The 143,374-nt window shown below is 48.2% G+C and overlaps 2 protein-coding genes and 2 long non-coding RNA genes across 6 annotated transcripts in view; 2 read left to right on the forward strand and 2 right to left on the reverse strand.

Moving 5' to 3' along the window:
* Window positions 1-7,305: 7,305 nt before the first annotated feature.
* RASGRF1 (Ras protein specific guanine nucleotide releasing factor 1) lies at window positions 7,306-112,636 on the forward strand (the record flags this gene model as incomplete). The annotated part of the gene is made up of 27 exons (XM_081292754.1): window positions 7,306-7,581; window positions 27,326-27,432; window positions 34,783-34,930; window positions 42,680-42,772; window positions 45,291-45,544; window positions 59,542-59,621; window positions 61,599-61,792; window positions 62,304-62,413; window positions 65,859-65,977; window positions 68,033-68,193; window positions 71,814-71,877; window positions 73,320-73,456; window positions 75,626-75,708; window positions 79,285-79,533; window positions 80,935-81,305; window positions 83,409-83,534; window positions 85,107-85,277; window positions 86,223-86,329; window positions 86,796-86,908; window positions 88,978-89,038; window positions 91,374-91,477; window positions 92,903-92,987; window positions 97,426-97,623; window positions 101,867-101,946; window positions 108,280-108,397; window positions 109,768-109,836; window positions 112,544-112,636. The coding sequence occupies 27 exons, from the start codon at window positions 7,306-7,308 to the stop codon at window positions 112,634-112,636; spliced, it is 3,771 nt and encodes a 1,256-aa protein (XP_081148880.1).
* On the reverse strand, window positions 65,793-72,465 carry LOC308648057. Of its 2 annotated transcripts, XR_014021772.1 has the most exons (4): window positions 72,335-72,465; window positions 66,650-68,100; window positions 66,349-66,498; window positions 65,793-66,226 (listed from the first exon to the last, which is right to left on the reverse strand). It is a non-coding gene; the product is annotated as an uncharacterized lncRNA (long non-coding RNA). The 2 variants fall into 2 exon arrangements; XR_014021773.1 differs by having other exon boundaries at window positions 65,793-66,498.
* LOC308648058 lies at window positions 109,618-113,200 on the reverse strand. Its single transcript, XR_014021774.1, has 3 exons — window positions 113,083-113,200; window positions 112,697-112,772; window positions 109,618-109,699 (listed from the first exon to the last, which is right to left on the reverse strand). It is a non-coding gene; the product is annotated as an uncharacterized lncRNA (long non-coding RNA).
* A 17,154-nt stretch (window positions 113,201-130,354) lies between these two features.
* The window catches only part of CTSH (cathepsin H), a 20,982-nt gene continuing 7,962 nt past the window's right edge, over window positions 130,355-143,374 (forward strand). Inside the window, exons 1-7 of one of the 2 annotated variants that reach the window (XM_081289899.1) lie at window positions 130,355-130,807; window positions 134,955-134,986; window positions 135,664-135,769; window positions 136,767-136,837; window positions 137,544-137,648; window positions 140,006-140,092; window positions 140,915-140,970. In XM_081289899.1, the coding sequence (XP_081146025.1) occupies window positions 130,717-130,807; window positions 134,955-134,986; window positions 135,664-135,769; window positions 136,767-136,837; window positions 137,544-137,648; window positions 140,006-140,092; window positions 140,915-140,970 (548 nt within the window). In that variant the 5' untranslated portion in view covers window positions 130,355-130,716. The remainder of the gene's footprint in view (window positions 130,808-134,954; window positions 134,987-135,663; window positions 135,770-136,766; window positions 136,838-137,543; window positions 137,649-140,005; window positions 140,093-140,914; window positions 140,971-143,374) is intronic. The other variant, XM_081289898.1, reaches the window with a different exon arrangement.

Raw genomic sequence — 143,374 nt, forward strand, 5'->3', positions numbered from 1 at the left:
TGGATCATTCACAGGATTAACCAGATATAGAATACAACAAAAACAGCAATACATTTCAAAATGTAGAAAACAATACAGATCCCATTCTCTGAGCACGATGAGATGTAACTAGAAACGGGAAAAACAAGCAAAAGATCTACTTAGAACTCCAAGAAGCATTCAATTAAGCTTTGATAATTACCCACCTAAAAATAAGGTAATTTCACACATTTTCCCATAATGATCATCAGAAATTTATACAACAATCCTATTGGAGCTAGAAAAAAAATCTGTACTTAAAAGTCATAGTGTGAAAGACTCTCATTACTTAAAGAAGAAATAATGGAAATAAATTAATTATGCATCCATTTTATTGTGTTGGGGAAAACAACACAATAAAACTAAAGAAAGCAAGATAAAAAATTTACTAAAGATACAGGTGTATATTACTGCTCTAAAGAAAGGTTAGAATTGATAAGTTGAGAGTCTTAGTAACACTAATATAAGTAAGATACACATAAGACGTACAAAATCAGTACCTTTTAAAAAGGGGAAGTTAAAATAAATAAATAAGGGAAGTAACAGAGATAAATTGAAAAAACTGTGAAAGAATATTTGGTAGTCTATGTAATAAATTGAGAAACATGAAAAATTCACTTTAGAAAAGACACAAACTAAATAAATCAATAATAATTTTTTATTGGTTATTCAAAACATTACAAAACTCTTGACATATCATATTTCATACATTCGATTCAAGTAGGTTATGAACTCCCATTTTTTACCCCAAATACAGATTGCAGAATCACATCGATTACACATCCACATTTTTACATAATGCCATATTATTAACTGTTGTATTCTGCTACCTTTCCTATCCTCTACTATCCCCCCTCCCCTCCCCTCCCATCTTCTCTCTCTACCCCATCTGTTGTAATTTAATTCTTTCCCTTGTTTTTTTTCCCTTCCTCCTCACAACCTCTTATATGTAATTTTGTATAACAATGAGGGTCTCCTTCCATTTCCATGCAATTTCCCTTTTCTCTCCCTTTCCCTCCCACCTCATGTCTCTGTTTAAAGTTGATCTTTTCCTCCTGCTCTTCCTCCCTTCAATAATAATTTTAAATTCCTCCATGGCTAGGAGGAGTTTGTCTGAGAAATATAGGAATGCCTAAATATTGGAAAATGTATTAATGTATTCTGTTTGTCTAACTAGCAAACCTGTATGAATTAAAACTTTAGGAATGAGAAGAATTCAAAACTATAGTAGCTTAAAATAAATATATAAATAGCAGTAGTTTTCTTTTAAGTCAACAATGTCCAGATTTTAAAATATAAGGGAAAAGATCATATTTCTAGTAGTAATCATTAAATAAAATAACCAGAAAAAAATAGATAAGAAATGTACAAGACATGTATATTTAAAGTATAACCAAGTAGAAAGTATAACCAAGAGATTAAGGATAAAGAATTGGGTTGGGGATATAGCTTAGTAGCTGGGGGTATAGCTCAATGGCAGCAGTTATAGCTAAATCAGTAGAGTGTTGCCTCTTTTTTTTTTTTTTAAAGAGAGAGAGAGAACTTTCTTTTTAATATTTCTTTTAGTTTTTCGGCAGACACAACATCTTTGTTTGTATGTGGTACTGAGGATGGAGCCTCGATCGAACCCAGGCCTGCAGATGGAACCCGGGCCTGCAGATGGAACCCGGGCTGCACGCATGCCAGGCGAGGGCGCTACAGCTTGAGCCACATCCCCAGCCCAGAGTACTTACCTCTTGTGCACAAGATCTTGGGTTCAATCCTCAGCACCACCAAAAAAAAAAAAAAAGAGAGAGAGAGAGAGAGAGAGAAAGAACTTTTATCTTGAATAAGAAGACAAAACATTATTAACCCTACCAAAACAGTATTAACTCTTCCAGTAATATGTTCAATTTAATTTCACTCAAAATCTCAATGAGACTTTTGGAACTTGACGAAATGAGTATATTTAGGAACATTGTAAAAAAAAAAGAAATGGAGGCATTTCTGCAATCCATTGAATCTGCAGATTTCAAATGCGTGATAAAGCCATAGAAACAAAATCACATTTTACTGGTATAAAAACAGATGGACAGGACAATGGAACAAAAAGTAGAATCTGAGGGTAGTCCCAAGCAGAGACAAAAAGTTTGAATCTGATAAAGATGCTACTTCATATCAGTGGTAGAGTTTGAATTATTCAGACACAAGTGGCTTTAGGACAACTTGCTAGTCATTTCAGAACAATTAATAATAAAGTGAGACTCTAACCTCACTTCTTTCTCAAAAATAAATTCTAAACAAATTTTAAGATGGAGAATGGAAAAGTGAAACTATTTTATTTTTTTAGTTCTCGGCGGACACAACATCTTTGTTTGTATGTGGTGCTGAGGATCGAACCCGGGCTGCACGCATGCCAGGCGAGCGCGCTACCGCTTGAGCCACATCCCCAGCCCATGAAACTATTTAAAAAAAAAAAAAAAAAGAAGAAAGAAAGAAAGAAAGAAAGAAAGAAAGAAAGAAAGAAAGAAAGAAAAAAGAAAAAAAAGTGGGCTGGGTATGTAGCTCAAGCGGTAGCGCGCTCGCCTGGCATGGTGCAGCCCAGGTTCGATCCTCAGCACCACATACAAACAAAGATGTTGTGTCCGCCTAAAACTAAAATTCAGCCTGAGGGGACATGTATATAAAAGATATTAACTGCAGCATTATTTTTTTAAAAGGAATTGAAAACAACTTAAGTGCCCAAAATCAATTAACTAACCAGTTAATTAAATTGTAATATGAAAAAATATCCTCACATATTATTAAGCAAAGAGAATGAGATTATAAAATAGCATGTATTATAGAAATCCATTTTGGTAAATATGTTTACATCGAAAAAAGCTAAATAGATCACATAGCAGAAACAAAACAAAAAGAAATTGGAGCCATTATTTCTGGATTTTCTACATTCTCTTAATTGTTTACAAAGAACCTGCATCTACATTTATAATCAATTGGAATAATATGACTATTCTCTATGACTAGAAAGCAAAGGTGTAAACCCCTACTGTCCACATTTGGATGCCAGGGCAAAGCAGATCAATTGAGCCCAAAGTTAGAGTAGGAAACCCCCATGGGCAAGGCTTCCATTTCCAAAAATGTTTCTGTCTCCATATACTCAAGACTTCATTTTTTAAGTTATGTGGAAACTACATTTCTCTTTTGAAATATATTGCAATAAAAGCAAAGTTTCTCTAAGTGTTACACGTACACACACACACACACACACACATACACACACACACACACACACCATACACATCACATACTCACAAAACACCCATCTTAATAAATGCTTAATGAGTTCCAATCCAAAGCCTAATAGAAATCCCCCATGAAGACTTGGCAAGATTCTGAATAGGCAGCATCCTTGTCATTAGCTAGCCATTTCTAAATGCAGAGATCAAACCCACCAAAATATTCCTTAATTCTCTTTCTTGTTTTTTTATCTGCAGAGACTTCAGCCCAGAAGATGGAAAACCAGTGAGCCAGTTCCTCTAGAATGAGCTCAAGATGAGTAATCAGAACCCTCCTCTCATTTCAGTTTCTCTCTCTAAGACTCTGGCCACTATGTGGGTCTCACCTTTTCCATCTGTGAAATGGGGCTATAAACCCTTGTTCAAATCCCTCATTGAAAGGATTAAACAAAACAAGGTAAAACCCATATTCACTTATATTACTCCTGTGAACATCCTCTCCATCCTTCCCCAAAGGGAAGAGTGGGTCTCAGGTCTTCTGGACAGTACATGCTTTAGCTAGATATATCCTGCCCACTTCTGCTGTGCCCACTTCAGCCAGCTAGGGCAAGGTATGCCTGCTTACCCCCTCATTGCACCCTGCCCAGCCCAAGCGCGGCCAGTCTGGAAACCATTTTCTACTCTTCTCTCTCTCTCTCTCTCTCTCTCTCTCTCTCTCTCTCTCTCTCTCCCCCAGGGATTGAACCCAGCCACTTAACCACTAAACCACATCCCCAGCCCTTTTTATGTTTAGAGACAGGATCTCACCAAGTTACTTAGGGCCTCTCCAAGTTGCTGAGACTGACTTTGATCTCAAGATCCCCCTGCCTCAGCCTCCTGAGTTCCTGGGATGACAGTTGTGTGCCGACCATTATCTTCTTGGCCAGCTCCCATAAGGGCCTTCCAAGGGCCCTGAGCTTTGAGTAGAATTGAGGCAAATGACTGCAGAGAGTCCAACCACAAGCTACACTCAGGTTTCCGCTTGTGGATACTGGAGAGAAGTCAATATGTACTCAGCCCAGACTGAAGTAATTAAAGTGCCGGGCCACTGCCACCCTTCTCTCTCTAGCACACAGACTTTGAGCCAAGCTCAGCCTTCCAACATGGCCTGGCCCACCAGGAATTCCCGAAACTCCAAGACTAGCAAAAGTGGGTCCTTCAGCCTCCTCAATGCTTGTTAGGGAGGAAAGATACTGTGGGGGGGGGGGATTTCTTGGCTCAAAAGCTTTAATGGTTCTCAGCACTAGTTGCATGTTGGAATCCCTTGGGTAGCTTTTAAAAATAGGATGCCAGTTCCCCATTCTGGTTTCATTAACCTGGGTAGAGCCTGAATACAGAGATTTTTAAAAACTCTACAAGTAGTTCTAAAGTGTACAAGTGGGCTCCATCCTTCTCCTGATTTACACCTCTGATCAGAATCTCTTTCCCAGATACAGTGGTTTTCCTTCAGCTACACTAAAGGCCAGACAGAGAAAAAACTCTTGGGCTGACCTAAGTTCCACAAGGCATTGGCTGTGCTTTGTTTATCATTATGAACCCAGTGGCCCAACTAGTAAAATAAGATGTGTATGAATAAATGAATGAGTAAGTGAATCCCATCCTCTCCCACCTCCTGAGTGCCTGAAATCTTCCCAAGTGTGATCTGCAGACCCGTAGGTTTGCATCACCAGTGGGCTTGTTAAAAATGCAGATTTTCAGATCCTGCCCCTAATCCACTGAATGGGAATCTGCATTTTTATATCCCCAGGCATCACTGGTTCTGCCATACACCAGTGCTTCTCCAACTTCATTGCACATTCAGATTGCTCATGGGAGTGTATTACCCACCCATGAACCTGCAGTCCAGATTCAGATCCATGTACTGTAGGTCTGTCTAATACACCTGCCTCTGTGCAGGCCCAATCTTGGATCTGGTTTCCCTGGGAGACCTTTTCCCTGACTATTGCCCCTTCTTAAGATAAAAACTTTCCTCCCTGCCACCTATGGATGACTTACTCAGCCTTACATAGAACAGCCTGGTTCAATTCCCACCTCTGCAGCTTCTTAACTCAGTGACCCTGAACAGGTAACTGGACCCCTCCATGTTGTAATTTCTCCATCTTAATAAAGGGGCTGATTAGGGAAAGACCATCTAAAGCACTTAGATTGGTGTCCCTTCCCTGAAGGTTTTTTTTTTTTTGTTTTTGTTTTTTTTTTTGTTTTTTTTTTTTTGTTTTTTTTTTTTTTTTGGCCTTTAACAGGCTTTCTAATAACAGTTTAGATGAAAGTGGCCTGGATTAAGACCCTCAATCCTGGAAATTCTGCTTCCACCAAGGGCAAAAAAAAAAAAAAAAAGAAGAAGAAGTAAAGGTGATCACGGTGTAGAATCCCTCTTGGGAAAATTAAAACTGTTTGAAGAGGTTTAGTCGTCTGCCTTCTTTCTTTTCATTACTTGTGAAGAAAAATCAGCATCACCCAGGAACACAGGCCTGGGCCATTGTGCCCAGAACAGGGACAACTCCATTCCTTCACAGCCAAACATCTCCGTGGACTCTTTGAACTACCCAGGGTTACCTGATTGACTAGTCCCTTATCTAGCTCTCCAGAGCAAGATGTGAGTTTGTGTGTGCGCGCGTGTGTGTGCGTGCGTGTGTGTGTGTGTGTGTGTGTGTGTGTGTGTGTCTGTCTGTCTCATGGGAAAGGCGGTCGCAGGTTCCGTGCGGAAAATGGAGCCTGTCCTCCCTCCCTCCCTCCCTTCCTTCCTTCCAAGAGTTGCGCGGGAGCCCATCCTAACTGCAAACTGGCCCGGCCTGGCGCCACTGTCCAAGCGAGGCCGCTGCCCTCTGCGGCAGACTGTGATGCGCGCTCCCTGATCTAGCACCCCGCTTGCCCGGCAGCCCGCGCGTTCTCCGGGTGCAGCATGCGGGCGCTGTGACGTTCTCGGATAAATGCCGTGTAACTGTGTAGGCGAATGGGAGCTAAAAATAAGAACTGAAAATCTATCATTAAGGTATCATTGCGCCAGCGCAGCTATTTGAAGGCTCCCATGGTCCCCGGCGCCTGCGTTTGAAGCCCGCCTTCAGGCTTTGGGGGGTATTTGCAGAAAACTCCCAGCAGCTACTCGCCAGCCAGATCTCAGGGCGCAGGGGGTGGCGCCGGTAATTATGGCATCGCTCAAATAAAATATATGCTCACCTTCCCCCTCCTCATCTCACCCCCTGTGTTGTCCTCAGGTCGCTGGAGAAGCCTCCCGGAATGGGGCTGGATGCTGAAATTTATGTGACCCCGCTGATTGTGCAAAGACCAGGACCGAAGGCTCTATCAGATCTATTTCGCCACCACCTTCCTCCATCCACCTTGGATTAGAAAAATAAGTACCGGTGGCGGGGGGGTGGGGAAGCCTATGGAGGACAAAATGACAACTGAGACTTAACCCTAGGTCTACAGTGCGCCGCGGCGAGGCGCAAAGACGCAAATTCCCGGAATGGCGAGCCTCCGGGGTTCCACTGGGTTAAACGAAAATTGATCTGATTTTCTTTTTAACACCCAAAGGGGAGAAGGGGAAACCAGGAGAGGGAGGGCAATGTTTGTGTGAGTGCGTGTGCGCGTGTGTGTCCGTGGAGGGGGAGGAGGCTCCAAGGTGCAGCCTGCGCGTCGCTCTGCGCCTCGGCGGGGTGGCGTGCGTGTATCCCTGTCCACGCTGCTGAAACGGGCTCTTCGAGGGATCGGCGTCACATGACTCCGCCTGCCCCTCACCAGCGCGCAGATCGCCAGTCGCTCAGTTTGCCCGGAACCGGGGGAGGGTCGGGCGGCATCTCCCGCAACTCAGCGCTCTGCGAAGCGAAGAGGTTACGCGGGGAATGATACATCTAGATTGAAGAAGCCTCCGCACAGCTCTAGATCCCAGAGTGTAGATATTTGGGGGGAGGGGAGAGCGAGAGGGAACGAGCGAGCGCCTGAGAGAAGCAGCGCGGCGCGCACAGACTGGGGGTTGCAGGGTGCCGCGCGGAGAAGATGTAAGCGCGTGGGGTCTCGCTGGCCTCCGAGCACCATGCAGAAGGGGATCCGGCTGAACGATGGCCACGTCGCGTCCCTGGGACTGCTGGCGCGCAAGGACGGCACGCGCAAAGGCTACCTGAGCAAGCGGAGTTCGGACAACACAAAATGGCAAACCAAGTGGTTTGCTCTGCTGCAGAACCTGCTCTTCTACTTCGAGAGCGACTCCAGCTCTCGGCCCTCAGGGCTCTACCTGCTGGAGGGCTGCGTCTGCGACCGCGCGCCCTCCCCCAAGCCGGCGCTCTCCGCCAAGGAGCCGCTGGAGAAACAGGTGAGGCGAGCGCGCCGTCCTGACCTACCAGACCCCTGACCGCGGCCCTCTGGGTTCAGGGCCTTTGACCAGCCTTTGTGATTGAACTTTGGCCCCTCTACTTTCCGCACCCTGGCCGCTCTGGGCGTCTCAGTGGGAGGAGAGGCTGACCCTGCGGCGGGCAGAGGGGGCAGGGACTGCGGGCAGGGAGTAGGTGAGGGCTGCGGCTGCCCTTCGCCGGATGAGCGCTGTGGGAGACGGGGTCAGAGGGACCGAGACTTGGAGATGCAGAGGGAACCGGGGTACGAAGGAACAGACTGAAACATTAAATCTGGACTCAGGTTCTGCCAAAAATGATGCCCCCGCCCCCATTCCCCCAGCCGTGATAGACCAAATTGTCTGCCCTAGACCCGAGGAGGTGTAATTCCCTGTGCTTGGGCATTGGGAGGGCGAGACAGAGGCATCCAAGTGCCACTGGCCCCTGTCTCACTGCAGCTGAGGGCCAAGAGCAACCTGCGCTAGCTCCGCTGAGTTGGGGGTTTGCGGGGCCACAGGGGTAGGTTCGTGCGATCGAGCGGCAATGGACTCCCACCCTGCCCCTGACCAGAGCAATAAACCTGGGGGTTCCAAAGACAGCGCTAATGCGCCGGGGCTAGAGCCAGGGCTGCGGAGGCAGCAGGACAAGTGGGCGCTTCTCTCTTCCCCCGCCCCCTGCGCCGCCGCGGCAGTCGCGGCTATAGCGCTGCGCTCGCGTTTCCTGAGCTGCAAGGCTAAAGGGCCAGGCCTGGATCTACCTGTGTCTGGGCCGGGAGGGGTGCATCTTTGGCAGGGAGGGAGGAGGGGCACCTGCAGCCGCCTAGTAGGAACACTCCCCGAGGGAGAGGTATCTTTAAGCTTAATGTGCTCTCAAATGCATCTGGTCCCCCCTGACTCTGGTAAGATAAAGTAACTGATAGTGGGTCCTAAAATGTCATCACTGGGAGGGACCTGAAATCTATGGAGCCCAACCAGCAAGTTACTGGGGGACACTGAAGTCCAAAGGGAGAGATTCACTTATGCAGTGGCATAGCAGGAGTTGAGGCCACACCAAGATTTTGAGAAATCAGATCGCAAAAGCCATTGCTGCATGCAGACTGGTGGCAATTGAACTGGCTGAAATTAGAAGCGTTGTTTGAAGTCTCCCACTTAATTGTCAGGACAGGAATCTGAGCTCTATTTCTCTGGCACATCTCCCTTCTTTGCCTTCAGAGCATGGGTGTTAGAAGATGGTTTCTGGGGACTGGGAAGTGTGGACAGGAATTTTTGAGGATGGGTCTCTGGGGAGTCAAGCCAGATGGCAAAGATGGAAAGAACAGCCAGTTTCAAACAGAGCCTAAGAAAGGAGTCGTCTGGGAAAGAGACCCAGGCTGGGCCAGAGACTTGGCTCTCAACCCTTCTTAACTTGCCCTTCTCCAGCCAAAGTACACCTGCATCTACCCACTGGTAGTGACCTACAGCCCCAGCCCCAACCAGGGCCTCCCTCCATGGCTGAACTCCTGGGCTGGCAGGGAGGGAGAGGCAGGGTAGCTGAGTTTGTGTGGACTCACAGTATCTTTTCTGAATACCCCTGGACGTGAACACAGCCTGACCTGAGACTGAATCTCAGCTTTGTGACCTCCCGACTGTGTGACTTCAGTTAACAAACTAAAATTCTCTATTTCGTAATCTGTACAGTGGAGATAACACAGACCTTTCTGAGGTTTTTGAGAATATTAAATTAAATAATGTATATGAAAATATGCTCACAGTACATTTTAGTGGGATCTAAATAAATTTCACTTCAATCTGAATTATATCCATGCGGGCAGGGTTATTGAAGTCATTAGATGTTAAAGCTGAAAGGAATTCAGAGATTGCACCATTTTACAGACTAGGAAAATGAGGACCAAAAAGAGGGAAGGGAGTTACCCAACATCACAGATCAAATCTAGCAGGATCAGACCTAGAATTCACCCACTGTCTAAGAATTCCTGAAAATGAGACACCACATTGATTCCAGATCACCCAACTCTTTCTTGGTTTGGGTATTGAATCATGCTAGCAATGGATCATGCAGGGACTGAAGTGCAAAACAGATGGATGATATGCACATATGTTCAAAGTCATCTCCCCAGAGAGCCTCAGGTGGGTTCTCTAGAGGAGCCCTCCCAACACCAGTGAAGAGAGTAGGGTTGGGAGTAGCAGGTGATATGCTAGTGCCAACAAGCTGGGGCACAGAGTTTTGTTAAAGACTAATGCTTCATCTCATATGCTTATAATGATGTTTCATTTAACTCTAGAGAAAGTTTGATACATGTGGGAAAGTAGATCCTGCTCCTTTGGCCCATACCTGTGTACAAAAGTTCACAACTTTTCCCAAAAAATCTTTGAGTGAAATTGATGGCTCCTGCATCAGCTCCATGTTTCTCTGTGACTTGGGTGTCCCATGGCACAAGCTACAGAGCCAGTGTGAGTGGCTCCAGGCCACCCTGTGACAGGTTTGAGCTCACAAGAATCCTATCCTTGAGTTAAAACCCACTGGGGTTTGGTGGAGTGCCTGTGACTAATAGGCCTCAAAGAAGCCATCAATTGGACTGACTTAGCTAGTATCTGGTGAAGACCTGCTTTTAGTAGGGCATCATTTCTACCCAAGTCCAGACAGCTCCTTTCTTGAAGGACCAAGAATAGGAGACAGAGAGACCAAGTCTTAGCTGGGAACCCCCAAATGGCAGTGACAGAGTCAGGGATGAGGCACATAGTAGATGCACAGAAAATGTTGATTAAACAGGACTTGTTGGTGTATCCTTTATTAATTCTATATTTCATATCCTGAGGACTGACTGGGTGCTGGGCCCTGTGTTGGAACCTAGGCCTAAAAAGCTGATTGTCATAAGCCCTGGGCCCCTGGGGAAGATAAGAGTGAGCCCCTCAACTTAGGAAGATACTCTAATTCTGGAATACACAGGCTGCCTTGGGACCCAGGTGCTGAGTACCTGCTCCATCCTAACCTAATGCAGTCCCACCTGGCTGCACCCAGCTTCGTCTGACTGCGTCTTCCTGGGATCTCAGGGTCTCATGAAGTCAGATTGGCACAGCCATGCCCTCCCCATTTCCCTTGACAGCTACAAGCACCTCCCTGGCCTGGGCCCAGCTTGCTCAGTCGTGACCTCCTTTCCTTTGCAGCCCTGCAGCCCACAAACTAAAGGCCTAGGTGGAATGGATTTAGAGTTTGAGTTCATTTTTGGTAGAGATTGGCCCTTGGTGTTCCATACTCTGCTACAGAGTAGAGTCATGCCACACTTGCTTTTCCAAGCTCCTTGAAATAATGTTTCTAGCTCCAATGGCTTTGTAGCAAAACCCCACCAAACCAACCCCAGCACTCCCCTCACTTCCCCACCCAGATGGAGGTCAAAATGTAGGGGTCAGGCTCTTCCTGATTCACCTGGGATAGAGGAGACACAGCAGTCAGAGCCTAGAACCCAATGTCATCAGAGGCTCAGGAAACTGGGGACCTCTTAGTACTTCCCGTCCACCCTTTCCTGGAGAAGAGATTAAGCCCTATACTTGCTGTCCTCATCATTTTAAGACACTGTCCTCTTGGCCTGGAGGATCAGATCCACAACAGCCTGCAGGGTTTGACTATGCCCATTTTACAGATGAGGAAACCGTCTCTTCAGTGGCTACCCAGCACGGCAGTGGCAGAGATTCATTTTCTGGCTTTCTCTCTCTGCAGTTGTGCCACTGTCAGCACAGAGCAGACCCTCCCAGAGCTGGAGCACACTCGAGCCCTGTGCCAATCAGCCACATGCAAACCCAAATGCAGGAGAGTAAGTTGCTCTAAAAGCAGCATCCCTCAAGACATGGAAGACGGGGACACTGGTGGTGCCAATAGCTCACACTAGAGGACTTGTACCCATAGGAAGCCAGAAAGACTGCCCCACAGGTGTGGGGTCTAGGATTAACTGTATGGGGTACACATCTCCCTACACCATCCCCCAGCAGAAATGGAGTTGTGCTTTAAATGGGACAAGTGAAAATCTGCTCCCCACCTCCTTCTTGGTGACAGTGGGGTGGAGATCAGGAAATCAGCCTAAGCTAAATTCTCACAGTCATTGATTCGTGCAGTACACAGCGTTGCTCTCTGTGCCAGGCCTGGGCTCGGTCCCCCAGGCCCAGAGAAGAAAACTTCATCCTTGTCCTCCAAGTGCCCATGGTTGAGTGGGATGCTCTCCATCTAGGCTCACCCCACAGTAACCTCAAAGTGCATGGAACACTCCCTCCCAAAGAGCCCAACACTGTCCCAGCCCTCCTTGGTTAGGAGTTCAGGGCCACCTGCTGTCCTGCTTCATTCATTGAAGAACTTCTCCTTATCCCACCTTGCCCAGTTCAGCTCCAGGCAGCAAGCAGCCAGAGTGTGCTTTTGTTATTATTATCATCGTATCCTTTAAAATTTTTTTGATTGACACATAATAACACATAATATTTGTACATATTTGTGAGGTACAATGTGATGTTTTGATTCATATATACATTGGGTGGCGATCAACTCAGAGTAATTAGCATATCCATCACCTTAAACTTTCATCATTTCTTTATGGTGAGTACATTCAGATTCCTCTCTTCTGCCAGCCACTAGCTGGAGGACACCTTGAGATCCAGCCTGCTGACCCCTCTAGTCCAGCCCACTCACCCTCTGCTTCTTCCCCTCTCTCCTCTGTCCACAGCTCCCCAAGGAGGCCTCCCCTACCCTCCCTAGCAGCTCTGGAAGAAGCTCTTCTCTCTGCCATGAGTGACCTTCACTCTGCCCCCCATGTCCTTTGGATGGACAGCCCCTTCTCCTCCTGCCTCTTCTGCAGGTCTCCTCTCCTCCCACCGAAGCCAGCACAGCTCCTGGCTTCCCTTGTTGAATTCATAGATAGCCCTCTTGTCTTCATTCACAGCAGTGACGATGATGTCATTACAGTCCATGATGATGTCATGCACTCGGCTGGCCATTTGGGAATGGCCGTTTCCCCACTAGAATTAGACTGTGCATCAGGAGAGCATGAGACAGCAGGAACAGGAAGCACATCAGGGATTAATGTAACTGAGTCCAGGTGACAGGTGTAGAAACCCTGAAACGAAGAAGGAATGGAGGTCTAGGATAAAGATTGCGTCAAGAGATGCTCACATGGAGAATTGGCAGGACCCGTGCTCCCCCTGGATGGTGTAGGGCAGATGTCGGGAGCACTGATGTCCACATTTTGTGTTAGGCCACAGAGGCACACTGCCAGCAGAGAGGGAAAGGTCAGAGGAGGAGCTGGCTAGGGGCAGTGGTAGATGATGAGTCCCATCATAGAAGGTCAATTTTGATGAGGATGTTTACAGAGGCAAATGAAGCCACAGGAGGAAAGTGGTGTTTGTGTTGAGGGGGATGGACCAAATGAAAGGGCATGTTCAGAGGCTTGGCAGGTGGCTGCCCTGCTGCCCAGAGCCCAAGGAACGAGGCCAGGTGGCTGCCAGGTACCCAGCAGGGGACACGTGGGCTGGCCCAGGGCAGAGCCAGCTGGGCAGAGAGGTTCACCTGGTCCCTGGGGGTCTGCCTTCATTCTTGGCTATCAGCCCCTGCTGCCTCCTCTCCAGGAGCAGCTGTTGTTGGAAGGTGAACTTCTTGGCTCATCCACACTCGATTTCAGCGTCTCAACCCTGGCAGGCAGGTCCTGTGGCTCCCAATTCACAGGGCAGGACAGAAAGCACAGAGGCTTTGCCAAAGCAGCATCAAGAGTAGGGTTTGAAATTCCCTCCCTCACCGTGGCTGTGGACAGGTTGTCCAGCCCCCCCACACACACCTATGGGTTTCCTGCCTCCATCAGAGGAGCCCTGGGGGCCACACCCCCACACCACCAGAGCAGCCCCATCTTTAACTGTTTTTTAATTAAATTTCCACTTAAGAACCCATCGTTATTAATGATTTTTAAAAGCATTAATATCTTCATCAGAATTATTACTAAATGCTCTTCAGTTCTGACGTATTATGAATGCAGGTTTAAATGTGTATAATTTTATAGTAGGATGCTTCAAACACAAGGCCAAAAATGCTGAATAATAACAATAAATGCAACTTATTAAGCCTTTTTCAGGTGCCAGGCACCAGAGTGCATGATTTACATACAGTATCTCCCTTAATTATCCCAACAGCCCTATCAGGTTAACACTGTGGCCCCATTTTCAAAATGACAAAACTGAGGCTCACCGATGTTAGGTAATTTGTTCAAAGTTGTAGAGCAAATACGTGGAGAAGCTGGCACCCAGCCCGACTCTTGAGCCTGTGCTCTTCAAACACAAAAACTGCTGGGGGCTGGGGATGTCGCTCAGTGGCAGAGTTCTTGCCTAGCATGTGTGGGGCCTGGGTGCCATCCCCAGCAGTGCTAAAAAAAAAAAAAAAAAAAAAAAAAAGACTGCTAGGGGACTAGCTCTTCCCATCCTCTTCCAGGATAGATGGAGAAAAAAAGAATTAACAGCAAGTGAAAATATGTCAGAGCCACCCCTGGGACTTGGGACTTGTGAAGGCGGCTTTTGTTTCTGCTTGGGTGGAAATCTTGCAACTCTGAATCCCATGATCAAGGGGAAACACTCCAAGGCAGCCATCCACACCCCACAGTCCGGTTTCCCTGGAATCCGTGGGAGCCTGGAGCTGGTGCCCGCGTACAGGCAGCCAAGAACAGAACTCAGCCCCCTGATGTTTATGCAGGAGCACTGGTGACGCGTGGACTTGACAGGGGCCCAGAACACTGCCAACGCCCAAACGCTTCCGTGAGGGCGACTGTCGTGCAGGGAGCAGCTGGGAGGCTCGGACACCCCCACGCCCCGTCCCCCACTCAGAGAGGAGTGCGCAGCCTCCATTTCCAACTCCAGCCCCTTCACTGAGGAGTTCCTCTGCCTCTGACAATGAAGCAGCATAAGGGATTTCCAGCTGTGGGTTTCCGGCCCCAGCTGTGGATCCTGGCTCTGCCACCTCCTGTCTTAGGAAGGTCTTCACTGAGCCTCAGTTTCTCCATCTCTATGTTAAACTGGGTTCCATGTGAGAAGCAGCACACTGTGGCAGTTACAGCTTCAGCTTTTGCTTTTATGATAGCAAGGCTTTTCCTCAAAGAAGCAATGGCACAGGTTGCCCAGGTCTCTGGCAGGTTTGAAGCAAGTCACACCAAGACCTGACCCTGAATATAAAGAGAGGATGCAAATCTTAGCTCAGAAACCTGTGAGTTCCTGAAAAAGTCAGAGTCAGCCATGACCCTAAAACCAGGAAAGAAGATTGCTGCAGGGGACTCCTTTATCCCTTGCAGCCACACCATCACCCACCCTGCCGTTTGACCTCCAAAATAGCTCTCTGGTCCATCCACTCCTGTCCCTCCCTTCCTGCACCCTCAATGCTATCATCTCATATCTGCACTTACACAGTAGCCTCCTCTGTGGTGTACTGGTCAGGGCAAGCTGAGTTATGCTGCAGTAACAACCAGCCCCAGATCTCATGAACATGACTAAGATATGTCTCCTGCTCGTGTTTTATGTCCCATGTAGGTTGGCAGGAGGAGGATGCTCATGGTGACTGCTCAGGGACCCAGGCACATGGAGGCTTCATCCTGACACCAGCCCTCATGATCACCTCAGCTAAAGGGAGGGAATGTGGCAGATCTCTTTTTAGCTTTTAAGCTTCAACCAGGAGGGATTTACTGTAAGCACAGTTCACTGGACAGGCTTATATCCGAGGAGAAGGGGAAGAGCAGACTTACCATTTACCTGAAGAGCAGAGTGCCAGGGTTCCCAAGAGCACATTTAGCCATCTCCCCCTATGCATTGTCTTCCCAACCCACTGTCCTCTCTGCAATCAGAACAATCTTCCTAAAGCACAAATCTGATCATCACACACACACACACACAAACACACACACACACACACACACACACAGCAGCTGGAGATAAAGGCAAAGAGCACTCGTGATGGTTAATGAGGAGGCAGAGAGTGTGCGGAGTTAACTCTGCTCATGCTTCAAGGGGCAGGACCGTTGCCAGACCTGCCTTCCTTTCTAAGCTCAGGGACTCTGTCATCCTTGACCAAGTGCCACGGAAGCATTTTGGGCACTGGGCTCACCGGAATTAACAAGGAAGGGGGTTTTAAAGGTTGAGGTGTTATTGTGAGATTGTTAACGCTCCATTGGTAGTGTTCGCTCAACAGGGATTGAGCAGTACCTCCTAGGTGCCCTGCCTGTGGCTGCTTGGCACTGGGAGGATGGGGTCAAAGGACCTGCCCTGGAGGAGCTCACTGTCCAGTGACAGGCAGGTGGGAAACAGATAAGGATCAGGCAGTGCCATCGCAGCTGGAGCAAAGGAAAGCTCAGGGGTAGGGGCAAGGGAGTTTACGTGCATCTAATAAGGGCACTTCCCCAGGCTGGAGAGACCAGGAAGGCTCCACAAAGAAAGGGACGGACTCCTCAGACAGGACATGTCAGATAGGAGGGAGGCCAAAACCACCCCCAAAGCCTGTGTGTGGTGCTGCAGAGCCTGGGCCCTGCCCAGGCATAGTGGGGAGTCGCCAGGACTTTGAGCAGGAGGGGGCTATTCCCATCTCTGTTAGGAAGGTCCCTGAAGGGTGGGAAGGAATGGGAGAAAAACCCATCGGGAGGCAGGAGGCCAGTCAAGCAAAGGCTACAGAACCGAGCAGTGACAGGGGCCTGAATTTGGGGAGCACTAAAGGGCCCCCTTTGCTCTCATCCTGAGTCTTTTTAATGCACCATGGAATCCGCTGCTTTGGCTCATTGCTGTGCCACTAAAACCATCTAGAACCCCAGGGGCATTAAAACTGTGCCCCAGCCTGGGTTGGGGCAAAGGTGGGGAGTGTCAAGGTCTCATCCTGTGGGAAGATGTTGTCACCACAGCTTCCTAGCCAGCCATGCACTTGGACAAAGCATTATTTCAGATTGCATAGTCCACCTGGTTGGCCATCCGGTCAGCCAGCAGAGTAACCCTTCGGTCACTGCAGTTTCACTCAAGAAAGACACAATCCTCACTGGGCAGAGGACACTTAGATGAGTGGAGTTCCCTCTCCACACAGGTAGCTGTGGGGGGTCTGTTTTGGGTTCTTGCTGCTAAATGTCAGAGTCAGAACTTGAACCAGACCTCCCTGCTCTGGGTTGATTGGTCAGTAGACTTTCAGGCTGATTGTTAAATTAAGCAACTTTTATTTTAACGATGAGATCTTTTTAATCCTGCAGGGCTAATGCAGTCTCTTTCCTTTGGAAAATGAGATAATTATTTTCCAAAAGATACCTCCTGGTTGAACTTTGATTTTCTTCAAATTAGAAAACCCAATTCAGATCTTAAAATCAAAGCCTTTCAAAACTGGTTTTAGAAGACTGAAGGGATGAATTTTTAGCAAGCTTAGCTGGTATTCCAAAAATCCATCTATAAATGTGGAGAGAGGCCTGGCCTAGCCTGACTTTTCCTCTGTCAGACTTCATAGTGAAATATCACCAACTTTGTTTAAATGCCTCCTGGGCTCTTACACAGACTTAAGGTAGTGACATTGTTTGGAAGAAGCTGGTCACCTGCAGTTGCTCAGCCTTCCCGGGCCCCCTCATCATGAACCCACTAGTGCCCTTCCATCCTCTTTCCCTTGTCAATGGGCCTTCCCTGCTCTCAGTTATACTAGTTGCCAACTGGGCTCCCTTTACCTCTGGTCAGAGCTGCGGGCAGCAGGAACTGGCAAAGGGAGGCTGAGTAGAGTTTCAGGAGGAGAGCAAGTACTGTGAGGCTTTAGGTGAGGACAGGTGAGTTATTACATCTGAGAGCTTCCTGGTGGTCAGGGCAAACAGGGAAACAGGCTAGTTAGACTTTCGCTGCCTCATGGATGAAATGAGCAAGAGTCTTATGTTCTAGGGGTTTGGATGAGAAGGATCCACAGGGAAAGGATGCTGACCTTGAGGGTCAGGGGCCTGCCCCTGTCAGCTGTTTCTGCTGGATCTCAGAGCTTGCTGAGCATACTCAGTGGAGACTAGTAAAACTCAGGAGGCTAGACTGATGGGGTCGAGTGAGAAGGGTCCTGGTGACCAGACAGTGCATGGCACAGCTTGAAGCCTGGCGAATGGAAGCTGTGAGAGTGGTCAGAAGATGCTCCACATCCATCACACACTCAAACAGCAGTTCCTTCATTTATTTCAAATTTTAGAATTGGTAGCACATTCCCACGCCTCAGTATTCAGATACAAGAAAGTATACAGTGACAGTGCTCTTTCCTCTCCTGCTTCATTAGGCAGTCATCATTACCAGTTTCTGTGCAATCTCCCAGAGAGCATATGTATGCAAATATATGCCCAGATATATGCACGTGTACATAATTGTTATACAAATTGTGATATAGTATAAACTCTGTTTTACACCTTGCTTTTCTTACTGTTTAGTGGGGATGATTCTCTGTGAGTATAATGAGATTGTCCTCATTCTTTTTTGCAGTTACATGGTATTCCATTATGTGGCTGTACTATGGTGTTTTTAGAAAGTCTCCTCTTGAAGGATATTTGGATATTTAAAGTCTTTTGCTGTGGCAAACAAAGCTGCAACTAATAAATACTTCTTTGAATAGGTCATTTCTTTTATATATTTTTCTAATTAGTTGTACATGACAGAATGCATTTTGACACAGCACACATAAATGGAGTATAACTTCTCATTTGTCTGGTCGTACATGATGTTACACAGGTCATGTAATCATACATTGCATAGATCATTGCTAACCAGGTTTTGGGCAGAAGCTGAAGGGCATGTTCAGACTGGAGTTTAGACCTTCATTTAGCAAACTTCTGGAGAGGTGGGGGGTAGGGAGGTGAAGAGCAGGCTGCCTGGGGTACAATGATAGATTGGAAGATGTCTGTGCAGGACCAGCCAAGTGTGATGGTCACCAGGACCTGCCTCATCTGTGGCCGTGGCTCCCAGGGCATCAAGTCATATACTGCACATTAAAACAGACCATTCGGTGGGCAGACCTGGGCTCCCACAAGGCCTGCTTTGAGGCTGACTCTGCAGGATAGACCATCACAAGGCTTTTAAGCTCTGGCACTGCAGTTATTTCCCAGGTCCTCTCTTCCCCCTGGGGGCCTAGGCAGGGAGCACCATGGAGCACAGGATGGCATACAGGGGGATGCTCCCTAGCAGCAGGCCTCATCCTGGGCGGGATTGCAGGCTGAAGGGACTCATGGCTTGGACCTCACAAGAGACCAGGATCTGGAAAGTCCTGGGGCAGGCACTCAGCTCAGGAACAAAGCAGGGGTCTTGGTGCAGCAAGCAAGGCCCTGGGAGACTGGGACTTGAGAACTTAGGGCGGAGGTTAGGCAGAAGGAGGTCCTGAGGAGGGCCCCTGACCCCATGTCAGGCACATCAGATGAGACAGCGGTGAGTGGCAGGGCAGGCGGGTCCTTCCTGGATTGTGTGGGGACACCAGCGACCTGGAGAACGATATTGCCATCAAGTAGGCCCTGCAGGAAAGCCTACCCCCAGTGAAATCCCTGCTGGGTTCCAAGCGCAGGGGGGTGCAGCCAGACAGGGAAGGCCAGCACTGATGAGCCTGCACTGCGTTGCAGAAGCTGTGAGAGTGGCCAGAAGATGTTCCCAGGATAGCCTGCAAGAGCCAGAGGACAGGTGGCTGTCCCTGGGAGCTGGAGTACGTGACGGGGATCCTGGATGGATGTCCCCTTACTGAAGGAAGGAAGGTGAGGGTGGACTCCAGACCATAGGACACACACACACGAGGTTCCCTGTAGCACAGCTGCCCTCTGCACTGGGACATCAAGCAGCATCTGGCTGAGCAGGCTGGCTGAGGCCAGGGCCAGCCCAAAACTCGACCAGGAAGGAAAGAACCAGGACCTGGTGGGGGAGAGGCCAGCCCCACCGAACCAGGGCAACAGGGTGGGAACAGTAAGGGATGGGGTTGCCCAAGAGCCATAACGCCCATCCTCACCCAGGCCCAGCCCACCCCTCCTCCTGGGTAACGCAATGAGCAGAGCCCCAGACTCTGGGACTGAATTCCCAAAGGCAGGATGAATAGGAGAGGGCAACAGAAGGGGCAGGGGAGCTGGAGGGGCTGCTTACTCGTCTAGACAGAAGATGATATGTGGCAATGAGGATGGGGGAAAGGCACAGAGTGAAGAGATTTTATAGAACAGATGGATCCAGGAGTGGTGGCACACACCTGTAACCCCAGTGACTTGGGAGGCTGAGACAGGAGGATCACAAGTTGGAGGCCAGCCTCAGCAACTTAACAAAACCTTGTCTCAAAAATAAATAAATTAATAAACAAACAAATAAATAAATAAGAAAGAAAGAAGAAAAAGGTCTGGGGATGCAGCTCAGTGGGTAAGCACTAGGATGCCAAAACCAAAAAAAAAAAAAAAAAAAAAAGAAAGAAAGAAAGAGCAGGCACTCAGTGGCCAGTGAATGAGGGAATGATAAAGAAATAGGAAGTGGGGCTGGGGATGTGGCTCAAGCGGTAGCGCGCTCGCCTGGCATGCGTGCGGCCCGGGTTCGATCCTCAGCACCACATACCAACAAAGATGTTGTGTCCGCCGAGAACTAAAAAATAAATATTAAAAATTCTCTCTCTCTCTCTCTCTCTCTCTCTCCCTCCTGTCTCACTCTCTCTTTAAAAAAAAAAAAAAAGAAAAAAAGAAATAGGAAGTGAAGATGAGGAGGAAGAGGAGGCCAAAAAGTGCTAACTCATAATAACCCCAGATCTTGGCACAATTGTGACCCCGTTCTGCCTACAAGCCCTGCACTCGCCCTCAGGACAGGACTGAATTTCGTGCTGTTTGTATATACATGTGTGTGCACATGTATGAATACAAGCCCTTTGAACTAGGCCTCACAACAGTATCTATTTTAAAGAATCCTGTGAGATAGTTTTTATAAAAGGGAACTGTCATGGAAGTAAACACATGTTTTGAAAACCAAGGCTAAATAATAAATTTGAACCCAGGTCTGATGACTGCAAACCCTGGCATAGGCCACAATCCAGGGCTCCAAAGTGAACTCCTAACACCCTCACACTGACAACCAGCCTGTGGATAGATTTTTCTCCAAAATTGAAAACAAAAAGGTTCCATGGAGGAATAAATTCCAGAAGAAGGTCTTTGACTGCAGGACTGCTCAGTGCCTTCCAGCTCTCTCTGAAGAATCAAGATGTCTTTCATGAAAAGCCCATTCTGCTGGGCGTGGTCAAGCACACCTGTAATCCCAGCCACTCAGGAGGCTCAGGCAGGAGGATCACAAGTTCAAAGCCAGCCTCAGCAACTTAGAGGGGCCTTAAGCAATGCAGTGAGACCCTGTCTCAAAATAAAAAATTAAAAGCTCAGTGATAGAGCACCCCTGGGTGCAATCCTCAGTACTGAAAAAAAAAAGTAAATAAATAAAAAGAAAGGAAGAAAAGACCACCACCACCCCATTCCAACTCATTTCACTGCCCATGCCTGAGGAGCAAATTCATGCCACCTACTTTGTGGTTATGCTATTAGCTCTTAATTAGCTGATTAATTAATTAATAAGCTGGGCTTATGCCTTTGGTAATCCATTCATAAACAGGCCATGGGCTAGTGCCAGGCTTCAGAGGTATTTCTTAGTCAGAAATCATTTCTTTGAGAGGAACATGAGCCCATTCAAAGCAGCCTAAGCAAAATGCTTACCGCAGAAATTACTAGAACCCAAACAGAGAAGGAACCCTCCTGCCCTGCCCTGCCCTTGTCCCCATCACTCTAGTGACATTGTCTCCTGTCTGCTCCTTCTCTGAGACGCTCTGCTTCCTTCTTGTCTCTGCCCCACACTTGGAGCTCAGCACATACAGCTGCCCAGTCTGACCTCTCCATGTCTGCTGCAGAATCCAGGAGCCCCTGGCTGGGTGACTCTGGGGCAGGTTTCCACAGCTGCTCCTGGTGGCTATATCCCCATCTGTGGGTCTCTGAGAGGGTGAGGGGGCAGGAGGAAAAGTGCCTGATCTGGTGCCAAACAGCGCTCCTCCCTCAGGGGCTTTGGGCATTAGGTGACAACAGAACCAGTTGGGGGTGGGTGATTAACACCAGTGCCCCACTTCCACACTCTGCTTTCCTGGGTCTGAGGAGGGGCTCAAGCGTCAGTATTTCTTTGGGTTCCCAGATATCACTGATAAGCGGACGATGCAGACTCTCCACTGCAGAGGCAAATATGGCCTGGGTGGGAATGGGCAGGGCTGCTGGAGCCCACAGCAGCCTGCCTAAGCCATGGTGACGGACATGGGCAAAGAGCTGATTAGGAAGAGCACCTGTGCCCTCTGGCAGCACTTGCCCTGGGGTGTAGATGTTGTCAATCAAGCCAGAAGGTGAACTGGCTTCTTCCAGGAGACTGAATAATACATCTTGGTCAGCTTAGTGAATGATCAATCACTCAGAGAGTAAAAGGTGTGAAAAGTTTACTTTTCACGGCTAACACCACTTGTGTACAGTTGACTGAGGCAAGTGTTACAGTCCTGCATATTGAGCAGTGAGGAACCAGAGCTCTGGGAGGTGGAAGTTTCTTGGATATTGGCACCAAGGACTGCAGAAACCCAGGCTTATCCTGAAACAAGAGGGGAAGTAGACCCAGCCCAGACTGACATTGGGATGGGGGAGATACCTGAGGTGCAGGTGGAGAGGAAATGGGCAGGAACCAAGACACAAAAAGAGAGAGAAGATAGAGGACCGTGGAAAGAGCAGAGGGGTGGACATGATACCTCTCCAGGTTCAAAGAACCACGAGGCAGGTTCCATCTAGAATGTTGGCTCATCCAAGCCAGAGGCATCCTTGCTCCCTTAGAGGGGAGACAGCCTTTCCCTGGGACCCCAGAGTCACCACTGAAGGCAATGATGCCATCTCAAGCACCAATATCTCTCTGCCTTCCATCTTTCTCCCAGGGCGGGACCCAATCCAAGCCCCACTGGAGGGTGCAGCTGCCCTCCTGGGGTGGGTACCAGCAGAGGAGGAGAAGGGTTCTGCACACCCCTGGGGAGGGCACACCCTGACCTCCACCTGCTCCTGGGCAGCCATCAGGCACCCATGAAATGGGCACTTCAGACCCTCCACAACTTTGCAACTGTTTTTTTGATGTTGTACCAAGCTTTGCCAAAAATGTCTAGAATGAATTAAGGCCTGGCAGAGCATCGTATTGTTACCCTAAGCCCACGACAGAATATACCAATCGAGAAGTCACCTGTGTTTTGAATTAGGCTCAGCTCTCCTGTCCAACCAAGGTTGCCAAGGAGAATATTATAAAGATATTAATAAAATAGGACTATAGTGAACATGCAGGGTGCTTGCTAGTTGTTAGGCACTAGTGTTCTCTCAGTCAGCCTCACAGCAGTCATGAAAGGAAGGAGCCCTTCTAATGCTCATTTTAGATGAAGAAACTGAAAGCCATCAAGCTATGTGCCAACCGTCACCCAGCTAGCAAGTGGCACCAACAATAGCAGTTCTCAAATAACGCTGTGCCTAACGCCTTTCATTTGTTGTCATCTAAAACAGAAAGATGAACCTACCCCCCTCCCCCAGTGATTAAGGCCACCTCTTTATTTCAATAGGAAATGAAGTTCCTCCAAATGGAGACATCCTCCCTTTTTCCAGCCCCACGCAGAAATTAAGACTGAAGTAAAGCAGCCAGGGCAGCTCCCAAGGTGGAGGCTAGGTGGGATGTGGTATCCTTGGCCCAAAGTGGGTCACAAAACTGGATTGTTCCAACCCTGAGCCTTCTGGGAATTCTCCATTCCCAAGTCCCCCAGGCTACCTAAGCTGTCACCAACCCAGCCTCACGCCTATGGAAGGTCAGAAACAGTTGAACAGAGCCAAACGTGAGCTCACAAGTAGCAGATGCTGGGGGCTTGGGCATTGCTCCAGCCACGGACCACACAGAGCTTCCTGTGGGGAGGTGACTTGCATGGCCTTCAGGTTGTCTGTGCCAACCCCTGCAGGGGAGTCTTCCGCCTGAGTGATTGTGCTCCAAGAGCATGTCGTGGAGGTTACCTGAGAGTGCCAGAGTATAGTGCAGGAATCTAGGCGGTCATACATGTGGGTTTTTACTGTAAAATGGGCTGAGGCTGTGGCTCAGTGGTAGAGCACTCACCTAGCATGTGTGAGGCCCTGAGATCGATCCTCAGCACCACATAAAAATAAAATAAATACAATAAAGATATTGTGTCCAACTACAACTAAAAAATAAATATTAAAAAAAAAATTCTTGTAACATTGGTGAAAGCTCAAGATCTTCACCATAAATATTGGCAGGAGGAGGGGAGGGAGTGAGGACCAGGGAATTCGAGGGCCCGATAAGAGTCAATAGAAGGTCCCTCCTCTTTCCCGTTTTCCCCCAATTCTAGCATTCCCTTACTTTTAAAACCCCAGGACATCCATAACCTTTGCTGTTCTCACACCATCACAAAAATGTCCCTTTTCTCTCACTGTAACAGAATTTGCTTCCCCTGGAGAAGTTTGTCCAACCTCTCCACTCTGCGCAGGAAATAGATTGTCACAGAGAAAATTCTGTCACCCACAGTGCCCACCCCCCAGGCTCTGGGTTACTTGGAGTGATTCTACATTGATACTAAAAAAAAAAAAAAAAATTACCCCAGATCCCCACTAATTAAAGGCAATCAATTCAAGGTCCTGCCCTCCCTACAGGGCCCTGTGTCCCTGAGAGAAGCAGTCACACCTGGCAGCATGGTGGGCACATGGCCCATGCTCAGGAAGCTTGTTTTGGGGATCATTATTAATCTTAGTGAGGGTGACAACAGAAGGACCACAGTGTCCTGGGCACCTGAGTGAGATGTCAGAACCCTAGAGTAGGGTGAAGTTTTCAGGGTCTGTTCATTCCCTCTTCCTTTGGCCATTTCTAAGCATTCACTGGGGACCAAGCACAATGTGGTGCTCTGGAGACCCTGGATGAAGCCCACCCAGGTCCTGGCCTTGAGAAGTCCATACTCAGTTGAAGAGCGAGGCTCCAAGGCAGCAGGGAGAAGTCAGTCCTGTGAGTGAGGTAAAGGGGGTGTCCACAGACAGCCCTCACCAGACAGAACCAGGCCAAACCTCAGGTCCAGAAAAAATCCTTCCCCCAATATCTGAATCTCTGGCCTGTGTGTTCAGTGGGGCTCAGAACTTCCAGCCTGTCAGTCAGTTTGGGTCTAGATACTGTCTCCAAGGAGGACAGCATCTGCAGGACACTGACTAGGAGACTGTGGCCTACCTAGAGCAGTGGTTACCCAGATAGAGCAAGGCCACACAGAAGTCAGACAGACAGATGGGTGGACAAGCAACTACCTGTGGGGACATTGGGGAGGCAAAGAGGAAGATGTCTGTGGGGTCCTGCAACAGCCTTCTGCAGCCTCCAGGAGCTCTAGTGCTAGTGTGAGGGCCAGAGGCAAGTGCCATCCCCTGTCAGAAACCAGAGGTCCCTGGTGGTGGGTTCAGGCCTAGAGGTCTCCTTGGCTTGGTTCTCCATGGTTAGATTTCCAAGGGTCAGTGTTTCAGGGGGAGGGTTCCTCAAGGGTGGCGGGGAGCCATTTGCTTCTCCTTGAAGCAGGACTAGTTGGGAAGAAGCTTCTAGGAGGTGGGGGCCTCAGCCACGCCCAGGGTAATTCAGTGGGGAAGGAGCCACTCCTGCTTTGAGCGGCAATGGGACCATCTAGCCCCGGGATGTCCCCTGGAGGCTCTAAAGGGGCCTAGCCACCCTGCTGTGCCTGTGTGGAGCTGAGCAGGCCTGTTTCTGAGTTAGAACCCCATCTAAGGCCACACCACCCTGAACACACCCATGTGGTCTGAGGTAGAATCCTGAGCCTCACCTCCTACAGGCTCCTCTGAGGTAGGGACCCTGCTTTCTTCATCCTTGCACCCTGGAGCCAAGCCCAGGGCAGGAGTCAATCAATGTCCAGGAAGGCTTTTCATCCTTTGTGTTCCATTCCAGCTGTGTGGCCTTCAACAGGTAGTTCGACTTCTCTGAGTTTCAGATTCATCACTGTCAGATAGGTAGTGGATATGGGGGAAAGAATAAGATCATTAAAGATGAGCGTTGGGGTGTTCGTCATCCCTCCAGAGATGGGGAAGCCACCTGCAGCTCTGTTTTTAACCTGCTTCCTTCTCACGGGGGGTGAGGTGCCCACTAGAGCCTTCAAATTCAGTTATTTGAGGCTGTAGCTGACATTTCATTCTATAGCCCCAGTTATCTGTTTCCTAGGAAACAAGGAGAGACACTGACTCTGCAACAAGTCTCTCTCCTGCTCCCCCCACACACATACTCTCTCACACACACACTCACATGCTGGCTGCCACCTAGGACGACAATTAACAGAAATACAATAAATGTCAGCAGAAGCTAAAATTAGTTGGCACACCACCCCTTGAGCTGCTGCTCCCTGCCACCTGGACACTGAGGGAGAGACACCATCTCTGGCACAGTGCCACACTGTGCCTGGCCCTTGGTGCACCCTCCAAATGGTAGGGCCAAGGACCCCTCTTGACACCCTCCCCTTCTCTTTCCTCCCAGTGTCCCCACGGCCTGCGGGACCCAGGAGGCAGCCGCAGGGTGCTCATCTGCCCTCTATCTGACTGAGCCCTCTCCCAGTCACATCTCCACCCTGAGGCTGCCTCTCAGGGTATAACCCACACAATCTGCATGTCTGTCCCCCTTCCCCATCCCTGCCCCCTGAAACCCATTGTCATCCTGCTAGTGGACCCCAGTTTATGGCACCCCACTCTCCAGGTGCCCAGAGCAGAGACTTGGGAGTTTTCCCTACTCTCTCTTCCCACATGCACTCCAGTGCTCAGCACCTGGGGGCCCGCCCTCAGCCATCCGTACTGGATGCATACTGTACCCCTCCTGCTCCCCTAGTCCCCAACATCCCATGGGCTATAACTGGAACCCTCAGTCCTCCAGCCAACTGAAATAGAACCAGGACCAATGTCCCATCCTCTGGGAAGCCCTCTCTGATTTCTCTGGGCTAAATCAGTGGGTGGCTTTCTCTGCACCCCATGGCTCTTTTTCTTACCTCCAGTACAGTAGTGATCACACTGCATTAATTATAGCAAACACGGAGATAGTGCTTACTAAGTGCCAGGCATTGTTCAAGGAGCTTTATGGGTGTTTAACTCACATAACAATATTGCAGATGCATATCTATTGTCTGGCTCCTCCACTTCCCTTCGACCTTAGGGGGCGGGTAGGCAGGCCCCATGTTTGACTCAGCTCTAAGTCAGTCATTTGCACCCAACCGAGGTGGCTTTCCGTGGATTTTCATAGGGACCGTGTCTGTTGATTCACCACTTTAACCCCAGGATTCAGAGAAGCGCTTAGTCAGGTTTCATGGAGTGAATTAAATGCAACTGCATTGAATTGGTACCCAATTCCCAAAGGGGATGTTCCCTTGGTGTTTTCCCTGCCTTCCCTCCAGCATGCCTGATGGTTTAAAAGGCTTTTTTTGTAATTTGTTGGCAAATAGGGTTTTGTGGGTTTTGCTTCCTTGTTACATCCTAAGCATAGGTTTTGTTACATTGCACAAAAGGCTTTTTAATCAAGAGTATGAAACCACTAAATAGAACAGCATTCCAATAGCCACAATAATGGATCTATGCCTGGCTGATATCGCAGAGAGCGCTTGGCAAAACAACTAGATTGACAGCAGGAGAAGTCGCTGGTTCGTGGACACCCTGGTGACTAGGCTCTCTTTTTCTTGGCACAGCATTACTTCACAGTGAACTTCACCCATGAGAATCAGAAAGCTTTGGAGCTTAGGACAGAGGATGCAAAGGATTGCGACGAGTGGGTGGCAGCCATCGCTCATGCCAGGTATGTCTCACCCCACACCCAGGGCAGGAAGCCCCCCACCCAACAGTCTAGGCAGAAGAGACCAAACCAAGCACCCTGTTCTTCTGCAAACCCATGCCCCAGACAGAAGAGGCTGCAGAAAAGGAGGAGAGAAGGGGAGAATGACAGCATTTCTTGGCAAGGGCCACCCTCAGGGGCTGAACCCCTGGACCACAGGAAATGAGAGGCCATCAGGAATGGCACTGCAGCTTCTCACCCTGCTCCACCAGACTAATTCCTATTTAAATGTTAGGGGAACCAAGTGTGACTTAGTTTGGTAGAAGGGTTTTCTGGCTACCAAAGTCTCAGGTGTGGAGGTTCTAACCCAAATTCAGCCACTAATTTGCTGTGTGACCATGGACTGGTCCTACTTTCCCCCTGGACCTTGGTTTCCTCATCTAGGTACTGAAATTTTCTACACCTTTCTGAACTTTGATATTCAGGGTTCCTAGACCTACTCCTCCCCGCATTCTCAGCAGTATCCTTTCCCTTTCTGGAGGGAGACTCACTGGGCCCAGGGGTTGGAGGAAGAACAGGCATATGACAATATCTGCTACAGTGAAGGTGGGCCTCCAAGCTGGATGAGTCCTTTTTGGGTCCTAGGGAATTTATGGATTTGTGGGTGGAGGTGTGGCCCCGGAACCAATAATCCCCTGCCAGAGCTGAGCATGGAGAACCCAGGTTCACCCTCCAGGCAATAGATGCTTCTAGCTCAGTTTAGCGATGGATGCCTTTCTATAAGACTAAGTTCCTGAAGACAGGGACCAGGTATAATTCTTCACATTTTCAGGGACTGATAAAAGCATAGAAATGGTACTCAGCAAACATGGGTTGGAAGAACCCAAAGATGCATGGATGAATGGAGGGTGGATGCAAGGCTAGATGTTGAGTTTATATGTGGAAGATGATGATGCATGAACGGAGGATGGATGGATGGAACAGTGGAGGAGTGTTGAAAGTATATGTGGTGATGGATTGATGGACAGAAGGATGGATGGATGGATAGATGGTTGGATGGATCCCAGGACCCCTCTTTGAGTCTTGAATCAGACTAGTTAGCCCCAGAACCAAAAATTATTACGACAGAAACACTTATTATGACCATAGCAATGACCTCAGCCCTGGAATTAGGCCACCTCTATTTCTGTCCTCTAGGAGAGTCCTTTGATATGGAGACCAGGAACTAACACATGAACCAATAAAGGCAGGCCCTGTGCATGGTGCTGGGTAGACCAGAGATGGATGCAACTCTGGGGTACCACAGTCTAGTCAGGGAGACATTAGTCCTATGCACAAATAACTCTGGGGTATCAAGGCTGTGTCAAGTACAACACACTACAAGATAGACACATGAACTCCATCTGCAGGGAAATGAAGGAATCTGGGGAAGGCAGATAAAATAAATCTGACCTGAGTGGAAGACTGGAGAGTGGATTTGATGAGTTTAAACCTTTAAGTAAAATGCCTTTTACTTAAAGCAGTAATACAGGAAAGATAACTACAAGGATAATGTAGAAACAAAGTTTAGGTGTTAGAAAGTAGGTGAGGTTGGACAATCAGCTGACATCAGACCATAATTGATCTCTAATATCTTGCTGAGTTGTTTGACCTTTCCTCTGTGAACAATAGGAGCCACTGAGGGTTTTATGTCAGGGGAGTAACGTGACCAAAGCTATGATTTGAAATAGAAATTGCTTGTGTTGTCAAGGACAGAACTAAGTGAAGAAGAACCCAGATTCAGGGAGAACAATTGGACATCAGTCTCCCCAACATTAATGTAGAACCAATAATAGGGTTGTTTTGAAGGTCAAACATTTCATTTAACTCAAATGGGATCATTTACTTTGTAAGTACTGAAGCATTATAGCATTCTAATTTGTTGTGCAATCTGATAACCAGGACTACGTTGACAAAGAATATCCATTAATGCAAAAATTTTCTAAAGACAATATTAATACCCATATGATAAAAGGCTAAAATGATAAAGACTGGCAATACCAGTTGCTGGAGAGGGGATGGAACTGTGATAACTCTCCACAGTGCTGAAGAGGGTGTAAAACGGCACAGCCAATTTGGAACATTGTTAAGCAGTCACTTAAAAAGCTAAATATACATCTACACTATTACCCAGCAATTCTACTTCTTGGTATTTATCCAAGAGAAATGAAAAATGTCCACAAAAAGTCTCATATGCAAATGTCCTTAACAGCTTTATGCACAGTAGTCCAAAAACTAGAAATAGCCACAGTGTCTATCAACAAGCAAATGTGCAAGCAAACATTGGTACATCCATGCAATGGAATATTGCTGAGCAATAAAAAGGAGTCAAATAGAGTTAAGTACAGTGAAACAGGTGAATTTAAAAGTCAATATGCTGAATGAGTATAGCATAATAGTACAAGCTATAATAGTTCAATATGATTCCAGTTATATAAAATTATGTATGAGGCAAAACTATCCATGGATGATGGAAATCAGAACAGTAGTTTCTTCAGGGATAGGGACTCACTAGGGAGGGGTTTAAGAGGACTTTCTGGGGTGGTGGAAATGTTTGTTATCTTGATGAGGGTCTATAAATTCATCAAAATTAATCAAATTGTGTAGTTAAGATATATTCTTTTCACCTGGCCCTGTGGCACATGCCTGTAATCCCAACAGCTCAGAAAAGCAATCTAGAGAGACCCCATCTCAAAATTTATAAAAAATAAAAAAGAGGTGGGGATGTGGCTCAACAGTTAAGCACCCATGGGTTCAATCCCCAGTACCAAAAAAACAAAACAAAACAAAACAAAATATGCTTTTCACAACATGCATATTAAACTACAAATATTTAAACAATGATATGTGATATGATATGATTTATTTAGAAAGAGAATATTTCTATTTTCTATTGCTGCATAACAAGTCACCATGAGCTTAGCAACTTCAAACAATGTCCTTTCATTATGTCACAGTTCTTTGGATCAGAAGTCAGGACTTGGCCAAAGTCTCTGCCTTGGACCTTGAGAGACTGAAATCATGGAGTTGCTGGCTGAGCTCCTGTTAGGAGGCTCAGAGAAGAATCCACTCCCAGCCTCCTCCTTGTTGTTGGCAGGATTTGGTCCCTCGTGGTGGTAGGACTGAAGTGCCTGTTTCCTTGCTGGCTGTAAGCCAAGGTGGATCTCAGCAAATAGAGGCCACCCACATTCCTCACCACATGGTCCCCTCCACCCTCAAGCCAAAGATTCTTCAGCTGATTTCTCCCCCTAGTCAGACAAAGCTCTCCATTTTCAAGGACTTGTGTAATTAGGTGTGCCACCTGGATAATCTCCCTATCTTAAGTCACCTGTGCCATATAACATGACCTAGTGACAGTAGGCTCATGTCAAAGTAGGCTCTAGGAAAAGCCACTCCACTCATGCAGGACAGGTAAACTGGGCAGGGCTGGAAGTCTTAGGATCCTGCCTGCCACTGATAGAGGACAGTCATTTTTAAAGCAAGTCACTAAATTGAAAACTGGCTCCAAGCAGCCAATGGAATAATAACAAACCACCTGACCTGCAAGGCCAGTCTGGGCCTCCAGCAGCCCATCTGTACAGTGTGTCCCCAGCACAGTCCTCGAGAATCTGCAAAATGCTACACAAAGAGTGTCATATGTTCCTTACAACAACCCAGAGGGAGGGTCCGTTGGTCCACAGACAGTTGAGACACAGTGTCGCATGGGCCTAGGGATCTGCTTGAGTGGGAGATGCGGTGCCACAGATCCTGACTCACAGCTGAGGGCTCTGTGACTCCCAGGTAAGGCAGATTCCACCCAAACCAGAAGCCTGCCCTCCCTGAAAAGGAGCAGCTGGGCAAAGGGACACACCTACCTCTGAACAGAAACCTCTCTGTACTCTGCATCTTTTGGAAGCTGCAGGGGGAGGTGCGAGTGGCTGGGCAGATTGTTGGTCTTTGCTTGCCAAGTCCTAGAGCCTGGGCCAGCACACTGGCCTCAGAGGAGGATCTCCCACTGAGACTGGGGAAGGCATAATGATGGTCACTGAGAAGGGAAACTGAGTCACCTTCCCTGGACTACTTGTAGGCCAACCTGGCCGGGCTGAGGCCTCTTGGGCAGCACCTGGGGCAACGTAAGCCTTCCTGCTGTATCCTGTGTGTGTGTGAGAGAGAGAGAGAGAAAGAGAGAGAGAAAGAGAGAGGAGGCGCTGGCTCTCTTCCACAGTATTTTTACATACTCCCAATTTAGTTTTTATTTACATAGACTTAATAGACACATTCTATGCACAAAAATAAGCACGGTAGGGTATTAATATTATGTAGAGACACAATGTTCTCTCACACTGCATGTATATCATTCGAGTATTATGGGATGCCTCTGTGGCGCACGTGTGTGTGTGTGTGTGTGTGTGTGTGTGTGTGTGTGTGTGTAGATTTATAAAATGGAATGCGTTTCATAGTCTGCATTTCAGCAAGGAACTAGATCCCGAACCAGGCCACCTGGTAGGAGAGGGCACAGAGCCAGTGCCAGCTTTGATGCCGACCCACTGTTGTTTGGGGCAAGTTGCTTCCCTTCTCTGGGCCTCCGTTTCCTCATTTATCAAATGAGGCCATTCCAACGGCCCTTCATGATCCCTGAGTTCCTGTCTAGCTCTGAGAGTCCGTGAGTCTGTAAGGACAGTGCTTGCAGAGGGAGGCATCCAGTGGCTCCTCATGGATGTTGGGAGGGAGGATGAGAGGGGGAGGGAAGGATGGGGGCGGGGTGGGGCAAGAGGACCATGCTGCAGAGGAGGCTTCTCCTACTGAAGTCCTACTAGGCTTAGTAGGACTAGACTAATGAAGCAGGTTTCCGTGCTCAGGTCAAGGAGGCTGGCAGCATGGAAACAGACTCCTTGTTCTCTGCTGAATTTCATTTGCAAGTAGAGACAATTAAGTCTCTTGGGCAGCTGGAAAAAAATTTTAAAAGCTGGTCTTCATTTTCCTAAGAGGAGCACAAAACTCCCCATATTAACCAGATAGTACTGTAATCCCAAGAATTGTCTCTCACAGCTGTTACTTATCTCTAGGGGGTGGTGTGACAAGAATAGGGGTTTGCCTTTCAGAACAGGTTTCTCCCTCAGGTTCCTGCCCAGGCCCACTTCTAGGTCTTTGCACCAGGTGTCCTTGGCCTGGGGGTCCACACCTTCCTCCTCTCCAGGGTGCAGCTGCAGCTCTCCCCCACCCCTCCCCTCTCCCACAAAAAGCACCTGCTGACACCACCAGGGAACAGGACTCTGCAGCTGCCCTGGCCCCGTCACCACCTTGGTGCAGCACTTTTATTGTAAAATTGCTTCCCGCCAAGACCCTCCAGGTCTTCACCTCAAACCTGGGGTTTGTAGGGAAGCTATCATTGTCCTGTTTTACCTCAAGAGTCACAGAGGCTTAGTGAGCTTATGTGACAGGCTCCCCGTGTGCAGCAAAGACCAGCCTCCCTCCCCTGGCCCCCACTCACTAGCCCTGTCCAGGGTAGCTGGACAGTAGTGTGGGAAAGTGCCCTCAATTGGCAGATAGGAGACAGAGGGGCCCAGTTCCTGCAAGTGCTGGGGGAAATGCCAGACAGGGAGGGGAAGAGACAGTGGGGACACGGAGGCCGTCTTTCAACAAAGCAGGAGTCAGGGAGGCCCAGGACAGCTTGGTGGTGCCCTAAGAGGGGAGCTACCTGAACCTTTTTTGTGTGCTGAGGGGGTTACATGGAGCGGGACCGTTGCTAACACAAGGGGGGCAGGAAGCATGGGAAGGCAGAGACCTGACACAGGGGCTTGAGGGGCCCTGACGGGAATGCACAGGGAAGAGGGGAGCTCCTCACCATTGAGAAGGGAGATACGGGGCTGTGCTGGGGCAGGGGAGAGAAGGTGGGAAGGGGTGGCTCTGAGGTAGAGGTGGGCTGGAGCACACAGGGAGTAGGAGTGTGGGGAGCTGCAAATGCAGAATCTCACGACTCCAGGTCTCCTGGATAGAAAGAGGAAGACAGAGAGCCTCAGCCCCAGACCTGTTAGGCCACAAGAGCTCAAAACCTTCCTTCCCAATCAGAAAACACACTTGCCATCATTTTACAAAATTCATGTATGAAGATGTGAATTGGTGTCAACATATCTTATATACAAACAGAGATTCGATAAATTGTGGTATAAAGGTATATTAAGAATTGAAATGTAAAAAAAAAAGAATGTAATGCATTCCTCTATTGTGATGTATGTTAAGAAATAAAAAATAAAATAAAATAAAACACACCTGCCTTTCAAGGCCCCTGGCTTTGGCCCTGTGGACAGACACCTCCCCCAGGATACTGAGGTCCCCTTCTCAGAGTCTTCTCTTACCTTCTTTACTGGAATCAGAGTCCTCCCCAGCTCTGACACCCTCAAATGGCCCCATTGATGCTGTGGGCATCAGAGAGAGGGCCAGGGCTAGAACATAGTGGACCAGGCTCTCTCCTTAGGGGCCTGGTGACCTTACACAAGCCATGACACCTCTGACCTTCCAAGTCCCCCATCTCCACCTCTGTTCTGATGCTCTACACATCTAAAGTCTGCTATTTATACAAATTATGAGACATTTCTTCCACCCTCTGCTTATCCTTTGGGGAGTCCTCTGATCTGGCAACACCTAACTACCCAGCCCTGTTACAAGTTACCCCTAACACAAGTCTTTCACCCAGAGTTGCCCTCTGAAGTGTGTGTGTCCATTGCACTGGGCTTGGAGTCAAAGCCTGGGTTTCTCCTCCCTGGGGTGACCTCCTCCTCCAATGAGGACTTACCTGATTGCAAGTCCTCATTGCTGCCCCCCTCATCGATCCAACAGCACTAGCAGCCTGTGACTCAAAATTTGGCAGTCATGTGCACTGTGTAGGTTGTTCAGATGTCCCCAAACAGTGAAAAGTATGTGCCTGACTCTCTTGCAAAGCCTAATATCCATCCCCCAAGCATTTCTTCCACTGAGAGCCTTTTAAGGAAAAGACACTGTACCCCAGGGGTATAGGAGCAAGCAACACAGATATGGCCCCTGCCACCCATCATGTGGCCAGGAGCCCAGGTGCTGAGGAAACACCATGCATTGCCTGGTGGCCACCAGGGAAGGCTTCCTGGGGATAGCATTTCACCTGGGACCAGAACCAGCCTATGGAAGAGGATGGAGCTAACCCAGCGAGGAAGGAGGGAGAGACAGGTTAAGACAGGCCTCCCAGTGCAAAGCTCCCAAAGTGGAGGCTGTGTGTGTGCTCCTTCTCCAGACACCTGGAGTGACTGAGGTTTGCAAGGGGCTGGAGCAATCACTAGGGCACAGTGAGGCAGCATCTTACCTTCTGTGTCCCTCCGTCCACAGCTACAGGACTCTGGCCACCGAGCACGAGGCACTGATGCAGAAGTACCTGCACCTGCTACAGATTGTCGAGACAGAAAAGACGGTGGCCAAGCAGCTTCGCCAGCAGATCGAGGACGGCGAGATAGAGATAGAGCGGCTGAAAGCAGAGGTGACTGCAGGCTTGGGGATCTGAGGGGACTGGCCAGGGCCTAGGCTGCTGCAGGAGGGGGGCGAATGATGGGAGCAGGACTGGCTGCAGCCACTGAATGTGAAAGATGGCCATGCTGCCCAGTGGGAAGGTCCTGCAGTCAGCCTGGGTTCACATTCCACCCCTGCCACTTACCAAGTGCCATCTGGAGCAAGTCCTCCTACTTCTCAGTTCCTCATCTGTAAAACAGGGTCTTTCATATTTACCTGACAAGGGGATGAGGACTGAGTGAGCTCAGGTATGAGCAAGTTCCTAGACTGTGCTGGAACCACAGTGGCTAAGCATTCCGCACCAACAGCCCAGGATTATGGAGAGCACAGGGTCCTTAGTAGGTTATTAGTATGCACTAGGAGCTCAGCCCCAAGGTGGCCCCTTCTCATGCCTGCCATGAGACTCACCAGGCAGCAGTGGCCCTGCTGTGGCAGATGCACCCCTGGAGTCCAGCTACTGGCTGTGTGGTCAGCGAGGAGGCAGCTTGCCTCTCATCTGGAGCCAGCTGCAAATGCAAAATCTCACCACCCCAGGCCTCCTGGATTTAACCAACATCCCGGGGGATCCTTTTTACATTAATTTTTGGGACGCACTGGCTCTTGGTCAGTGACCTCTCTAATGGTCCCCCCATCACTGAATAATCTATTGCCCTCTTACCCCCTCACCTTCCCAGAATGCTTAGAACCATCTGGACCCATAAGAACCCACCTCCTCGATCCTCTGAGTTATCCACCTAATGCAGGGTGTCCACTGGATCCCACCCTCACCTATACCCAGGCCCCCTCAGATGAGACACGAGCCTCCCCCTGCTGGCTCCATTATCTGCTTCCCTGGTCTGAGAGTAGCAGAGGTCCTGAAACCCAGGATGGGGCTTGGAAGCCAAGAACCCATCCAGGGAGGCAAGAGGGCAGTGAGAGGCAGGAACCTGAGCCGAGGCTCTGAGCCTCCAGGGTGTTCCATAGTCCCAACAGGCTCCTCTTACAAGATATAGTTCAAAGAGGAAATTAACAAGAATTCCAAAATGTCAAAAGCAGAGCTTGAAGCCCCAAGCAGACCTACCAAGTACAGAGCTTTCTGTGCATGAGACCCCATCACATGCCAGTGGAATCAGTTCTTGAATGCTCAAAGACCTAATGCCACCAATTCTTCCTTGCCCCACAGGAACAAAGCTCTGAACTAGTAATAACATCAACTTGGAACTTCATGTTCAAAAAAAATTTTAGGTTCAACACACCTTCTCTAGCCCAGCAGCAGATACTGTCAGACCTCCTTCATCTGTCCCCACAGCCATCCTGATAGGACCAGTCAGTCACCACGTTTCACAGGGAGAACCAGGCTCAGACAGCACGACTCACCTGTCCAATCTCACTCAGCTAGGAAGCAACAGACCCAGACCCAGGACCCAGGCCTCCTGCCTGCCTGTTTCCCCACTCTGCCTAGAACCTCTGGCCCCCCACTGCCACCACCACCACCCAACCCACCCCTCGTACTCTCAGAACCTAGCTCAGCACCGGCCCCTCTCAACCCACCTGGTTCATTCTGGAATCAGTTCCTCTCTGTAGAGAATCTTTGGAGTCTATCCTAGCCCCACACAGATCCTGAATCCAAACTGACTCCCTCCCGTAAGGGATCAGGGAAGGAGTGTGGCCCCAGCACCCAATTACTAGCTTTGTGACTGAGGGAGTCCAGTATCATTTTTGGTTCCCTCTCTCACTGAGTCTCACCCTCTTCCCCAAGCCCCTCCTCTATAGTCACTCAGGCAGTAGCCAGCACTCCATAGCTGTCTCCTTGCCTCCTGGCCTTTGCACATGCCGGTGCTTTTGTTTGGAATGCCCTTCTCATCCCCACAGTTCCCACCTGGTGAAATCCTAAGTTCAAGCACTCCTCCTTGGGGACTCCAGACCCAGAGCATGCTCTCTGCCATCTCTCCCTGGGCTTTCCCAAACTCTGCACACAGCACTAGAACTGGCCCCATGTGTATCTGTCCCTCCACCCACTGGGAGGGAACTCCTTGAGGGCCGGGCAGTGTCCTTTAACACTTCTGTTTTGCCTGGCACATAGTAGATAAGGGCTTGATGAGTAAGTGGGTTCCTACCCTGTGGTAGGCACCAAGGATATGGAAGTTTCAGCCTCTCAGGTCTGTTGTGGTAGGGTGTGACCAGTGCCATTACAGCCATGGTGGAAGAAGGTGAGACTCCTGGGTAGGTGATCTCTCCAGTGAGAGAGGGAATGAAAATGATATGGACTCCCTCGGTCACAAAGCTAGTAATTGGTGCTGGGGCCTCACTCCTTCCCTGATTCCTTACGGGAGTCAGTTTGGACTCAGGAAGTGAGTCATTTTGGAGCCTGGGAGGGTGTGGGTCATGCCATGCAGATCCTGGAAAGGTTTCAGGGGGTTATAGGCCAGAGAAGGGCTATAGGTGTAAAGGGCCTATCAGGTGCTAGGGAACAGAAAATAGGTCAATCAGGAGAGTGAGTGTGTGTGTGTGTGTGTGTGTGTGTGTGTGCGCATCTTGCCTCAAAGTGGCAGCAGAGGCCCATTTGCTGGGAATTTGGAGCAATACTTCCAACTGAGTGCACTGCACTACCCTGCCAGGCAAAAGAGGTTTTAAAAGATGGCTTTGAAAGAAAGCCCATACTGGTAAAGCTATCCGGCTGTAGTCTCCCTCTCCCCCCACCTCTCTCTTTTTGTACCTCTCTATCTTCTTCCTCCCCTCAGAGACCAGGACACAGACCAAAGGAGCTTCAGTCATCAAGAAATACACTGTTCAAGCCAGGCGTGGTGGTGCCTGCCTGTTATCCCAGCAGCTCAGGAGGCAGAGGCAGGAGGATCACGAGTTTAAAGGCAGTTTAGCGAGGCACTAAGCAACTCAGTGAGACCCTGCCTCTAATAAAATACAAAATAAGGCTGAGGATGTGGCTCAGTGGTAGAGTGCTCCTGAGTTCAATCCCCAGTACCCCCCGCCCCAGTGCATGTACAAATTTGTAACAACAAATTTCAATATGAGGTGTAATTATAATGCACCAATCTTTAAAAAAAAATAAGCAAAACAAGAAAGAAATTCATTGGCCACTCAGTGGGGGGAAAGATCATGGCAAATGACACGTGACAAGTCTCGCATTTCACTGGACAAAGCAAGTCACATGACTAGACCCAATTTCAAGAGATCTCAGAGAAATAATCCTGCCATGTGCATGAAGCAAACTGGAGGATCCACCAAAGACCTAGTGGCTACTCAATGGTGGCTCCTCCTTCAGTCCCCAGCCCTGTGACACAGGCTGCTGTATGGCACAGACTGTGAAATCTTTAGATACAATGGCATTCCTCTGCTAAAACAGAAAGCAACTTTAAAATGAGTGGAAGACATCCCTGCCCTCATGCCACCCAGCCTTTTCTGCTAAGGCAATTTCCCACTGACCTTGGTCTCCATACTCAACATGCCATTTTGTCAACATTGTTCATATTCTCTTTCTGTACTGAGACCTTCATCTATATCCAGAGATGTGCTGCAGCCAGCTCAGACCAGCTTGCAAGAGTCAATTGGTAAATCTTCAAAAATTTTGCTAGCTGGTTATCCAAGCTTTGATAGCTCGCAGTGGGCAAGGTAAGAGCGTTTTCACCATGGGAATTGGCAAATGCTGCCCATCAGAGTTTTTCATCCAAGGACAAACATTTGTTTGCCTCTTTTTTCATGATCAGATATACAAATGCAGGACCCAGAACAAAATGAAAATGTGAGGCGCTGGTGAATCTCAAGACAATAATAGCAAAAGTATAAACTAGACATGGGGCAAATGCACAGGTCACTCATTCATGAAGCCAACCTGTCTATTCTCACTCCAATCTGTGGTGCCTTCCCCAGCCAGTCCCTCTGTAGGTAACAGGAGATGGTGCCCACACACCTGTCACTTGATCAAGTAAAATAATCCAGCTTTGTCTCAGACTCTTCTCTTCCATGTGAACGATCCTTATAGACCTTCACTTTTTCCACCAAACCCAGAAAGAAATCATCTAAAACAAAGGAGACAGGTACCTCTGAGAATCCCTCCTCCCCTGGAATGCCCAGTTTGGCACTGTTTCGTTTTGAATAGCTGTTTTCTCCTATTTATGATTGAAGTAAATTTGGAGCGCTAAGACAGGCCCTAAAGACAGGATAGAAGTTTACAGATAGTCATAATATTTTATCGTCATGTAAGTACTCAGACTCCTAGAAGGTCGATTCTGGAAGGAACTACAGAGATCTTATCTTTAAGGCTGGAAATAAAAACAACCTCGGAATCAAACAAAATTTAACATGGAACATCAATATGTATAATAGGTGAAAGAGAAAACCACTCTGGGGAAATAGGGGAGAGGGGCCATGACCCCTTCCCAGCCAGCACCTTCCTCAGTAATGCCAACCCTCCAGAGTTTGGGTCCTGCTTCTCATCTCCTGTCCAGCCCACCCTGCATTCACATCTGCTATCCTGACACATGACACCCTATCACACCCTGTGCCCCTGGATACAGCATTTCCTCTCTCCAAATTCCCTCCCTCCCATAGTCTACCTTTTGGAATTAACTGTCCTTCAAAAGCTCTTCTGGAAAGCCCTGGCCACTTCCAGGGTGAGGCCCTCTCACAGCAGTTCTGGCCCTACCTTGTTGGATTATAAATTACCCCTGTGGCTGGGTGTAGTGCTGTACACCTGTAATCCCAGTGACTCAGGAGGCTGAGGCAGGAGGATGTCAGGTTCAAAGCCAGCAACTTAGCAAGGCTCTGAGCAACTTAGAGAGACCCTATCTCAAAATAAAAAATAAAAGGACTGGGGATATAGCTTAATGGCAAAGCACCACTGGGTTAAATCCCCAGTTCTCCCCAGAAACAGAGAAGAAGTTTACCTCTGTGGATGTCTGACCCCCTTCTTAGAGCTGGGAACACTTCCAGGGAAGGGATCTGACCTATCCACATCCAGCTCCTTGTCACCCCAGGGCGCAGCAACAGCGCCCAACACAGAGAGCATCAGGGTGTGCTGATGAGGTTGGCACAGAGTAGAAATGGGATCCTCTTGGGCTTGGAAGGGACCAGGGACCAGCAAGAAGGAAGGAGGGAGAGCTGAGTTGTGTGGCAGCTGTTTGAAAAGCAGGAGATGCATCAGTCTTTAGTAAAACCTGGGTCACTAACAAAAAGAAACAAATCTGGTCATTCCACCATCAAGTACACGCTGTCTGAACTCATTGTGGTTTAAAGAATGCACCTCCAGGGAGAGGGACAGGGTGGGGCACAGGCCAATGCACAGTGCCTAATGGTGGGTGACAAGCCAGGTTTGCCTGATGGGCAAAAAAAGACAGTCTGCAGGGGCCAGTTGGTGGGTGAGCAGGGGCTGGTGGAGACACCAGGCACTGAGCTAAGTGAGAAGCCAGGCAGCCAGAGACCAGCAGAGAGCCAAAGGTCCAGTCCCCCATGACCATCACTGACAAGCATCATCGAGGGCTTGGAGGTCAACCAAACAAACCATGGGAGGGTCCAGAGCAAATCTATTTCCAGAAGGGCCTCCCAGGGTTAGAGAAAGGCTGCCTCCTGGAGTGGCGCGGCTGCCACTGCCATCCCCATACTGGCTCCTGGCAGGGGTGGGTTATAGCCCAAGACTTTTGCAGGGTCCCCCGGCTTCTCACCTTCTAGAGCTTCACCCTTCCAGCCTGATCCTTAAATAAAGACCCAAAAGCTGCCAGTGTCACTGGAGCAGGTAACATAGTGTTCGACCTTATTGCATCTATTTTTTTGCCCTGGTCCCCACTGAGTAGATCCCAGGAATTGTCTCTGCAAGAAAAGCAGCATCCGTTTTAAATACAGACTACCCGCCCATCCCCCACCACGCACGCACACACCTAAAAAGTGTGTGGCGCCCTAAAGAGAAAACAGGTGCTATGTGCAAATCCCAAAACTGGCAAAGAAAGCAGACCAGCCTGGGGGTGAGAACCTCGGGCCCAGGTGAAGGTATTGACCAGGTGTGTCGCCTCTCTGAACTCTCCCAGAGCGTGTGTGTGTGTGTGTGTGTGTGTGTGTGTGTGTGTTCCTCAGCCCTTTAGAAGACAGATTCAAGAATCAGTTTTTATTTCAACGTACAAATGTTCTCAAAGGATCAGAAAAAGGGCGAGGTGGGGGAGAGCAGGCGAGGAGAGAGAAAGAACAGAAAGCCCACCTCCACGCTCCACATTTCTCAGTCAGATATTTTCAGCCACTCTCCAAGCCTGGGCTGGGGTAATTTTAGCAACCAGGGAGTGGAGAGCGGGCAACTGTTCCATTTTGCTTTCAAAGTGTGGCATTCACTGGATTGTGAGAGCCCATTCATTCTGTGGTTCAGCGAGTGGCCTTGAGGGGACACAGCCACGTGTTCTGAAGAGGGAGCAGTGCTGCCGGCTTGGCGATGGTTGTTTGTAGAATCCCCCAAGCTGCTATCTTTAGACACGTGGGGCTCAGTTCCTGCCGGGTTTTCCCTTGGTCTGGGAATGGTGGCTGCTGTTGCTCAGATTTTTTTTCTAAATTCGTGTTGTTATGTAGCTAGTGACTACATGATGAGTGCCTGGGCCCATGCTAGGCACCCAGAGTGCATTAATGAATGAAGCAGATCCAGCCCCCTCCCCACAGAGCTCACAGCTGAGGTGGAAGAGGACCTAGGCAATTTCAGCATCCTGATAGGAAGGGCCAATGTGCTGTGGGAGCACCTGACACAGGACCTGCAGAACTGAGGTGGCTGGAATGAGCCCCACCCAGACAGCTATCCTAAGGGGTAGTCCCAGCAGCCCCTGGCCACAGTGCAGCTCATGGTGCCCAGCTGAGTACAGATTGTGCACCAAAGAGAACTTTAGTTCTGAGAAGTGCTTCAGGGCTGCCCAGGGAGGGGAAAGCTGAGCCGGCCAGGCCATCCCCAAACCCACCTGCTATGATCTGATTTATACCCAGGTGTGGTTTTTGCTTGGAAAAATAAAGGGACTGCTCAAATGTCCATGGACAGATGAGAGATAAAAAAAAAAATACCATCTGTACTATACTTATTTATTATTCAACCTGAAAAAAGAAGAAATTCTCACACCGGCTACAGGGCGGAAGAAGCTTGAGGTCATTAACCTAAGTGAAATATGCCACACAAAAAGGACAAATACTACATGATTCCATATATATGAGGTCCCTGCTAGGATCCACACAGAGAAAGGAGGACAGTGGTTGCCAAGGTCTAGGTGAGAGGAGAATAAGGAGCTGCTTTGTAAATGGTACAGAATTTCTGTCTGGAAAGACAAAAGAGTTATGGAGATGGGTGGTGGCGATGGTCACACATTACGAACGTACTGAATGCCACTAAACTGTACACTTCATTAAAATGATCAATTTTGTGTTGCACGTTCTTTGCCACAATAAAAAATTTAGCAATAAATGAACTGATGGTTTGGGAAGTCGGGAGGAGAATCAGCAGATTTAGGCCAAAGTCTGCAGCCCTGGGATCAGAAGGGCCTTGCCCAAGGTCACTCAGATGACCCCAAACCATGGTGGACAGCACTCACTGTCTTCCAGATGCTTGGGACATGTCAGGTTCCATGACCCAGATGCACAGGGCAGAGGACCCAAGCCACTGTATCACTGGCTCTTGGAAAAGAAGAGGCAGGTGCTCAATTACCACCATGTGCCCACTGCCCACCTGTCAGTGCCCCTCTCTGCTACGAGCTGACCTGTGTTTCTGTTGCAGATCGCATCCCTGCTCAAGGACAATGAGCGCATCCAGTCCACCCAGACTGTCACCCCCAACGATGAAGACAGCGACATCAAGAAAATCAAGAAGGTCTGTAGAGAGCCAGCCTGGAGTTGGCCATGTCCTACATGTCCCCAGGGCACACCACACACCTTCTCACCTCAGCTCCAAAGACAGAACCAACAGCTCCTGACCCACAAATGACAGCTTGTCAAGCCATTTCTTCCAGTTATCCCTGGGAGGTAGGGTAGTTCAGCTCCATTTTACAGATAAGAAAACTGAGATTCCAGTAGAGGAAGGAGTAGGTGGAGCCAGGACCAGAACCAAGGCCTTGAGAGTCCCAACTAAGAGCTTTCCTCCAACTGCAAGGCAGCCTTGCTGATTCCCCCAGGCCACCTCTCCATAGTCATTCTCTTGCATGCTCCCTACTATCACCCACACACCACCTCTCTCAACTGCTCTACAGGGAGCCTGGCTTTTATAGGACCCACAGTGGGCCCCACTGCTTTGACCCTATTAGTGCTCACAGGGTCAGACAAATTGGGAGATACCAGGGATCAACCAGTGGCCAGGGAGGTGACAGACTGGCACAGGAAAGGAGCACGGCTTGTGTTTGAGCTCTACAGACTCAGGATAGGGGAGCCTGACTCACCTTAGGAGAACAAATGAAACCAGAGATGTCTGTTTTTGAGAGTGCAAAAGGACCCAATGCCACCTAGACCAGAAATTGCAATAGACGTCCCACAAGCCAAGTTCAGCTAGTGCTTTAAAAGCTAAATACCTCACACAAAAATCTGAATTTCTGTTTTCTCAAAAATAGTGGTCCAGGTGCAATGGCACACCCCTGTAATCCCAGCAGCTTGGGAGGCTGAGGCAGAAGGATCACGAGTTCAAAGCCATCCTCATCAATAGCAAGGCTCTAAGCAACTCAGTGAGACCCTGTCTCTAAAGAAAATACACTGGGATGTGGCTCAGTGGTCGAGTGCCTCTGAGTTCAATCCCCGGTACCAAAAAAAAAAAAAAAAGAAAGAAAGAAAAATAGCCAATGTTCATTAGCCACTTTCTATGTGCTACATACTATTTTAGGAGCTTGGTGCAGATTAAGTGGACCTTCATTAAAAGCCTCCTAGATTTTATTATTATCTCCATTTCATTCTTGGAACGTCTGAGACACAGAGAGTAAAGTAACTTGCTCAACTTGACACAGCAAAGTCTTTCCAGAACAACGTTCAAACCCTGGCCGCCAGCCCCAGAGCCCACACCCCCAGTCACCATGACTAGGATATACTGCCTCCTGAAAATACAGGAGGTCTAGCAGTCCCAGACTGCCTCTCATACATGGCGACAGGCAGGAAGAGCTGCCCCAACACATCCCTGCCCAGCTGGGCACATGTATCTATCTGCAAGACCTCCCAGACACGAAGGCACTGGGACTTGCTGTCCAGGTCTGGGAACATCCGCCCCCCCCCCCCCCCCCCCCGCAGGGATCAGCTCACCCCTTCCCTTTGAGCAGCCTTTCTTATCGGGCACCAGCTGAGACCCACCTCCCCACGCTGTGTTCACCCTCTGGGAGCCTCCAGCCACCAGCCCCTCCCTCTGCCCCTCAGTCCTTCCCGTCTTCAGAGGTAGCTGCTGGGCTGAGTCAGGCTGGTCTCCAGAGCACACAGCCCTAGTTGGCAGTTCTGCACCTGTACAACCTGGCCTGTAATTCATGGCCAGTGTCCTTTCAGAAGAGAATGCCTAGTGCCCTTGCTCTAGCTGCCCTGTGTCCCTCCCTCTGTGGATCATGAACTTCCCATGAATTTCCACGGAAATGGCAGGGAGCTAGGTGCCCTCTGGATTGGAAGCCTGTACACCTTAAACAACTGTTCGCATGGGTGTGGGTGTGTGTAAATGAGTCAAGTTTTTTAAGCTCCTGCCAACAGGAGGCCACTCCACACAGCTTGACTTCAAAGCCACTGAGTCCAGTGTCTGTGCTCATCTCCCTCCTGAGTTAGAAGAACCTCCAGGCAGGTGCCAGGGCTTAAAAGCCACTGCTGAGGCCCAAGCACCAGAGTAACTAATTTGCCATGTTGTGTTCCATTGATAATCACCTTGTCTTCAGACATGCTCCAATTGAAACCTCCAGGCTTTCAGGTGAGTCATTATACAAGATAAGGTCCAGGCACAGCCTGGCAACCTTCTGTCCTCAAGCCACCTCCCATATGGAGACTCCGGGCCACATTTTTCCTCCTTCATCAGGTTTCTCTAAAGCAACCTAAGAATCTTGTTAAAATGCAAAGGTCTGAGGCAGGACCCAAGAATCTGCATTTGTGACCAAATCTCCAGAGATGCTGGCCCAGTCTATGGTCCACATTAGTCCAGCCATCATCTCTTCAGCTCCACTTTACAGATAGGAAAATTGGCTCCTGGGGACTGTTCACCATGCTCAGCGTCATGCAGGAAGCAAAGGCAGGCCTGGCCCATGTCTGAGCCCTTGTCCCCATACCTCCAGCAAAGGGGATGACAATGACCTTGGTCATTGCCCTTGAAGTGCTCAGGACCTGGAAGGACAAGAATGATCAAGATTGTCTAACAGGAGCCCCTCCCCACTGGTTTCCACACCCAGGTGCAGAGCTTCCTGCGGGGCTGGCTGTGCCGGCGGAAGTGGAAGACGATCATCCAGGACTACATCCGGTCTCCCCATGCCGACAGCATGCGCAAGAGGAACCAGGTGGTGTTCAGCATGCTGGAGGCCGAGGCTGAATACGTGCAGCAGCTGCACATCCTCGTGAACAACTTCCTGCGTCCTCTGCGCATGGCCGCGAGCTCCAAGAAGCCCCCCATCACCCATGACGACGTCAGCAGCATCTTCCTGAACAGGTGAGCACCCCCAGGATGGGCCAAAAAGAAAAAAAGGAGACTAACAAGCATTGGGCCCAGATGCTAAGCCAAACTTGACACAAGCCCTCACCAAAAGCCCTCCAGTTCCCACCAAAGGCAGATGAGGAAACTGAGGCCCAGAGAGGAAGGAAGTGGCCCAAGGTCTTGTGGCTGGAAGACAATAGCCCCAACAATTTGGAGGCCTGGGACAGGAGTTCAAATGGAGAAGGACCTTGTATAGTATATGTCTAAACTAGTGGCTATCAACTGGGGCAGTTTGCTCCCCAGGAGACACTCAGAAGAGTTGTTTTAAAAATATATCTTTATTTTATTTATTTATTTTTATGTGGTGCTGAGGATCAAACCCAGCATCTTGCACGTGCTAGGCAAGTGCTCTACCGATAAGCTACAACCCCAGCCCAGGAGAAGTATTTTTAATTGTCACAAATTGGGGAAGTTTTCTACTGGCATCTAATGAGTAATGGCCAAAGAGTGCTCCTAAACATCCTATTAATGCACAAGATGGGACCCCACAACTAAGAATCACTCCACCCAAAATTGTGCCATAGTTAAGAAGCCTTGCATTCAATGTTCCAGAACTATTGGCTTACTCCAGTTTGTGTTGCTATAAAAAATACCTGAGGCAGAATACTTATTTTTTTTTAAAGTAGTTTGGTTTCACTCATGGTTTTGGAAGACTAACAGCTCCGTAACAACACTGGTTTCTGGTGAGGACTTCGTGGTGATGATCCCACCTAGAAAGTGCATGTGTAAAAGAGAGGTGTCACATGGTGACAGGAAGCAAGAGACAGGGAGAGGCCAGGCTCACTCTCTTATGACAACCCACTCTGGTGGTAGCTAATCAACTCCTGGGAGACCACCCCACTCTAAGAAACCGGCATTAATCCCTTCACCACCCAGTCATTGGGGTGGAGCAGGGACATGAATGAGGTATCATGTTGAGAGCCACTGCCTGTCAGAATGACGCCTGGCATTTGCCAGAGGGAATGTTTGAAAGGTGGTGCCAGCGAACCATTGAGATGATGATTTGAGTTAAGCTATATATAATTGCTGTGATACTGGATTGATTGTATTGTATATTTGACCTTTACTGTCGGGCAATGGGGCGGCTCTTGCTGCCTCGGGCGCCGCCTGCTACTTTGGAGTTCTCTGCTACTTTGGAGTTCTAGTGGGGATTCCTGGAGAGTTCCCATTGGTTGGGGAAGTGCCGGAGGAGGGATTTCCGGTGTGGGGGGTTTCTGGAAGGGTCGAGTGGGTGGCATTGGCGGAAAAAAGCGGGAGTGCAGTGCCAGTGAGAGTTGAAATAAAGTAGTTGCTGTTTGAACCTACAAGGCTCTGTGGCGGCTCGGTTATTCGTGCCCAGCCAGACTGCGGCAGTATCAGAATAGGGTACAGAAAGAGAGAGAGAGAGAAACAGGCAGGAGGGGGAACAGCTTTTGGCCTCATGAGACCTTCTAGAAACTGAGTCATGAGGTTGCTTTTTAATGTACATGTTGACAGTTTTTAAACATGAAATAAATGCTTTTGTGCATTTACTAAAGAAAATGAATATTATATTGTACTGAAATCAGGTAACATACTACCTCAAGAAAATCCCATTGTGTTTTTGTTTTTGTTTTTCTCTCTCTTTTTTCTGTTTATTTTGTTTTGTTTTGATTTTGGTACTGGGGATGGGACCTGGGGGTGCTTTACCTCTGAGCTATATCCCCAGTTCTTATTTTATTTTTTACTTGAGACAGAATCTCACAAAGTTGCTAAAGCTGACCTCAAACTTATGATCCTCCTGCCTCAGAGCCACCAGATTATAGGTGTGTGCCACTGTGCCCAGACATTGAGTCTCTGACCTGGAATTTGGCTGAATATGTTCCCTCCTGATAAATCCTGGACAGCTCCGCTGGGTTCCCAGGTTCTCAAACGTGAGCCCTTCTCTAGATCTGGGTGGAGCCCAGGAGAGTACATTACCAACAAGTTTGCAGGTACAGCTGATGCTGCTGGGCCCGGACCACACTGAAACCCAGGCTTGAGGTAAGTACAAGGTGTCCAAGGGCCAGCCAGGACCTGCGGTGGAGAACACCTCAGGAAGCACTGGTGGAGCACCACATAGTCTGTACGTCTCTGGCACGTTGAGCCATGTCTGCAAACTTGACAACTGTGGACCATCATCATCACTAAGAGCTCAGGGTATCCTTTTACTTCTCTTTTTCTTTCCACAATTGTTTTATCACATTACCTTGATCTTTAATAGAATCCTTTTAACCTGAAATTTTGGGTTAAGAGTGTTCATGCCAGTTCAAAGAACTTGTTCAAAAATTGTTTGAAAAAAAAATCACAACAGGATTTTTGCATCTTTATCATGAAGAACTGAAAGGATCTGCTTGGATGCCTTTGAGAATGAATTCGAGGAGAAAGGGGGTGTTTGCTTTCTCAAGAAGCTGGTATTTTCAACAGTGACCTCAAAAAGAAACAAAACTAGATAGAACTCACTAATCCTTTAGCAGATAAGTGGGATTTACCAGGGCCTGTTGTCCCCTCTCCTGTGGTCATTATAAAGTGGTCCACAGGATAGAGGTCCAACAGTGATTCAGGATGGAAGGAAAGGGCTGATGACCAGTGGTCCCACCAAGGGCGGGGACACTCAATCCTTTCAGCAAACAAGGCAAGTGACCCACAGCACCTGGCTGTGTGCTGGCCCATAGATGTGGAGATGAGATGATCCCCACGGACCCTACCATTAGGGACGGACAGCTGAGCAGATGTTTTTTTTATGAAATGGAATAAGAACCCCAAAGGAGGCTCCCTAAGGAAAATGATGTCTGAGCTTGATCGTGAAGGACATGGAAGAGGGAAGAACTTCACAAGTGGAGAGAAACAGCACATTCAAAGGACCAGAGGCAGGAATGGGACTTGATCCTGGAGGCAGGAAGGAGCCATCAGATGTTTCAGACAGAGAATGTCATGGTCGTGTCTGTGGCAGGGTGTTCAGCCTCTCCGCCTTGTGGAAGGCGATTATAGGGGAAGAGTGGAGGCTGAGAAGCTGATGAGGAGGTTAGTGGCCATGGAGGGAGTCCCAGGCCCCCTCCTGTCCTGCTAGCCAAAGGCACTGAGTGCATTGCCCTGGTGCCTTGTGGGGTGCTGGGTAGCTGAAGGCTCAGAGCACCGCAGGAAAAAGTACCAGACAGAGGCGAGCTCCATCACAGGCAGAATCTAGAAAGGCAGCCCTTTTCCAGAAGCAGTAAAGAGGTTATTTGATGCTATGCCCTCTAAGATCTCCAGCTCTGAAACAGTGACACTATGGATGTGACTCTCCTCAAGGCCTCTGGGGCAGTGCCTATGCCACCTAGAACAGGGATCAGTTTTGTCTTCCACAACTGAGAAGCTCCTTACAAAACTCCATCTCCCAGAGAGCCCCTCTGTTTAGCCCGGGTGCTGTTCTCCTGCTCAGCATTCTGAGCTCTTCTCTAACAGCAATACCCCCAGGCCTGGCTTGGATTTTAGGGGCAAAAAGAACAGGGTTCTTGTCTGAGGAGAATCTCTGCACAGAGAGGCAACACCCCCTCCTCTGCTGATATTCTGCCAGGTCTGTTTTAACCTTTTCTGAGAGGCATCTTAGGTCTGCTGTTGTCCACCTTGTCATCTCATTGACTCCAGTCACAGTAGCAGCAGTCAGATCAGTTCTCACAACCTCCAAAATATGGACCCCAGAGGTCATCAGAAATGACTGGGCCAGGAACCCTATCTGCCTCTTACAGGTATCAGAAAGACGAATGAGAAAGTTGGTGTAAAACATTTAGCATCAAGTTCAGCATATCCCAGGTGCTCATAATAACACGCCTGCAAGAAATCAAATTCAAAGCTAATGTGGAAAGAGCATTCCCAGTTCATCTTATAAAGCCGGCATTACCCTCACATGAAAACCAGACAAAGGCATGATGAGAAAAGAAAACTGCAGCCCAATCTCTCTCATGAGTGTAGAAGCAAAATCTTATCAACGTGAATCCAGCAGTGTATAAAAAGGGAAATAAAAGCCTGACCAAGTGGATTCATCTCAGGAATGCAAACCTGGTTCAACACTGAAAATTAGCCAAGGTCATTTATTTATTGTCTTTCTATAGTCCTCTCTCACCATTTTCAGGGCCTTGGTTCTGTAGTGGGAAATGAGGGTCAGGACACTGAGTTCTAGAAGCAACACTTTATTAATGGTGCCACAACCCAGAGGGATAATTCCCAAAATCTGAGTCCCAAGCTCAGCTGGGCTTTTACTTTTATACATAAGCAAGTTTGGGATCTATCAAGGTATGGGAATTGGTACAATTCTATTGGAGGGTGCATTCTACATTCTTTATATGGGCACAAGTTTGTCAATGACCTAGGGACTCAGCTCACACACCAAGCCTAAAGGGGGATTGTTCTGCCCCTATTTCTTTGTTTCCTCCTTCTGCTACTGTGGTTATCTGTTAGAGGTACCTGTTAGCCACTGCAAGTCTCTATGGTTAAATGTCAGTAAGCAGAGCTGCTGTGTGTGTCAGTGTGCAAAACCACAGCTTGTCAGCTCTTAAACTGTTAAAGTTTCCATTTTATCTACCACAGCTCCAGGATCCCCACAGATGAAAACCTGAAGACTCTCAATCCCTTTACAGAAAGAGGCACAGTATTTGAATACTATACACATCCATCCCACTGTATACTTTAAAGCATCTCCGGATGGCATGATACCTAATACCCAATACCCATAAATTCTGTATAAATAATTGTTATACTGTATTGTTTAGGGAATAGTGATAAGAAAAACATCTCTATAGGTTCAGTATAGCTGCAGTTTTTTTCCAGTATTTTCAATCCACATGTGGTTGAATCTACAGATGTGGAACTCCGGGACATGAAGGTTACTATGTGTTAGGCAGGAAGAGTCAATGGTCCTCTCAATGCATGCAAGTCTGATACAAGTGGCTTCTTCCCTCCAAATGCCCCCCACCTCATTCTCAAACAGGAATGAGCCAGAGAACTTAGCTTCCCTAGGGACCAGGGATGGGGTGAAAGAACTATAAGGTGCTTGCCACATGATCCCCTCAGTATATGGCCAGTCAGGGACAGCACAGTCCTCCCTGTCTTAACCTCCATGCATCTCATGAGCATAAAGAACAACTGGAATTTTCTTTGTTCCCTTATCACAGCCCCACCAGCATGGTGCAGGCCTGAGTGTTTTGGGGGTACTTTCTACCCTAGAGTGGTGCCTTGTGAGACCCTCTTCGTGCCATGCTCCTTGTCCACATTCAGCCTGCCTGTGTGTCTTCAATCCTCAGAGACTCCACAGAAGGCTGGAACCAGGGCTCAGAGAGGTAAAGGGAAGTGCTCAAGGGCACACAGTGCAGTAGTCAGGGAATGGGGAAGCTGAGATTTTAAGCTTGAGTTGTTTTATATAAAGGACCGTAACCCGCCCCCCATGCCTTGTTAAATCATGGGCCAGAATCCTCTCCATGATCTCCATTCTTCTAAGGAGTGTTATCATCACGGGGCAGGACTCTGCATATTCTTTCTATTCTAGATCTTTCCCCGTATGTGAGCCCAGCATTCCCTCCTATTGTAAATGCTGCGGGGGGGGCAGGATCCAGGGCAGGAACCACCCTGGCCTCCCTGCCTCAGGCCACAGCACAGGCATCTGGGTACCCCATGCCAGGAGCACAGGCCACCAGCCCACTTAATGGAAAGTATTTCTGCACATACCTGTCCCCTAGGCTTGCTTCCAGGTGGAAATGGACAGCCACATTAGAAACCTGATGATAATTTGGTGGTTTAATTTATTGGAACTCATTAACAGTGGTCCTGAGGAAGACAGAGGCCTCTCTCTAGATTGGCAGAACAGGGGAAGGGGTCAATTGTGTTCTTCTCATAAAAGGGAGAGACCTTGGAAAGCCACACCTGCAGTGGGCTTTGTATAGCTAAGACAAGAAGTTTATTTATAGACTTGGGCTATTTCACTGTCATAGAAGCCAGGCCTGGTATCCAGTGCTGGGAACCACAGGCGATGCCCTGGAATGAGAGACACCCACCCAGTTACTGGGGATGGGGTCTGTGTCTTGATGCCGCTGTGATTGATTGAAAGGGGCTACCTGGAGCCCTGGATTGGGAAGATGATGAGGCTCCCGGGAGGACCATGCCCCAGTCAATTCCTCCTGTCTGCATGGACTGGGGAGTAGAGAAGGGAAGGCACTTAAAGCCATCATGAGTAAATGGAAGAATGCAACAGGCAGAGGAGGGGCAGGGTAAGAGACCTGCTCCTGTCCTGCTCAGTCACTGCCCCACCTTGGACTGGCCTTGAGTAGTCAGGATTCCTTCCATTCCCTCAGGGAAGGAATGAAGTGAGAAGGTCCCAAGTGTGTCATTAGGCAGGCCACCCCACCCCTGCACCCCAGGATACTCTTTCCACCCTACCGTCCTTCCCAGGGCAATCTCCTTCTCATCTCTTTGTTTCCTTGGATGTCATGTCCCTGACCACCCCTCACACCCCTTGCCATCAACTGGTCCCCTGATTGCACATTTCCAAGAGTCCCCTACAGTCCCTTTTGTAGCCTATGTCACACCTAAATAATGATTTTTTTGTGTGTTTGGATTGTCCACTAGACAATGAGCTCACTGGGTGGGGACAGGGTCCTAGAATACAGCTGCACCCACTACACACTGCACAATTCAGGGGGCATCATTCACATACACCACGGGTCAGCAAAGGGCCAGGTGACAAACACTGTAAACTTTGGGGGCCCTAGGGCCCCTAGAGTAACTAAGAAGTCATAGATAATCCATAAATAAATGGCTCTGGCATAAACAAAAAAAAATATGCACACTAATATGTGAATTTCATGTCATTTTCACATATTGCCAAATATTATTTTGACTTTATTCAACCATTTAAAATGTAAAAATTATTCTAAGTTCTCAGGTTGTACAAAAACAGGTGTGTGCCAGATTTGGCCCACATGACACAAACAAGGGCCTCTAGAATGTGTACCCAGCAGCCTTGGTGGGGACAGTTACTGGGGTTCAAATGCAGGGAGACCAGTGTCCCACCAAAGGTCTGCCAGTAGGAGATCTTGACAAGTATGTGTTAAGTGAATGAATGAAACACTGGTTCTGCAAGATGTAGGAGGTGTTCCACCTTCGGAGGGTTGCATACATGTGGGAAAGTGGAAAACTGCGTGCTGTGTTCCCCTTAGGGTCCCAATATACTTGCTTAGCATTTTAAAAGAATCAATCATTTCTACTTAAACTGATATGGAACATGAAAAAAACCTTCTTACCAAAATTTGATTTTTTAAAAAAAGCATATTTGCATGTGCACAATCTCTCCCCTTACCCTCTTTGCTCTGCCCCCCCCCCCATATAAAGGAGCTTTGCCAACAAAGAGCTGGGGAAACCAGCAAAGGGAATAGCCTCAGGCAGAAAAATGCTTGACAAATTCCAGGACCAGAAATAAGGTCAGAATGGTAGGAGGGAGGGGGAAGAGAGCAGCCCATAGACCAACTGAGGCGGTTCCTGCAGGGCTTTGAAGACCAACTAAAGGCCACTCCACGTGATTGATTTGGATTTTTAAGAGATGAATCTGCTTGTGTGGAGAATCAAATGTAGTGGACCAGGGCAAGACTGGAAGCACTGCAGTTAGGGGTCCACCAACAACAGTCCAGGTAGAGATGAAGGGGAGGCGGGGGTAATCGAGAGCAGAGAACAGAATCAGCAGATTGATGGCATACATGTAGGGGTGAAGGAGGAGGAGGGGCTCTGCCTGAGAGGCAGGTGGGATGGGGCTGCCGTTCAGTGAAATGAGAAGCCCGTGAAGGAGGGGCAGATCAATGGGGTAGATCAGAGGTCAGAATCAACAAGAAAATTGCAATGAGTCCAGGTTATTAAAAGAAAAAAATCAAAATAGCTTTTCCCTTCACCTACAAGGGATACTTAGAAAATATAATATGAGAAAAGGATTGCATTCAGAATAGAAACAAGAACAGAAACTATCCAAGAATAAACCCAGGACCCGAGCAATGAGGGCACGAACCAGGACATCAGAAAGTAGAGAAATGTACCTGCACCCTAGTATGTCCATGACCAAAGATGCCATTTTCACCCAAAATCTTTTGCAAATTTAATATTCCAATCAAAACCCAGGCTGGCAACAGGTTTCAAAGTTAATTCGAAGGGATAATGCACACAAGGAAATAATAATGTTTCCTACCTGTGATTAAAAGATATTAAGATTTACAATATAAAGTGATGGAAACAGCCTGAGACTAATACCAGAGTAGACAGTAGATCATTAAAATAAAACAAAAGTACAAACAGATTCCAGAATGGATTAGAATTTAGGAAAAAGGTGTTGTATTCAAATTGGGCCATTGGCTCACCAAACTAAGGAGAAGATTGTACTTAAATCTCTTATTCTCATCACACACCAAAGTGCTAGTTGGCTAGTTACGAATAAAATTTAGATAAGATCTGGGTATGGCTCAGTGGTACAGCACAGGCCTAGTATGCATGAGGCCCTGGGCTCAATCCCCAGAACCACAAAATAAAATTCAAAAAAAGAAACAATAAAATAAGACAGGGATAGATGTGTGTGCCAATGCCTGAGGCAGAGACAGAAAGAAAACAGCACACTCTACAAGCAAGTTGAAAACCCAGCACATCACCACCAAACAAAACCAGCAGGCAAATGGCCCAGCATAAATGTTTCCAACATGTATGTTGACTAGATGCTTAACAGGGAAAGTTACTTAAAATTAATAAGAGAAAATAGAAATGAGTTTAACCAGGCAATTCCCAAAAGAAGAAATACAAATTGTCAATACATAAGAAAAATGTTCAAGCAACCCACTAACAATGATTATTTAAAAGCAAGTCTAGTCAAGATGATTAAAACCATGGTAATCTCTGAAAGTAAGATTACAGGTGGGGGCTGGGGTCGTGGCTTAGTGGTAGAGCAGTTGCCCCTCATGCATGAGGCACTGGGATTGATCCTCAGATAAAAATAAAAACATAGAAATAAATAAATAAAATAAAGATATTATGTCCATCTACAACTTAAAAATATTTTTTTTTAAAAATGATTACAGGTGGCATTCTCTCCCTGTTATCAAATATGATAGATCATATTTGCACTTTGAAGATGGAGCCCTCATCTGTACAGGCACACCTCATTTCCCTGTGCTTTGGTGAACTTTCTAGATGTTGCATTTTTTACAAATGGAAAGTTTGTAGCAACCTCTAGTTGAGCAAGACTGTGGGAGCCATTGTTCCAACAGCATATGCTCACTTTGTGTCTCTGTGTCATGTTTGGTAACTCTTGCAATATTTCAGGCTTTATTATTATTTTGTCTATTATGTTGAGCTGTGATCAGCAATCATGGATATTACTGTTTTGGTAGTTTGTGGACTTAATTGATAATTGAGTGTGTTGACTATTCCATCAATGGCTCTTTCCCTGCCCCTCTCCCTCGCCCCAGGCCTCCCTAATCCTTGAGATACAACAATACCCTACAGTGGCAGCTACCGCTAGTATTCAAGTAAAAGGAAGAGACACAGGTCTCACAATTTTCAATCAAAAGCTAGATATGCTTAAGCTCTGTGAGGAAGGCCTGTTGAAAGTTGACTTAGTCTGAAAGCCAAGCCTCTTGCGCCCAGCAGTGAGCTAAGTTGTGAAAGCAAGGGGAGAGTTCTTGAAGGAAATTGAAAGTGCTACTCCAGTGAACACGTGAATGATGAGAAGGCAAACAGCCCTATTGCTGATACAGAGAGAGTTTGAGCATTCTCGATAGAAGACCAAACCAGCCAGCAGCTAATCCAGAGCAAGACCCCAATTACTGCCATTAATTCTATGAAGATGAGTAGAGGTGAGGAAGCTGCAGAAGGAATGTGTAGAGCTGGGACAGATTGGTCCATGCGGTTTAAGGAAAGAAGCTCTCTCCATAAAAAGGTGAAGCTAAGTGCTGATGTGGGAGCCACAGCAAGTTATCCAGCAGACTTGAGATAGCTGTGAAAGTGGTTACACAAAACAACAGGTTTCAATGCAGATTGAAAAGCAAACAGCTTTCTACTGAAAAAAAAAAGATGCCATCTAGGACTTTCTTAGCTAGAGAAGAGAAGTCAATGCCTGACTTCAGAGCTTCAAAGGACAAGGCTGACTTGGTAGGAGCTAATGCCTGGGGACTTCAAGTTGAATCCAATGCTCATTTAATGCTTTGAAATTATACTAAATCTATTCTCTCTGTTGTCAATAAATGAAGCCACGAAGTCTGGGTGACAGCCCATCCACTTACAACATGATTTACAGAGTATTTCAAGTCTGCTGTTGATACCTACTGCTCAGAAGGAAAAAAAAAAGTTCATTCTGCAGCACCACATAAAATAAATAAAATTATTAAATATATATATATTACACAATTGACGATGCACCCCGTCACCTGAGAGCATTGATGGAATGTACAATGTGACCAATGTTGTTTTCATGCCTGCAAACCCAACATCCAGTCTGCAGCCCATGGATAATGGAGTTGTTTTGACTTTCAAATATTTAAGAAATGCATACTGACATTAGTAGTGATTCCTCTGGGCAAAGTGTTATGGTTTGGGTATGAGGTGTCCACTAAAGGCTCCTGTTAATGCAAGAATATTCAGAGGTGAGATGATTAGCTTGTGAAAGCTGAGACCTAATCAGTCCATCCTAGTCTGAATGGACTGGGTGGTAGAGTAGGCAGGTGGGGCATGGGCTGAAGGAGTTGGGTCACTGGGGGTGGGCCCTGGAAGGATCATTCTTCCTGTGCCCCTTTTCCTTCTCTGCTTCCTGACCCTGCCATGAGCTGAGCAGCTCTCCTTCTCTGGGCCCTTCCCCCATGATGTGCTACCTCACCTTGAGCCCAGAGCAATGGAGTCAGCCATCTCCGGACTGAGACCTCTGAAACCATGAGCTCCAAATAAACTTCCTCCTCTAAGTTGTTCTTGTCAGGAATTTTGATCACAATGACACAAAAACTGATGGAAACACAAAGTAAATGGAAAAACTTCAGGAAAGGATTCACCATTCTAGACACCAGGAGGAACACTCATGATTCATGAGAAGAGATCCAAGTATCGACATTAATAATTCAGAGGAAGTTGACTGCTACCCCTGCGGAAGATTTCAAGGGATTCAAGACTTCGGTGGAGGAAGAAACTGCAGATGCGGTGGAAATAGCAAGAGCATTGGACCAGGAGGTGGACCCTGAAAATGGGACTGGGTTGCTGTGATCTGGTGATAGGACCGGGGTTCACTGCTTGTTGATGAGCAAAGAAAGTGGTTCCTTGAGATAGACTCTGCTCCTGGAGAAGATGCCGAGGACATTGTTGAGATGAAAAAGGATTTAGAATGTTTCACATAAAGTTAATTTATAAAGCAACCAGCAGGGTTTGGGAAGACGGACTCTAATCTCCAAAGAAGTTCTTTGGGTAAAATGCCATCAAATTCATCACATGCTACAAAGAAATCTTTCATGAAAAGAGTCTATCTATCCTGCAAACTCCACCATTGTCTGGTTTTAAGAAATTGCCTCAGCCACCCCTGCCTTCAGCAACCACCACCCCAATTGGTCAGCAGCTGTCCACAGCCAGGCAAGACCCTCCAGCAGCAGAGAGAATATCCCTCATTGAAGGCTGAGATCATCAGGAGCGTCTGTTAGCAATGAAGGACTTAATTAGAGTATGTATACTTTTAAGACAATACTGTTGCACCCTTGATAGATGGCAGTATAGTGTCAACAGAACAATATTGTTCTGGGGAAAACAGAAGATCACGTGACTCGCCTTATTGACCTGTTTGCTTTATTATAGTCATCTGGAGTCCAACTTGCCATATCTCCAGGGCATGCCTGTGTATTTTTGTGGTTCTAGCTCATGATGATCCTGATTTGCTCTGTGCAAGCCTGAGCAGGGTTGGAATTGAAGAAAGTTCATTTCCTCCCTGATGAGTCCTCCACAGTTATTTGCCACAGCTGCCTGGGAGTGGCTTCCCTGAGTCTTGTTGTAGCAGTGTTCAGGGTTATCTAGAAAGATCTAGATACATGTCAAGATCCTACGTATGGCTCCGTCATGAACTCCTGAAAGTCCCGTGACTGCCATGCCACCCACTCAGCCTAGATGCTCTTGGTTCTGTCCCCTCTACATTCTCCTGAACTCCTGGCTGAGTGTCTTGGTCTTAAAGGATCTTCATAGGTAGTCAAAAATTTTTTCTTAAAATTGGTACAAGTTTATTCATTCAATAGTCTAGTTTGAGGCCCACCCCAGAGGGAAACTGGCCTTGCTAAGTGTTGCTATCCCTGGAGGGACCTTTTTTACTTGGAGCTTTAGGGAGTTGACAGACAACTCACAGTAATGATAAGATCCACACTTGGAAATAAGAACTTGAAAAGTATTCTCTACTTAGGAAAAAAAAAAAAGGGTCTTGTTTCAGTCTTTGTTTTCCTTTCCTTCTGTACATTCTCTGGAACACAAGGGAGTTCCTAGCTTTGCCCTTCAGCCTGGAGATGTGTGTTCTTGCTCCTTCTATCCCTAGCCTCCCTGCCCGCCTCTTGCCTCTCCCCACCTGTCTCTCTATATAGCGGGATGCACAGGACATTGCAAGCCCACCGGGGTCATGAGCCTCTGACGTCTAGGGGCCCCTCTGGGCACAGCCTCCTCCACCTCCGCTGCAGCTCAGGGCCTCTCTGCTCTCTCAGCCCCTCCCTGCCAGCTCTTGTGCGGAGGCAGGGAGACCTGGGGATTCCAGTGGCTGTCAGAGCACAGACTGCTGGGAGAGGGGACAGCATCCAAGGACTGCCTACCAAAGTGGAAAACACCAGCACTGGGGAAGCACAGAGGAGGGAGGGAACAGAGAGCACAGTCGTGGAGAATGTGGCAGAGAAAGATGAGAACGTTTCCGGGGTAGGGAGACAGGTGGCAGGCCCAGGACTGCCTGTGACTCTCAGGGGCTTTCCTTCTCCCTCTCTGAGCCTCAGTTTTTCTATCCATAAATGGGGTGCACTGTGAAGTTCCCAGACACGTTGGGGGAACCCCCAGGTCACCAGGTGTTGGGAGCTGGAGCTGGCAGCAGTGAGGGAGGTGAGACAGAAAGGCCACTGGGAAGGGAGGAGGGGGCCTGGCCTGCAAGATACCTTCTTTCTGGTGCTCTCTCTGTGCTCACAGCTTGTCTGGGCAGAAGAGGACCCAGGCTGTTCTCTGGGACCAGCTTCTTGGGGAGAAGTGGGCATAGAAAGAGGCAGGGAGGGGCCAAGGCCAGCTTGATGCCCACGGAGTGCTCAGGGGCCTTCCCTGCCAGGGCTTAGCTGCTAATAAGAACACTGTATTCCCAGGGCACGAGTGGAGTGCCCAAGCAGGGTATTTTGGCTTTTCAGACTTAACAAAAGTCCAAAAAGGGGGCAGCGTTTGCTGGGCACCTGTGATACCCGTGGCACTCACGTCACCCATTGTTTGCAGGAGCTTCTTCATTTCACCCTCCTGTTTACACAGAAGGACTGGACTTCAGAGGCAGGAAGCCCCTCACTGGGGTCATGTGGCTGACAGATCTGAGCCCTGAGTGGGTCCCACGCCCACTCAGGGCCACTACCCTGTGTTCTCCAGAGCTCTGGCTCCCTCCATGTATCTCAGGGGGCACCCCCACAAGTGGGACCCGAGGAGACTCAGAGGCCATGGGCCAGAACATCCCCCAACTCCACCCTCTTCACGCGCAGGTGACCCTCTGCTTGGCTGAACACTCTGTAGTCACCATCTTGAGGTGCTTAGTCCTTTTTTCACAAGGGGCCCCGTATTCGTTTGGCGCTGGGCCTCACGTTCTGTCTGGTCCATCCAGCTGATGGAGTTCTCACAGAAAGTCTCCCCTGAGGAAAGTGTCACTGCAGAGTGCCACGTGGCTGGGAGCAGCAGGAAGTCCCTGGCCAGAGCTCACGCTGTGCTTTCTCTTTCAGTGAAACTATCATGTTTCTGCATCAGATCTTCTACCAGGGCCTGAAGGCCCGCATCTCCAGCTGGCCCACGCTGGTCCTGGGTGAGTAGCCAGCCCTCGAAGATGCCCCAGCCCATCCCTCTCCTGATGCCACCCCCCCCCCGAGATGGGGGCAGCTCTGTCCTTCCAGAGCATCAGAGTGTCACCCTACAAACCCAGACACCCTCGACGGTGGTAGAAGAAGACAAGTTGTCACAAGTCATATTTCTAAGAGGAAGTAATATATTTTTAGTTTTTTTTAATCCACTTTTTCCTTTTTAAAAAGAATGTGCACATGCCCATTTGAGAACATTTGAAAACCCAGAAAAGTAGAAAAAGCTTAAAAATATCACCCATAATTCTGCTTCTCAAAGATATCCACTATAAACACTCTGGTGTTTTTCTTCTGTACATAGATCCTAAGTTTTTTTTTCCCATTTTACATAATTGCAAACATGCTGAATTATAGAGTGTGATTCTTGCAGAGTTGTTTTGACTTTTTTTTTTTTTTTGCTCAACATTATAACAGAAGCGCTTTCTCGTGCTGAAAGATTTTTATTGACCATATTAATGCTTCAGGAAAGTGTCGCTGGACAAGGACTGACAGTATTCTCAGTGTTCCCTACATGTGACCATTATCCCATGCAACTGGCTCTCATTGTTGGCTTTTAGAGTTGTTCCAAATTGTTATCTTCAGACATAATTGTCTCTGCCTATGAAGTTCTCTCCATGTTAGAGGCCATTTCCTTGGGATAGGTTTCCAAAAGTAGAATCACTGAAATGAAAAGGTATAAATGTGTTAAAGGTTCTGGCTTCAACCCTGTTGTCTACTTGTGTCCAAGAAGACTGCACTGCCCGGGTACCCAGAGGGAGGGATGGCAGGACCTAGTCCTGCTCCCGTGACCCACAAGGCATGATCTTTTTTTTTTTTCTTTTGACATTTTCCCAGTTGGGTAGGTAAAGATGAGTGTTGGAGGCATCTCCACTCTGGAGACAAGAAACCGGTTCCAGGAGGGGACGGTTCATCTGAGTGCAGGCCACTGACACGGATCAGACACAGCTCTCCAAGCCTCAGCTAGAAGGCCTCTGGATGGGCACTCTTTTTGTGTATCTCAAAAGCAAACAGCCCTGCTTTTCTCTGGGTTCCAAATAAGAAGTATCTCCAGAAAGACAGGGTCTGCCTCTCCTGCAGTCACATTGCAGCAGACACTCTACCAGGCAGTGGGACACCTGCTCTAGGAGCTGTCACATAGAGCCTACAGCGGGAAACCCAGTTCATAAGGGAAAATTCCACAGGGCTCCAGCCCATCCTATCAAATGTTGGAGGGCAGGTTTAAGGAGACTGGTTGGAATTTGGGGGTCTGGGGAGGACAAGGTCTATACCCAAGATAGAATGGGCCAGAAGGGAACCACTCGGTGAACCTGGGAGGTCCTAGGACAAGGACTAACAGAGGAGCCAAGGGAGGATGGGGTGAGAAGGCTTTGGAATGGGGAAGTCAGGAGAACCCAGCTCCAGGCCAGTTCTGATTGACCCTGTGACTTCAGATGATTCACTCTGACAAAGACTTCAGGGTTCAGACGGGGGCTCTTGGAAGCACCCTCAGCAATGACAGTGGTGGGTGAGTGAGGACATGGGACAGGTGGAGCAAAGAACCAGTCTGCCATGCAGTGGACCATATGGGATGGAGTAGGACCTGAACAAGGCAGCTTCCTTCAGTTGAAAGCAATTCCCAGAGGGGAACCCAGCCACCAGCACTCCTGGCCGCTGGGGAATGAGCACCTGGGTTCTAAAGGAGGTACAGGCCACACCTGACAGTGTACCCTATACTGCCCTCTCACAGGTGTCACATAGACAGCCTTGTCTCCAAACATCTGTGATTCTAATGTGGTCCAGTGGCTGAGCCCATCTCTCTGGTTCTGAGTAGGGCAGAGGTATTGGTCACCCCCAAAGGCAGGGATCTTTCTATAGCCACATGAGTGGCTGCAGGATAGGTCCTCCCAGGGTGCCGTCAGTCACCCTCTGACCCACCCTCCTTCCAGCCGACCTGTTCGACATCCTGCTGCCCATGCTCAACATCTACCAAGAGTTCGTGCGCAACCACCAGTACAGCCTGCAGATCCTGGCGCACTGCAAGCAGAACCGTGACTTCGACAAGCTGCTGAAGCACTACGAGGCCAAGCCGGACTGCGAGGAGAGGACCCTGGAGACCTTCCTCACCTACCCCATGTTCCAGGTGGCTGCCCAGGCCTGCCAGCAAGAGGGGCACGCTGGGGGGAAGCAGGGGTATTGGGAGCCACACTTGAAGGCCGCAGCTGAGAAGACACAGTCCTTGGCACACACCCCAGCCCTGGCTGGAAGATGGAGTAGAGTCAGCCCTCAGCCCCCAACCCTGACAGTGAGAGCAAGCTGACCACTGATAGGCCTGTCCCCTCGGGCAGTGAGGGAAGGTGAAGGGCAGCTCTCGGAGACATCCATGGGGACCCTTTACTCCTGGCTCCCAAGCCAACCACCCAGGTCCTGCCTTCTGCCAGAGCAGAGCCCAGACAGGCTGCAGAGGCTCCTCAGAGTCAGAGCGCATCTGTGGTCGGGTGGTGGAAGCGCCCATGCTGAGAGCACTGTGTTTGCCTCTCTTGCTTTTTATCCCTGTCTGCCTGCTCTGTCTCTCTCTTGCTCCCTGCCCCATCCCTCTTCTGCTCCATTCCCCACTACCTCCCAACTCCCTGCCTCTCCCCTGATGCCCGCAGATCCCCAGGTACATCCTGACGCTGCATGAGCTCCTGGCCCACACGCCCCATGAGCACGTGGAGCGCAACAGCCTGGATTACGCCAAATCCAAACTGGAGGAGCTGTCTAGGTGAGCCCTTGCCTGCGGGCACCAGGCAGCGGTGGGGCACGCTGAGGATGACCCTCGGGTTCCAGGATGTGAGGCGGGGCCCCTCCAAGCTGAGTACCCTGGAGTAACCTCTGGGGTTAGCATCTTAAGCTTAGGTGGTCACTAAGTGGGGATGGCATGGGTGGGGCCCTGTCCCTGCACACGTGGGATCTGAGGAAGGGCTCTGGGCACTCCCTTGAGCCCATCTCCCAGGAGAAGGAGCTGCCCAGGGACTCTGCCTGTTTCTTCTATTCTTCACTGTCAGTGTATCAAAACCTGGGGTGGCAGGACCCCCAGAGTGGATCCTGGGTGACAGACATTCATGTGCCCAAGGCTCCAGTCAGCCGCAGGTGGTGACAGTGATGGATAAGCCCATGGCTGTCCAATTCCTGGTCCTCCTGGTCTTCCATTCAGAGTCCCTCACCTGGCTCACTGTCACCCAAAGGGACCTCCCTCTGCAAGGGGAGGAGCAGACAGCCCAAGGGAGGCTCTGCAACACCTCAGGCAGCAGATGATGACAACCTGCACCAGGTGGTGGCCGTGGAGGCTGAGAGGAGTCAGATTCAGGACATAGCTTGAAGGTGGAACCAAGGATTCCTTGATGGATTAGATGGAGGGAGGTGAGAGAAAGAGTGGAGTCAAGGTGATTCCAGAACTTTGGGCTGAGCAACCAGGAGTAGAATTGCTGTTAATTGAGATGGAGGAAACTGCTGGAGGGGCAGACTTACAGGGGGAGGAGGAGAAGCTCAGGAGATTGCTTGGGGAGTACCTTGAACTTGAAGATGCTGATGTGATGTCCAAGTGCAGGGGGCATGGGGGAGGGGCATTGGAGTCTGGAGTTGAGAGGCAAGAGATATTGTCAGTCATCAGCTTGGAGATGGGATTTAAAGTCACAGCACTGGTAAGATGGCCAAGGGAGTGAGTTTAAGGATAAAAACATAGGAACAAAAGACTGGGTCCCAGGGCTTCCCAGGACTTCCACTGTGTGGAGGTGGAAGAAAGCAAGACATGAGAATGGGCCTTGTGGTCAGAAGTGGGCTGGCAAAGGCTGCAAAGGAGATAGGTCTTCAGAGGGTGGGGTCCACTCAGTCCCCTGACAGCTTCCTGAGTACCACAGGGGACAGCCAGTCAGGCCACTGCTTCTAGCTGCACAGAGGAAGGGACGGGCTGGACCGGGGTACAGCCTTCCCTGGATCCTTCCAATACCCAGCTGAGTTACAGACTCTGGGTGGAGAATCAGGATCAGGATTTCATCGGGGTGAGCCTGCAGAGGAACAGAATCATTGGCAGGAAGGAAGAAAGGACGGTGCCCAGGGATCCAAATCCTGCACACCCTTGTCCAAGGGAGAGGGCTTAGGACTGTCATAAGGCAGTGGGGCTTCTCGTTGCTGAGGAATGCCCTGCCCTGGTGCAAATGGGTACAGGCGCACAAGGCCTAAGACCCTGATCCCCTTTCCTCCGATCCTGGGTTTGCAGCCTGCTTGCTTTCTTCCACCTATGCCTGACCAGAACCCAGCCTTGGTGACATATAGAAATGGCATAGCCCTTTCATTCTCCTCTCCCCCTCCCACAGGGCAGCTGAGGAAAGCTCTCTGTCCAGCAGGAAGCCAGCAAGATGGCCAACCCCCTCCCCAACTGTGCTCAGAAACACTGGTCCCCTCTAGGGACTGGGCCTGAATTTTTCCTTCTATCCTGAACCCCTATATCCTGACTAATAACCCAAGGCTTCACTTCCAGGTCCCCCAGGAGCCCCCCCAGAGTTTTCAAACTATGTTCACGCAGGGTCCCCATCACAAACCCCAGCCTGGGGCAGCACTTATCCTCGCCAGCTACCGTTTGTTCATGTCCTACAGGAAAAATTAGTTTTGCTATTTTACAATCTCCCCTTTATGTTTTACCGAACATACAGCCTCCCCCATCCTCCCCAAGAGATCTCATTACCACTGGCTCTTTCAAAATGGAGTCCCTCTCTAGGAAGGAACTGAGGCTCCTGAAGAAAAGATTCCATTTGATGCCCCAGACTGATAAACTGTTGAGTGAGTTCATGCCTGAAATGCTAGTCCCCATCCAGTGGGGGGAAAAAAACCTGATATTTATTTTCCACCAGTGACAGCAGAGACAATGATCACTGCCCTTGACTACAGTCCCTACCAAGTGCCAGGCTTGGGGCTGGTCCCTGGAATATTCTCTCTTCCATCTTCATCCCAACATCCTATAGATGAGGGCACTAAGTAAGGATCAGAGGGCTTGAGTAATTTGCTCAAGGTCATGCTGATTCAGTGCATCACAGAGACCGCTCAAGTGCGGTCATCTTTCATCCTTGTGAGGGCTAACCTGGATGGCATCTGCAAGAGAACTCTAAGCCACACTTATCAACCTGCCCCTGGGTGGTCGTCTTGAAATTGTAGGATTTCAAAAGACTTTGTGCTCTTCTTAGTGTAAGTAAGTGGGATACTTTTACAGAGTCCCCCTACACACACACACACACACACACACACACACACACACACTACTCACTACTTTCCTAAGAATCCTAGAAACAAGGCAAGGCAATATTGGCCTCCAATACCCATCTTTTACCACCTATGCTGTTTAAAAAGCAGTTAAATGGTGCCACCTCCTGGAAATTATGGATATTGCAAGAAATCAGAACAGGGACAAATGAAAGTGGCTTGCATTCCTTCCCAGAAGGGCCAGAGCCTAGGGAAGCAAGCTGGAACCCGTCTTCCCCTGAGCCAGCTGGGTTACCAGGCACTATAGAAAAATAACCATTCCTGGATCTGAGAAACATTAAAGAGACGACCATATAAAAATCAGGAGCCAGGTGTGGTGGTGCATAATCCCAGCAAGTCCAAAGGCTGAATCAGAAGGATTCCAAGTTCAAGGCCAACCTCAGCAACTTAGCAAGACCCTGTTTCAAAAAGGGCTGGGAATGTAGCTCAGAGGTAGAGCACTCCTGAGTTAATGGGAGGGGGATATTATAAAGAAAGAAAGGATATGCAGAGAGTATTCAGAAGGAGAAAACCATAAATGCAAAGGCCCGGAGGTAGGAATGAGCTTTGTTCTGTGAATGAGAGTAAGAACAGAAGGGGATGAAGGGCAAGGTATGAATAAATGATGTCCCCCATATTCCCACATCCCTCCTGGGGTTGGGGCTGGGCCTGCTTCCTAACTGCTTTCATTGCCTTTTTTCTGAAATAAACCCCCTGGCTCCTAAGGGTGTCAGAAGGATGAGGTGGCACCTGTGAGGTGCCTGACACACAGTGGGTGCTCACAGAGGCACACCGCTTCCCCATCATGCCTAGAGGCACACCTGAGAATCCCGGCTCCTGGCCCTTCTTCTTAGATCTGGCCATAGACCTGGCCTTCTGTCCTCCCTGGGAGGTGGGGTGGCCTTCCTCTGACCCTGTCACCCTTGTTGACACAGAATAATGCATGATGAAGTGAGTGAGACAGAGAACATCCGGAAAAACCTGGCCATCGAGCGCATGATCATCGAAGGCTGTGAGATCCTCCTGGACACCAGCCAAACCTTCGTGAGACAAGGTGTGGTGTCTGCACTCCCCTTCCCCCCGCCACCCCCAGTTGGCCCCACAGTGGGAGGGAGGTGACACTCAGGGACACCGCCACTTGGTTTGGCTACCTTGTGCCCAAACCTGCTGCGGTAATTGCAGATGATGGAATCTCTACCTACAGGCGTGGATATGGTTGGTTCTCACAGTTTTCTTCTCTCCTGAGGTAAACACGAGTCTGCCCAGATGGGCTTGGGTTTTCTGTTGTAAACACTGACATGTCCTTTGGGGGAATAAAGTATGAGACAGGGGATGAGGACAGAAACCGATTCATCCCATGAGTCACAAGCGTTCTCAGTGACCCAGAGAAGGTGGGTGCTGGGTCGGCCCCCGTCCTTTCCTTACCATCCTCTGCATCTAGGGAAGGCGGTGTCCACAGTGGGTCTCCTGGTAGAAGGGCTTCCCTCCCTGTGGCCCCAGCCTACCTCCCAGCAGGATCAGGTGTGCAGCTTGCCCTGGCCCAGGGTTCTGACTTCCAGCTTGGGGACCTCAGAGCTGCAATACAGTTGAAGGTCATCTCATTCAACTTCCATGTTCTGTGGGAGACTCAGCTCCAGCTCATATGCCCAGAGGGGACTGCTGTCTCCAGATGGGCCTCCAGAGCCCCGTCTACCCAGCCCAGAAACTCTATGTGTGAAAAACTTACCAGAGCCTCCCGATGGCCCCATGAAGCTGCTTCTGGCCCTGCTGTCCTTGGGATGGATCTGGTATCCTTGGAATTTTGCTCCCAGGACCCGCTGTGGCCCCTGTGTGCCTCCCCAGGCTCACTCTGCGACATGCTGAGCCTAGAGTCAAACTTGCCGGTCTCCTGGCCTCCCTGTCCTGTGCTGGGTGCTTTCTATGCAAGAAACACCCCACATGGTATCTATAGGCCTCTCTGAAGGAACCTCAGACTGGGTTTGTCTTGGAAGTGACCCAAAATGTGGCCCCTCCTGGAGTGGGCAGTGCCCTCACACACTGAGAATTTGCTCCATCACCCGAACCAAAGCTCCCCACCCACACACAGTGGGGAGGACTGCAGACAGGACAGGCGGTCCAGCCAGCCCTTTCCCACGTGTGAGTCATGTAGCCAGCAGTGAGTGACCCCTACACTGTCCGGGTCAGGCCTCCATGGGGCTCTGGGGTTGCTCAGAGAACGAGCCAACCCCTGCCTCCAGAAGCCCCCTGTGTAGAGTCAGAAAGAGACGGACGCAGGGAAGCAGCCCAGGTGGACACACTGAGGTGGGAGGCTGAGTGTGGCCAAGCACGTCCACCAGGGCTGTCCCCAGGCGACAGCTCAGGTGGAGCTTGAAGGAGAAGACAGAGGTCATGGTGTCACTGGAGTGAAGGCTTTCCAGGCCCAGGGCAGCATTTAGGGCAATGTGACCTAGAATAAAGTTTGTCACAGAGGTTGGAGACAATGACAAGAGGAACTGGGAGGCACGCCCTGGTCAGATCCCACCGGGGGGCCTTGTATGCCTGAATCCCAAGACCAGTGGGGAAGGAGGCCCGTGGAGCATGTGTGGCAGGGTAGGACCAGAAGAGGGACAGCAAATGGGTCTCTTCACAGCCACCTGCTCTGCCCAGTAATGGCTTCCTGGTGCACCTCATGAGGACTCGGCTCAGTCTGGGCTCTGCAGCTAAGTGCTGTGATTGGCGGGTGATGTCTGGTGGCGGGAGAGCGGCAGTGCAATGGAACCTGCCCATCCCTGGGGCTGTAGCCAGCTCCCCACTGGTCCAGCCCCTGCCACCCTCAGACCTGACCCAGCCTCAGTCTCGCCTCATGGGTCGAGCCCTTCAGGGTTCCTTTGCTGCCAAGGCCCTGGCCCCCTGACTGGAAGTTCAAGGGACCCTGCATAGTTTCTCTGGTGGCTCCCCCACCCCACCACACACCGAGGAGGGGCTGGAAGGAGAGTCCCCAGGCATTTGCTGCAGGAACTAGGATGGCCCTGTCCCACTGCTGCTGCCGCTGACACCCCAACCTTCAAACCAGGGCTGGGGGCTCACGGTCGTCCTGGGAGGGGGTTCAGGTTTTCTCCTCCATCCGTAGGTTCCCTCATCCAGGTGCCCATGTCGGAAAAGGGCAAGATCACAAGGGGACGCCTGGGGTCTCTGTCCCTAAAGAAAGAAGGCGAGCGACAGTGCTTCCTGTTCTCGAAGCATCTCATTATCTGCACCAGAGGCTCCGGAGGGAAACTTCACCTGACCAAGGTAAGGGAGATGCCACCTCCCCCAGGGCTGGAGGTCCACCGGTCACGCAGGCTCCACCCTGACCACAGGGTTGGGACTGACCCCGATGGGAACCCAGATGGTGTCTGGGACCTGTGAGTACAAGAGCAGGCACACAGGGCCTGGCTCAACTGAGGGTTGGAATGAATAGACAGCGGGTTTTCCACCAAAGGAGTCACGGGAAATAGAAAGTCGAGTATGAAGGACTCTCCTACAGAGGAGCCAGGTATGTGTATATAGTTGTGTGTGTGAGTGTGTGCGCATGTGTGTATATGTGGTGTGTGTGTGTGTGTGTGTGTGCGCGCGCGCGCGCGTGCGTGTGCGGAGGACCACCCCGGCTGAGGGCCAGAGCAGCACCCAGGGCCTTTCACTCATCTCTAACCAAAAGTTGCTCGGACAGACCCCCTCAAGTGCCCTTCTGAGCCACCCTCACCTCCATCACAGGAACACTGTCCTGGTGGCCTTTGGAGGCTGCTGACTGTGCTCCCACAGGACCTGCCCTCAGGATACACAGGACCTCATAGCACATGCTCAACTTCCTGATATATCCCTAAACATGCAGGGAAAGAAGCATCTCAGACCCCTCCTGCTTCCTCATAGACCCCAGGGCCTTTGTTCCTGCTGTTGACCCAGCTGCAAGGCCTTCTTTCTCCCCTGGCTGAACTCCTCATGTCACTCAAGGCCTGTTCAAACACCACCTCTGCTGGAAGGCCTGTGGCCTGAGCAGAATCTACTGCTCCCCAATGTGGCACCTTGCTTGTCCTATTGTTCCAAATGCAAAATCAGGACCTAGCTCCCAGCTCTGTCACGGGTGTAATCCTAAAAAAGTCATTGCCCCAGTCTGCACTTTGTCTGTCAAACAGGGACAACTGTCCTCACAGAGGCATTGTGCAGAGGACTTAGCAGTAAGCCAATGGTGTCCACAAATTTGCCCTCTTGATTATGAAGCACAAGTTCTAGAAAGCTACCTTTTCTCCCAACACCATGTCCATCCTCATGGAAGCAGATTGGATTTTGCATCTGAACATGCTGAAGCCTGGAAAGGGCCAGAAGGTGCCTTTAATTAAGTCAGAGCATTGGGGAAACCGTTCTTCCGGACCCTGGATGCCTGGCCCGTAACCTCCTGTCGAGCTATTAGATCAGGCCTGGGCTTCGGGGAATACACTACTTCTGTTAACATGTCAACAAATTAGTTGGTTGGCTGCACAAGGGGAAATTAATTTACAAATATTGAATACTCCAGTTCCAACCAAATTGTGTACCAAGGAAAGCATTCATTATGTATTAGCTCTGGAGCTTCTAATCTAGAGCTCTCTGTCCAGGCCAGGGGTCTGCTCCCCAGCAGCCAGAGTCCGAACGGCAGGTTACCCTGGAGACCTGGAAGCAGCTTCCTGCTCAGAGAGTCTGAAAGCATATGTTTTTACATTGGTTAATTTTGTTTTATTTGAGGGTTTTTATTTTGGTTTGTTTGTAGTTTTGAAAGTTAGTTAGCATACTAGTAAGAACACAGAATTGAAGCACTGACCAGTCCCAGCATTGCTCTATCCTAGTGGGACCTCAGAGAAATCAGGTGACTTCACTGAGCCTCAGTTTCCATATCTGAATAATGGGTATGAAAATACCTACTTTCCAGGAATGCCCTGAGGATTAAGTGAGGGAGTCCCAATGCCTGGTACACAATAAGTGCTCAATAGGTATCCACCATTGTCACTCTTAATTGTATAATAATGAACTTGTAATGATGATAATAATAGCAAGCCCTACATAATGATTACTGCAGGCCAGGTACTTTCCAAGATTATTTATGTGTATTTAACTCCTAGAAGAGATGCTGAAGCAGACACTGTCACTTTCCCCAATCTGTAGATAAAGGAAGTAGACAGAATCTCTGTGGCAGAGCTAGGATTTGAACCCAAGCAGTCTGCCGGCAAATTCTGTGTTTAGTCACTTATGCCAGATGGCCTCCAACAGCCAAGAGCTGAAATTGAAATCACTGCTCTTTAAATCATGCAGGTAGAAACAGGACACCTTAAGTCCATTCTGAAGGGAGCAGGTCACAAATCTGCAAACTACTGTAAGAATTGTTTGGGCCTCAAGTAGGAGAATGTTAGAGCTTGTGGGGCCTCCAAGATGACCAAGCTCAATGACCTCACTGGCAAGGTTAAGGCCCAGCAAGTCTGGGAGCCTCCCAAGACCACCAAAGAGCTGAACAAGAAGCAGATCCCACGGCCTGGACGTCCCCTGTACCCTCTGCAGTGCCCCTCTGCAGTTCCCCTCTGCCTCCCAGGGGGCTCCCTGCCTACAAGCATCTGAGATATCAATTAGCCACATGGCCAACTCTCTGTTATGGTCCGTTATTGTGTTATTTATCTGCTGCTGTGTAACAAGTTATTCCCAGTGGAATAGCTGGAGGTCAGGAAAGTCTGTGAGTCAGGAAGTCATGTATGACTTACCCTGGTGGTCTCGGCTCAGGGTCCCTAATGGGTTTGCAAACAAGACTTCTTCTGGGCCACAGGGCTCTGACGGCTTCACTGGGCCAGAGACCATCTCCTCATTCCGAGATGATGCATCCCTGGGGCTCAAGGGACCTCGTGCACCTCCCCCCATGACATGACAGTTGCCTGCAGAACAGGTGACAGCGAGCAGCAGGCTGCAGACTCCAAGTAGCACACCATTGCTTCTGCTTTATTTTTTTAATTAGATGCAAATCACTAAGTTCAGCCCACACGCAGGAGGAAGGCCATCCACCTTTGCTTTCAGAAGGCAGGAGTGTCAATCTGTGGACATGCTTGCGACCGCCACAGGCTCTGTCACACTCCCCACAATATCAAGGGCTCTCACATCCAGGAGTGCTCACACACTCAAAGATGGGAGGCATTTTAGGAGTCTTCCTGATAATTAGAAATGAGTAACTGATGTTGGGTTGGGATCAATTCCCCGAGGCTCTCTCTGGACCCCACCACTAATGGACCAGGTGATTTGCACAAGACCAGTCTGAATTCACTTCCTCGTCTGGTAACATGAGGGTTTGACTTCGAACAGGGGGTCTTAAACTTCTCTAGATGTAGGACTCTAAGGTGATGCTCAGAGATGCTGTAGGGGCAAAAGGAGGCCTAGCAGGACAGACGTTGGCCCCTCTGCCCACAGCCCGACCTCAGCCTTCATCTGGAGAGGGCCTCTCTGAGTCAATCTCCTGTCGTCCACTTTGTTAGGCTTTATATACAAAGTCCTTTGACTTCCAAGGCCGGGCATGGTGGCGAACACCTATAATCCCAGCAGCTCAGAAGCTGAAGCAGGAGGATCTCAAGTTCAAAGCCAGCCTCAGCAACTTAGTGAGACCCTGTATCTAAAAAAAAATAAAAAATTAAAAAGCTGGGAATGTGGCTCAGTGGTTAAGCAACCTCTGGGTTCAATCTCTAGAACCAAAAACAAAATCCTTTGATTTCCAGAGCAAAATTTCCTCTTGGCATATAATACATACCCATGTGTATGTGTATCCCTGGACCCTCTCTGTAAAGCCCCTTCCAACACTAACATGCTAGGAGGACTCTTAAGCTAGCATATCCACCCTGGTCCAAGTGGAAACTGCTGCTTTTTTTCAGAATGGAGTCATATCCCTCATCGACTGCACCTTAATGGAGGACCCAGAAAGCACAGAGGAGGAAGGTGAGTGTGCAAATTGCTTGTGACTGTGCATGCTCACACAGACACACACATCACCCAGGAGGGTCACAGCCCAGCACTGGCTTTGGTTGGGAGGAAGAGCAGATGCTCAAGTGTGGAAGCCCCTTGCCTGGATGCAGAGGGGCCAGGGTCTGGGTCCTCCTGAACCAACTCCCAAATTTGGTCCTCATTTTTCTTCTTTACTGGCCCCAGCCAACACTCAGAGACACTAGTGGATGCCCTGCCCTGGGAGGACACCAGCAGGACTTGCAATCTTTGCTCTTTCCCACACTGGGCTCCTCAGGGAGGGCCTGAGTCTGCATCCCAATCTCGCACAGCATGGGCTTGGGCTTGGACTTGGTTGTTGCTCCATGTCCCCTTGACTTGCACTCATGCAGGACACATCATGCCACTGAGGGCCAAACCCAGTGGCTCCCCAAGGAAAATGTGTGTGACTTACCTGGAGCACTCTGACCAGCACAAGCTTCTCTGATGTCAGCCACCTCTGGTGCACAGGAAAGCCCCGACTTGAGTGGAACTGTGAGGCCCTGAAACTGTTTTCCTCCCTGGGCTTTTGGAAAGGGCCCTGAGCATCTCCCACCTGCAACACACAGACACCCCACCTCTCAGAGAAGCCAGCATGGTCCCCCAAGTCACCACACAGGTCAAGCTCCCCAAGCTCCCCGGTGCCCAGCAAGAAGTCCTAAAACTCTTGAGTGTCAGAACTGGAAGGGACAGGGCCTCAGAGACCTGGATCCCAGTCCTGTTGTACAGGAGGACTCCTGACACCTCTCTGATGGAGGGGGAAGGTGTCACTCCAGGGTCACAAGGCAGTACGCAGCAGAACAGCCCAGAACTGAAGCAGACATTCCACAACATCCTACCCCCTTCAGTACATACCCAATTAATGTAGCCACATTGAAAAAAATCCATACTCTGGCCTTGGTCTTCCCAGTAAACAGCTTTCGAGAGTTCAAGGAAATTTTCAGGTTAAGAGCAGTAATAAAAATACCTAGGATTTACTCTTGCACTGGGGAGCTTTAAACTGAACTAAACAACCAGCCCAGTGCATAAAAATTTAAGACATCCAAGTTCCCTGCTGGCCCAAATAACGCCTTGGGGTAGCAGGTCCCAGCTGTGAGAGCATCTTTAGCCCCAGTTTGGCGGCCCTGCTGAAGGCATGGCTAAACCCTTGCTTAGGATCTCAGCTCCCTGTTGTTGCAGTGAGGGCCGAGGGCAAACTCCAGAAGTCTGGCTCTGAATCCAGAACATTCCTGAATGCTTGGAAGTCACTTCTGCACTCCAGGTCATCAAAAAATCTGAAAGTAGCAGCCATTGTCTGGGTGCCCTAATCCAGAGCCCTCGCTGATGGGTAAGATAGGGACCAGCAAAACTCCCAAGGGGCCCACACCCACTCTGCCAATTTCATGTTTTGCAACGGGAAGCCAAAGGATCTGGCCAAGACGTAGACCACTTGGATTTTAAGATCGGAGTAGAGCCAAAGGATTCCCCGCCCTTCACGGTCATCCTCGTGGCCTCATCCAGACAGGAGAAGGCAGCATGGACCAGTGACATCAGCCAGGTAAGCATGTCCCCTATTCCTGAGAGCAAGTGATCTCTAAATGACCAACCTGGTTGGGGACCTGGGACAAAGAGGGATGATAGCTACATTGTTCTGCTAGAAAAGACCCAAGTCCACCAGGTCCACAGCCCCAGCCAAGGCTGAGCTTAGCTAGTGCATCCTTTTGCATAGTCCTCTGGGCCACCAGCCATGTGTAGTCTGAGGACCCCTTGCATCTGAGTCACCTGGCAAGGTGATTTTAGAAACTTCAAATCCTGGGCTCTTCTTCACCCCTCTCAAGACCTAGTGGATGGCCTGGGATCTACATCTTTATACACCCCAAGAAAAGTCTGGGCACCACTAGCCAAGGATGTTAGATGCAACAGATTTTGAAGAGAGAGAGCCTTGCTGGGGTCCCTGCAGGCAGCCTCCTGAGATCAAACCCAGCATCAGCCGTGCAAAGGAAAGATTTGGCTTTGTCCTTTGCCCACTGCAAGTATCAGGGACATTCACCCTATTTGGAGCATTAACCAGGAAGCACAGGCTTCCCCAGGTACAATCAGCAGACCCACAGGCCTGTGGGCATTGGAAGTACAGGGAGCAGGGATTCTGAGTATGGAAAGAGACTGTCAGCAGTGCTTGGATTCAGCCTCCAGAAACACCAGGGTAGCCCATCCCTGCAGCCGGCTCCCAGTGCACCTGCCTGTGGCTGTCCCCTCTACAGAGCCTGTGGCTGTCCCCTCTGCAGAGCAGGATAGGTATTTTAAGAGAGCAGCTGATAGCAGAATAGGAGGCAAGACTGGTGTTTCCTCCATAAGGAGACAAACCTAGAGGAGTGTGACCTCCTATAGGTCAGGGGTTTAGGGACCCTCAAAGGGCAGAGTCTTCACTGTACCAAGTGAGCTTCCCTCGCTCTCTAGCTTCTCTTTGCTGCCCACTTCCAGGCTTCCCTGACCACCCACTCCAGCCTGCCTTCTCTCAGTTCCAGAAGAGCAAGGCATGTTGGTATAATGCATGGCATCTGTCTGTTTTTTCTAGTTTCTTCTTCAAAGGTCCCAGCATGCCCTGGAGAAAACTGGGAACCCCAAGCTGAGCCCTTTCCCATCTCCAGGGAGCTGTAACTGTCAGAGGCTCAGGCTGCTCTCCCAGAGGATGCTCACAGGTCCTTGGCTCTCCTGGCAATGTCACAGATGCCAATGATTGTGGGTCCCCTAGCCCTTTCCCCTGGGGAGCAGCATTGGCCATTTCCCTAGGCCCTCCAGCTCCTCTGAGTCTGCCGCACTAAGGAGAGTCTCAGTGGCAGGTGGGGAAGTTGGACTAGAAACACAAATGTCAGAAACCTCCCTATGTGAGGTACCGCCTTTGGGGAACTGACCTTGATCAGGGAGCTGGATCTGGAGACATCCTACCAGCCTCTCGGACTGCCACATCCCAGTGACCTTGACATCCACCCCCACTCATATACTCCAGAAAATTCTGTGATGTGCCTGAGCCAAGGAGAAACCCTGTCATGGCAGAAATGTGAAGTCCTGGAGCAGGGAACATTCAGGAAATGTGTCTCTTAGTTTTGTTTGTGTGAGTGGTTTTTATTCAAAGCAATACTTAGATTTTGAATTTTTTTGGAGGCTGCGTAAAATATGCAATCACAGGTTCCCCTGCTGCAAGCGCCCCCCATGTATGGATGTGAGATGTGGAAAACTGTCCACAGCATCAGAGCACTGGCACTGGGTAGGCAGGTAGAGGGCAGAGCACAGAGCTCTCCTGCAGGGGATGCGAAGGCCCAGCTGCATAGGCCTCCCAGAAGAGAGGGCCCAGATCATGGTAGAGCTGATCTTGCCCTTGACACTGGACCTCAGAGGTAGGCAACAGGGTGGTCAGTGTCATGTGCCTCTATTTTGCAAACAATCCAGTGAGGTAGGAGTCGTTGTCCCCATTTTGAAGTTAGGGAATCTAAGACTCAAGAAGGTCAGGTAATCCCCCAAGGTCATTCAGATAGAGTTGACCTCCAACCTAAATCCAAGGGAGGCTTTTTTCATCAAGACCACCCTGTCCTTGCCTGGACAATGACCTTGAAGCTTGAGGACCCCATGTCAGGCTGGGGTGTATGAACCCTCAGTGGGCAGAGCCCTCAGTGGGCCTAGATCCTGGAAGGGACTAAGGTTCTGACCCTGGGGTCCCCTCTGTTTCCAGTGTGTGGATAACATCCGGTGCAATGGACTCATGATGAACGCCTTTGAAGAAAACTCCAAGGTCACTGTGCCGCAGATGATCAAGTAAGTGCCCTTAACCTGTTTTCACCAGGCTGTGTCCCAGAGATTGTGCACCATGCGGGGACAGCCAGGACCCTGGTATGGGCCAGCCCCCGGGGCTCAAAAGATGCTGGGTTTATTTTACACACTCTTATAAATAACTATTTTTCTTCTCCTAATTACAAAATAAATACAAGGAACATTTCAAAACCATTTCACACAGAAGGCCCCAGGGCCACTGCCCCTGTTTGAGCAACCTCGAGGACAAAGGGCCTAGGATTCTGCTGGACACAGCTCTCCAGACCTTGAGCCCTCCATATGCAGCCTCCCTCACCTGCACCAGGCACAATTCTCCTCCAGCGATTTGCAGACTGAACGTCCACCCTCCTTCCTGTTTCCACCCTGCAGCCCACTGGCTCCATCCCAACCTGTGAGCCCCCAGCCTGCCGATGTTCATTCAGCTCATGCACATCAGGTCCCAGCTCCCACCTGTGTCTGTAACCACAGTCTCTATGCTGCTCCAAGTGCATGTGCCAAGGAACAGTACACAACAGTATTAGCGTCCAAAATGCCACACCTCCTTCATGCACACCACCACCAACCCAAGGGCAGATCTGACAAAGCCAGCGCTTGATGGACTGACCAACTGCCAGCCAGCGGCCACCCAGGCAGTACCATGTCCTAGTAGGAGATATCCTTTAAAGGGCCAGTGAGCTCAGAGCTGACATCCACTTGTTACCTCCTGTGTGCCAGGTACTGTTCTAGGTCCTTCAGTCAGTTTACCTATTACATTCTTGAGAAATTTTGTATGGTAGATCTTATTATTTTCCTTTTACAGGTTAAAAAACAGAGGCCCTAAGCAAACTGAAGGGCAGCCTCAGAAACTTAGTGAGGCCCTAAGGAACTTAGTGAGACCCTGTCTAAAAATAAAAAAAAAATTAAAAGGGCTGGGGATATAGCTTAGTGGTAAGCACCCCTGGCTTCAATTCCTGGTACAAAAAAAAAAAAAAAAAAAAAGGTAAACATGATTACAAAGATTCGCAATGTCCAGAAAATGAAAAAAAAAAAATATTGCTCAAAAGGGTCATTGTTTGCTGGGTACAATGATATATGCCTATGGTTACAGATACAGCTACTCAGTACTCAGAGGTTGAAGCAGGAGGATCACATGTTCAGCAACTTAGGGAGACTCCGTCTCAAAATGAGGAGGATGAGGTTCAGTGGTAGAGCACCCTGGGTTCCATCCCCAGTTCCAAAAACAAACAAACAACAAAACATTCCTTGAATAGTAGATGGATCCCACCATTAAAATGTGTGTGCTGTGGTTCAGCCACCAGAGGGCACTGCATGTTGCAGCAGCTTTTGGGATTGCTGGTTCCCACCACGCCCAGTAGAAGTGGCTGACCTTAGAAGTTTAGAACCTGCTCCACCCTCAGTCCCCAGGGCTACGGTTGACTGCACTAAACACCTGTCCCCGTGTCCTGGCAGCCTGAGAAGAAAGAGATTTGCTGCTAACAGATCCACTTGCAAAGTCCCAGAGAAGGATTCAAATTGGTGTTGCCTGGGTCAGATTCTGACCTCAAGCAGTGATCCCTTTGTCCAGGATGAAAGACTTTTTGTTTTGTTTTGTTTTGTTTTAATTAGTTACACATGACAGTACAATGACCTTGACATATCATACATTTGAATCAGATGGGATATAATTTCTCATTTTTCTGAGTATACAGGTTGCAGAATCACATTGATCATGCATCCACATATATACACACAGTAATAATAATGTCTGTTTCATTTTACTATCCTTCCTATCTCCCCCACCCCTCCCCTCCCCTCCCATCACTTCTCTCTGTCTAATCTAGGGTAACGCTATTCTTTTTTTTTTCTCACATCTTCATACACGTATTTTGTATAACAAGGAGGGTCTCCTTCCACCATCCATGCAATTCCCTTTCTCCCTCCCTTTCCCTCCCACCCCTCTTCCCTATGTAGAGGTAATCTTCATCTCATGCTCTTCCTCTCTTCCCCATTTTGACTCAGGATGAAAGACTTTAATAGATCCAACCCAGCATGTCTGACGAACCCGGAAGGTTTCACTTTCGGTCAAAGACCAGAAGTCCAGCTGATCCACTGCTGGCTAAAGATTTCTTCTAATACTAAACAGGCAGCCAAGGTAGATCAAGGACAGGATGATCTTCCCCTGTAAAGGCTAAGTAGGTAGAAGAGACATAAAAGCTGAGCATGCACCCACCTTGATACAGGAGCTGGAAGTTCATAATGATCACTCATTGAAAAGCCAGCTTCACCTTATTGACCCTTTGGAACCAAGAGGCAACAGGTGTCAGCAAGGATATGGCTGATTTTATATTGAAGGCTCCCTAGACCAGCCCAGCTGAGAAGTGCCCTTCACAAAGTTTTGTGATTGCTTCTACCAGGTGCACTAAAAGCATTATTTCCTGTGACCCCATTTTTATGCCCTTTGTTTGAGGCTCCTAGACCACAAAAGGAGTGCATATTTGTATTTCAAAATAACTGTGAGGGCAAGTATTACATTCTCAAGGGAGCACTGTGTTCCCCAGAGCCCAGCCAAATCAAAAAGACTTGCTATCTCCATTTTCAGGTGGGTGGGTTTTTTCCTAGACCACCCTTCTCCGAGGATGCGGCCCTTCAAGGGTCCGTCTTTACATGGTGGTCTCGTCCAACCCTCCCACTCCCGAAGGCCAGGCCTTGTCTCCTGCTCCTATGAAAACCCAAGACACTGGTTCCCAAGATCTGCAGACACCCTCCAGACAGCAAAAGTGGCAGCTAGTTTCCAAATTGCTCCTTGTTTTGAGTCCCTGGGAATTTCTCTTATTATACTTTTTTCCCTTCTAATTGTTTTAATTGAGATTTAATTCACATAACATAAAATTTACCATTTTAAAGCGTATAATTTAGTGGATTACAGTCATCACCACAATCTAAACACAGAATACTTCCACCACCCCAATAGAAAATCCTGTACTTAGTAGCAATCATCTCCAAAGCCACCCTCCCTTGTTCCCTGGCAACTTTCAATCTTCTTTCTGTGTCTATAGATTTTCTCCATTTTGGACATCGCCTATAAAGGGAGTTGTAGGACACGTGATCTTGTGTCTGGCTTCTTTGGTTTGGCCTGATGTTTTTGAGGCTCATTGTGTGTGTCAGTGCTTCTTTTCCTTTTATGGCTGAGTAGTATCCCACCGCTGTAGATGTAACAGAGCACTGGTCCACTCCTCAGCTGGTGGCTGCTCGGGATATTTCCATCTCCAGGCTATAACAGACAATGCTGCTATGAATATTCATGCACACATTTTTCAGTGAACAGACTTCCTGTGTGTCTCAAGAATTTGGTGGCACATTTTTTTCCCATGTGTTTGTCATCTTTTTCCAGTACTGCTAGGTTTATGCTGAAGGTGTTTAGGATCCTGGGGAAAGGACCCTCCTTCAGTGCCATGCTTCTAAAGCATCCCCTGCTCTCCTAGTAAGACCATCCCTGGCTGGGACCATGGGGACAGAGATGGGCTTGCCAGCTGGTGGGCCCAGACAACCTCAGACCCATGTCACCTCTTCCTCCCTCCTCAGATCCGACGCCTCCTTATATTGTGATGACGTTGACATTCGCTTCAGTAAAACCATGAACTCCTGCAAAGTGCTGCAGATCCGGTATGCCAGCGTGGAGCGGCTGCTGGAGCGCCTGACGGACCTGCGCTTCCTGAGCATCGACTTCCTCAACACCTTCCTGCACTCCTACCGCGTCTTCACCACGGCCGTCGTGGTCCTGGACAAGCTCATCACCATCTACAAGAAACCCATCAGTGCCATCCCTGCCAGGTGGGCACAGGTTCCATCCTCCTACTGGACCCTCAGAACCTAAGGCCTGGAGGGAAACTAAACTCTGCTCCAGGGGTGCCCAGGAGGTCCCTGGAGGAGAAGGCATCCCATCAGCCTGGATGCTGGGAAATACCCAGCTCATGAACCACAAGGACAGTATGCATCTGTATTCCTTTTTCTTCTTCTTTTTTTAATGCTGAGGATTGAACCCAGAGGTGCTTTACCACTGACCCACATCCCCAGCACTTTTTTTATATTTTATTTGAGACAGAGTCTCACTAAGTTGCTTACAGCCTTGCTAAATAGCTGATGCTGACCTCAAACTTGCAATACTCCTGCCTCAGCCTCCCGAGTCTCTGGAACTACAGGTGTGGGCCACTGTGCCCAGCACATATTTGTATTTCAAAACCACTGTGAGGGTTAAGAATATGTTCTCAAGGGAGCTTTGGGTCCTCCCCTCCCAAGGCCAGGGAGGGCTGGCATGCAGGACACCTCCACTCAGTCTTGGCCTCCTCCACTCCTGCCCTGAGTGGGGGAGTCTGAGGGATACACATTATTCTCTCCTCCCTGTTCTCAGTTCAGTCCCCTACTGGGAAACCTAGGGCCCCACCCCTCTAGGAAAAGAAGAAAGAAAGGGAGGGAGGGAAGGAGGAAGGAAGAAAAGAATGAAACACAGGTTACAGCTGCTCTGCTTAGACCTTATCCTGAGAGGCCACCTTTCCTATCTATATCACTGTAGCTCAGCTCTTCCCCTGGGTTGGCTGGGTCCTGAAAGGCCAGGACACTCCCTGGGGCCCCTAGAAGTCTGTAGCTGAGTGGGAACTTGAATCCAGGTCTCTGGTCTCAGGAATGCTGGGTGGCTCCCCAACTTCCCACCCATCCCCCAATCCAGATTCACATGTGAGACCCCTTGCCATGGTGGGGACACTGGGTTTAGAGTTGGAGGCCTCAGGGAGTCATTTCCTGTCTCTGAGCCTCAGCTTTCTCATGCCTGAAGCACCCATCAGGGCCACTGTAAGGATATGGTCAGAGTGTGCAGGTAAGGCCCTGGGTGGGATGGAGGGAAGTTTTGCAGAAACCAGCAGGTCAACAACCATGAGCATCTCAGGTCAGATACTGCTGCTAATCCAAGGGAGGCAGAGGAGCGAGCAGCAGGTACACCCAACCCGGCCATGAACCCCCACATCCACCATGTGAACCATCACATCCATAGACACTCGGCAACAAGCCCTTAAATCACACAGTCCATACTCAGAGGATCAGCTCCAGGTCTCAGAGATCCTGAGAGCAAGAGAGCCCCTGCTGTCAGCCACCTCCTGAGCCCGGCTGGAGATGGGGAGCAAGACCGATGACCAGGTCAAATGACCACTGACTACCATGTCCTTCCCTGTCCTCCTGCAGGTCCCTGGAGCTCCTGTTTGCCAGTGGCCAGAACAACAAGCTCCTGTATGGGGAACCTCCCAAGTCCCCACGTGCCACCCGCAAGTTCTCCTCCCCACCACCCCTGACCATCAGCACTTCGTCACCCAGCCGCCGGCGGAAGCTCTCCCTGAACATCCCCATCATCACGGGCGGCAAGGCCCTGGACCTGGCTGCACTCAGCTGCAGCTCCAATGGCTACACCAGCATGTACTCGGCCATGTCACCCTTCAGCAAGGCCACGCTAGACACCAACAAGCTCTATGTGTCCAGCAGCTTCGCCAACAAGATTCCAGATGAGGGTGATACAACCCCTGAGAAGCCTGAAGACCCCTCAGCTCTCAGCAAGCAGAGTGAGTGGTGTGTGGGTGCAGCAGCGTTGGCTTTGGGGCACACAGGAGTGGAGCGGCGTGGAGGGCCCATCCAGCAGGGGGGTGGTGCAGGGTGTGGGCAGTGCAGGTAGGTAGCACATGTGGGGGCCCAGCCTGCCAGGGAGTGGCCAGAGTTCACAGGGCCTCAGCCCACTTGAGGTGTCAGCTCCCATCACCCTGCCTGACAGCAGCATCCCGCACCCCAGGTTCATCCATGTCTGCAGTAGACGCGTCCGGGCCAGGCCTCCTTCAGGGCCCAGGAGAGAAAAGGTCATCAGAACTAGCTCCTGCCCACTGGGATTCACAGTCTGGCTGCAGAACCAGACCAGACACTGAAAGGTGGACACGCGTGACGTGTTGTGTTAGAGAGCTGCTCAGGGGCACTGGGGACGGGGTGGAGACAGCATCAGGGAAGCAGAGAAGACTCCGTGGAGGACCTACTAGATCTAGATCTTCACCAGGAGGAAGGCAGAACCTTCTAGACAAAGAGGATGGAATGTGAAAGACTGAGGCACTTGGAAAGGCATTGTGTGTTCAGGGAACAGCTTGAAGCTTGCACACCTGGCACACCCAGAACACTGCATGTGGGGGCAGTGGCCAGAGAGGATGCGAAGGCAGGCCAGTGCCTCCCTATTCTAGAGCTTCTCCTGACCATTCTAGAAGGATCAGGTTTGATTCTGTTGTAGATCAGACGATCAGGCCACATCCTGAGGAGCCATTCAACACAGACTTGATGAACATGTGATCGCCCAGCAACACATACACACACACACACACACACACACACACACACACACACACGCATGCACGCACGCATATGCGCACCCAACCCTGGACTGGCCAGAAGCACTAGGCTTTGAGAAGGATGATCTCTCTCCTTCGAGTTGAGAAGAAGGAAGGCAAAGGTTACCCCCAGCAGAGGGCAAAACTGGTGAGGGGTAATACATTTCTTGTGGCACATACTACAAATGGGTGATGTGCGTGACTCTCACAGCTGAAAGTTGGTAAGTAAGGTAAGAGCCTACTACAGAGCCCCAAATGCCATCTCATGGTGCAGCATACAGGATCCTCAGAGGGACAGCAGCAGGAGCACTGTCCTCTTTCTGTGTTAGGGATCAAACCCAGGGTCTCATGCATGCTGTCTCGGCAAGCCCACCAGGCTTCTTCTCAGCTAGTGATCCAGGGGCTCTCAAACCTAATTGTGTGCCTTTGTGCCTATGCACACCCAGGCGCGCGCGCGCGCGCGCGCGTGTGTGTGTGTGTGTGTGTGTGTGTGTGTATTCTTTTCTAAAGAGAATAACTGTGTGTTTTGTTGAGTTCTCAAAAAGTCCAAGTGTAACTGCACTCACTTTCTAGGAGGGGACACTGAGGCCCAGAGTAGTTAAGAATTTTTGACCAAGAACTCACCATGCCATAGTTAAGTTTTGTTTTGTTTTGTTTGTTGTTGTTTTTAAATTTTTTTTTAGTTTTTTAGGTGGACACAATATCTTTATTTTATTTTTATGTGGTGCTGAGGATCGAACCTAGTGCCTCACACATGCCAGGCGAGCGAGCTACCACTTGAGCCACACCCCCAGCCCCATAATTAAGTTTTAATACAATTCACCTGCTTTTCCAAAGTATATAGACAGTGAGTCTCCCAAGATTGCCCAAACCAGAAGGACAACAAGTTCCTATAAAACAGGACTATCCTGGGCAAATCAGAGCAGATGTTCACCCTAAGATACTAAACCAGAGAGAAAAACCTTGCTACTCAAAGCATGGCCCATGGGCCAGCCACATGGGCATCACCTGGAGCTTGTTAGAACTACAGACTCTCAGGCCTCACAGAGGACCTGAATCAGAAGCCAATGTTCTACCAAGATTCCTGGGTGTATCCATTAAAGTGTGAGAAGCACCACGGAGCAAACTCCATCCTAGAGATTGACAGTGCCCATTGGCACATGAAAGGTTCTGGCAAAGGCTTTGGCAAATAAAGCTGTTAAACTTTCTTCGTCCGGAATAGCCCACACTTACTCTACTTCGATAACAGAATTTTCAAATTGATAGATAAAACTGAGAGAGTATTTCTTTCTTTTCTCCCAGGCTCAGAAGTCTCTGTGAAAGAAGAGTCAGATGTTGATCAAAACCAGAGTGATGATGGTGATACTGAGACATCGCCAACTAAATCTCCAACAACACCAAAATCAGTCAAAAGCAAAAATTCTTCAGGTACAGCTGACCAGCACAAAATTACAAATAGATTCCCAGGTGGGGAGAGGGCAGCAGGTCAAGTTGAAGCAAGTGGGTGTCATCCTTGGGTTTTTTGAGTAACTCTTGAGGGCAGTGACTATTCTGATGTTTCATAACCCCAGGGGGGCTGTGGGTGCTGGAGCATTGGCTGGGTACATCCTGCTCTTCAACTCAGTGAAGTCACCCCTAATTCAGGCGAAACTGCATTTAACCAGCCAACACAGGGGCAGGAAGGCTCCACGTGTCAGGCTCACTCAGGGGAGATCAGAGGCACTTCCTAGGGCCCTGGCTATCAGGACTTGTGACAGGCCCTCTCCTCTTCTCTACAGTCTTGTAGAAAGGCCAGGTTATTCCTGTTTTTCAAATAAGGAAAAAAGTCTCTGAACGGTGGTGATGTTGCTCACCCGACATCTCAGACTCACAATCTTGAAGGGTCACTGAGGAGCCATCCTGGTCTCTGGTTCTCGTAAATCACCTGCCCACACCCAAGAGGGCTCTGAGACACCAGAGGTGGGGAGAGGACAGCCGCTCTTGCCTGGCACTGCCCTCTCCAAGCCCCCACTCCCACATGCAAGGGGCAGCAGGGATCCCAAACTCGATGGCTATCCAAAAACTCCCTGGGCACACTGCAGCTGGGTACAGCTTCTCACATAAACAGACACATCTCATGCAAGGCCAATTCTCAGAAATAAGTCTGAATCTTTAAATCACTTGCTTCCCACAGCTTAAAAACTGCTACTTCGTCCCAAGTATGGATTACTTTATAGACTTACAAGATAAAACTAAAAGTTTCTGGAGTCACTTTCTACTACAATTACTATAAAAATGAATAATAATAATAATTATTATTATTATTATTATTATTATTATCATCATCATCATCATCATCAAGGATGTTCCATGATATTTATATAGCTTTTCACCTATACAAAGTACTTTCATCTAGGTTATCTCCTTTAATCTTAGCATCCACTTTGGAAACAGGTGTTATCCCTATTACCTAGAGGTGATTACTGAGTCTCAGGGAGGTTAAGTAACTTAACCAAGATCACACAGCTAGTGAATAGTTGGGAACAATTTCAACCCAGGTGGGACTCCAGTTGCAATATTCTCCCCATGGCACTGTGCCCATGAGCCCATCAGTATGAACTGTTAGATGTCAAACATTGGACAAACTGTGTCACTTCCCTGGACAATGAAAGGGCAAGAAAACTCATGGTGTTGTCCTCAAGCTGGACTGGGCACAGCTGGGCCTGAAAAGCAATGGGTTTGGGAGCCACAGAGTGATGGAAGAGGTGGGTGGAAGCAATAGGGTGGCAGGGCCTTCCCACCCTGGCACAGCCCTGGGGAGATCAAAGCATGACCCTTCCCAGAGACTTTAACTGGAGAAGAGACCCCACACACACTGCCCTCCACTAGCTGACCAAGCCTGGTCCATGAAGACAGAGCTGCCTGCTCTTGGTGCTAGTCCAGCCTCAGATGCCTAGGGTTCCAGCCACCTGAAGGGCTGACCACCAGGGACGCTGAGGACTGGTTCCCTCCTCTCCACAGAGTTCCCGCTCTTTTCCTACAACAACGGAGTGGTGGTGACCTCCTGTCGCGAACTGGACAATAACCGCAGCGCCCTCTCAGCTGCTTCTGCCTTTGCCATAGCAACCGCAGGAGCCAACGAGGGCACCCCAAACAAGGAGAAGTACCGCAGGATGTCCTTAGCCAGCGCAGGTACGTGGGGCGCTCTGCTCACACATCCCCCCCCCAGGTCAGCCCCTCTGTGGCCTGAAGCCGAGATGTTGGCCACAGTCAGTGTTTCCCATGGGACGCCGTGAGTCCTGCTAACAGCACCCCTTCCAAGAACCCTGCTTCAACTCATGACTCTCACTGGCTGGATGCCACACTTCCCACATCATGATTTTGACTTTAGCCCCCCTTCCTCTTATGGGGATGCTGAAGCAATGCCCCCCACCCTGCCCCACACCAGCTGGGCCTCTGCACACCCCACCCCTGGAGCCATGGCCACTGCACACCCAGGGCACAACCTGATCTTCACTCTTCCTTCCCAGCCTCTCTCCAAGGGTTTAATATCTTAGCCACCTGCCTGGCAAGCCCCAAGGAGGGTGGCCTTATCTCCTGCATCCCAGCACCCACCCAGACACTACCCCCTCCCACACTGCAGACTGTTGCCACCCATCCCATTTTCTTCCTGCAGCATCCACCAGAGCAGGGAGCTCCTTCTTACCCACCCAGCCCACTTGGCAACTGGCAAATTTCCACTCAGCAAAGCCCACAGGAGCCTCTGCCCCCACCTTCCTACCACCCACTTCCTCAGCAGTGGCCCCATAGCACCGGCTGGAGTAGGGACCCCGGAGAGCCCTGGTGTCTGAGTGGACCTGTCAGGGGAGGCCACCAGAAACTTCCAGCAGCCCCTGAAAGATGAAGAGTTCTGGCAGAGGCTGAGGATTCATGGACTGTGTTCTCTAACAACTCTTGGCACCTGTCTTAAGGGTCAGAACCTAGTTGTTGAGTATTTGATGGTCCCTACTATCCCTCTCATCTGGCAGCTATGAGCAGCAGCCCAGATTATCCAGATCTGGGAATTGAATGCAGACTAGAGCGAGCTGTTTCTCATCTTCCTGTATCCTCTCTCTTTTCTGCTACTCATGCTACCAGGGTTTCCCCCTGACCAGAGGAACAGGGACAAGGAGTTTGTGATCCGCAGAGCGGCCACCAATCGAGTCCTGAATGTGCTCCGCCACTGGGTCTCCAAGCACTCTCAGGTGAGTGGGAGTCCTCCTGGGCGGTGCAGGAGACCTGCAGGGATGGCTCCAGGAGCCAGCTGCTCCCAGGGTGACTGCTGGCTGAATGAGCTGATGGCCAGCGGGGCAGCAGGAGGGAGGAAGCCCAAGTGCCATGCTAATATTACCAGAGGACCCACACAGTCCCCTAGGAGGGAATCAGGGACTTTCAAGAATACAAGGAGCCTCTGTCTGTCCACTTCCATCCTCCCAGAGGAACAAGTAGGCTTCTGCGTCCCTGGCCTGGGGTCCATAGCCTTGCCCCAGTGCCCTATACCTATAGAATCCCACAGCCCCACTTGACCCTGCCACGAAGTCAACGGAAAGGTAATGATGTAAGGCAGCCCCTGGCAGAACAGAAGCTGTGATTCTCCTGCTAGCCTGGGCCCAGCCCACTGCAGGACAGCTTGAAAACTGTTACCAAGCCACCCGTCCCCTCTTCCTGAAGGACTTTGAGACCAACGACGAGCTCAAATGCAAGGTGATTGGCTTCCTGGAGGAGGTCATGCATGACCCAGAGCTCCTGACTCAGGAGCGGAAGGCTGCAGCCAACATCATCAGGTAAGGACAGCCACCAGCTCAGGACGCCTGCTGGGACAGGGACCCTCACCTCTGCCCTCATACAGGCTGCCCAGAAGCCAGGGAGGTGAGGAGGGTCCTTCTCAGGCAAAAGGATGGCCCCAGGAAGGTATGTCAGGATAGAAATGAGCCCCAGGTCACCTGAGAGCCATGCAGCCCCCCTTCAGCATCCCAACTTGGGAGTGGGTGGTCCATGTGTCCATCCCTCCCTTTTCCCTCTTCCCCACCAGACCTTGATCTCCTTGAGGCAAGAACCATGCCCACTTCTCCAAGTGTGTCCATGGCTAACACCTGTGTGGCCTGTGCCATCCAGTGTGGTAAACACCAGCTACATGTGGCTATTTAAACCTCAGTTAATTAAAGTTGAATAAAATTAAAATTCATTTCCACAGTCATATTGCTTCACACACAGCTAGTGACCCCAGTCTGGACCCAGCAGATACAGCACACGCCCCTCATTGTAGAGAGTGCCGTTGAACAGTACTGGTAAGACCCAGGGAACGTTTGTGGAATTGACCGCAGTTAAATTATTGTCCCCAATCCTGTGCTTGTTCCTGCTTCCCAGGCAGCCTCCCCTGGTGCAAGCCAGGGCCCAGGCAGCCCCCTCATCAGAGCTGGCTGAGCCAGTGACTTGCAAATGACCAGGCAAGTTTCTTCTCTGAACTTCATTTTTCTCCTCTGTTAAGTGGGTGAAGGATACCTGCTTGGAGGGCTGGGGTGGAGCTGGAGTGCGATCGAGAGTGGCAGTTCCGAAGGTTGCTCAGGGGATGTCAGGCACAGCCCCCCTCCCTCCCCACCTACTGCTCTCACTGCTCTGACTTTGTTGTCCTCTCTCAGCCCAGCCAAGCCCAGCCCAGCCCAGGTGACAGCTCAGACCTCTCCTCCTGACATTACCAAACCTTCCCCTTGCCTAACCTGAGGCCCCAGCTTCCAGCCAGTCACTCCTGAAGGTTCACAGTCCTTGAATGTCCTTAGGCTTCCCTCATCTTCAGTACCTACCTCCCTGCCCATGCCCATGCGCACACACATGCACACCTGCACGTAGTCAGCTCCAGGCCTTCGAAGTCTCCCTCACAGTCCTCCCTAGGAAGTATGCTGTGCCCCTGATCACACTGACCAAAGCCGTCTGAGACCTGGCTCTGAACACTTTCGTCTCAGGGTACAGTGGCAGGCTTGGGGTGGAGCAGCCCTGGGTGAACAGCCAGCCTTCAGTGCTCTGACCACGGGTCCTCAGGTGAAACAGTTCTCAGAGCAGTTGTTTCTGGTACACACATGCTGGTGCCTGCTGTGAGGGCTGACACCCAGGCAGAGTGCCACTCCCTCCAGCCTGGCCCTGAAGACCCCCAGCTGCTCCCACATACATACACCCCAGGCCTGGCTCCTAGCCTGTCCCCAGCCTCTATCCCTCTGGCCCACCATTGCTTTCACAGAATGTAGCTCCGAGTCCTGTCACAAGGCACTTTGACCTGACTTTGAGGGCCCCCCTCACTTCCCACCACCACCTGGTGCCCACTCTGCTCAGCTCAGTCATCTACCTCTGTCCTCACTTCCCCCCAGTACAGTCCCCCTCTGGCCCCTGGACGACCATGCTGCTACCTCCCATCCTGTGCACCGCTCTCTGGTCAAGACCAGACTAGAGGAGCACCCCATCTGGAAGGCCCCCTGTACTCCTCCTACCTGCTCTGGTCCTTCAGGCCTAGAGCTCCTTTCCCTCGTGCCTCATCTCCTTCCATGTGCATGAAGGAACACTGCTGTATACTGGCCAGAGCCACAGGAATGAATCAGACACAGCCTGACCTCAAGGGCCCCCTGCCCAGGTCTCTCAGTGGCCAGTATGCAGCAGTACACAGGGAGCCCCATGAGGAGACCTCACCCAGCCAGGAGGGTCAGGACCATCAGGAAGAGGCCAGTGAAGAAGAAAAGGGAAAGGGACTCCTGGAAAAGGGCATGAACAGGAAGAAAGCCTCGAGGCAGCTGCAGGGCATTCTGTCTGGCTGGGGTGGGGCTGCCTGGGAGGAGAACTGGGGGCTCAGCTGCCTTCTCCTCCCCAGGACTCTGACCCAGGAGGACCCAGGTGACAACCAGATCACACTGGAGGAGATCACACAGATGGTGAGCAGGGTCAACCTCCCCTCACTCACCAAGGCAGCCCCCTTTTGGTCCTCCCTGCCCCTGACCACCCAACCAGGCATGGCCACCCATGTATCCATTTCCTGTGGCTGATGTAACAACAAGCCACAAACTGGGTGACTTAGAACCCTGGTTCCTGTACCTCTGATCCTCTCCTGTCTCACAATCCTCCTCCTGATCCCTAGAACTGACTGTTCCCACCATGGGGATCACCCATGGAGCAGCAGCACCCTGCCCATACCCTGCCCATACTCTGTCCTGGGGCAGCACTGCAGGGCTGGTGCCCCACCCCCATCCACATGTGCCCTTCAGGCAAGGAAGTTGGTTCCCCCAGACCCCACTTCTTCCAGACTGACCCTCTGAGGTCAGAATGCTGGGTCAACCCTCCCCAGCGCCTACCAATGGAGCAGACGCAATGGCTCCTTGAGAGGCAGGCTGGAACATTTGCCCCTCAAGAGAGTGAGAGCCCTTGTTCCTTCGTGAATAGCCTGAGGCTCTTTCAGAACTGAGCCTTCAAACATCCCAGAACCTGGCTGGGGCAGATTCAGATTCAGACTTCCAGAGAGGAGAGAGGCTTCACCCCAGGAGGTTCCTCACAAGCCTGATGAAATGTGGCCCAGGCCCTTGGCTCTGACCTCTGCTTCCAGGGTCACCCTTCTTCTTAGGCCACACCTGAAGGAAGCAGAAGGCCACCTGCCCCCTTTTGACCAGTATACCTTCTCCTGACTCAAAGCCTGGTGCAGGCCTCTGTGCTGCTCAGTACCATGGGCATACCCCAGCCTGACCTCCTGGACTCACCCCAGTGGGGCCTCCTGGATTCACCCTTGGACTTGACTATACAACCATCCTTGGCCCAGCCACCAGTGTTGTTCTCTCTGGAGTGAATATGGCTGAACTTTCTGCCTGTATTAATGCATTCACCTGCTTCAGAGACTGAAGGTCCCCTCCCTGTGAACACACAGGGGAAAGACCGCATGCAGTGTTCTTGCCCTGCAACAGGGCAACACAGAGCCCTTGTTGCCTTCATTCCCTCAGCCTTCCTGAGAACTCTCATCCCCGAAGACATGGGGTTCCCCACACCTGTGTTCCTGCAGCTGGGCTCTGTTCCGTTCCCTGGTGACTCTGGCAGGAAGCATCCATGGCACCCCCCCACTCCCACCCCCTGCCCAACATGCACACACAGGCTGTTTTCCTGCACCATTCCTGCTCCATCCACATGGTGGGCACCCTGCACCTGAAGTCAGGGTCTGTGTGTTCAGGTCTGTGTATCTCCATTGTCTAACCCCGGCCTGGCGATGCAGACCTCAATGTTTGGAGAAGAAATGGGAGTAATGGAGGGAGGAAGACACTGAGTCCAGGAGGAATGGCTTGTTCCCTGGGTGTGGGTGGACCCCGCTTCCCTTGAAATCAGTGCAGATGGTCTAGGGTGCTCAGCCCAGCCCACTGGAACTTCTAGGCAGAGAAAGTAGAAGTCATGAGTGGTTTGTGGCAGGTCCTCCTGTGAGCCCACATGCCCATTTGGACTTACCCCTCTATGTCTATATGGCCCATTTGGCCCCGAGGGTGTAGGGATGCAGAGGATCCTTGTTCCACACTCATCCCTCTGTGAACACCAGCTGCTCCTAAGACCAACGCGATTATCCCTTCCCTCTCCTCCTCCACCTCCCTCCAGCCCTCTCCAGATCCAGCAAACTGTGAGCCATTCTTGCTGGAGGTCGGCAGCCCCCTGCCCGCCACTGTGTCTCCCCCTTCTCTCATCCCTGCCATGGGCTCCACTATTCCTGGCTGATGTTTCCCTGAGAACTTGCCCTAGTCAATGGGCCCAGACTGTGGGCCCCCTTAAAGGTGATGTCCCAGGTGCCAGGGCCATGGTAGTCCAAGACCTAGGCCAGACGGCTGTCTCCTGGGCACAGGATAAGAACACTGTCCCAGGTGATAATCATACCTGGGAATGCACACTGACTAATGACTTTCAAAAGGAAATTGTATTGGGGTGGTCTGGAGCCCAGACAGCACCTGCAGGGAGTCACCAACACATCCTGGAATCAGATGACCTGAGCTCATCAAGCCTCCATTGTCCCAGTGGGATGGTGGTGGCTCCCTGGCAGAGTGACAACTGCACAGAATGATCCTGAAGCACAGGGCACACACACAAGGTGCATCAAGTGCTGGGGCTCTGCTCCCCTTCCCCTATTCTCCCCTTGTCATACCCCATCCATTTCCCCTGCCACCAGAACTGAACACAGCCCCTCAGTGAGGTGGCCAGAAAGCCTGGAAGTGTCCCTCTTGGTCCTAACTCAAGACCTTGCTCCCTTAGGCAGAAGGTGTGAAGGCTGAGCCCTTTGAAAATCACTCGGCCCTGGAGATCGCAGAACAGCTGACCCTGTTGGACCACCTCGTCTTCAAGAAGATTCCTTATGAGTAAGTGGGCACGGGCATTAGTTCCTCCCTCTCTTGCTCCTCAGGCATCTCCTCAGCACATCCCTGAGACAGAGGAAGCAGGTTCCCAGAGCTACACAGACCCTCCATGTCCCAGAATAAAGATGCACGGATTCCCTTCCTTCCCCTAAGTTTTTTGTCTACATGCACACGTACACAGGCTTTTCCAGAAGCAGCGCTCAGAACCCCTAAAGGTCTGGAAAAAGCTGTGTTCATGTGTGTATGTGTGTGTGCACATAGACATGTGAGAAAATATGCACACAGGCATGTGTGTGGGCACACAGGTGTTCACATGCAAGCTCCAGGCACAGACTTTGGGGACAGCTCCAAACTTTGACTAAACCCCAAGGCCTACCAGCTCTGGTCTGTAGTCATCACCTGCAGTGTTCACTGTAATCATACTGCTTAGGTAATTTTGCATCCCTCTTTCTTTAACAAGTGTACAGAATTCCCTAGCAGCATTATAAAGTCACAGGGTGGTTTTCACTTTTCACTTTTATATTTAAAACTGAACTTAAAACCAAACATCCTTGTAACGAAATATTTCTCTGAACTTCTGACAGTTGTTCCAGAATAATTTCCCCAAATTGGAATCTCCAGATCAGAAGCTACACGTCATGCAGGGCTTTCAGTCTCTGCTTTCCAGAAAGGGGGCCTGGCACCCTCACAGCCCTCACCCCACAGAGTACAGCCTCACCTAAATGAGGACACTGGCATTTTGAAAACTTGCCACATCCCCGGATGTAGAAATAGTCATCATTCCTGATGTGCTCCCTCCAGGAGGAGAAGCAGGATGTGTTTTCACACCCAGCCTGTCTCCTCCCAGCCCTGCTGCCCTTGAGATTCTGCCAGGTGCATCTCCTCACCATTCCATCAAATCAGGAGCCTGAGTAGCCTGTGGCTTTCCTTGAGGTCCTCTGTGCTGCTGGGTTGGCTTGAAGGCAACCTTGTCCTTCTATCGGGTCCTTTTTTCTGGCCTCAATTGCCCCTATTCCACAGACAAATCCCTGCATAGTCAGTAAAATGTGAGTTCTCCCTACAGCGAGCAAGACTCCTGACAAGACTTAATGTGCCCCCCCTCACAGCTGAAGATGATCCTCCCAAGCCTTGTCTTATTTCAGCCTCACAGTGACCCTGTGAGGAAACTGCGCTGGTTATTCCCATTTTACAATTGGGAGAACTAGACCCCGAGGCATAAAGGGCTTGCCTGAAGCCACACAACCAACACAAAGCAGAGCTAGACTCCAGTCCAGGGTTCCTTCCTCTCCAGAGCTCTGAGGAAGGTAGATCTCCCATAAATGGCAACCTCAAAAAACAAAGAGGGCTGGGGGTGGAGCTCAGGGGTAGAGTGCCTAGTACTCAATCCCCAGCACCTCACCGCCCTGGGTTTCCCTTTCCTTCCTGCAGGGAGTTCTTCGGACAGGGCTGGATGAAGCTGGAGAAGAACGAAAGGACGCCTTACATCATGAAAACCACCAAGCACTTCAATGATGTGCGTATGGGCGGCAACATCTTTCTCTGCCCAGAGTTTCTTCAGCAGGACCCTCAAAGGGTTGAGTGGAGGGCAGGCTGTACACTGGCAGGAGCCAGGCCACCTGGGTCCTCTCTGGTGTCCCCACCCCCAGCCATATAACCTTGGGCTGGTGACTTATTCAGTCTCAGTTTCTCCACCTAATAAATGGGCTGACCACTGAAAGGTCACATGACAATTAACAGGGACAATCAGAGAAAGACACTCAACCCAGCCTTGGTTCCCAGGGAGCCCTCCCTCAAACCTATGATTACTGAGAGGAGTCACCTGAGAGCAGATGTGGTGATGAGCCTGATGGAAAGGAAGGGAGGAAAGGGTTGTGCTTCTGCTGTGCTGCTTACCTTTTAACCTCAACTCAGTATCAGAAACAAGGACTGTTAGGCTGGGGAATGGCAGACACCCTCCCTCTAATGCATACACATATTACCCAGCACCCTCGGAACTTCCTGAAATGTTGACTAGGAGCTTAAAGTACCCTGGAAGTGACAAAGTGATGTTCTTACCACCCTCTTGACTTTCATGACGGGTAACTGGACCCCACAGGATCACATTAAGGAGACCAGAGACCCAGAACCAATAAGGGGCAAGGCTGGGTTGAAGCCAAGGGCTTGTGAGTGTCCCTAGGCAAGATCAGGATGGCCTGGTATCTGACTCCGCCAGTCTCTGTCTCCTACTTTATCCCCTATTCCCACCCCCTATGCTTTCTTGGGGATGAACTGTAGAGATACCAAAACAGCAAAGCAGCCCCTTGTACATAGCACAAAGGACCTGGGTTAACTCTGATTAGGACACTAAGATCAGACGGGAGCATCCCATACACCCAGCTCCTAGAAACCCATCTCAGAAAAACATGAGAGCAGCAGAGATCAGAGGCCAAACAGGTCTCAGTCTGCTAAGGCAAGAGCCTCTTCTGCATGGAATGTTGGCAAAGTTCCCTGTAGTAGTTGCCCCTGGTTGAGTTCCTGCCTGGTGACTAGCAGGGCACTTTACATGCATAATAATCTCATTTAAAGCTCACACCAAGCCTAAGGGATGGGGGCTGTTCTCACATTTGAGATACTGAGAAGCTGAGGCTCTAGCAGAGTGTGTGGCCGTGCATACCTCCCGTGCCTGCACTGTGGAAGATGGCCCATGTGAGAAAATCTCTCTCCCAGCAACTTCTCCATATTTGCTCAAGGTCTGCCCCCTGGATCCTTGGGACCCATCCACACCCAACCTCGTGATAGCTCTGAGAGCAATTTGCACTCAGCATCTTCATTCCTCTGAGTTTAATCATCAACATAAGAGCCTTTGATGGGTGGAGGTGGGAGCACATGATTCCACTTATCCTGACCACCTGCCAGGGCCCCACAAATTAACCTCAGCAGGGGATGGGCCCCCAGGCAAACACAGCCCATCCTGGGTGGGTCCTTGGCAGCCAGGAGGAACAGAAAAGACCCACTATTATAGCAGAGGGGAGGAGCCATCTGGAGCCTTCCAGTCCTGGGCACCAGGTGGTTTTCTGTCCTGAACAGAGAGCAGAATGGCTACCCCTGTGTCTCCCAGGACAGAGAGCAATGGAGACCAGACAAAGCTTTAGGAAACAGGCTGCCAGAGGCCTAGGTCTGACCATGCCTTACACACACGTGCACAGTGCCAGGCAGCCCGACACTGTCCTCTCCCTTGTGCTGTCCCACTGTGTGCCCAGGACTGTTTAGGACAAGACAAGAACACAAACTGATCATTCACTTTTTACTGTGTGGCAGGTGCTATGCTATAAGGGTTTCATAGACATCATCTCACTTAATTCACTATTCTCATTTTATAGTGGGAGAAACTGAGACTCAAGGAAGTTAAATTGCATCGCCCACATTACACAGCAGGAAAGTCCCCTCTGAACCCAGGGACAGCCTCCAGAGGCTGCCTCGGCACTCCTTGGCACTTGGCCATCTGTGTTTAAATCATTCTGTATCCTGAGACACAGAATGTATGTCTCGATGACGGTGGCTTTCTTAATGTCCCCCAGGAACAGTCCTCTTTGCTATTTTCCAGCCCTTCTGCCTTCCATGTCTTCGCCCTTCTGACTGGTACTAGCTAAGATCTCCAGCATGAGGGCTAGACCTGGGGGAGACAAGCAAGGTGGCCAGGGTGCAAAACGTAAGAAGCCATTCACACTCCTGGCAGTTGCACACTGGGACCTCAGGTGCCTCATCCTAGTCCCCACCCTTTCCAGGACAATGTGGATTGGAAACAGTGACAACGTGTCTTGTTCTTAGTGTTAAGGGAATGCTTCTGCTATTTCCCCATGTAGATGGAGTTTGCTCCTCTATCAAGGTTTTTTTTAAATCCTTTCTACTCCTGTGTGCTAGAGGTTTTTCCCATGATGAATATTGACTCTGTGTGTGTGTGTGAGACTGTGTGTTACTGACGATTTAACCCAGGGCCTCACGCTTTGAGCTACCTCCCTATGTTTTATTTAGTTTGAGACAGAGTCTTGCCCATGCTGGACTTCTTGAACTTTTGATCCTCCTGCCTCAGCCTCCTGAGTAGCTGAGACTGCAGGCATGCACCAGTATGCCTAGCTGGATATTGACTTTTATCAAGTATTTTCCCTCTTGCTATTGAAATGGTCATATGGTTTTTCTCTTTAGTCTATTGATATGGTAAATGACAGTTACACTCTTTTTTCTAATAATCAAAGATCTTTGCATTCCAGGGACAAACCCAATGTGATTGTGGTGTATAAACCGATATGTCATTTCCTTTCTTGTGTTGTCCATCTCTGGTATTAGTATCGAGGTAATGCTGGCATCATAGTATAAATTAGCAGGTATTCTCTTTCTCTTTCTTCTTAAAAAAAAATTAGTATAGCTGAGCCCAGTGGCACATACATGTAATTCCCAACAACAGGAGGCTGGAGCAAGAGGATCTCAAGTTCAAGACCAGCCTCAGCCACTGACACCCTGTTTCAAAATAAAAAATAAAAAGTTCTGGGGATGAAACTCAGTGGTAAAGAACCCCTGTGTTCAATATCCAATACCAAAACATACAAAATAACTAGTATAACTTTTATGTAAAACTGTTTTCAAGTTCAGTGCTTTCTTGATGGAAAGACATTTTAACTATTACTTCAATTTATTAGGAGATACAATACATGCACTATTTTATGTTATCATTCCCTCCTGATTCTCTTGAGTAGTTTTACATGCTTAAGTAGTTCTACAGTACCTTTTTTAGAAATCTTTTTTTTTTAATTTTAATATTTATTTATTTTTTAGTTCTCGGCAGACACAACATCTTTATTTGTATGTGGTGCTGAGAATTGAACCCGGGCCACACGCATGCCAGGCAAGCGCGCTACTGCTTGAGCCACATCCCCAGCCCTCCTTTTTTAGAAATCTTTAGAAATTGTTTTAGGTGTGTGGATGTAGCTCAGTAGTAGAGAGCTCACCTAGCATGTGCAAAGCCCTGCATTTAATCTCTAGCATGTCAAAAAGAAAAAAAAAAGATGGAAGAAATTGTTTTTTTATAAGATTTGGTAGTAAAACCCCATAACTATTATTCACCTGCAAATATTCTTTTATCACCTTTTTAAAAATTAAGTCTTTTTTTACTTTTATTTTAAAATAATTATATTCATAGGAAGTTGCAAAGAAATTGCAAAGAGGTTGGTACTTCATGCTGCACCAACTCCTTGCAATTCTAGTTCCCTGCTGTCTGGCCCCAGTTTCCCACATTCCTAGCTACTCAAAATACAACCCACACTTGAATTATTTGTGGAATGTGATTATTGGCTGGGTTGAGGTCTCTTCTACTGTGTATGTGAGATGAGCAAAGCCTCAGACTGTATGTCTAACCAAGCAGGACATATGGAGGGAGATTCCCTCAGAGCTTGGCCTTTTGTAACTATTGATTGTTCCAGATAAACTTTAGAATCTAGAACTTTGTCAAGCTCTAGAGGAAACTCCCACTGGGTTTTAATTGATTACATTAAAACTCATGTATTAATTTTGAGAAAAATTGTATGTTTACATTCCCATTTGGGAACGTGATCTCTTTCTCCATTTTTCAAGACTTTTATACCCTTTGGTGTGTGTCTTTTCCCTCCCATGTAAAATCTTACATGATTCTAAATTATTTAAGTTCCTAGGTAACTACAAATCCCCATTGTTATTTTGAAGATAATCTGTTTTCATAGTATTTTCAAATTAGTTATTGCCAACTTAAAGAAAACTTCTCATTTTTGTATATTGAGTTCTTAACCAGTCATCCCAATGAACTCTATTCTTGTTCTTGAAGTTTCCAATTCATTCTTTTGCCATTTTCAAAAGGCAGTCGTATCTGCAAATAATGATGTTTTGTCATCTTTATAATAATTATTCCTCTTATTTTTTTCCTGTCTCATTGCATTGGCTTAAAGATCAGTAACTTGATCGCTTCAGAAATCATCCGCAATGAGGACATCAATGCAAGGGTGAGCGCCATCGAGAAGTGGGTAGCTGTGGCTGACATATGTCGCTGCTTACACAACTACAACGCTGTGCTGGAGATCACCTCCTCCATGAACCGGAGTGCAATCTTCCGGCTCAAAAAGACATGGCTCAAAGTCTCTAAGCAGGTGCAGGCAAGAGGCTGGCACTGTTGCCACGTGGGGCTGGGCTGGGGTTGGGGCAGGAAGACCAGAGGGCTGGCCATTGGGCATCCAGAGAAGGGTGAAGGACTGGGATGTTTTACTCACAGGCAAAACAGAGTCACATCCCCTATGTCAACCAGGACCAGATATGGGGCCCACAAATGTGGGAGTGGGCCCTGTGAGATGTAATTCTCACGTCAGTAATTAATACCCCAAAGTGGGAAGTAGTGATTATTGGCCTCAACACTCTTTTTCTTGGATTGGAACAAAAGTGGTGTCTTCATGGATATCTCAGCCCAGATCTTCAGTGCAGCTGAGATGATAAATGATCCCTTGTCGAAACTCTGATTTCACCAGCCCTCTGGCCACCAAAATTACTTGGTCCCTGTTACTCATGGGATAATTCATCATCTTTAATATGAGTTTGGTCTTTGTTCATTCAGAACATGATTCTGAAAAACTATAAGGTGAATTCCTTCTCAGGAATAAAAGGGTCATGACTGGGTAGCTTTCCTTAAAGGAGGTCATAATGAGGCACTTGGATCACTTACCTGGTATACATGGTGGATGTCCCAACCCCAGCCTATGTGTCCACAGGAGGCTGGAAAAGCAGCCTAACCACTATGGATAGGGGAAGCCTCTAAAGGCACTGATACCTTGGCAACAGTGTCTCTGGTCCTTCAAATGGGTGGGCATGCAGGACCCAGTGTCTCCAAGGGGCCTGTCTCATCTGCACACTCTGAATTTGCATACTGTGTCCCCTTCACTGTTCTTTATCACCTGCCCCTCACTACCCTCTTCATGCCAATGGCAGGTCATGATCCTACCTACCAATCCTGAAGCAGATCCAGAAATCCTTCCTACTTAGATAAGCTGCCAAATCAGGAAAGTCCTGGGACATCTCTGGTGCCCTGACCCAGCCTTTCAGTCACTGTAGGCCCTGATTGCAGCAGGGCTGCAGAGAGTGCAGGGACAAGCCCTTGCATCCCGTGGAGGTTGGTGTGCTTGCTTCTTGGCCCACAAAGATGCCAAGATCAGGATAAGAACCATGAAAGATGCCATTGTTGTTAGTGGGCTCAGGAAAGAACAGAGGCAGGGGACACAGGAGCTCCAGGCTACAGGGACATCCAGCCACACATGGCACATGCTGTCATAAACTGGTGAAGTCAGGATTGAGCTCTGCAGAGCCACCAAGTCATCTGGGCTGATTTGGCCTACCAGGGTTCAGGCAGCAGGGTCTAGGGGTCTCATCCAGATCAATATCTTTCTTTTCCTATCCTGTACTATCAGGATGACATCATCATTCCAGAGGTTCCCCAGACCAGGCTTCATTTTCCCACCCCATGGGGATCTTCCTGGAACCTACTCTACATCTCTTGGCCTCTCATTCTACAGTATCACCCTCCTCAAGGAGTTGGGAGGGATCCACCTTGGCCATCCTGAATCTACCATTCACTCCCAAGAGTGAAAATCAGGAGAAGTTAGTGTGGTCAGTGTATCAGCGTGGCCTGCAGTCTAGGATGTCATTCAGGAACTGGTCCAAAAACCAAAGATGCCTCTGGCAGTATTTCCAGGCCTCCACCCTCTACAGCAGCTTCTCCCAGCCCTCAGTTGTGCACAGTAGTTGTGTATCTGCACAATGCCTGGCTACAAGGGCTTCTGGGAGTCCCTGGCCACGGCCTGATCAGCACCAGCCAGGGGCAATTCATTGTATGACTACAGGTATCCGAGGGACACCTGTAACCCATCAAAATGGCCACATTTCTTAGAGACCTGAAACAGTCTAAGCAGCTCATTTTTATCAGTTTCTTAAATCTGCTGGCCCAAAGCAGAAAAGCATTTTGTGAAGTCCAGTGCAGTCCTGAACAAGAAACAAGCAATCAAATGTACTTTGGAACTTTTCATTTCTCCTCTCTTCTTTCAACCTCTCTCACCTCCCCTTTGCCAACAATTATGCTTCTTCAGGAAAGGATCTGATGAGTGATAGGATGGCAGGAGAGGATGGCACTGATGAGTGACATGGTTTCGTTTGCTGCCCCAGGATGGTTGTATATATGGGGACAAAAGCCTCTTTTTGGTTAACAACACATTTTGGCCTCTTTGGGAGGAAACATTCTTGGCCTCTAGAGTCTTCCATTTGTTGAACAGGAAGGGGTGGGAATTTGGAGGCCATATAGCCATCTTTCTTCCTGACACTGCCTCCAAGGCAGAGTCTTTGCTTGATCCCTGGTTTCACTGGCATAAGTCAAGCCCACTGGCATCCATATTCCAGCAGAAATGCCCAGGATTGAGGGCCTGGTACCCCAGAGAACATCAAAGGATGGCAACCTTCAGCCCAACCAGATGATACTTGAGCTGCTTGAGAGTGAAACACGCTTTTTTTTTTTAGTTGTTGATGGACCTTTATTTTATTCATGTATTTATATATGGTACAAACCCAGTGCCTCACACATATGAGGCACGCGCTCTACTGAGCCACAACCCCAGCCCTGAAACATACTTTTTGAGTAGCACTTGGGAAAATTCTGTGGCCTCCCAGCCCATGTGGCTCCTTCCTGGATAGAAGGCGACAGCTTAAAAGGAGCAGACACAACAGAGTTCACAGGTATATGAAAGGGATCAAAATGTGCTCAGCTCAGAGACATCGTTGGCCCCAGATGTTTTCAGAAAAACCATAGCTCAGAACAGCCACTGTACCTTTTCATGGCCTCAAAGCTCAGTGGCACTTCACCCAGAAGTATGTGGCCACCAAGACCTTCTGATCTAGCTTCTCTGTGTCTCCCAAAACTCTACAATATCTGAACTAGCACTGCTCTTAGGGAACACTTGGATCACCCCTCTCATTTCCTAGGTGAAAAACTGAGGCCCATCAAAATGCGTGGAGTGGTGATTTACCCATGGGCATGTCAAGGGTGGGTGACAGAGTCCAGGGAGGCCCCAGGTCTTCTGATGTTCGGTTCCCACATCTGACCTCAAGTCATCTCAGGTCATTCCTCTGAAGGTGGGTGGACAAGAAGAGGAAGGAGGGTGCAGCTCTGGGAAGGGATCAAGGCAGGAAGGAAGCAGAGGCCCTGGGCAGAGGCTGGCCTGCATAGATAGGCTTTGCCAGGCATCTGAGAGCAGACTCTCAAGGAATGCAGAATCACCTGACTTGGTATGGGTGGTGCCATCCTGGTGCATGTCTCTGTCACCAGATCCAGAATACATTTGTGTTTTGATCAGAGTCAGTGCACACCAGGCACTAATATTTCTTCTCCTTGTTGATGAGGCACTAAACCAAATGGGGTGTTCTGCCCTTTTTTTCCCTCAAAGGGTGTACATTGATTCCATCTTCCATCAGCATGGATACTTAGTTTGTCATTCATGGGCTTATTTCTCAGATTAAATCTGACCCAGCACATCTATGGCCGTGACCTCTTCCAGGCTGATGAGTGCGTCTGGTGACCCATGGCCATTCTCCAGCATAGTTTCTCAGCCACATTCTGGATTTTTGAGGACCAGAGCTAGAAAGGAAGTCACAAATCATTTCACTCTTTTATAAATGATGGAGCTGAGAACCCCAGAAGTGAAGGGACTTCCCTCAGACCACATCTGAAAAGGAATGCAAGCCAGACCTGACACAACACTGGTCTCTTCAGGCAAACTCCAGCCACTGGAACTCGGCTCCAGCTGATGGGTGGGCTGGGCCTGGGATGATCATATGGCAACCCTTCAACCTGGGGTTTCTTCTTCTCCACCCAGGCCTTGTCTTCTTTGATGATCAATTCATCTGCCATCTTTTGTCTTGAGTCTTAAATTTGGAAGTGTTTCTGGCACATCAGAGTGAAGATGTGAGAAGATGGTCACATCCTTTGGATAGAGTTCATGTGAAGTATGATAATAGAAAATCAGCCATTTTCTGCTCAGAACACAGGCTTTTTGGAGTCACCCACCAAATCCTTCTCACTACCTGGTTTAGGATCCAGCAGTGTTTCTGAAGACCGAAGCACATTCAGGCTTCCACACCCACTTCTGTACTCTGAGAAATGTGTGTGAGGACCAACACACATAGTGAGGGCCCAGGCCTGACTCCTAAGGAGGTGGGGGCAAGATTGCCAGACACAAAAAGTTCCCAAATCCAAAGCAAATATGGCTCTGGCACCCTGGAGGACAGCATGCTGGAGTGTGGGCCAGAGCCATGGGCCTTGATGTGTGCTGTGTGTTAGTAAATGCTTCTAATTCCTTCTAGACAAAAGCTTTGATTGATAAGCTCCAAAAGCTTGTGTCATCAGAGGGCAGATTTAAGAATCTCAGAGAAGCTCTGAAAAAGTAAGTTATGTGTCATTTTGTCACTTTTCTGTTTAAAGTTGTAGAACTGCATTGCAGAGACATCCACATGCCACACCAGCCAGAGCAGGAAGTCTGTTTGTCTGTCTTTCCCTCTGTCTTCCCACAAAACCCCTAAGATTCCCAGACCCCAAAGAAGGGTCAGCTTTGTCCTCTACCAGAGAAAGTCCAGGGTTTGGTAGCATTTCCTAGGAGAAGCAGAGGAGGGACACTGGAATCCCCAGAAGCATGGTGGCGGTGCTGATGACAATAGGGGTGCTCGATTCCTTGATTCTCAATGCACTTTTTTTTTCTTTTTCTTTTTTTTTTTTAAGAGAGAGAAAGAATTTTTTAATATTTATTTTTCAGTTTTTCAGCGGACACAACATCTTTGTTTGTATGTGGTGCTGAGGATCGAACCCAGGCCGCACGCATGCCAGGCGAGCGCGCTACCACTTGAGCCACATCCTCAGCCCCACTTTTTTTTTTTCTTTTAAGAATTCGGACCTCAGAGTATGTCTTCAAGTCAATGTGTTTAATGTGGTTGTCTTTTCTTTTTTCTTGAAAATGAGTCATCAAAACAAGAGTGCAGATTACAGATAGTGGCGTCTCAGAATCAAAGAAATACATTTTTACCAAAAATCACACCTGTTTGCAAAGAGCCTTCTCTACCCCTCAACACTGCCTGTGAGGCAGCTTTCTCCACCCCGCACTCTTGTCACTCTGACCAGGATGGTTCGGTTGTAGGGGCTGTGTTATACACTATGGGATCCTTAGCAGCATTCCTGGCTTCTACCCATGAGATGCTAAAACCCCCCTCCAGAAATGTCTCCAGACATTGCTGAAATTGCCCCTCCTGAGAACTACTACCCTAAGGCAGCTCCTCCCATCCTGTTTTTCCAGACAAAAGCTGAGGAGCTAGTGGCTTATGCCAAGGACACTAGCACTAGAGCCCAGATTCGGCCCAGGCAGGCCTCCAAGGCCAGTGCTCTGAGGTTTCCCTTGAACTGTGTCCCATGAGGACTGGGCAGCCTCTTCCAGGGAAGCAGTGGCTCCGCCCACTGAGCACTGTGGCCACGCCCTCATGAAATGTGGGCTTTGCATGTGCCGCTGCCACTGGATGCTTCCTTCAGACTTCCCCAGGGCTCTACCCTCTTTTCATTGTTGACTGTTCTTTTCCCTCCTTGCCTGGCTGGCTACTCACTGGAACTTTGAGAGGCCCTGGGAGACTCCTTGCCTGGCTGGCTACTCACTGGAACTTTGAGAGGCCCTGGGAGACCTGGAGTGCTGGTTCCCTATAGAGTCAGGAATCCTCTCCTCCCTTCTGTGAGGGATCTCATGACCCCTGCCGATAGAGGTCCCACTGGAGGTCCACCCCTGGCACCTGGGACTGGGACAGCCAAAGCCTCCAGCCCTTGACAGTAGCTTTGATGCCTGCCCACTCGTACTCTGCCGGCCTCATCTGCCTCCTGTTCTTTTTTTTTTTTTTTTTTTTTTAATTTATTGTTGGTTGTTCAAAACATTACATAGTTCTTATTATACCATATTTCACAGATTGATTCAAGTGCCTCCTGTTCTTGTTTCCTTCCCGCCTACTCGATCCGTCCTTCGCAAGCTTCCTGTGTCATTGCCTTGACCATCTCCACTTTGTGTCCTCAGACAGATGTTCCACCCATCTGTGCTGTCCGGCCGTCTCTCCTCCGCCCGGGCTCCATGGAGCCCCTGTGGACTGTGCTTGTGGGGAAAGCCCCACCGTGCATTCGGCAACTTGTCCGTCTGCCCCCGGGCGCCGCTCCATCCGCCTCCTTCACATGGCTTCTTCGTCTGCCACAGCCACCGCCACCTCCACTGCCTCCGTGGCCCCCCATTCTGTCTGAGTCCCCATCCTGACTGTCTTCCCTCTTTCAGGTTACCTGTGGGCCTGTGTAAGTGCCTCCCCCAGGCCTCTCGGCTATAGCACAGGGCAGAGGTGGCCTTTGGGCATCCTGGGAGCTAAGACTTTTATGCAAACCAGGTTCTAGCCTTGTAGGGCCAGCGGTGCACAGGAAGGAGGCAAAGAGAGCCTGGGCCAAGCCCGCCCTGTTCCTTTTCTTCTAAGGCTCTAAGGTTTCATGTAGAGCAACACTGGGTGAACCCTGTCTCAGCAGGCTGGGGACAATGGGCAGAAGAAACAAGTTAGTAGTCTGCAGGCATAGTCGGTGACCCACCCAGACAAGACCCTGGGATGGGTCTCACTGGGTGGGTTCTCAGCCCCATTCCTATGTCCTGTCATTAAAATCTCCACTCTTGCGCCAGCACCAGGCTGGGGAATGGACTTACTGCCTTTACCAGCCAAGGCTTTACTCCCAAATCTTGCACCCCAGCCTCCCAGCCAAGTTCCTAAATATCCCCTGGTCCACCTACAACCCTCACCATGGGTACCCCTTCAGCTCCCTGCCTAGCCACCCCAAGAATGACATTAGCACCCCTTCTTATTCCTTGAACCTACACCCTTGCAAAGCCCACAAAACTGTCCCCACATGTCAATTTCTCAGTGATCAGAACAGCTCCGTGCACTAAATTTTAGCAGTAAAATTTGGTCATTTCTGGTTTTGACTTCTCCATTTGCATATCTGTACCATTTGTCTTAAATTAGAACAAGAAGTCCTTGATTTAAAGAAATACAGAGGACAGCCTTTTACTGTACGTTCTTCCCCTAAATTAAGAAAGGAAACTACCCTGGAGGAACGTGACAGCCAGCTGACCATCAGGCCATCCCCCTACACTCTTTAAATGGGGTACAATCTGTTTATCTTTGTGAATACCATGAATCCAAAGGCTGATGTTCTGGAGCTCCAGAGTTTTGAGGCTTCGGCAAAGTCAAATACCTATTTCTATCTTGGTACCTAGGGGGCAAAAAGCAAGATGGGGCTTCCACCCCACCACACTGAAATATTTCTTGCAAAGTCCAAGGTCCTAATTGCCCTATAACTTATGCTAGATCTATGGACCCTGAACCTTAGGGATTTAGCCCACAGAGCCCAGCCCCAAGTGCCCCTCAAGCCCTCCCTGAATGCCCCTCACCACGCCTTGAGATGGGAGAAGAAACGGAGGTGCCCAACCACACCAGTAGAGACGGATGACCTGACCCAGAGAAGGGAGAAGGTGCAGGGGTCAGGGAAGGACAGGGATGCCATATCATGGGCCTACTTCCTGAGGCTTGGCAATGAGCAGGCGGGACAGACTCACCTCACTTTCGGTGCCTGGCACAGCTTGACCTCTACTATGTTATTTCACCTGACATCATCAAGAACTTCTTGATAGAAAGAAACATCAATCAAGCCTGGGGACTCAGAACGACCACAGGCAAGGCTCAGATGGCAGGTGTCACTAGGCATTAGGGTGCCACCATAAGGCACTGCCCAGGAAGCCAGCTACAGCTCTTAGGATGGGGGTGGGGTGCTTCCTGCTCTGCCCCCTAAAACATTTGCTATAGGCACGCAAGAGCTCTGCCAACAGAGGAAGCACCCCACAGTCAGCTTTGCTGGGTAAACGCTGGCCAGGGGCAAGGCTGGATCCCACCTGAGATAACCAAGATGCCCCCATGAAGGTTTAGAACAGGCCAGTCTTTGGATATCTTGCCACTATGGAGCCTCCAAAATGCTTCCCTTGTCATTCAGAGGCTCGGAGTGGTTCAGTCCCCAGGCAGGGTGCCTTTGGAGCCCTCCGCCAGCCTTCTATCTCACTCTGCCAACCCCAGACATTTACCTGCAGGGCTCTGGGAGAGTGTGTGGGGCCGGGCATGGGGAGATATTGTTTTCTAGCCCCCTCATCCAACGCCCCTCCCTATGAGACAGTAAATAGGGACAGAGTTTGATAGGGCTGCTGGCACCCTTGCAAATGATTAAACTGCAAATCAGTTTCCTTCTCACCTTTGGATCGTGAACCCCCATAAACACCTCAGGGGAATCTACCCCTGATCTCTTTCTCTGGTCTCAGTATTCAGAGAACCTAAAAGGCTTTTTGAAACCCTCTGACCCTTTGGATTGTTCACAGTCAGTTGGCAATCCCCTAGCTGTCCCCTTCTCCCTTCTTCCTTCAAGCACCCCTGGGTACCTGGCTGCCATCTCATGAGGAGGTGACCAGTGGAGGGAGAGAGCATCCTGTGGAACCTGCACACAGCCAAATGCCCCAGACTTCCAACCCCAAGGCATGTCCTAGGTCTTTGGGTTATTTCTCCATCAGCTCCATGAGCCCAAGCCTCAGACTTGAGCATGATAGAGAAAAATAAGGACTGAGCACCTGACAGTCACCCACTAGAAAGGCCAGATGAACGCAGGGAGGTCCTCCAAGGTCCAGGATGAGCCTTACATTTATCTTATCATAGCTCACTGTTAAAAATATAGAGAGAAATAAATGGTATAGATATAGATATATAAATATATTATGAGCTGGGATGTGGCTCAGTGTTAAAGCAGTTATCTAGCAAGCATGAGGCCCTGTGTTCCAGCCCTAGCACCACCCACCCAAAAAAAAAGTGTGTGCATGTGTATGTGTGTAATTTGAAATTACAATCCTGGGTACAAATGCATATTTGTACCAAATATAAGAACAAATATTCAACAACATATCTACCTTTATTCCATGCAGTCAACAGGTATTATCTGTTCCATGTTTTTTCAATCTAGTCTATACCCTCCTAAGTTGATTTTGACTCCCATGACAGGACCAAGACTCAGAAAGCCCTCTCTCCACTGCTCTCTTACACCAGGTTTCTGCCTCTGTCACGGCTTTGCCATGCCCATGTGCCAACTGTCCTCGCATTTACTTAGTAATCTCCTTGAACTCACTTATTCCCAAAAATAAACTTAAGATAATTATATGTGGTAACAATCAATGGGAAAATCAGCATATTTACTGTGAACACAAAGTTACCAGGTAAAAAATTTAAATTCTGTCTGGATTTTGATGCTTGCCAATACTCTGATACTGATACTTGTTACAATTTGTTTAAAAAGGAGGAAAAGCAGGGAGAGAAGAATGATGAGTGTTGAAAGTGTCAAAGACATGCTACCCAAATGAGGCTGTTTGGGAGCACCAAGGGAAAATTTGAAAATCTTAAGTTTCTTACCATGTGAATCAATGTTATTTAATATATGCATCACTTAAAATCAACTCCCAGAGCCAAGTGTAGTAGTGCACACCGGCAACTTGGGAGGCTGAGGCAGGAAGATCACAAGCTCCAGGCCAGCCTCCCCAACTTAGCTAGGCCCTAAGCAAGTTAGCAAGACCCTGGCTCAAAATTTAAAATTTACAAAAAAAGACTAGGAATGTAATTCAGTAGTAAAGCACCCCTGGGTTTAATCCCTAGTGCCAAAAATAATAATAATCGACTCCCAGGCCACCTAAAATTGTCTTAGCTGGAATCAGTGCCAGTGTACATGGGGAACCTGAGGACCAGAGAGGAGAAGGCCAAGCCCACGTCACACAGCATGCAGGTGAGGGACAGGGCTGTTTCTGTTCTAGCTCTGCCGTCCTACCTGCCTCATTCCCTCCAGCATGGCAGGATTATAAATGGCCATGAGGAAACCAGGAAGCTGGGCTGGAAATGAAGGTCACCTGCATCACTCACAGCAATTCCACCGACCTCTGTGTGCTGAGCTGAGAGCACCATGTGAGGAGTCCCCTGAAGGGCTAAAGGGAGTCCTACCAGAGCATAGTGGCTGCTGGACTCCATCACAGGCCCCATCAGTCCAAGGTGTGGCCAGCCCATCACACCTAGTCCCCATCTCCTGAAAATGCAGATCTCTAAGAGTCCCCAGTCATGGAAACATCACCTAAACCCTACCCAGAAGCCACTTCCAGGAAAGTGAACTCAGAAGGCCAAGGTCTCTTGCTATGGTAACCCAAGCCCAGTGGAGGCAGAGGATGAATGTCAGGGAACAAAGAGGGAGAGGGTGCTGGACAGGGTGGCTGGCAGTAGAGCCCTCGGGGTAGGATCTGGATGGAGAGTAGTGAAAAGACAGCAAAGGTGGACCAGGAGGGAGCTGGGGCAGCAGAGTCCAAGGACTCTGACTGGGACGTAGGGCAGAGAGGTAGAGGGGGCCTTCTGACTCATTGAGACAGTTGGGACAGACCAGCCTGTGCAAGAGGCCCAAGCAGCACCCCATCACCCCCTTCCCAGAGGAGGGACCCCAGGCCCACTGGACAGTATTATTATGTACTATTATTACTGTTAAAGAGAAATTCTTTGCCTCTAGCCAAGCAAAATATGCATGGGGGCAGGGAGTGTTCTGTTCTTAGCAGAAGTTTCTTTTTTTAAGTGAAAAACTTTTGTTAATGTCATTTGCTTCCAAGTTGTGACCCACCCTGTGTCCCTTATCTGGGGATGTACCTCACCGACCTGGCCTTCATCGAGGAGGGGACGCCCAATTACACGGAGGACGGCCTGGTCAACTTCTCCAAGATGAGAATGGTGTGTTTCCCAATGTGGCTGTGGGGGAGGATGGTTGGGGGAGGGGAACCAAAACCCAGACTCAACCTGGGGCCACCCAGGCTCCACCCCCAGCTCAGCCTGCTCCACATGCTTCCCCACCAGAAGCCAGAGTGGGCTGCTCCAATAAGAAGCATCACTGTTATTGGTGCATGGTAGCATTTGGTAGGTGCTAAGCAACAAGCTGAGGGGCAGGTGCTCTTATTATCTCCACTATACAGACTAAGGCTTGGTGAGGTCAGGTGATCAGCTCAAGGTTGCATCACAAGGGCAGAGCCGGGTCTGCAGCCCAGGTCGGTCTGACTCCAAATCCTGCACCTTCATTCACACCACATCCATTATTTTTCATAGAAACACTTGCTTTATGTGGCTAAAGTAAAGTCACTTATGCAGCACCTCCTAAATTTTCTCAAAAAAAAAAAAAAAAAAAAAAAAACAAATCAAGGACGTGGGAGGGGGTCCAAGAAAACTTCTCCTAGCTGGAGTGGGCCTCCCGGTTTTCCCATCCTCACTTCAACAGAGGGCCTCTGCTGTAAAATAGGACCCCGAGTTTAATCAAAAGTGTTTCTCTATCAAAACTAAGTTAGAAGCCCTATCCTGGTGAGGGGCACTTTCACATCATGTCTTACACATGTTAGACACCTAGATCCCTCCGACTTTTGCTGTTGTTGAAAGGTTTTGTATAGCAATGTTGAAAGTTTTTGCCACTGATTGAGGGAGGTTTTTATTTTTCCTCCTTTCAATCATTAGCGTAATCAGTGCATAGAAACTTGACAAGTATCACTCTTAGAAACAGGTTAAAAAAAAAAACTACAAGCCAGTTGTAGTGGCGCATGCCTATAATCCCAGCGGCTCAGAAGGCTAAGACAGGAGGATCATGAGTCCAAAGCCCATCTTAGTCACTTAGAGATCGGCCACTTAGCAAGGCCCTGAGCAACTCAGCAAAACTTTGTCTCTAAATAAAATATTTTAAAAAGGGCTAGGGATGTGACTCAGTGGTTAAGTTCAATTCCTGGTACCAAAATAGTAGAAAACTACAAGTGGACTGAGGTGCAGCTCCATGGTAGAGCTTGCCTGACAGGTATGAAGCCCTGGGTTCCATCACAGCACCACAAAAAGAGAGAGAGAGAGACATGGAGAGAGGAAGAGAGAAAAATGGGAAGGAAGGAAAGGAGGGAGGGACAGAGGGAAAACCATAGGGTACCTCAGTGGGACCCTCCTGGAGGCAACGGGAATGGAGTTAAGAGAGTCTGACTTCAGACTTAGCATTGATGCTCTTCAGTCCTGCAAAGGGTGGAGGGAAGGACAACTAAGAAAGCAGATTGTCTTCTAAAACTCCTTCCTTCCCACAGATATCCCACATCATCCGAGAGATTCGCCAATTTCAACAAACTGCCTACAAAATAGAGCACCAAGCAAAGGTAAGAGGCCAGCTTTACCGACTCCCGGCTCCTTCACAGTGGCACAGCCATCCGCCCTTTTCCCTGCACGCGGGCAGGCTTTCCCTTGCTAAATCCTCGTGGGCCCAGCTCAAATGCCATCCCTGTAAAGAAGGTGTCCCTGCTCCCTGTCCCCCTGGTCAGAGCTGCCCCTTGTTCAAATCAGACCCATCTTATCTTATGATTCTTTTCTGATCTAACTTCCCAAAGGATAGTTCACAGATTGTCTGATCTCCCTTGGGCAAGAAATAAACATCTCTTTTTGAAAAATGCTAAATGGGAAGGATGGTGCACATCTATACTTGGAAGATTATAGATAAGTGAATTAGAAGGCTAAAACAGCAGGATCACAAATTTGAGGCCAGCCTGGGCAACTTAGTGAGGCCCTATCTTGAAAATAAAAATAAAAAGGACTGGGGATGTAGCTTGGTGGTAAAGTACCCCTGGGTTCAATCCCCAGCGCCAAATATATATATATATATTGTCACATCATTTCTTCTGTAATAAAAAATAATACTAAAACAAACTATCCATGTGATTCAGCAGCATTTGGGGGACTATGTTTGTGTTCATCCAGCGTTGCCATGTAGACCACACAGGGGCTGCTCCCTCTAGAAAGCATTGTGGTCACATGGTACCCTGAAAGTCTCAGAATTTGCCAGCAAAATTTCAGGGTTCAGGCTGGGCATGGTGGCTCACACCTGTAATCCCAGTGGCTCGGGAGGCTGACACAGGAGAATCGAGAGTTCAAAGCCAGCCTCAGCAATGGTGAGGCACTGAGCAACTCAGTGAGACCCTGTCTCTAAATAAAATACAAAATAGGGCTGGGGATGTGGCTCAGTGGTTGAGGGCCCCTGAGTTCAATCCCCGGTAACCCCCCCAGAAAAAAATTCAGGATTTTCTTCTGTCTCCAGACACTTCTTTAAGCATTTCCTGAAGCTCTACTGTACAATACAAGTAAATATTATGGCTCTTCAAACTTCTTTCATTAATAGCCTTGCCACGGTGGAATCTGCAGTCAGTGTCCCACTAAAGAAAAACATCTGAGGGAAATTTATCTTGACTATGCTTATTATGGAAAGAAACTAACTCATCAGTCTGCTCAACCCCAGAGGGTTTGGGAACATAGAGAATTGTATATTAAAGAAAGGACTGTTCCCACGGAGCACAAGCTAAGACTAAAAGACTAGCTAGCCTCTTTCACATGGTGGTAAATCACCATATCTTTATTCACGGGTATGGGTTAAACCAGACTGTGACATCTTAAGTCATCTTCCTAGAGGTGGTGGGAGTAAGCTCCTAAGCAAACTTAAGAGTCATCTCATCTGTGACTATTAATCAGCATCCTAGATGGTTGGTTTCAACCCTCACAGTGGCAGAGTCAGTTAGCCAAGACAAGTCACAAGGCTCGACTTTCCCAACTATCAGAAGATTCTCAAATGTGTAATAAGAAGTACTTTCCGCCCCCCCACTTTCTGCTCTGGGTTTCTGGGTGGGGGTGGAGGGATGAACATTTGCTCCAAACAGCTGACAAATGAATCTTGGAAAGACACTTGTTGGAGCTGGGAGCTGCCCACAAGATTTAAGTTCTGTTCTCTTGCTTTACAAGAGAGAAGGGAAGAAAAGAGGGAGAAGGGAAGAGAAGAACCTAATTCACAGGGGTGAATCTTCCTGACTTTACACTCCAACATTTTGCCCCAGAATGAGTCACATTAAGGCCAAAACAATGGAAGCTCTTTCCTCAGGCAGCTCGGTCTCCATTTGCCTCTCTTGAATGAATATCTCACAATACTACATCATCCTAATATTTGCATACATTCTGTCCAAACATTCTATTAGGAAACTTTTCAACAGAAACACTGAGAAAACTGTGAATGCCCATCCACCTGGCACTAAGAATCAACAATTGCATCTCAAAACTTGTGTCCTGATAATTCAATACTATCCTTATAAGAGAAAACAACATATATACATATATTTACACATGTAACTTAAAGAGTTGTCACTTAGTGCTGGTGAATTGTGCACTTAATAATGGTTTAAATAGTGCATTTATCTTATACATACTATACCACAACAAAAGGGATATAGTATGTATAAGGAAAATCAAGGCATTAATACATTAATATGTATTTTCAATGACTTTTAACAACCTGATTGATACCTGAGGAATAGGAGTCTCACTGACTTTTTTTTTTTTTTTTTTTTTGGTACTGGGGATTGAACCCAAAGGCACTTCCCATTGAGCTACATCCCCAGCCCGTATTTTTTATTTTGAGTCAGAGTCTCACTGAGTTGTTTAGAGCCTCTCTTAGTTGCTGAGGCTGGCCTCAAACTTGTGATCCTCCTGCCTCCAGAGTGGGCTACCACGCCCAGCTCACCAGCATTCTTTAAGTTCTAACAATGTTCCAAAGGATTTTTTTGTGCTCTTGTTGGTTTTTTTGGTTTATAGTACTGGGTAATTGAACACCGTGCTTGCACCCAGGGCTTCAATCACAGAAAAGGACAATGTTAAACATGAGACTAAGACAGATTATATTAAGACAAACATTACCAAACACATTTCTTGCCTTATATGTGCCTAACCCCTGCAAGAGTCTTTGGGCCCCATGAGACACCTGGTGTCCAGTCATAGTCCCATAGATTCCCATAGAGGCCTATAATCCTGCCCTCCCTCTTCTGCCCTCAGGTAACCCAATACTTACTGGACCAATCGTTTGTTATGGACGAAGAAAGCCTCTACGAGTCTTCTCTCCGAATAGAACCAAAACTCCCCACCTGAAGCCGACCCACCGGGACCTAGCCGCTCCCCTGGACACGTGCAATATGATAGTGTACATACTCGTTTGGTTTCTCTGGATTTTCCTCTTCCGTATGTGCTTCTCCAAGAATACAAATCCGTTCTCGTTCTTAGATTCCTGTAGAACCGGAATATGAATTTCTGCACTGTTTAAGACTCGGCCGCCCCCCACCCCCCTCTGCAGTGCCTGTTACCTCCAAACAGCTGTCCCTCCTTCCAGACCCTCGCTCTTCTCAGGGGGAGACAGAACCCGGGAACACGAGTCTTACACTCCGTTCCTGCTTTGTCCTTCCCGGCCCGCGCCCCTGGGTGGGGTTGGCGCCCCAGGCACCTCCCAGCATGTTCCATGTAGTCGTTATAACTGGGTGGGGGGTGGGGGGAGGAGGGGGGGAGCCATACCCTCAAGTCCAGTCATTGACTACTCTTACCGCTGACGGCGATGCCAATTTCCAAAGCTGCTTTTTCAGCCCAAATTGCAGGTCTCAAAAGTCCTCCCAGTAACGTGGCTGGAAGGGAGTCCTCTCTGCTGAGAACCACGCCTCTCGCACCAACGCTGCCACGTCAGGCACCACATCGTTCCTCGCTCTAGGATTAACACTAGATAGCATGAAAACAGTCTCAGTCAATGTGGACAAGGCCCTAGAACTTCCCTAGGAAAACGGAAGTCACAACACCCGGTCGCGGCGACCTTTGCCGACGGCTGCCCAGCACTCACTGGAAGTCAGGAACACAAAAATGTCACTTTTCCTCTTTGAGCCGCCTTGACGGTCACTACAAGCTTACCTTGAGATGCTCTAAGTCTGTATACCTTGTGATAATTAGTACCACACTGTAGAATTAGGAAATCAATAACCAAGTGTTTTTATTGCATATACTGTAGTCCTGTCTAAATGCCTTCTAGCAGGAATATAGTAACGTAGTGCTTATTCTGTGAATATTACCATGTATTTTTTACATTGTACAGTATAGAGAACACAGGTTCACTCAGAAGTGGCAGGCATGCTCCACTACAACAGACAGACAACTTTTGCTGTAAGCAATACCTAGTGGTATGAGAATTCTATTTCAAGTCCTAAAATATTTCAACTTACAGCTTGTTTGGAAAAAGAAATTTCCATTTTTTGTAAAAATATATGTTTCCTGATTACCTCTTGCTAATAAATCTATTCTATCTCAGGGTGAACATGAGTTTTGATGGCTTTTATTCAATTACTCGAGAAATATTTGATGAGCACTTGTTCTTTACCTTGCCCTGGGCTGGGACCAGAGATCCAGAGTGATAGGACATTGTCCCTGCTTTGGGGGAGACCAATAGTCTGATGAGCAAGACTGTTTTGGTTACCAATTCCGTCAGAAGCCAACCACTCCAAAATTTAATGGCTTAAAACCTTTTGGGATGGAGATCTCTGTGCCCTTTACCCATGCTGGGTACAGACCCTGGGGCAATGAAGGCACCAGGAAGAAACTGCATGTTTCTTCATCTGATTTATCAAAGAATGAAATCACAGAAATTTAGTTTTAAAATCTTTCTTTTTTTTAGTATTTTTTTTAGTTGTAGATGGACACAATATCTTTCTTTCTTTATTTATGTGGTGCTGAGGATAAAATCCAGTGCCTCATGCATGCAAGGCAAGCACTCTACCACTGAGCCACAACCCTAGCCCCAGTTTAAAGATCTTAATTGACTTTATTTTCTAGAATCCAACAACACTTCATTCCATAAAACAGAATGAGTGTTCCAATGGGATCAGCAGAGGACGTTGGTTTGATAGACAGAAAAGGGCTGATAAAACCAGAAACAAAGAACAAAAGTATTTGTCTTTTCAAAATTTCTTTACTTGTAAGGTAGAGGACAGGGAGACAGAACAGTAGCAAAACAGCTGGTTGGTTAACATCAGGTTATCTTTTATTTTTTTTTGTCCATGCCAAGGTTTGAACACGGGGTCTCCCACATGCCAGGCAAGAGCTTTATCACTGAGCCATACCTCAATCCTTTTTGCAATATCCCCAGCCCGTTTTTATTCTTTATTTTGAAATAGGGTTTCACTACATTGCCCAGCTTGGCCTTGAACTTGTGATGCTCCTGCCTCAACCTCAAGAGTAGCTGGGATTACAGGCCACATCAGGCTTAGGTTACCTCTTTCTATGTGAGGACAAAGTTGGAGAAAACCTCATTAACATGCCAGTTGAAACTGGCCTGTTTAGAAAATTTGGCTGTTATCTTTCATTCTCCTCATTTCTTGGAAGGTCAGATAAACAGCTTAGTTTGGGTTTGGTACTTAAGCATGAGTGACTCCATTTTGATTTTTAGTCTAGTCTGTTGGGGCCTAGTACAGGAACCTAGATCAAACAATGGCCTCCTGTAAGTATGATCTGACGATCCATTATTGAAAGGCAGTGTGGTGTAGCAGTTAAAATCCAGAGAGCAGTGATTACAAGAGAAAGTGAATTTTGCCCACCAGATGATATCTGAAGGCAATTTTAGTTGTTACAATTGGAAGAAGGATGCTATAACTCCTAGTAGGGAGATCATGTAAGTTGCTAAGCATCCTACAATGCACAAGACAGCCCTCCACCACAGAGACTGACTTGGTTCAAAATGTCAATCATGCCAAGACTGAGTATCTCTGCTCTAAACGCCAGATGCTCAGGTTCAAATCCCAACTTCCCATATGACTTCAAGCAAGTTATGGAAGCACTTTGTGCCTCAGGTTCCCCATCTGTAAAATGGGGACTAGGATAACACCTGCTTTGCAAGAGTGCTGCAAGAATTAAATGAGCTCCTACAGGGTGATCAGTCTATGTCAATTGCTTGATAACCATTAGCTGTTATTTGTTCAGAAAATCTTTCTAGAGCACTTACTTTGTAGCAGGCCCCATTCTAGGCACCACCAACATAGTAGTGAGCAAAGCAAGTAAGTTCCCTGTCTTCACAAGACCTACATCCTGGTGTGGTTGGGGTGAGCAACTTAAAAAAATATATCCATGATGACAATCAAGCAGGGTTTGTAGAGACTGACTGAGGCTGGGACATCGTGACCTGAAACTGGATTGCTATAGTTTGGATCTTAAAAGTCCCCCAAAGCCCTTCTGTTGAAGACTTTTTTCCCTAAACTGGTGATATTGGGAGGTGGTAAAAATTTTAAGAGGTTGGGGCTGGGGATGTGGCTCAATTGGTAGCGCGCTCGCCTGGCATGCTTGTGGCCCGGGTTCGATCCTCAGCACCACATACAAACAAAGATGTTGTGTCCGCCAATAACTAAAAAATAAATAATAAAATTTAAAAAAAAAAATTTAAGAGGGGAGGGCCTAGTGTGGAGTCTTTAAGCAATTGGGGGCATACTTTTGAAGAAGACAGTGGGACTCCAGCCCCTTCCTCTCTTTTTCACTCCCCCAGCCATGAAATGAATAGTTTTTTTGTTTTTTGTTGTTGTTGTTGTTGTTGTTGTTGTTGTTGTTTCCCACAATAGTTTTGTTTCACCCACAGGCCCAGAGCAACAAGGTCACCAATCATGGACTATAAAACCTTCAAAATTGTGAGCCAAAATAAATCTTTTCTCTTCATAAGTTGATTATCTCAGATATTTATTATAGGACAGAAAGCTGACTAACATCGGTGATGCAAAACCATGACACTCATTGTTAAAGATCATCACTCATCTGATTGTAGATGGTCAAGGCTCTGATCTGAGGAGAGGCCATGGGCCAAGCTCTGAGGTGAGGTTGAGGCAAGAGAAATACCAACTTTGAGTATTAAATGTAAGAGTCTACCAAAAAATTCAGCAATAGAGATAGCATTTTAGTGCAATTGTAGGGGGAGGTGGTTTGAGGATTAAACCCAGGGCCTGTGTACGCTAGGCAGATACCTTGCCTGTGAGCTACATCCCCAGCTCCCTAATGCAATCTTTTTTTAAATAAAAAGCCATAAATTTATTGCAAATATATAAGTATTAGAATGTCACCAATACAGAACAAATCTGCAATCTTGTTTTTATTTTCTTCCAGACATTTCAAGTCTTGATCATTGACGTACAGAAATTATCATATGTATTTTTTCTCATGCAGTTAACAGAATGGACATAGAGCAGAGTCCTCAAAAATCAGATATAAATATTAAATTGGCAATGGACATTTGTATTATCAAATACATTGCAAAGTGCTGAAGTCATGAAGTCTTCAAACCACCACAAGCTCAGAGTCTTCTCCAGCAGTGACAGAGATCAGCTACCTCTACCTTGTTTTAGGAGTATCTGTTTTTGATACTTTGTCCTTTCCTCCCTCACCCTCCACAAAGTTTTACAGATTCTCTTATTTCTATGGCTGATAAAATGCTGCACAAAATGCAGTCAGTGTTGATGAGCTATGCCACTTTCATTTCAGTGCAGAGGAAAATTCAAGTTTGTTTGTACCTGCAACCAAACTAGGCTGGTTATATTTTTCCCCTGAGTTGTCATAAATTAACAGTAAAGATGAATAATGTTGGAGCAGCAAGCATTGAACATCACCAGTAGGGTGAGATTCAGGGAAATGGGTGAGAAAACAGCCCACTTCTTATCCTCTCTACAGAACACTACTAAAATGAGAAATACTTCACATGTTGTGTATGTGACTTCAAAACAATGATGGCCTAAGGCAACTTAGAAGAATCAAATTCCACTTCAGATGAAAATTGCAACTTGTAACACAATTTACAAGTATAGTGATAACATAAATGTCTCTGCTGCTCCCAAATAAAATACAGTTAAATTTTTAAAAATCAGAAATGCTTCAACAATTCAATGAAATATAATTTTGATCAAAGAATATCCTCAAGTATTTGTAGGTGATCAAAGAGGTTATCTTTTAAAAGCTAAGGTGATTTACAGTCTCTACAGTGAACAAAATATCCAACTTGTAAATAAGACAGGATCAGTATTACTGACATTTTCCTGTGGTCTCAGACTCCATTATGACTGACATTGGGCTCCTTGGCACTTATGTCAAAAGTATACAAAACGCCTCAAGTTCAAGAAAGGAAATACCATTGCTCCAAGACATAGGCTAGTTCTTGGGAAGAGAGGCAGTGGGTTTGGTTAGCTTCTTTTTTGATTTGTGTATATATGTGGCTAGCTGGCTTTTTAGGCACCTCCCTGCCAACACTATAAAGAAGCTTTTTGAAGGTCAGCACACAGGGAAAAGTTTGCACCTGACCCATTAGTGTCCTTTGGTGTAATACCCCTTATTGGCATTCAGCTGCCCACTTCCAGCTTCTAGTTCTCAAGCTGTCTTTAAAGATCACAGTCTCTTCCAATGGTGTCTCTACAGAGGCCTCACCGGCTGCTGGGCCAGGAGGGCCTGAGGAGGCAGGTTGTTATTGTACAGGAAGTATGAAGGTGCCACCCAGACCCACCTACCTGCCAATTATTTATTAATTTCCTGTGCATGCATACCTAGGTGACAAACATTCAACTCGGTTCCCGACCCCTATGAGTATATGACCCAAAAGAAAGAAAACCCACCAACCAGATAATTCCCATGTTTCCAGCTCTAGCCCAGACCTCCCCACAGGCTCCAGACCCTCATAGCCAACTACCTAGACACTGGCTTGTGGGAGGCCATCCTCGCACGTGATTTGAGTTACCTCCCTGGCTGGGCGAGAGGCGCTTAGACACATCCTTGTGTCCAGAGCTTTCCCCACTCTTCTCAGGTCCAAGGGCTTGTCCGTGTGGAGGCATGTCTGGCCACTACCCCGAAGACCCAATTGTCACCCCTGACCTTGAATGCTGCCCATCTTAATCTTCATTGGATGGGATTTTCCCCAGAAATTGTTCCCCAATAAAAGTCCATTCCCTAGCGTGTTCTGTCTCTCCCTCCCTCCCCCCACCCTCTCTCCTCTTCAGTAAACGCTACCACAATAAGTGGCTGGAGGCTGGAGCTAGGAGGAGCCGTCCTGGAGCTGATTTAAAGGTAATTAGAGTCTTGTCTCTTTAATTCATAACTCCCTAGAGGTTTCTCACATTTCGAACCTTCATTCTCGAAGCCAATGCTGGTTGCGGGCTAAACTGGCTCACCTTGGGTAGCCCATGGCCACCTCCAACACCTCACCATCTGTCATCTTCCTCAGCACACCTGGCCTCTGGAACACCTTCTCAGTTGTGCAGGCCAGAAATCCAGAGTTAACCCCAACCCCATCTTCCTCTCACTTCTCATTTATAAAGGGTCACCAAGTGAAGGCAACGTTCACCTCCTAATTACCTTTCCAGTCAAGGGACAGTTCTTATCTCTGCAATCACCTTGGACCAGCAGTTCTCAAAATTCTGGGGAGCTGACAAGACCCTGCTACACTCTTAAAAATTACTGTGGACTTCAAAATGCTTTTGTCTATGTGGTTTATACTTAAAATTTTAATTATATTGTTATTTGTTGTATTCAAAACCACAACTTTGGGGCTAAGGTTATGACTTAGTGGTAGAGCTCTTGCCTAGCACATGTGAGGCACTGGGCTCAATCCTTAGCACCACATAAAAATAAATAAGTAAAATAAAGGTATTGTGTCCCTCTACAACTAAAGTATATAAATATTTTTTAAAAAACATAACTTTGGGAATGTTTAAATAATTATTTATTAATATATTTAAAAATAACAATAACAACAGACCCTCATTGTTATACAAAATTACATATAAGAGGATGTGAGGGGAAAGGGGAAAAAATGAGAGAGAAATGAATTACAGTAGATAGAGTAGAGAAAGAAGATGGGAGGGGAGGGGAGGGGAGGGGGGATAGTAGAGGATAGGAAAGGCATCAGAATACAACAGACACTAGTATGGCAGTATGTGAAAACGTGGATGTGTAACCGATGTGATTCTGCAATCTGTATACGGGGTAAAAATGGGAGTTCATAACCCACTTGAATCTAATGTATGAAATATGATATGTCAAGAGCTTTGTAATGTTTTGAACAACTAATAACTTTTTTAAAAATCTAAAAAAAACAATAACAACAGTAATTCCACTTTGGGGTATTGAGGGGCTGGGGCTGGGGCTCAGCGGTAGCGCACTTGCCTGGCATGTGTGAGGGACTAGGTTCGATTCTCAGCACCACATATAAATAAGTAAAATAAAGATCTATTAACAACATATATATATATATATATATATAGAGAGAGAGAGAGAGGGAGAGGGAGAGAGAGAGAGAGAGAGAGCAAGGTATTGAAAAGAGATTTGTACACACATGTTCATAGCAACATTATTCACAATAGCCAAAAGATAGAAATAACGCAAATGTCTGTTGATGGATGAATGGATAAACAGCATGTGATATATCAATACAATGGAGTAGTATTCAGCCTTAGAAGGGAATAAAGTACTGACATGTGCTACAATTTGGAAGAACCTAAAAACATTACACTGAGTGAAAGAAGCTAGACACAAAAGGTGAAATATTGTATGGTCCCTTTTATGTCAAATATCCATTTCTGGATGGCAAACCCATAGAGTCAGAAAGCAAATTGGTGGTTGGCATGTGGGTGAGATTGAGGAGGGACTGGGGTGTGCTTCTGGAGTAATGAAATGTTTTGAAACTAAAGAGAGTGATGATAATACCAGAGACAGGAACAGGGACGATGGTGTCAGTAGAAACAAAAGTAAGTGAAGTGTGAATTCACAGGCAAGGCTTCTGGGGTCTCTGCTCCAGAGAGGAGGGAGACAGGGCTGTCAGGCTGGCTCAGGGACAAAGAAGGGTGCTAGGTTTTCCTCAGGGTTAAGGGCTGCAGGGGTGGGCTACAGACAAGGAATTTTCACTGGCCCTGGGCACGGTTTCAGAAGTGTTTCTTTTCCTGTGCAAACACTTCAGGCTTGAGGGCAGGACGGTCAGTCTGGAGCCAAATACTACATCCTTCTGTTGGTGCCACATCTTGTATAACAACACCCTTGACTGTGACCAGCATGAATCGCTACAGCTGTTCAGAGAACACAAAGGTGAGGAGTAGAAGATAACACAAATCAGGCCAGTGGCAAGTGAAGGTCCCTGGCAATTTGCTGTTTTGGCGACTCCTCAACAGTTCCCTTCTCTTGTCTACCTTTGGAGGTTTTTCGGGCAAAGACACCCTGGTTTTAATGGTGCACCTGGCTTTTGAAGTTGTTGAGATTATTTCAAAGAGTGGGAAATATAGAAGAACAAATTTGGGGGGGGGTGGAGGGAGGCTGAGCCAAGTTCACTCTACCACTGAGCTATACCCCAGAGCTTTTTAAAGTTTTTATTTTGAGCTGGGCCTGGTGGCACAAGCCTGTAATCCCAGCAACTTGGGAGGCTGAGGTAGGAGGATCACAAGTTCAAGGCCAGCCTCAGCAACTTAGGCTCTAAGGTAATTTGGTGAAAATTTGTCTCAGAATAAAAAATAAAAAGGGCTGAGGATGTGGCTCAGTAGTAAAGCATCCCTAACTTCTGGCCTTGAACTTGCAATTTTCCTGCCAGGAATTGATACTAGGAATTGAACTCAGGTTCTGGAACTTTACCACTGAGCCACATCCCCAGCCTTTTTATTTTGAGAAAGGGTCTTCTTGCTAGGTTGCTCAGGGCTTCAATAAGTTGCTAGGGCTGACCTCCAACTTGCAATCCTCCTATCTCAGCCTCCTGAGTCACTGGAATTACCGGCATGTGACACCACACCCAGACACATCACACTTTTAATGGGTAGCAGGCAATGAGTTAAGGGTTGAAGAGCAGGAAAAAGCACATGCTGTATTCCAATGGCTGAAAGGCTAGGAGGTAAAAGGTGGATTTGTCCTTTTATGAGTGTCCCTATCTGTCTCATCTGCCCCCACCCTAGGAGAGTTTTTGCTCCCTTAATCTTGAGGGGTCCTGTTTTTCATGGGACTCTCAATGGTTGCACAATATTGTGAACGCACTAAACATCACTAAACTGTACACTTTAAAACGATTAATTTTGTATTATGTGAATTTCACTTAAATAAAAATAGTGAGATCCCAACATGGTGTCATGTGTCTGTAGCCCAGTTTCTTGGGAACCTGAGCTGTAGAATTGTGCCTGAGAGTTTAGGGCTATGATATACTATGTCAACTAGAGATGCCCATATTAAGTTCTGTATTGGTATGGTGACCTCCCTGGAGCAGGGGACCATCAGGTTTTCTAAGGAAGGCAGGACTGGCCCAGTCAGAAACATGTGTTGATCAGTTCAAAACATGTGTTGATCAGTAGTGAGATTGTGCCTGTGAGTAACCACTGAGCTCCAGCCTGCGCAACAGAGAGCCGAACATGCCTGTAATCCCAACAGCTTGGAAGGCTGAGGCAGGAGGATCACAAGTTCAAAGCCTGCCTCAGCAACCTAGTGAGTCTCTAAGAAACTGAACAAGACCCTATCTCAAAATAAAAAATAAAAGAGGGGAGTGCTGAGGAGTTTGCTCAGTGGTTAAGCACCCCTGGGTTCAACCCTGGTTCACAAAAAGGAGAGAAAGGGGTTGGGGGGGAGCTGATTATAAATGTCTGATTCATAAAACATGATCAGAAATGATTTAGATCAGTTAATGGGATAACTCTAAATTCTACACTTTAAAATGGTTCATTGGATATCATGTGAATTTCACTTCACTTTTTTTAAAAGGAAAAAAGGATATAGGTCAGAAAGAGTTTCATAGAGGAAGTGTCTCAAACAGGTGCTTAGGGCTAGGGTGCAGCTCAGTGGTATAGCAACTGCCTCCCACGTGCCTCCTCCAGCACACCACACACACGCACACACATACACACACATATACACACACATACACACATATACACACACACACAAACACACACACACACACACACACATACACAGAGATCCTTGAAGGATAGAAACCCAGGGTTTCTGGTGGAAAGAAAAGTGATTAGGGTTGTCCCAGATAAGGCAGTCTGAGTGGTAGGCTAAGCAAGGATGTAATGAGGAATCCATGGAGAGAGGGAGCCCCACAAGTGTGCAGGTGGGAGGGGCCGCGGCTGGGTGGCTTGGGACTGGCAGGGGGCTGTGAGTGGCTGGCTCAGAAAGTCTTCAAGAGATAACACAACACCCCAGTGGTGAAATCCTGCAGGCTCCCTTCTGGCTCAGCTTGATTCCATTTGCATGTAGTTAAACCTTTATCAGGTTCCATCGCAGCATCTGCAATGATTTATGTTTACTGTGCAATTATTACCCACACTCAGACCAAATGACTCATGACCCAGAAATAGCCAAGGCCAATTTCTCATTGCCAGGAAGGGGAGTCAATACCCTTCTGTTCATTCGGGGTGCATGTCCTCCAGTTACCCCGTCTTGCTGGGTCTGGGGCCTCCCTGGGAACACAGCAGCCCCTTTCTCATTTTTTCCCTCCAAGCCTTGCACTCACCCAAAAACTCTATGCACCAAATTTGCTCCACTGGAGAGCTTTCTCTAGACGCCCGCAGACCTTCTGGAGAGGTCAGTGCAAGCATCTATACACCTAGTTCATCCAGGATTCAATGAGCCCTTTAAATATCACATTCAATGACCCAAGCCTTTTACATTTTACTGAGAATAAACAACACCAACAGCTACTGCTGCACTCTTGATGCTGGGCTGGTGGTGGGCAAGCTCTGAGCACTGGAACATGGATATTTCTTCCTCTCTTTCACTGAGAAGGAAAAGATACAGGAAACCAGCAGGTGACTTCTGAAATAGTTAACCACCAGTAAGTCATGGGCACTGGCCACTCAAGCTAGCAGCCAAGTGGTGCAGACTAACTAAAATTGGTCAGCTCGGCAGGAAGCCCTCCAAAGTCAGACAGGATCAAATATGTTGTGGTATACATTATTAAGTCAGGAATTCAGGAAGAGGAAGTTTCCATGAAGGAGACATTCAACCAGGGTGGAATTTGGAATGGGGAGAGGAAGGTGCGGCTGAGGAGAATGAGGAGCAGGAGGAGGGCTGGACGTAGGTCTGTGCCTAGGCCAGGAAGCAGATTCCGGAACTGGTAAGAAACACAGGGTGCTGGACATTACAAGCACAATAGGGATATACCACAGAGGGCCTAAGTGCCAGACAAAGGAGTATAGTGATGAGAATTTGTGAATAATGAGAGATTGAAGGAGTCTATGGAAAAGAAATTGGAGTTAAACATGTTCTGGGCTCCAGAACTCCTGCTTCCCCCAGATGTTAAGAATGAGGCCAACTCAGGATAAGCTCCCACCCTTCCCACCTCTAAACCCCCACACACAGGGGCACTGGGCTTGCAGGGGAGCTCAGAAACTGGGCTTCATCATAATGCCAAGACTAACTGAGTGAGAGAGGCAAGAAATATTACTCCTGTGCATATTTAAAGGGAGTATCAAAAACTCAGTAACCAATTTTTTTTCCAGTACTGGGGATAGTCCAAGTTCCAAAACAGGCCAGTGTCATTTGGCTGATAATGACATTCCCTCTGCCTTCATCCTCACACAGAAAAAGGTAACCTGAAGCCACCTGTTAACCTGTTAGTTATTTTTCTATTGCTCTGTCTCCCCGCCCACATCTTGAAAGAAAAGTAACTGAAATGTCCAATCCACTTCTCGTTTTTTTTTGTTTCTGCTTTCTTCAACCCTTCTCCATCTATAACATGAACCACCTCTGCTTGCCTAGAACTCTCTTTCTATTTTGCAGAACAAAGTGTTATCTGATTCTAGAATCAAAAATAATGCCAATTAAGATCTTTGAACTAAATTGTAATTTTGTCCTTTGACATGCCCCTGTATTCTGTATCATGCCCCTGGGTTCTGTATTCATTAGCTCACTCTATAGATTCTCTAGTCACTTATCTCTGCATCCATCCAGCTCTCCTTCCACCCACTCTTCCTCCCATCCATCCTTGCATCCAATAAACCATCTAGTTATTCAGCCATCAAGTTATTTCTTCATCTACCCAGCCATCCTTCCTTCTGTCCATCCTTCCAGACATTCATCACCCAACCACCTAACCAACCCTCTCCTACCTACTATACAAAATCAGCACAAGGATATGGAAAGAGTTCCTCCACTTCCCGTCATGTCTACTTAACCTAAGTCTCAGTTTCTTCATCTGAGAATGACTATATATATAAGAACCTTCTCAGAGTTGTCATGAGCATTAAAAAACAAAATCCATGCAAATTACATTGTTATTGCAGTCATTTTTTAATAATTTTTAAATATATTTTTGAGTTGTACCTGGGCACAGTGGCACACATCTGTAATCCCAGCAGCTTGAGAAGCTGAAGAGGAGGATCACAAGTTTGAAAACAGCCTCAGCAACTTAACAAGGACCTAAGCAACTCAGTGAGACCCTGTCTCTAAATAAAATATTCTTAAAAGGGGCTGAGGATGTGGCTCAGTTGTTAAGCAGCCTGGGTTCAATCCCTAGTACAATATATATTATATATATATAATATAAGTATAAATATAAATATATATGTACACACAATATATATACCATATATACATAGTTGTAGATGGACACAATACCTTTATTTTATTAATTTATTTTCTTATGTGGTGCTGAGGATTGAACCCAGGGCCTCAAATGTGCCAGTCAAGTGCTGTACCACTGAACCATAATCCCAGTCCTTGCAATTATTTTTATTTTTATTATGAGATGCTGGAATAAAGGGGAGAAATGAATCAGCTTATCTGCTGAGGTCTCTTGTCTGGAGAATCACTTAAACTTGTATTCAACAGTTGAGAGAGAGTAAAGTTGGGAGGAGGATGTTAAGTAAGCAGAGGATTTTTCTTAAAAGGAAAAAAAAAGGATGAATGAATATGGGACAGGAGACAATGACCAGAAGAGTTAAGAAGAGGCATTCTGCAAACAGGAGTTGATCACAGAATCCAGGAGCTCTGGCTAGTTTGGTGCCTGACCCTTTCTGAGGCCTCAGGGAATTCTAGGCCTGGAGAGTTTAGAAAGCAGGCAGGCCTTAGGGCTCTTTCATTCCCCTACTTTGTAGACTAGAAGCCTGGAGTCAGTAGGCCAGGGGTTCGAATTCCAGCTCTATATCTAATGGGTCATGTGGCCACAGGCAATGTGCTTCTGTTACCTAAACTGTGCAATGAGGATAAATAGTGGAGATTAACAAAGTGCATTCACATGAAGCCAGGGAGCAGGATCCAATGCACCCCAATGGAGGCACTGACTCTGAACGTGCCACCTGGCTATGTGTCTAGATCCTTAGACCACACCCAGCCTCTGTCACCCAAGGCACCTGCCAGCCTCTGCACTCACCTCCTGTGTTGGTGTCCTCTTACCACATAACTATTACCACAGCCTTAGAGGCTTAGAACAACACGTATTTATCCCACAATAGTTTAACAGTTCAGAAGTCCACGTGGACTTGCCTGGTTCTCTGAGGCCTCACAAAGCCCAAATCAAAAATGTCACCCAGGTCACATTTCTTTCTCGTGGGTCTAGGGTGAAAATGATTCCAGTCTCATCCAGGTTGTTGACAGAATTTAGTTGCATACAGTTGTAGAAATGAGGTCTTTATTTCTTTGCTAGTTTTGGCTAGAGCCATTTCAGGCTCCAAGAGGCCACCCAATTTCCTTGTCCTGTGGCTCTCATTAAAGCCAGCAGTGGTGAGTAAAGTCCCTAGTGATTCAAAGCTCTCTACTTCACCTCCCCCCTCCTCCCTCCTCTGACTTTCTCTGACCTCACCTTCTGCCTCATTTCTCTCACTCTTCTCCCTTCCTCTTCTGCTTTTAGAGGCCCATGTGATTACACTGAAACCCAAGATAATCCTTTATTTTTCTTTATGGTACTGGAGATTGAACCCAGGGGTGCTCTATTAGCAAGCTACATCCCGGCCCTTTTTATTTTTTATTTTGAGACAGGGTCTTACCAAGTTGCCTGGGCTGGCTTTGAGCTTGCGATCCTCCTGCCTCAGCCTCCCAAGTCCATTAGATTACAGGTGTGCACCAACTCACTGCACCTGCCCCAAGATGATCTTCTTTTAAAGTTTGCTGATTTGGATCTTGTTATGGTTTGGATCTGAAGTATCCCCCAAAGACTCATGGTTGCAGGTTTGGTACCCAGTGCAGCAATGTTCAAAGGCGGGACTTTGGGGAAGTGATTGGATCATGAGGGCTCTGACCTCATCACTAGATTAATCCATTGCAGGATTCAAAGCTGAACAAACTACTGGGAGATATTGGAAACTGCAGAAAGTGGGACCTAGTTAAAGAGAGTGAGTCCTGGAGAGCATAAACTTAAGGGCTGTATCTTGTCCTAGCCCCTTCTCTTTCTCTGCTTCCCACCCTAAGATGAGCAGCTTTGCTCTGCCACACCCTTTTGCCATGACAGTTCTGCCTCACTACAGGACTGAAGACAATGGGGGGTACATCACAGACTGAAACCTTAGAAACCATGAACCAAAATAAACCTTTCCTATTTTAAGTTGTTTTTCAGAAGTATTTGGTCATGGTGACAGCTAACATACATAGATTTTTAAGAAATATTTTGTAAGTTGTTGATGGACCTTTATTAATTTATATGTGGTGCTGAGAATCAAACCCAGTGCCTCACACATGCTAGGCAAACACTCTACCACTGAGCCACAACCCAAACCCCCTAACATAAATCTTAATTCCATTTGCAAAGCCCCTTCACAGCAGCCCTGGGCTGTGTTTGATTAAAAAACCAGGAGACAGAAACCCTCAGATTCTGCCCACCATCTCTAGCCCCCAGACTCTACCATCAGCACCAGTCCTCAGACTAACCTCTGCAAAGATATAGAGGACCAAGACTATAGAGAAGGAACCCTCAAAGAAAGGAGGGCCAACTAGAGCCGGAGGGGCAGAAAAACCTCACCACAAAGGTTGGTGCAGGTAACCAAGGGCAGAGAGCACAGGCTGAACTTCAGAGAAGCCCGTGTTTGGGGTGAGTCACTATTCCAGTGCCATGCTACAGGCATTTTACCTGTCACTGAAGTTAACCACTGGGAAGACAGGGGCTTTTGTTTTACCGAAGAGGAAACTGAGGCCCCACGGAGGAGGCACCCACTTGCCTAGATCACACAGGAGTCTGTTATAGGACTAGGAAGCAAACATTGGTCCCTAACTGACCAGGCCAGTGTCCTCCACATCTCATCACCCCCAAGGGCTTCAGAGCCCTCTGGAATGATCCACAAAGGAAGGTCATTATGGACCCAACACAGGGCCAGTTCTGGGGCCCAAAGTCAAATATGCAAGGCTCTCAATCCTGCCACTCTCCAGGCAGCCAAGAAGATAGAGTGGCCAGACATTCTCAGAATACCTGAGGGGTTGGACAGCTGCAGAGGGGTCCCAAGGCCAGTGACTTACTTTCCAAATAGTAACCATGCAGGGCCATTTCTGAGGCATTTACCCCAAGCACAGATGAGATGGTCACCCCCAGAAGGACATCCAGACAGGGACAGATTCATAAATTGACAAAGTTTTGCTTTATCAGAAAACACAGATCCTCCTGGCTTTCATAGGTTGAAAATATCATAAGTCAATAATGCATTTAATATGCCTCACCTACCAAACATCAATGCTTAGCCTACATTACCTTGAACATGCTCAGAACACTTATATTAGCCTACAGTTGGGCAAAATCATCTAACACAATGCCTATTTTACAATAAAGTTGTGAATATCTTATGTTATTATTGAACACAGTACAATGAAGAGCATCAGCGGCTTCCCCTCCTAATCCAGCGCCGACTGGGAGCTGCAGCCCCACTGTCCAGCATTAAGACTCTGGTACTGCATATCATCATCCCAAGGAAAGATCAAAATTCAAACTTCAAAGTGCAGCTTATGTTGAAAGTGTATTACCTTCACATCATAGTTGAAAAATCTAAAATCCAACCATGGGAAATTGTGAGGGTGTCTGCTGGAGTGGATCACTGATTTTTATACAGATTCAGTGCTATATTGAATACCTGACAAACAGAGCTTTTTCTGGGGCTCTTTAAATGCACATTTCTGAGCCCTACCAATGACAGCAGACAGATATACATGAGGAGTTGGAACATGAGGTTAAGGGACTAGTTCTATAAATTAGGCCCACCAGGCTAACCCCATGTCTTTTCATTAAAAAAAAAATTACTGGGCTGGGGCTGTAGTTCAGTGGCAGTAGTTCAGTTTGCCTAGCATATGCGAGGTACTAGGTTCGATCCTCAGCACCACATCAAAATAAATAAAATAAAGGTATTATGTCCATCTACAACTACCAAAAAGAAAAAAAAAATTACCTGCAGGCCTACCTGGTTTAGGTCAATAAGATATGACACATTCCTCAGGAAACAACCTGTTATCTGCAGGAGAAATGCAGGCCCAAAATAATGCCAATGATAAGAACACAAGTTACCCTGCAGGAAGTTTGGGACTCTTATACAGACCAGAAACCAGAACTCAGGGAGACATGATAATTCCCCCAACCATAACATGTATAAGAACAGTTCTATGAGCCAAAGTGACCTGGAATTGTCAAAGCAGTGGCGACTTGAAAGTCTGATGTTATCCTACTGTCAGTCAGAAGAAATAAATCTAGGTGGGATTCTCTGGAAGCTTTCCCCGAACCCTCAATAAAACTGGAGGGCAGGAGAGGCATGCTATCCCTCTCCTCTTACAGAACCCACTCTCTCCCTTGAAAGTATCCCCTTTCCCATCCCTTCTAATAAACTCACGCGGGCTACTCTGAGAAACACATCCGAAATCTGACTTGATTGAAAGAATCGAGGCTCGAAGGGGAGCCTTCATGATGTCTGTTTCTTAGAAGGCCCCAGCTCTGTAACACCAAAACTTACTGACCAGATGCTGCAGAAGACTCCAGACATCTGCTCCCCAATGTGCCTGTGAAGCAGAGTCTGGGCTTAGAACTTCAGGGAAAGCAGGTCAGGAGAGCTCAGATTCTGACCCAAGATCCTGGGGCAGGCTGTGGCCCCACCAAAGTGTCATAGGCTGCAAAAGACATTAGGAGTCTTCAGTAGATCCAAGCTAACGTCAGGCTCTCTCTACAAAAGTGCTAGGAAAGTTACCATCTAGTTCCACGGCCTCTGTTTCCCAATATGTAAAACAGGGAGTCAAAGCCAGTTGGTGACATCATGTACAACCACAAGAACGAGATCCTAATTAAAACAAAACAAAACAAACAAAAAGCCACTTGTTGGTGGTGAACACTTGTAATACCAGCAACTCCAGAGACTAAAGCAGGAGGATTGCAAGTTCGAGGACAGCCTGTGCAATTTAACAAGACCCCCATCTCAAAATAAATAATTAAAAAAAAAAAAAAAAAAGACTGAGGATGTAGCTCAGTAGTAGAGTGCCCTGGGTTCAATTCCCAGTACCCCACCCCCCAATAACAATAAATAAAGGAGTGGAGGACATTAAGACCTGACCTCCCCTCCCCCACAAAGCAAACTGTGAGCGTTCCTTAGTTTAAAGTGTCCCCATCCTATTTCACATGCAGACCCTTACATATCAGCTTCCTCCTTTCTTCTGTTTTGCAAAATAAAGAAAATGATCCTATAGCCTTGGATGTGACTTCCTCACCAGAAAAGAAGAAAACGCCTGTTAGACGTGAGTGGAGGGACAACCACAGAGCTTGGGTTAGTTCCTCTGGTTGTTAAATTTATTCCAAGAAGGGTGTGTGGGCGGGGGAGGGGTGTAGTCTGGAGAATGTGGTGACTGACAGACGGGCGCTCTGGAGGTGGGCACCGGCAGGGAGACGGGGTGGTAGGACGGGGAACCGGCAGGGAGGTGGAGAGGTCTGGCTAAGGCCTCCGTCCTTCGAGAGCCACCCTCGCCAGTCGGTGCCAGCCCAGCTGGGCAGAGCAGGGACCTCTCCAGGAGCGGCTCTCCAATCCGCCCTTCCCTCCAGAGAAAAGGAGAGGGGAGCGCAGTGGCCCGGATGGTGGGAAGGGTGGGAAGGAGCGGCCCCGGGTCCTCCAGTGGTCGACGCGGCCCCGCCTCCCGCGAGCCGGCCGCGGGACTGGGTCCTGCGGTGCCGCCCCGCCCGCCGCCTCGCCCCGCCCCGCCGCCTCCGGGACCTTAGCCCTGGCCGCCACCTCCGGGGCCTGGAGCCACAGCCGCGCCGCGCCGCCGCGATGAGGGCCGTGCTGCCGCTGCTCTGCGCCTGGGCTTGGCTCCTGGGCGCCCCTGCCCGCGCTGCCGCCGCGCTGTCCGTGAACTCCTTAGGTATGCCCGGGCCGCGGCCGAGGGGCTGGAGGGTCCCAGACTCCGCGCTCCCGAGAACTCGCTGAACTTGGGGGCGGTGGGGCACTGGGCGTTCCACGGGGCCCAGATTCAGGCTGTGCGTGTTGGGATCAGGGAGGGGTGAAGGGGTGGCCTCCCGCAGGGCGGGAGACGGGTGGTCTCGGAGTGTGGGTGTCTTCCATGACCAAAGGAACAGATGGGCTGTGTGGCCAGGGTTCCCCTTGCCCAGGCGGCGTCAAAGCCTAGACTACCAAAGAAACCCGCAGCCTTTCTGCCCTCCACCCGCCAACGGGGGCAACTGGGGACACAGAGGACTCTGAAGTGCTCCTGCCACAGGCAAGCGGGGTTTTCCAGCCTTTTCTAGCGGCTTTCCCATAGACATAGGAGATCCCCAAAGGTGTCTTGAAAGTTCATCTGTAAAATGGGTTGGAATGAGCTGTGTGGAGGTTTGACTCCTGCTACAGCAGCACCTAGTCCAATAGCAGTTTTGACCCCTAATCCTATGGTGTCTGGTGGGCTGCGACTGTACCAGCATCCTGCTGTTCTTGCACCCCTCCTTTTAGCCCCCCTCCTTCCCTGCTGCCCTTGGCCCCAGCCTCAGTCCACAGGCTCTGAGCTTACAAACTCACCTGCCCCCTTCACCCTGGGACAGACAAGAGTAGCCAAGGACCAACTTGGGAATGGGACAAAGATCACCCAGGCTCAATCTTGCCTGGTCAGAATCTCCTCATTCCTTCCTGCCTATTTATAAGTGGAAGCTCAAGCGGGCACACAGCTCCAGGTCAGTCCTCACCTAAGGGAAACCCAGCTGCTTCCCGGCAGAGGGCTTTAGTTTTCTTTGGCAGGCGGCCTGTGTAGAGGAGTGCTGGCACAGAAAAGCAGTTAACTCTCAAGCAGGGCTTGGCACACTTTTTCTGTGAAAGACCAGCTAGTAAATATTTTAGCTTTGTGGGTCATTTGGTCTCTGTAACAACCATTTAACTCTGCCGTTCTAGGCCAAAAAACAGCCACATACAGAATGTAAATGAGTGAGCATGATTATGCTCTAATAAACATTTATGGATGCTGAGCTTCGAATTTCAAAAGATTTTCAGGTGCAGGAGGAGGAAAGAATAGAAGTTCATTGGATTAGACAAAGGGGAATGAAGGGAAGGGAGGGGGAGGGGAATAAGAAAGACAGAATGAATCGGACATAACTTTCCTATGTTTTTATATGAATACATGACCAGTGAAACTCCACGCCATGTACAACCACAAGAATGGGAAGTTATACTCTATGTATGTATAATATGTCAAATACATTCTATTGTCCTGTATACTTAAAAGAACAAATTTAAAAATTCAAAAGATTAAAAAAATAACTTCAGATGGTACAAAATATCACTGTTCTTCCCCTACCCTCATCAACAGGTTAAAAGTATAAAAAGCCATTGAAACTCCTGGGCTTACAAAAACAGGTGGCAGGCTGTGATTTTCTGACTCCTGCTGTGGATCCTTCCCAGGCAGGACACATATGATACTTGTTTGAAAAGTGGTAAGGGAGTTGGAATGGATCTGTGTGAAATTGAGACATGGTTATCAGCTGATCTTTCTGGCCTTGTCTTAAGGTTCTGCATTTTCTTGACTTCCTAAGAATGAAAAGTAGCCTAGGGGTTTTTCACACCTGCTAGTTACTTTTGAAATCTGCCTGAGGCACAGGTCAGTAATCTGAACTCCATCCTGCTGAAGATGGTGGTCCTGAATTGAGCTCTGTTTTCTCTGAAGGCCCCAACTGCAAGCAGAGCCCATAACCAGGATGTAGATCCCTGAAACCCTAAGCAGGACATGTGTGGGGAAATATGCATTTTCTTTCTCAGGGACAATGGTTTCTGGAATAGCTCTGAAATCCACAGAGAGAAATCTAAATGCTGTGCAGCACTGACCTTCAAACTGGGGTGTGAATTCCTAAGGGAACATAGAGGCTGTTTCAAGTGATATCAACACAGATGGATTCAGTTTCAAGGAGTCTGTTTCCAGACCCTTTACTTCCAGATGTCTCCTTTGCAAAAATTGAAGAAAAGCATCTAAAGGCATTTGTCCTGAAGCCCAGCCCTTGGATGTATGTAGCAAACAAAAAGACAAATGGCCACAAATCTTTCAAGTTTGGTGTTCTTCATTTCTCAAGGAAACTGAAGTGAAGAAGGGAGGATTCCCCTGAGGTATTGCTGACCTCATGATTTGGGACCTGGGACCTAGGACCAGGCAAAGAATTAAATTGGACATTGCTCTGAAAACTGCCTTTCTTTCCCAGCTGCTTATTTGATCAGGACTTTCCATCCCTTTGACTTCAAAAATAATGAGACCAGAATTAATGTTGAACCCTGTCTCAAGCAGTAGATAATGCTTAGTCACAAATATTTAATCCATGAGGAGGAAGAAGTAATGAAAGTTTATCTCATTAAGAAATACATTTCCAAAAGATTTTTTTACTTTTTAGATTAAACAATGTATAATATATTTGAAAATCTAATCAGTTGGGGTACTCATAATCCCTATGATTATTCAATCAAGAATAAATTTTTTACGGGGCTGGGGATGTGGCTCAAGTGGTAGCGCACTCGCCTGGCATGCATGAGGCCCGGGTTTGATCCTCAGCACCACATACAAACAAAGATGTTGTGTCCGCCGAAAACTAAAAAATAAATATTAAAAAACTTAAAAAAGAATAAATTTTTTATAATATTCAGGAAATAAAAAAATTTAAATTGATATTTTTTGTTGTTGTTGCAAAATAGGATACTCAAATATTAAAAGTACTCAAAATAAAAATGTTTCTTTAGGGTAAAATACTGTAAGGTGGAAAGATAGACATTCAATGAGAAAAAGAAACTATGTAAAATATCCAATTCTTATAGAAAAGTTTGTTTATATCATTGATGGTAAGTAGCAAACTCCCAAGGCATATGGATTTTATTGGCTAGCTTTAAAAGAATGATGTAACAGTGGGGTTTTTGTTTTTTTCTTCCTTTCTTTGCAGTACCGAGGATTGAACCCAGGGCGACATGCATGCTAGGCAAGCAAGCACTCTACCACTGAGCTATATCCCCACCTCCTGTGAAACTATATATTTTATTGTTTTGTAAAGTTTTTTAGACCCATTAATTTTCCCATTGCCTAAGGCTTCTTTTAAGGTACAAAGATGAGATAAATAGTTGTGACAGAGACCTTATGGATTGCAAAGCCTAAAATATTTCCTGTCTATCCCCCTTGAGAAAGCATGTGCCGACCCTTTGGGCATAGGGTTTTTAATTAACTTCTTATTGAAATATAATATCATACAGAAAAGTGCACAAATCATTAAGCATGCGTTTCAATTAGTTTTCACAATTGAGACATCTTGCATGACCTGCACTCTGATGAAGCAATAGAACGTTGCCAAACATTGCCGGCATGATAAGAAATAGCTCACAGTCCACCCAGGATAAACACTATCCTAATTTTTAACTGTGTCAATGATTAAAAGTTTATCAGTGATTAAAAATAAACAATGATTAAAAGTATATCATTTGGGGGGAAATTTAGTGGAGTACTTAGCATGGGCAAGGCCTAGGTGCCATCCCCAGCTACATTTTAAAAAAATAATGAAGTCTGGATATACTTGACCATGTATTCTTTGTATGAATTTTAGCATCAACTCATAAAGTGAAAAATAATGCAGGAACATTATTTGTAATTACATTAAATTTATATATTTATTTTAGAAGGCTAGCCATTGAGTATTTCCTTCTCTGAAAAAAATATAGCATAATCTTCATTTTAACAAAAAAAAATAATAAAGTATATTGTTTTTCAAATTTAATTTGGGAGTCTGGAGATGTAACTCTGGTGGAATACTTGCCCAGCATATGTGAGGCCCTGAGATTCTTCCACAGCACTGAAAAAAAAAGGAGAAAAGAAAAAAAAATTAATTTAGGATACAAAGGAGAAAGAGTTTGAGTTCCTTTTGGATTCAGCATTAGATCATATCACCTTTGGTATTTTAAATATAGCATAGTTTTCTAAAATGCAAATCAGTTCTAAAATGTTCTAGTTGGCTCTAAACTCAACATTACCAAGAGGCCCAGACCTAATTTTTTTTTTCCTTTTACAGAGAAGTTTCATTTTAAGTCATGGATGGTACAGGTCAGTGCCCAACTTCTTCTTTCTAAAGTTTTTCATTTCACAAAGTTTCCTGTTATTAAACCAAACTGTACCAGATTTGAAACGATAAAGAGGGATTTTCCACATTCAACCCACCCTGGGTCTTTCCAGAGTTCAGATTGGCTGAACACTAGCAAAGATGCAGTTAAGTAAACTCCTTCCAAACAATGGTCCCCAGTCACAGACATGGCTGGCAGCCTTTCAAACCTTGAAATTCACTTCCATTTTTTATTTATTTGTATTCAGAGCACCTTGCACAGTGGCTGCAAAATCAGGTGGAGAATACTAGTATAAAAACTTTTGAAAAATGGTGATTTTTGCCATCAGTTTAACTCACTACCAGTCCTGGTGTCCAGGGGTAACCTGAACTTGGCAGATCCCTTCATTAGAGCCTCTTGGATTCTTGGCTGACTTTCAAGCAACTACTTGATCTTCATTTTGGCCACAGATCTCTGGAGGCAGGAGGCCACTTTGTAACTTACTGATTTTGATAGTAGAGACCCAGTGCCACCCACTGACACAAGATTTGTCCTGAGAATCTTGGCAGAAAGAAAACCTCCATTCCTCCTTTCAGAAAACAAGAAATCTCCTTCATGCATCCTGTTTCCATGACTTATTGTTAATGTTTTTTGTTTGTTTTTGTTTTGTTTTGTTTTTAGCACCAAAAGAAATACAGCTCAGAGGAGTACCACCACAGGCTGCAGACATTTGTCAGCAACTGGAGGAAGATCGATGCCCACAACAATAGGAACCACACATTTAAAAGTACTGTGGGGTGCCTTTCCTTCAGGCTTCTCCAGAGGGAGGCCGGGAGGGAGTATCTCAGATCTGGAAAGAAAGCATTTGTGACACAGACTGATAATAGCCATTAGAGGGTATGATGAGGAGATGTGGGGAGCTGATACCCAGGCCCTGAGGCCAACCTTGGCCAGCCTGAGACTGTGACTTTACTGTTATTGTCTATGAAACACAGAGTTGTAAATTTAGGGAAATGCTAGTACCCTCTAGATGGTGTGACATTTACAGGAGACTCTAGAGAAGAAGCCTCTGCTCTATTCCTGCCATCTGAGGGTCCATCCCAGAGACCCAGAGCTGTCAGGGGCAGTGTCTCTCAGAGACAGCTCTGAGCTCATGGGCCACCTTTAGGGACATCCCCCTTCACTACATGTTTGTATCACTAGAAATGCACACACATTCAGATAGGGTTCTGAGAAATGGTGGCAGTTCAGCCATATTGGGCTCAGGAGCTGTCCCGTACTAGCGAGTGACTTTGCAATGGGTTGGAGGCTGATGCTGAACATGAGCTGTCAGTACAGATGACCATTCGCCCCTCCCTGGGCTGCTATGAAGACTGCTTGTGGCACAGGTGGACGAGCATTTGCACAGGTGTAGTGGTTCTCCGTCATACTCACCTGTGGGCTATCTAAAAACGTGGGTGCCCAGGCCCCAGCCTAGACCAGCTGCGTCCATCAGCATCTCTGGGGTGCAGCCCAGACACCTATACTGTAGTAAAGCTCCCCCAGTGGTTCTGAAGCACAGTGAGCATTGACCTTAGTATATTGGATCGTATTAAATTTAAAATTTTGAAGGACTTAAGTTACACAACCAAAAATAGAACACAAGTAAAGAAGTTTATTTTTTGTTTCTTTAGTAATAACTCGCTAAGTTTTTCTACTTCATTTTGGTTGATTTCTTTTCTTTCTTTTTTTTTTTTTTTTTGGTTTTGTTTTGGTTTGGTTTTGATTTTCCTTCTCTTTTTCAGTGGCACTGAACCAATTTTCAGACATGAGCTTTGCTGAGATAAAACAAAAGTATCTTTGGTCAGAGCCGCAGGTAGGTATAATTCATTGCAAACAAATCTTGATTTCTTTCTTTCCCTCTTCCCCCCAGTGGTACTGGGAATTGAACTCAGGGGCACACTACCACTGAGCTATATCCCTAACCCTTTTTATTTTTAGTTTTGAGACAGGAACTCACTAAGTTGCTGGGGCTGGCCTTCAACTTGTGATACTCCTGCCTCAGCCTCCTGAGTCAGTTGGGTAGCATGCACCACCACACCTGGCAAATCTTTTCATTCAAACCTTTGGAATAAGTTTTTAACCTGCTCTGCTTCCAGTTAGATTCAGTCCTACCCCTAAGCCATTGCTGGGGGCATCCCAATATTTTTTGAGGAAGCCAAAGGATTTATCTCTGTCCAGGCCCCTGGCCTTAGCAAGCTGAGCCCTTAGTATATTCTAAATATTGCAAGAAACATACTTACAAAATATTAAGGGAAACTAATTTTATACCTGATATTCAAATTGAATGAGTTAAGGTATATTTTTATTTGCTAAATCTGCTACCCTTTCCTAATTCCTCAAACCTGGGCTCTAGAGTGAACATATCATTCAGCATTTGGTACCTGTAGACAGGGGAGGGACAGTTCTCACAGAGATAGCCTTTCTCACTCATCTTGGTGATTTCATTTTAATTACATTTTTTTTTTTTGACAAAAGGGATTTTTTTTTTGTCCTGAAAATAATGTATTTGTTTGTTCCAGAATTGCTCAGCCACCAAAAGTAATTACCTTCGGGGTACTGGCCCCTACCCAACCTCTATGGACTGGCGGAAAAAAGGAAATTTTGTCTCACCAGTAAAAAATCAGGTATGCACGGCAATCCCCAACCTTCTCCAAAAAAAGCCACATTCATAGACAATATTCCTGGAAGGATAACTCAGAGGAACCACAAAACCACTCAAGCTTATTCCCACCTCTGCTTTTTCCTCACCATCTCTCCAGGTCTGTTCCTCTGCAAGGTTGGGGAGGTTGTTACTCATGTGAGCTGCTCTGGAGGGTGAAAATGTTCCTTCATTGAGCTAAAGTTTACTCCCACACATGCAAGCACACGCACACACATACCCCCCTGTGGGTCCCAGGTCTCTCCTTTGGAGTCACTCAAAACATTTTGTTCCCTGTGCCCAGCAGAGATTGGACATCATGACTCCATTCCTACCACCATGTATCTTCTCCTCCTGTTCTGTAGCTATTCCTCAAGGCACCGGGCTGCAGCCCCTCCCCTGAATGCCTGACTCTTTTGGGTGGTTCCAGGTGGTCAGTGAGCCAAATGAAACCCAGCATTTCCTGGGTGTTCTCTGGCCACAGCAGAGGTGGCTTTTCTGTGGAGCAGAGCATCACCTGGGGCACAGTGGACTGGGCTGGGCATCCCCCCTCCCTTCCCCCAACTTGCACATGCTCTCTTCTGGAGTCCCAACCCAACTCTCTGCTGTCTGCCTACCCAGGCCCTTCCCCTCAAAGTAGCAGGGCAGTGGCCCTCTTCAGAGGAATGCTAACTCCTCAATTCCAGGAAATACAAGATTAAGTCTTTCTTTCAGGCAACTCTTGACTTTCCACTGAAACTTACTAAGGGAAATGTTTTTCACTTTCCAAATCTGTCATGTGGAAGAACTCCACATCCTCCCAAGCTCACCATGTCCTGCAGCCTACCAAGTGAACTGGTTGTTTAAACCAGCCCCCTGCAAGCCAAAACAAATCTCCCCTCCCAGCCTGCAGTAGAAAAAAGCCTGCCTTCAGCTTCATGACCAGAGATAGCTCTTTCTCCAAGACCTCTGGAGAATCTCAGGACAATTCAGAACAACAGTATTTGATGTGGAAACCTACACCTGCTCACCATTTGGGCAGATGGAAGGGTAGGTCCACCAAGAATATTCAGATTCTTCCTATAAGGGAGCAGGAACAAGGTCATTCCAAACAGCAGCTACAGCATTGTTGTTAACTCAGCAGCCCCCTTGAGGAATGTCACTTTACAGAGAAGGAAACTGAGTGGGAGAGTGACTTATTCAAGGTCCAAGATAAGTGAGAGACAACTCAAAACCAGGCCTCTGGGCCTAATCCAGGCCCTACTGTGTCTCCTTCAGCAGTGAACAAGGTCACCCCCTGTGTGTCCAAACCCGCCTCTTTGAACATCTCAAGGACACTCTGACCAGCTCTTCCTGTGTAAGGAAAGCTCTGAGAGGATGAGACTAGAGGGGGAGGCCAGTGTGACAGCTCTTTCCAGGGAGACAGGTCATGAGGACCAAATTGGGGCAATGACATGGACAGGAGGAAGGGAGTTTAAGAGACATTTCATAAGTAGGATGTGAAACATAGAACCAATAAGAAGAGGAAGAGACAAAAATGAGCCTGAGAGGAAAATAATAACCGCCATGAACATTATTAAGTCCAGTGGGTAGCTGCATGACCTTATCTAGCACCTTCCATTTTACAAATGAAGAAACAGGTTCTGTGGGGGAAGTCACTGGCCTGGCTTACACAGCTAGTGTGAGGCAGAACTATGATCTGAACCAAGCAGCCTGGCACTAGTGCAGACAGCCAACCCTCAAGTCATCCTGGGGGTGCAGCAATGAATGTGGCAGAAGACGACTCGAGTGATGTGTAGGGCAGGATCCCCAGAGCCTGCCTGAGATGTCAGGAGCACTCCAGTAGGTCTATCTGGAAGTCAGTTTGATCTGTAGGCCTAGATAAAGGTCGAGACTGAAGCTACAATTTAGGAAACTGTTGTTAAACAGTTAGTTAACTGACTCTAGGTGGAATGAGATTGGTGGTGAATAGTGAAGGTTCTAGAAACAGAACTTTAGTGACTCCCTTTGCTGGGAAACAGTATGGAGAAGAGGAGCCAGCAAAAGACTCCAAAGTAGGAAAGCCAGAAGTCTGTAGAGTGGGGTCAGGAAGGGGCTCCCAGCCCTGGAAGATGGCAGGGATGGATCAACAAGAGGAGTGGCCCAGACTGAGAGTCTGTGGTGCCATTCAGAACTGCTGCTTCTCCATGAGGTTTGGTTGCCCCTCAGGACTTCTGAGGCTCAGGCTGGACAAACCTGGAGCAGGGCTCTGTAAACTACAAAGGCATTCAGGGCCTGGGGCATTCCACAGGGGTGAGTGGAGGAAGCAGGGCCTTCTTGTGGTATTCCAGTTGCTGACTTCCTCTGCCCTCTTGGCCTCTCTAGGGTGCCTGTGGCAGTTGCTGGACTTTCTCCACCACAGGGGCCCTGGAGTCTGCGGTGGCCATCGCCAGTGGGAAGATGCTGTCTTTGGTAAGAAGTCAGCCTTGGGCTAAGTCCTATGGAGGACGCCCCCAGCCTGGGCCTTCAGCCTCCTTCAGAGCTATTTCAGTTGGACCTCAGGTGTTCCAGCCTGTGGACATTTGACATGAGAATTTCAAATAATACTTTTTCCTGGAAAGAATGAGGCTTATTGAGGGAACTGTGGCGGGCTCACTCCTGGGTGGTTCTGTGTGTTCCTCAGGTTCCTCACTTTGACAGTCACCAAAGATGGGCTTAGAAAAGCAGAGCCTGCCTGGGAGACAGTCCTGTAGGAGCTTTATGCCTTCCTAAGCTGCCTCTGTTGTCTTAAGTGGGAAGAGCAACGACCAACATATCTATCCCTTGACCCCAAACAGTGAGAGGTGATAAGCTCTGAGGAAGCTGTCCCAGTCCCCCCCTCTGTATGGGGAAGAGGGAAAGTGTAGGGCGAGGCCATCGAGGCATGAAGGCCCAGGTCAAGGAAAAGTGGGGCTGGGTCTCTGACTGGCTCTGCCCCCCTCCCCCAACACCCTCCCCCATGAGCCCCTGTGATCCCACTGTGTGCATGCCTGCAGAGCAGGGGCTTGGGCCACGAAGTGCCTGCTCCCTGCCTCTCACATGCCTACTTGATTGCCAGGCAGCTCCTGAGCACCTCCTGACATGTGCCACCTGCTGAGCTGACATTGCAGAGATTGTCCTGCCCTTGGGGAGTTTGTAATCTGGTCATCTTGACACAGTGAAAATTGGACAAAGATCAGGAGACCTGGCACCTTATGCCAAAGCCTCCATAGCCTCTTGGCCTTGGGCTCACTGGATTTGTGCTCCTTTCTGTAGGCAGAGCAGCAGCTGGTGGACTGTGCCCAGAATTTCAACAACCATGGCTGCCAAGGGTAAGTTCTCAACCAGGAGGGCCTGGAACCCCTCCTCAGCTCCCACTGATCACTGCTATCAAATCTAGCATGTGCCGTCCCCGCGTCACACAACCCCGTCTGTCATGTAGTGAGGAAGGTCACCTTACACTGCCAGGGTCTCACAGCCAGTCTGAGCAGAGCTACAATCGGAGCCCAGGCCTGTCTAGTTCTGAAATCCATCCTCTCTCCACCAAGTTACCTGGCTCTCTCCAGAGCACAGTCAGCCTCACTAGACACAAAAGCCTCTTGGGCAAGTGGCCAAAGGAGCGAGAAAATATCGTTATACATCATCCTCCAGAAAGGAGATCCACACACCGACAGCTGTTTGGCCTTTAGACAGGTCCTCTGAAGTGCTAGATGCCCTAGCTCACTGGCCTGTGAGGGACCTTTGTTCACCAGGGCAATGTGTCCATGCGGGGAGCTGTACCTCCACTGGGCCTGCTTTCCTGGCTCATCCCTACAACAGGTTGTTAGGAATTTCCTCCCATTTCTACAATGACTCTCAGCTTCATCTCTTTCTCCACTGTGTTATGCTCTGAGATATTTTTGTGGGACTGTTCAGCTTTCCCAGAACATAATATGCATAAAGCCAGGCCCTTGGGGCCCGTAGGGAAGCTCCCAGCCCAGACTGACTGCCCGTCTGCCTGCCCATCCATGGTGCATCCCTCTTCAGGCCTCAGCCCCACCACATTGGCACTTCTTTCCCTATGGGAACACATCTTTTTAATTAATTAATTTATTTATTTGTTCTAATTTGTTATACATGATAGCAGAATGCATTTCAATTCATAGTACACATATGGAGCATAATTTTTCATTTATCTGGTTGTTCACAAAGTACAGTCACACCATTCGTGTCTTCATACATGTACCTAGGGTAATGATGGCCGTTTCATTCCACCATCTTTCCTACTCCCATGCCCCCCTCCCTTCTCCTCACCCTCCTTTGCCTTATCCAAAGCTCCTCCATTCCTCCCATGCTCCCACCCCCACCCCCATTATGGATCAGCATCCACTTATCAGAGAAAACATTCGGCCTTTGGTTTTTTGGGATTGGTTTACTTCGCTTAGCATGATATTCTCCAACTCCATCCATTTACCTGCAAGTGCCATGATTTTATTCTCTTTCAATACTGAGTAATATTCCATTGTGTATATATACCACAGTTTCTTTATCCATTCATCTATTGGAGGGCATCTAGGTTGGTTTCACATTTTAGCTCAATAGCTGCTGTAAACATCGATGTGGCTGCATTACTATAGTATGCTGATTTTAAATCCTTTGGGTATACTCAGAGAAATGGGATAGCTATGTCAAATGGTGGTTCCATTCCAAGTTTTCTAAGGAATCTCCATACTGCTTTCCGGATTTGTTGCAGTCCCACCAGCAATGTAAGTGTGTGCCTTTCCCCCACATCCTCGCCAACACTTATTGTTGCTTCTATTCTTAATAGCTGCCATTCTGACTGGCGTGAGATGAAATCTTACAGTAGTTTTGATTTGCATTTCTCTAATTGCTAGAGATGTTGAACATTTTTTCATATATTTGTTGATTGATTATATATCATCTTCTAAGAAGTGTCTGATCAGTGCCTTGGCCCATTTATTGATTGGGTTATTTGGTTTTTTGGTGTTAAGATTTTTGAGTTCTTTATGAATCCTGGAGATTAGTGCTCTATCTGATGTGCATGTGGTAAAAATTTGTTCCCATTCTATAGACTTTCTCTTTACCTCACTGATTTTTTTGTTTTGCTAAGAAGAAGCTTTTCAGTTTGAATCCATCTCATTTATTGATTCTTGATTTTATTTCTTGAGCTTTAGGAGTCTTGTTAAGGAAGTCAGAGTCTAATCCAACATGATGAAGATTTGGGCCTACTTTTTCTTCTATTAGGCACGGGGTCCCTGGTCTTATTCCTAAGTCCTTGATCCATTTACCTCTTACCCCACTATCTGCTTTGGCAGCAACTAACACCAAGCTTCCTGCAAAGGGCTGTGCCTTTTGTGTGATATTTGCTGTGGCCTGGCTCACTGGTTCTTGGTGAGCATGCCCTGGTGGCAGAGGAGGTCTCCTGAGAGGTCAGCAATGTTGACATCACTGCCTGCTACAGCACCATCATGCTCAGTCTCATTTTGATCTCTTTCCTCTGGTTAACTTCATATCACCCTAACACGCTGAACCCTGGGCATGCTGCAGCCCTGCTTTGTGAAGGAACAGGACTTTCTTCTTTCATCCATGCACTAGCTACCATCAAACCCGACGGTGTATCCAGGCACAGGGGTACAGCACTCTGCAGAACTGGAGCTGACACTCAACTGGTCAGGTCAGACAGGCTGTAAGCATGTCATAGATCAGGTCACAGTGGCACACGCTGTGGAGAGGAAG

This window comes from Spermophilus citellus, assembly GCF_964194105.1.
Source record: "Spermophilus citellus genome assembly, chromosome: 4".
Taxonomy (NCBI): domain Eukaryota; kingdom Metazoa; phylum Chordata; class Mammalia; order Rodentia; family Sciuridae; genus Spermophilus; species Spermophilus citellus.